Source organism: Corvus cornix, chromosome 1A, assembly GCF_000738735.6.
Source record: "Corvus cornix cornix isolate S_Up_H32 chromosome 1A, ASM73873v5, whole genome shotgun sequence".
Lineage (NCBI taxonomy): Eukaryota > Metazoa > Chordata > Aves > Passeriformes > Corvidae > Corvus > Corvus cornix.
Genome location: NC_047057.1, coordinates 56,638,490 through 56,754,159, shown reverse-complemented (window position 1 = coordinate 56,754,159; position 115,670 = coordinate 56,638,490). Strand labels below are relative to the sequence as shown.

The 115,670-nt window shown below is 39.9% G+C and overlaps 1 protein-coding gene across 3 annotated transcripts; it reads right to left on the bottom strand.

Annotated features, from left to right (window-relative positions):
• Nucleotides 1-11,417: 11,417 nt before the first annotated feature.
• On the bottom strand, nucleotides 11,418-111,674 carry FGD4 (FYVE, RhoGEF and PH domain containing 4). 3 transcript variants are annotated; one of them, XM_010410408.4, is made up of 17 exons: nucleotides 111,475-111,674; nucleotides 47,785-47,949; nucleotides 38,808-38,979; nucleotides 35,352-35,838; nucleotides 29,761-29,850; nucleotides 27,662-27,807; nucleotides 24,240-24,396; nucleotides 22,997-23,135; nucleotides 22,015-22,073; nucleotides 21,251-21,397; nucleotides 19,823-19,995; nucleotides 17,621-17,651; nucleotides 17,355-17,450; nucleotides 16,825-16,950; nucleotides 14,699-14,839; nucleotides 13,408-13,548; nucleotides 11,418-13,229 (listed from the first exon to the last, which is right to left on the bottom strand). In XM_010410408.4, the coding sequence occupies exons 1-17, from the start codon at nucleotides 111,584-111,586 to the stop codon at nucleotides 12,972-12,974; spliced, it is 2,640 nt and encodes an 879-aa protein (XP_010408710.4). In that variant the 5' UTR covers nucleotides 111,587-111,674; the 3' UTR covers nucleotides 11,418-12,971. The 3 variants fall into 3 exon arrangements, with proteins under 3 accessions (XP_010408710.4, XP_010408711.3, XP_010408714.3); XM_010410409.4 differs by lacking the exon at nucleotides 111,475-111,674 and adding an exon at nucleotides 61,573-61,875; XM_010410412.4 differs by lacking the exon at nucleotides 111,475-111,674 and adding an exon at nucleotides 58,727-58,812.
• Between the last annotated feature and the right edge of the window lie 3,996 nt (nucleotides 111,675-115,670).

Genomic DNA, 115,670 nt, shown 5'->3' with positions numbered 1-115,670 from the left:
TTTGTGATAAAGGCATGAAGATGGCTAAGGAAATCGAAACACTCCAAAATTAGTGTATTCAGCACAGAGAGAAGCAGTTAATACATGTCAAATTTTGGGAAGAAGGTCCTGAATGGCTGGTGAGGGCTTCTTGTCATACAAACATTATCCAGCGGTTTCACCCATTAGCTCTCAGCATCCTGCAGCCCATGGCCCCCAGAGATCATTCATAACAAAAGGCCATTTGGCATCTGCCTCTCCAGCTTCCAGGACAAAAGGAAATGTTTCCCTGACACAGAAAATAATCTTTTTTAAAGGTTTCCTGTTCTCTGTCTAGGCTGATCTCCTCTCCTTCCTTGAGTCTCGGGAAGGGAAGGGAAGGGAAGGGAAGGGAAGGGAAGGGAAGGGAAGGAAAGGGAAGGGAAGGAAAGGGAAGGGAAGGGAGGGAAGGGAAGGGAAGGGAAGGGAAGGGAAGGGAAGGGAAGGGAAGGGAAAGGAAGGGAAAGGAAGGGAAAGGAAGGGAAAGGAAGGGAAAGGAAGGGAAAGGAAGGGAAAGGAAGGGAAAGGAAGGGAAGGGACCTTGCACAGGACAAGAAGCTGCTGGCTCCCAAAGATAGATAACACCAGCTTATTTCTCTATGCAATCCTCTTTTCTCCTACCATTTTTATTTTGCCATATGACCTCATGGACACCACTGTGAAATGGAGAAAGTGAAACCTGGTTTATGTCTTAATTTAGACCAGAAGTGGGACATTTCTGAAAGAATGTAAAACTGGAAGAGGGTCAGAGACAGACAACAAGGAAAAGTGTGGAACGGCTTCTATATCAGGACCAACTAAGAAAGCCAGGAGCCTTCACTCTACAAAAGAAATGGCACAGGGTAGCAAGGACCAGAGGTCTGTGTAATCATTAGCAACCTGGAGTGGGTGAAAGAGAATCAGGTTTCTTTACTCTCTCTTCCAATAGGGACATTTTGGGAGCATCTAATGGAAGTAAGAGCCAGCTCAGAATAAAACAAAGCACCACTTACGGGTGCTTTGGTGACCTTTTGAGCTCCTTGCCAAAGGATGCTGTAGACAGTAAAACTTCCAATTGATTCAGAGGTTGTATGGATTAGTTTAAGAAGGAGAAATGCATTGCATGTATAAAAATAGCTATGTAGGGATCAAATCTGGCTGGGGCTGTCTGTGAGTTGACAATGTTTGGAAGCTGGGAGGGCAGCATGCAGAAGTACTGTGTGTGCTCGCCTGTTAGTCTGTCCCAGTATGGCTATTCTTAGAATTTTATCAGTGTAATATTTCAAGGAGCACACAGAGGAAATATCAGCTGCTGAAGCAAGATGAGACAAGCCAGCCTGCCCCACAGAGATGTTGAAAGGCCTGTCAAGGGCTGGATACACCAATGGAGAAGCACAGTGGAGACGGAGGAAGTGAATTAATGAAAAAATGCAAGAAAGTACTAAAGAAGACATAAAGCTAAGAAACATCAGAATGCTAAGTTTAACACATTTTACTTTTCTGGCTAAAAAGTGAGAGCTGGAAATACCTCTGCTATGAAGTGTTATGGCCTGCACCAACTTATAAAATCCAACAGTTACCTCAACCTAGTTGAGGACTGTGCCAAAGCAATAATATTTTAACAAGCAACAGTTATCTGTAGCTTTAACTCTAAATTTCCATGGCTGATTTACACAGTACTGAGCAAGAAACTCCAAGATCTGATAGAGCCAGTAGTAGTCAGACTGGTTATTTAAGTTAATTGACAGGAGAACACAGGAGCTGCCACACCAAATATGACCTGATATCAATCTACTTCCGGACCTTCCAGCATCAGCCCTCTGGGAAAAATATAAAAATGCAGTAGTAAGATCTTCTCATTCCAAAACTGTATGTTAAATAATTTTGATATTGCTGTGAGATCAGAAGTAGACAGTTCAATATTTCTTCTATGTTACTGCAAACTAGATTGCTTTTTTTACCATATAATAGGGTTTTTGTCCCATCACTCTAAATTCTTGGCTCCAATGACAACCTCTGATGGTAAATTTCATTATCCAATTATATATAATGCAAAAAATCAATTTGGTATGAGTTTTATATTTGTCATCTTCTAATTTCCATATAAGCCTCCTCAGTTTTATGTTTGAAATCAGGAGAACATTTCCAGACTTTCTTCTCCATGATACAAATTTCTTTTTTAGTTTTGCATCATCATTTTCTTTCATTTTTCTTAGACAGCTGAGTCTTTCTAATTGGCATACAGACAGTAATGGACAAGTCATTTGCCATTTAATTCATTTATGCCAGACGAGGAAACCACAAACTAGCACCTCAGCAAAGCTTATTTCCTGACATCCTCTTTTGTCTAGAGAATTATTACTGAAACATACCAAGTTTGCAACGTAACATTTGTGCCTCATACAGCCATACTGCTTTATTCTGCAAAAACACCATTAGCAAAATACTTCTATAAATTATTCCTTACTAATGTCACCTTTTGGAACCATGTAGTACAGCAGTTATATGGGTCTGGCAGAGATCAGATTTTATGTGAAGTCAAATTGAATGGTGTTTCTGTATTCTCCAGAGCAACCTCATCACAGATGTGACTGTAACAGCTTCTTACAGCAGACATCTCCACAGTGAACACCATTAGAAGATGAGATAAATAAATTCCTGAAATCCCTTGACAGAATGACCCTTTGTTTGGCTATTCTACACAGATTTCCCAAGCTGAGAGATTCTAAATGTTGCTCCTTTTTTTTTTTTTTTTTTCCAGAAGCAACAGAAGTCAGAGATTTGAAATCCATAGTCCAGGAATTCTGCTGAGTTGGCAAAGCAAGCTCTCCTACGTGCTTCAGCTGGCTGTAAGAAGTCGTAGTGCTGATAGGAATTCCTGAGTGTGAGGGACATGTTACCTGTTCTGACACGCAGTCTCTGACAAAACAAAGTTATCCTGGGGCAGGGATGGAACTTTGCTGGACAATATGAACTAAACAACTGAGAGTTCCTTATATTTTCTTAACCTAGCACTGGGAAGTTATTTATGAAAATCCATTGGCTATTTGGGGTGTCACACAACTTCTGTGAAACGTGCTTGTGAAACTAAAAGTAGGTTTCAAGTTAAGGGAGGGAAAGGCAGAGGTCAAGAGCCACATGGCAAACACAGCAGTCGAACCTCATAAATCAGTAACAAGGCCCAAGCACTCCAGTATTTTGAAGACATCAGCTTTTCTCACAGGGTCAATAGAGGTAAAAACTTAGGTTGGAGATGAAAGTAATCTCTGTATCCTTCTGGATTCCTGCACAGCAGTGCTCCCTCCTTGCTGCAACTGGGGTGGTCACACTTCTCAAAATAACAAACACAACATTTTAACAGTTGCTTCAGTAAAAGATTTTCACCACCCCAGTGGTTTGCAGCTCAATTTTCATGTGAAGACTTTTTATGTTAAAGGACCAAGGTTTTAGGAATAAAAGCCATAACCCCCTGTCTGCTATCAAGAAAGTAACTTCTATTGCTAAACAGAAGGCACACTTAGCATTCAACTGAGACGAAGTCAGTAGGAAAGAAAAAATCTTACCCCAACCAAACCTTACCTCAACCAAAACTTGATGGAATGCAGGAGGAATTGAGCTTGTAACTTCTGCTCCTCGATCTAGTAGTTAAATAAGACCATATCCTATAGTCTTTTTAAGATAAAATAGTACCAAGAGGAGCATTTTTTATGAGTCACATTTTCTTGTGCACACTCCTTATGACTGGCACAATTTTAAGTTTAAATTGGAAATGTAACAATTGAGCATACGTGATTTACAACATCACAACCTGCTTATAAGACTAAGGGTAGCAGACACCTCATGTCTCACCTGCCATGTTTTGCTTTGCACTGCACGGTTGTCTTGAGGCATAGGGATGCAGGTCTTTCCACGTGAAACACAACTGTAGGATGCACTTCAGCAGCTAAAGAGCATTCAGTTAATAGGACTAACTTAGTGCTAGTCTGAGATCAAATTCCAAAATACAACATAGATAAGGCAGGCCTTTTGCAAGTGTTGTGTCCCAAAACCTCAGGCTATAAGAATTGGATTTACTTTGCAAGAAATATTCAAGTAAGACAAAACAGGTAAGGCAGGTAGTTCTATGTGCTACATAGTACGTCTAAACAGAACTACAATGAAATCTTATCTTCTTCCATCACAGGGTAATAAATTTAAATCCACACTGAGAGAAGGCTTCCCTATTCAGTAGCAGTCAGAATCTAAAACCCATTTCCCCAAAGCAGGGACCCTTACTTAGAGTTTGGAGAAGGGAGTTGGGAATATGACGTTAAAACATATTCAAAAGAGAGCACAAACCTCCAGCCTTGTTTCCAAACACAAGCTCACAGAGTCAGAGATACAAGTTCAGTGTCCAGTGGACCCAAGAGAGAGTTCATTTCCACATTCTCCGTGCAAGAGTGCTGCGACTGCCCGGCTCCCAGACAGGAGTAGGAAGGGGCAGAAGAGAACATGAACTAGAGGCCAAAGAGAGGGTAATCCCAGATTCTGCTCCCAAGACAATCTCCATTTCTGCAGCCATGGGTTATTTTAATATTACAAATGCATAAATCAAATTCAGAAACCTTTGGAATCTATATGTTAAATAAGGTAGTATTCAGTAAAATTAATATGAAGACATTTTGGGATCTAGAATCTCATTTTACCTTAGATTCCCAGCTAAGTATCTATTCCATAAGGAGATGCTTCTGACAGCAGAAATTTCCTTCATTTAGCAAATAAGAACATATTCAAATTTGGCAGCTGAAATTGTTAATGAATTTTCTTGGTAAGATCCTGATGGTTGGAGGTCTTGTCAGTTCTGTCTGGGGCAGGCAGCACATCCTGCTCATGACACCAGAGCATTGTGCTTTCGAGACAGAAAGAGCACCATGCAACACAGATGTGGTGTTCCTCAAGGAACCAAACTCCACGATGTGCATCCTGACTTACCACGTGAACAGGCTCTGGTGAGGTTAAATATTGCCATGGCTGCCTGGTGCACAGGCCCCAAGAAGGCAGGGGGTAAACAGCTGCCAAGCAAAATGGTCACAATCATAAGGATCCCTCTGCTTGTCCATTAGAGACACCACAGGACCCTCCAGAGCAATTTATTTAAAACAAACAAGCTCCAAACACTGTGTTTGCCAAAGGCTGCCCTGCCACTTCTCGAAGGTCAGGAAGTTCATGCAATGCCAAGAACAATTCCGTGGTAATGAGGCAGTGTTAGTCAGGCTCTTGGGGAAAGCCAGAGGAGGAAACGCCTACCACTTCCTCACCAACCCTGTACTTGATGGGCTCTGGACAATTGGCTACCACATAGAATAGCAGTGCTTTTTAACCCTGCTCATTTAAAGCAATTAAGTAGGAGCTGCGGTGACGCGCTTCCTGTAGTTTGAGTTTTATAATTGTGTTCTCTTATTGAAGCACATTTTTAGGGTAAATGATATTATTTTTGTCTCCATGCAGAGGGCATTGCATTGTGCTTAATGAGGAAAATGAGGTTTGGAACAGAGTTAACCACAGTGCAAAAAAAATCAGAAAATTTAGTGGGGAAAGTTACAGAAACAGAAAGGGAAGCATTACTCTCTGTGGTTAATCAGTGCTTATTTCAACTACTGATTTGTTTACGGTGTGTGCAAAGAGAAGATGTAGAAATGGAACAAAAATTCTTGTATGCAACTCCTTCCAGACAGGAGCCAAGTGCTACAGTAACTCTTCCTCTCTCTGTTTTGAGGCAAGTGTTTTCTGCAACATTGTGCCCACCTGCAGAAGAATACCAAGAATAAATCAGATACAGTCAAAACAGGTTTAACATGTGCCGAGGATGGAAATTGGAGGCAACTGCAACCAGTTTTTTGTCTGTTAAAGGACACATCCAGATAATTACCTGATCATTTTTTGCTTGGCAGCACCACTAACTCTGATCATGCTGATCACTTAGTATTGAGTAATACTAAGAAAGATGTGGGGCTATGCTGAATGTTTTCCTTTATTTCTGCAATTTTCTACGGGGATGGCGATATAGACGTCCATAAAGCACTCACATAACATTCCCATTACAGAAATCTGGATGAAACTGTGCAGGATTGCAGAGACCACATCTTTTTTCTTTCCCACCTAGAATGTCATAGCATTAAATAAACCCTTTATAAACTCAGAATACATCTTTCACCAACTTAGCAGCACTTGTGAGTAACCAGCACTTCAGCAAATTAGATACCAGTGTTCCAAACCAGCTCCTCACCGTCGCACACAAGAAACACAGCTTAAAGGTTTAATCAGCAAAATGAGCAGTAGGTGGATGAAAAAAGAGAGTCAACCAGCAATACTTATTTAATGATGCTTTTATTTTACAGGATACAAATTTCTTTTCTTTTTAAGTACTCAACATGAATTAAAGTGCTTAATTTTTACAATTCTCCACCCACCTTAGGATCAAATATACATATATTACAGAAAATATGTACAATATCTTCAACTTTTTTTACATTCATATATTTCTTAACCATAAAAATGATGACTTACATTTGCACAACTTACAATGGCATTTTTATTTCACCTTTTTAATATTATTCACTTTATTGCAAAACCAAAACAAATTTACACCTCTTCCAATTATTTTTTTTTAAGAAACATTTTTGCAATTAAAATCAGAAATGCTTCCATAATGAAGGGAAATTAACATGTATAGCCTGTAATTCTGATGTCAAACATTAAAATGTTTGAGTTAGAATGTATCAATTACAGCTGATACAGCTCCCACTAAAATTAATGCATTAATCTGCCTTAAGGGCTGCAGACTAGAAAATACACTGGTAGAAAAAATAATATTTCTATCGCAAACTGTTCTCTACATGCAACAAATTTGGCTTAAAAATACCAGGGCACATAGATGCAAAAATGCTTTGATAGAGTTCCCTCTTTTCTGAATGTTTCCACCATAAATATTTAATGAATCTATGAGGATGAGCCACAAACAGAAGTAGGCTGGTGTTATGCAGAGGCTGAAAACATGTTTTATTCAAAGAAATCTCCTTGAGGATTTTGAGAAAAAACACATGCTACATTCACTTGTGCTAAGAAGAGGAAAGGGTGAAACAAAATGCCAGAGTTGATTCTGGGAAGAAATTAAATCACAAGATTTCAAAGAAAGCTGATTGACATGCCTCACTGGAATTAGCATGTTTGTGGGAGCTTTTGTGTTTGTTTTTATAGGCTGAAATAGTAAACATGCAGATCTACCTCAATCTTTCTCCTTTTTCTGGAAAGCATACTCAACACAGTCATTATACATTCTATTTTGAATGCAGCACAGTGTATTTTTTGATTGTGAAATACTGCTTGAAAACAAGCCATCTGAATAATAGTCTCAAATACATAAATACACTTATATACATATACACACACACATATGCCTATGTGTATATACACACACGTATGTAATCATTAAATTAATGTTACGTTCTGTCAAAGGAAAAGGATTTAGGAAACAATCTGGCTAGCAGATTAAAACTCCTATCTGAGGAACATACTTACAGTTCCATGGGTCAGAACCAGCTAGATAAATTCCTCACACCAACAGGGCCATAGACTAGAGAAAAAAACATTAACCCCACATATTTAATTTCAGATTTCAAATAACAGTAGACCACAGAGACTAAGAATGATGCCCGTTTCACCAACAGATTTATCTTAAGGATAGTCAGTTCTACCACAAAATTATTTCTCTCCAATCACTTACTTTTGGATATATATTTCCAGCTGTTCACATTCACCCCTACATCAATTACCTCCAGATGAAAACATGCTATCTCAGCAGCTCCCAAACTGGTGGAAGTTTCATCTTCCACAAATGTCCTTATATAATGTAAGGCAGATTCCACATGAATTTAAATCACTGAAGGTATAATAGCTCCAGCAGGCCTGTACTAGTTTAGAGCAGCTATATGGAGAAAGACCTTTTTTTATTGCTTAGGATTATTTCTACATGGAATGTTTATTTCTTTCCTGAAAGTCTTTCCTTAGGTATAAGAAATAACTACCCTCTGTGAATTTTACTTAGTCTTTCCTTGACATTAAAAGCTGATGATTTTTTAATACTAGCTATGTGGTGATGAACCCAAACAACCTGTCAAGTGTTTCCACATCTTTCCCACTTGTTGTCTTTTTTAAATATATGTATTTTTTTTTCCCTATGACTCCACTCTAGAGCATACTTCTATAATCTCACCTAAATTTTACTTAGGTGGTAGTGTATTTACTCTATATTTAATCAGTGCCTTGTCTTCATCCATAATTTGAAAACATGAAGAATAAAAATCCTCTTTTCTATGAAAGGAAGTTAGAATCTTTGAGGAGATTTGTAAAGCGCTTTGAGATGGTTTTGCATAAAAAGGTGCTACTATATATACATGCAATTAAAGTGGTTTAATATTCTACTCCAAATAGAAGAGAATGTTTTGTACTCGCAATATCTATTTTGCACATATAAGTTAAATACATTTTGGAATAAACAAAACTACTCAGCATAAAGCGATTTGAAAATACTACATGATACAGGTTTTATAGCAGCTCTTCAACCAAGCAGGAGTACCTGATACCAAAAGAGAATTTTTAGAGGGTCTGGAGGAATGGTGCAGACATGCAGATATTATGATACACTATTTTCCCATGGTAGGGGGGAAAATAAGTAATTTCAAAAAATATATTACTATGATCCAAAAATATTAATGATAAAATTAAGTCTTGTTCTGGTTGAACACAGATAAAACCACTAAAATAACTTTTGATCTGCTTTAAATCGCACAGAAGACTGATCACTTTTAAAGTGAGAAACAAGTATTTCTTGAACACAAGAGTTGCAAAATTTAAATAATTCAGCAGAGCCATTCACATGCATTCATGCATTATGAATGAATGCTTAGTTACAGTTTATTCCTTACACACAGAGCTTTATGCTCACAAATTTAATGCCTTTTTTCTTTTCCTTGAAGAATTTAAGAATTTAGTTCAAATGGGAACAGCTTCTACCTTGTTAGAATGATGGTTTTCATTTCACTGCTTTGGTCATAGTTCTTAAGCCACAGCAGCTATGACTTTGCATTTGTTCCTCTGCAGTCCTAATTTACAATTTAAAGTTTGGGATGCTGTAGGAGGGCTTGTCTGTGAAGAATGAAGACAACGGGGTGGTTAAATTTAGAAGCAATTTCTCCATATTCTGATGTGCTTGAATAGTGGTAATACATACTTTTCCCACAAAATACACACAGAACCATATATTTGAGTGCCAACACATTCTGACTCAGAGGGAACAATCCTAACCAAGCAATTGATTATGAGAACATAAAAGGGGTTTCACTAGGGTAAATAAAATATCATGTACTATATAAAATTTAGTGGCTGAAAGCAAACATGAGGCTAACATCCAAACAAACAACTCCCAGTGCTAACTTCATTTCAAGTTGCTTATGCCCAAATGCAGGGCTTCATCTGAGAGATGCTGCAACCATTCAAGTAGCTTCAACTACTCAATACCATTATAACAATAAAGCAAGAAATTCCTACTTCTAATCACTAAACTGGAATGGGGCTTTCCTACCTGGCTTAGAATTAAGTTTGCAGGAGCTTAGAAGACAGAGTGTACTACACAGCACCAAGTTGGATAGGATGTTGACCTGCTGGAGGGCAGGAAGGCTCTGCAGTGAGATCCAGACAGGCTGGATCAATGGGTTAAGCCAGCTCCATGAGGTTCAACAAGGCCAGTTGCTGGGTCCTGCATCTGGGTCACAGCAACCCCCTGCAGCGCTACAGGCTTGGGGAAGAAAGGCTGGAAAGCTGCCTGGTGGAAAAGGACCTGGGATTGCTGGTTGACAGCAGCTGAGAATGAGCCAGTGTGTGCCCAGATGGGCAAGACACACTATTATACCAGCAATAGTGTGGCCAGCAGGACCAGGGCAATGACTGTTCCCCTGTACTTGGCATGGGCAAAGCTGCACCTCAAGTGCCGTGTCCAGTTCTGGGATGTGAAAGACATGATAAGAAGGACATGGAAGTGCTGCAGTGGGCCCAGAGAAGGGCAACAGAGCTGGTGAAGGGTCTGGAGCACAAGTCCTGTGAGAAGTGGCTGAGGGAGCTGGGGGTGTTCAGCCTGGAGAAAGGAAGGCTCAGGAGGGACCTTATCGCTCTCTACAACTCCCTGAAAGGAGATGATGGGCGAGGAGGGGATCAGTCTCTGCTCCCGAGAAACAAGCAATAGGACAAGAGGAAGTGGCCTCAAGTTGTGCCAGGGGAGGTTTAGACTGGATTTTAGAAAATATTTTGTCACCAAAGGGGAGGTCAAGCATTGGACCAGGCTGCCTAGGGAAAGGGTTAAGTCACCATCCCTGAAGGTATTTAAAAGATGTGGCACTTAGGGACACGGTTTAGTGGTGGACTTGGCAGTGCTGGGCAATGGTTGGACCCAGTGATCTAAGAAGCCTTTTCCAACCTAATTAATTCTCTTACTACAGTCATACCATCATATGTTCAGTACAGCTCAGTCCTTCCTATCTGAGAATTCCTTTAAAGCAACTTCTTCCTTTACGCTCAACAAGTTGACCATGGGAAACTGTTTTGATACGTTGGGATGTGGTAAGACAACTCTCCATATCCCACAATTGCACTTGAGGCTCTTGTAGAAGATAGCCACTTTTGGGAGATGGCCATGAAGGAAAGATTGCCACCAAGAGTTCTGCTAGCTTACCTGAATGTTCCCCCATCCCTTGCCAAGGTGTATGCAAGATGTATTAGCTAGGGAGACCTTGGAAAAGATCTGATGGTACTCACTAACATGAACCAAAACAGGCTTGAGCTGCCCCTTGCTAAAGGTAAACACAGCTGCCAGTAGAAGTAATTTAAAATCTCTAAGAGAATTACAGAAGGGCTTGCACATCAGATAAAATTAATACTAGGGTTATATCCAGAATAATCTGGACACAGGGAGCACCCAAGGAAGAGAATTCAGAACTGACATGCACCAAGTCAGCTGGAGAGTTAGTACTCTACCATACCATGTCCTGATTGCTATTAACACCGGTGTAAAGCTGTGGAATCTAAAGGCTATTGTAGATCTTGGACCTCTGCAGGTGAGAGCAAAATCCATCCCACTGACATTAACTTACACAACATTCTTATGAAGGAATGATGGACACTGCATGCTCATGTATGCTTGACACTACAAACAGATATTAATCTCTTGCTAAATGCAAAATGTGTTGGGTTTTGGTCCCTGCAGTGTTGCAGAAAGAGTAAAGAAGGTGTAGGAGTTCAGTGAATAGTTTGTTTGACAAACTCATTATAAAACCCCAACAATTTAAATCTGTTGTCATGCTACTAACAAAATTGAACCTGAGCTCTTCAGCTTGACATGATTTAAAACACAGATTGCAGATTTATTAAGTGAGACTCCTGAATGTTCTTATGACAAGTTGATTGTAGAAGTTACATATTTTCCTTCCTTTAAGGGTTTAAAAAAGGAAAGACAGCAATGATTTTAGTTGATAGTCAATCACTACCTCTGAGTTTGCCATATTTCATTCAAGGATATTACAGTAAAAATTTTAGGGAGGTCATTTGCCTCTATGTATAAAAACCCTAATAGGAATGGAAGTTCATAAGGAACTTAATATTGTAAAGCCAGTGAGTCCTTATACCCAGAAGCAGAAAACAAATAGTGAATAAAATTTCAAATTTGCAAGCTCAGACTTCATACTAAATTTTTATAAAGCAGGCTCTACTTTAAGACAATAATCCTTGAAGATTGTTGTCATAAATAAACGTTACAATACCTAATCTTCTACAAAAATTAAAAAACTTAAGTTCAAAATGTTTTGTTCCAATAACCATAATAGCAAAAATACACGTTCCCAGAAGGTTGCTAGAATCTGTTGCTTTTCTCAAACCACATACTGCATTTGAGCAACAAACTACTGCACTCTTAAAAGCTAACAGTGATAGGACACTGAAGAAAAGCCACTACTTGTTTAAACACAACTGGAACTCATTTGTTCATTGCATGCCACTTACATTACTGCTAATTTTTTGATGCATAAAAGTATCAAGATCATTAAGTGTCAGCTATTAAAACAAATCACTGAACAGTATTTTTCAATTTAGGACTGTGTTTAATTTCAAATAGAAAACATGCTTTTTTTAAAAAATAAATTATTCACTAATAAGAACTCAGTATCATGAAATCAAAGCAATAATCAAGTATTGTACATTTTTAATACTGTACATATATTATATATAGTTTTCTCATATTTTAGGTATTTATTCCTAGATTGGAAATCATTAGATTGATTCCTTGATAAATTGAAACCTTAAAAGCCAATATACCTGTGAAAGCAATTTGCATTACTTTAATTAAAAAGATACAAGTGAATACAACATATGTACAGAACTGTGGAAATCAACCTATAAACTACATACATTAAACCAAACTGTCCCTGCATATTTAAGTACAGATCTATTTTGGCAATGTGGAGGTATATCTTTTATCCTGTTGCAAGTCCTAACATGTAAGTAGGAAGCTTCAAATATTTGCATTCTTAATGAAGGTAGCAAATGTTAACTGAAGAGCAACTGGATTAAAAAAAAAAACATTGCATTACAACAAATAAGTAGTACAGTAAAGTTAGTAAGTATTTTTAATAGCATTCACATTTTTTAAAAAAGTCTCTGAAATGGACCTGTACACCACTTTTATTGACAGAACATAAATATAAGAAAAAGATCCCTAAAAAGACCAGAATTTTTTCCCAAACATAAAGTGCCAAGATGTGTATGGTAGGAAGAAGCTTCTTTTTCTTTTTTTTTTCCTTTTTTTTTTCCTTGATTGAGCAGAGAAAGGTTAACACAAAGGTTAACCACAATTTCAATTGAAATCTTTTAAAAATGCCATGTGGTCTTGAGCTTCAGCATTCAGATTTTTTAGAAGATTCAGGCTGCTCTTCTAAATTCACTTGCAGTTCATTTTGACATTCTGGTGTCTCACCTTTGACAGCTAAATGAATAACTTTTAGCCACTTCTGTTTCAGTTCCTCATTGTCTGCAGCAAAGCTGTGCACAGACTTGGACTGGGTCAGTTTGAAGCTGTGGGGGAGGTCAGCACTTTTTGGAGTGTCATCCACTGTATAGCCCAGAAGAGGAATTGTAGCCAGAGCTTTAACATCCTGAGAAGAAGAAGTTCTTTATTAAGAACAGCCAACTAATTGCCCATTACCTCTCATTTGCTATACAGGCTGATGAAAACACTTGGATCTTTCCTCCATTCCCAAGCTATTTGACATCTCTTCCTCAAATATCAGTGGCAATAATTACTAAAATCGTTTCCATTTCCCCTGTACATACCTGTGGAGCACCGTACATGTAGAGCACAAGGGCCTCCTGTTTGGGTATGACACACCATGCTTTCTGCCAGGGCTTGGACTTCTCCATGTACTGAAGAAAGCTACATATGACACTATTTCCAGAGACTTCTGCAGATTCAATCTAGGAGATAGTATAAAGCATAAAAAGGAAAATAAACTTTCCTTCAATAAAGAGTAAGAACAGAAAAGCAATAAGTTTATCACCATTCCTATCAAATCTTGGATAGTATCTGCAAAAGAGCTTCAGGAAATATCCAAGAAAGATCATGAAGGAGTGGATTCAGGGAGAAAATATGTATATATATATAAAAATATATATAAAAAACACATACAATCACAAAACATATTCCCTTAGCATGTGTAATCTGTTCCTTTTTTCATCAGTAATTTTGGATTATAGACTTCTATATCACTCCAATTTTCATTCTGCCACCACAGCCAGCCTTTCTCTGTATCTGAGCACCTACAACAACGTCTGATTTCCAAAATAACACCATATTAGGCACTGAAGTGCCACTAACTATCCAACATGACAATTTATCTATTTTGGCAGTCAAAATATTATGATGGAATCAAATTCAAACACATCTCTAAGAATCATATAATCACACAAGCACTAATCCTAGAGAAAAGATTAGATTAATTACTTAAAATCTGTAGATGGAGTAACACACTACTCAAGTTAAATAGTGAACCTGAGATGATAAGAAAGAACACAAAATGATTATGTGTTAAAATTTCCATCGATCTTGACTTTTCAGATGCCAAAAGCTGAGGGCAGCCTGACAACTTAAAGATCCATTTGATTCATGGATCAAAACCAGTATCTTACTACTCAGGCTCTGAAGAGCAAATTTCTCCCCCATTCTCCTTGTTTCTATCCCCAGTTCTTTCAGTCTGGGTGTATATTTTCAAGAATCACTGCGGTAGCAAGTGGGGTTTGTTGTTATTAAAGCTTAAGTGCAGAAGAAGAAAACTGAAATTTTACAAGGAAAGGTTAAATTTTGTCACAGGAGCTGATGTAATTGAAAGAAGCAAACAAGTTCTAAGGTTCATAATTCTCTTAAAAAAATATTGAAAGTTGCAAGAAACAAAGCAGTTTTGCAAAGATGAGTGCTGAAACCCAAATCTATGGAATGGGATGAAATTGAGCCAAACACTTTCTATTTCTCAAAGAGGAAATAAACCCTGCAAGAACGCTACCATTTTTCACCTACTGATGAGCCAAAATGATTGCAGCTATACATATATAGCATTCTTGAATGGCATACCTCCAAGATGCCCTTCCTCTTCTTTTCTTCACTGTCTGTACAACCAATTATAACATGATAGCAGTCCTTACAGACTTTGTTCAATTTATTGCCATCATATTCCAGATGTGCTTTGTAATCAGAACATTTCCAGCAAACCACCTTAGAAAAAAAAAAAAATTTAAGTATTTATAGAAGTTTATTAAACTATAAATAAAAATTAGTAGTATTCTATTTTGTAGTATATTTTTAAATTATATACAAGATAATATCTTTATAACATGTCAACAATAACTTACTTGAAAATAATGATTTTCCAAATTTGTGCCACTACTTCTTGACTAGAAGTGCTTCTTCCTATTTACCTGGTGGAAATTTTGTACTTTGCATAAAATCACATTAGGCTTTTAATGATATCTGTAGTTTAAAGTTAGGTATAGAATCAGAATATAGCACAAGCCATGCTGGTAGTTTTTTCACATGCCAATCTGAAAAGGTACATTTACCAACTGGCTTTCTATATAACCTCAGAAATGAGGTCAAGTGAATGAATGAAGCCTACAATTGAGATGACCTTTTAATGATAAAGTATGGTAAAATCAGAAATTGCTGTTTTTTAAACTTGCTAATAAATATTAGCATGCTTAAATGTATATATACCTATATATAAAAATCACAATTTCAAAATCCAATCATAAATACACAGAATAAATAAGCCAGTATCACACTGATTTTTCCTGATTTCTCTTTTCAGTATATATGTAACTGAAATGCAAGAGAGATCTGAGAGTTGTTTCATTAGAAATGTTTCTCCACAGAATTCTCATTTCACATGAAAAAAGATGCCCTGAATAAAAAATGTCAGTGTAGTTTTTTTCAAGAAAGAAAGGTAAATAAGTGGACTTGAACCACTAACAAAGCTTTATTGTAGACCAAGGCTTTGCAGTACTAATCTAGATCACCACCTTCAGCTTGGAGCTCTAGACAATGCTAGTTAAGTATTCCCAATTAGTCACTGCTAGGAAGCCACCACTGCTGGCCCAAATTAACTCCCATGAAAAAGTGTTTTAAATTTAAAGTGCAAGGAGAAGGTGTGGCTTTAACATCAACAGAATTTTAAGACAGAAAGATCTGGGGGTAAAACCCTCATATGAAAACGGTACAGTCAGTAATTCACAGCTTCTGAAAAAGTCTCTAGTGTCCTGGGAAGCACAGAAGCAGCGTTATGAATGCAGCAAGCCCTCCTGCCACATAAAAACATTAGAAAGAAATCACGCAACACACCCTGTACCACAAATGTTAAAGCTGAGCTTGTACCACCATCTGGTGGAGAAAGGCAGAGCTGCTGGGTGGCAAGAGAACGCACAGTCGGTATGTTTGCTCTTCTTCTGTTAACTTCTCACCACTCCCAAGTCATACTACCGCTGTTTGGTGGTTGCTCCCAAGTTGGATATGTTACTGCAGCATCCCACACGGAAAGCAAGCAGCAATACTCTCTCCCCACCCTCACACTCCCTCCTTCACTGATGCTTTGCACATGTTCACACAGTTACACACTGAACCCAGCTGGGAGCAGCTCCAAGTTAACCTAGTGAAAAACTGCAGGGTTTCATGGCCTTCTGGTGAAGAGGAGACAGCCAACACTGCCTAAAATAATGCTGGATTATGCCATCTTAACATGGTCTTGAAACTCTTTGTATTAGTAGAGGTGTCTCAAAACTAACAGTATACTATGTGCACGGCCCTGGGACATTTTACACAAATGTACACTGCTCCTAATGGCTTCCAAATTCACCAGGCCAACTGAAGCAGGCAGAGGGTTCTTGGTGGTATGCAGAGCTGCTTCTTTCAGCTACAAATGCAGCAACAGACTTCACAGCACTGGAACAGGCTGCCCAGAGAAGCTGTGGATGCCCCATCCCTGAAGGTGTTCAAGGCCAGGGTGGATGTGACACTGAGCAACCTGGTCTAGGGGAAGGTGTCCCTGCCCACAGCAGCAGGGCTGGGACTAGATGATGCTCAAGGTCCCTTCCAACCCAAGCCATTCTATGATTCTGTGATGACAAGGAGCCATGAGAAGTCAAGCAGGTGCTTGGAGACATTCCTGGGCCTGCTGAGCAGCTACAGGCACTGGGGTTTGCACCTACATGTCCACATGCTCGGCAGTGGTGCCTCCTCCTCGTCAGTGCATTGAAGGGTTCCTTGCATTTCATGCACATGGTTACTTCGTTGTCCCGGATCCACCTCGGCGCTCTCTTCCCAAGCTCAGCGTTCTGAAGGGGGGGGGGGGGGGGGGGACAGGAGGAAGATCAAAGAATAAAAAAAGCTAGTAAAAAGTTGCACAGTACTTGAAATAGGGAAAATAATTATTCTCTTCCTCTGGAAAGGAAATTACAAAACATAGCTCAAAATGCATTTTGAAATCTATAAAAGAAATAACAAAGAACCCATGGTGTGTCACTGAAAGAGTGCTCTGTTACATGTCTCAAGAAAGAAAGAGACTGGTTTACAAGATTTGGCATTATGAAGAAAAACAATTACCAACAAGATGACTGCTTTGTAATTATTCTGCTATAAGAATGGTGAGCTTGAAAGCAAAGGTCCTGCCAAACTTTTTCCACTCATTGAAGAACACAGTGGGTATTAAGAGGGTTACAAAGAAATAACAGCAGCTTACAGAGACTTCAACAGGCATGTCTTCATATTCTTTAGCAATAGCATTTCTGAAGGTTTCATTCCTCTGCTGAAAAGCTTCAATAGTACTCTGAAGTGCCTAAGGAAACAGTGGAGAAATTCCTCAGACATGGTAAAATTTAAAACAGATTCTGCATTCTGACCACTTATTGATCAGCAGAGAAGGTACAGACAGAAAACATGAATATTACTTTTCTGATTGCTTCAGTGAAAAAGTGTTTAGAAAATAAAGAATGTAGATGAATTTACCTTTATCCATTCTTCTTTATCCTGTTCAGAACTAAAAGAAATATTTGACACATTAGTTTGAGACTAGTTCAGGAAACATTATCCCACTATCAACAGCTTCTTGCAAAAGCCAAGTAATTCTGCACTAATTCTCAAAAATTTAAACAATACTAATTGTTAACTGTCCAACTTGAAAAAAAAAAACCAAAAAACTAAACAAACCAAACCAGAAGACAAAAGTTAGAAACATGAGAATTAACAGTTTGGTGTATCTGGCTCTCCAAAAGTGGCCTCCTCCTTGGATAACGTGTTGGGAAAAAAACCCTGCTGCACCATGTAATACCTGTCATACAAAATTTAATTTTTCTGTGGGTTGCTCTGAAGGATGCAAAAGAGAACCTTTACAACATGTCGATTAGAACAGCTCCCCACGTGTTGTTTTGCAGTATCAGCAAAACTTTTAAGCAAGCAGAATCCTAAAGAACTGTTTGCCCTTCCCACACACCATCTGCATGAGGAAGAAGAAACCTGTCCAAGCAGTCAAAATCATTCTTCCTACCTGCTTACAGTAAAACCCAAAAGCTGAGCTGTTAAGCATAGTACCTGACCAGCAACCTTCCAAAGAAATAATCTACCAGCTGTTTAAAAACACTGAAAATGTAATTGAAAATGTAGTCCAATAGTAGTTTGAAAACATAAATATAAGCCTACTAGTAAAGAATACCCCGAGAGTAAGTGAAAAATTATTACAGTGTTATACAAGCTCATGAATTAAGGATGTTAAGGCATAGGATACATACACTACTCAAACATTAATGCAGATTTTTCTAATATAATTGAATAAGAGCTTGTTGGTACTTATTCCTTCATAATTTTGTACAGACTTTAATGCGTTCTAACAATGATCACAAAACAAAACAAAAGATGAAAATCTGTGCTTCTCACACCTAAAATAAGCTAATGCAATAAACTTTCTCCTACTGGTAATGTAGGAAAGTTAACAAAATAAACTTAGTTTGTTGTATCAATTTTCTCCCAATTCAAACATGACTCAGAAATGGTATAGCCAGATACCACCTTTCACCATTGAAATGGGTATATGGCATAACAATTTTCATAATACTTAGCAAGATATCATACAGTAATTTACAGTAGATGTGACTGATAGCCAAAAATAGGTCCCAGAAGTCTTGCAGATCTTAGTGGAAAGCTTTTCCTGTGTCATTTTTGAAGTAGATATTTAATTTCAAATTGAATGAAAGTGTAGGTAAACAGCTGTTATCTTTGCACATTCACTGCTGTAACTCTCATTCAATATTACAGGTTTTCCATAAAGGAAAGTAGCTTGCAAATTCATTGGCTAGCAAGCTATGGTTTGTCCCCAAATATAATGTGCCAGCACTGAACTGGACCCACCATGGACATTTTCCTGTTTATTTAGTCCTCTCCTCTCTGCAATGAAATCCTGACTGCTAAGAATGGGACTTTTGAGCAGGCCTAAAAGAAGAGGAGGAGCATCTCTCTTTATTTGAGTCTAGACAGGGAAGATTTAGTCCAGGCAATGCAAAAAGGTAAGGGGAAAGTAACTCAGCAAAAGGAGGATACAAGGACTGATAAGGAAAGCAGAAAAAGTGCCAGTCAGAAGAGTGCAGCTGGAAGAAAAGGACCCAAGAACTAAAAGGAGACCTTGCCTTCCAGGAGCAGGTTGATACTTGGGACTGGAAGAAAACAAGTAGATGGGAAATGGGCCTGAGGATCAGAGGAAAGCAGATGCCCACCTGCTGCTTCAGAAAACTCTGTTCTGTGGAGATAAAGCCACCAGGGGGGAGAGCTTTGTTGAGCTCTGTGCCCTGAGGCGAACAGACTCATTGGTACCAAGGCAGCTCAGATCCCAGAGGCACCTCTGTGTCCTAAACGCACTCAGTGTCCTAAAACACTTCAGTCAGACAGGGTGCCTTGCCACTGCTCTTGATTTCCCAGCCAGCCCATTCACAGCTATCTTGGGCATTTCTGCAAAGTTAGGCAATGTGCTATGAATCCTAGATGCATCTTCTACTCAGAGAGGTTCTTGGACTGACAATGCATGTTTTTTTGGCAGCCTAGGCTATTTTTCAAAACACCAATATTACGATGAAATCCACTGCATCTTTCTTCAAATCTGTTAATCCACTCTTCTGTGTGTATATGTTTGATCTCAAGAAACTGGCTAAAAAGTCTGCTTACCTGGCCTGCAACTCCAGTGTCCTCTCCTTTCCAGACACTTGGAAAGTGTGTGGATATTCTTCATTATGAGTTTCTATAATCTTCATGCCATCTATGCCAACTCTGGTTCGAACAGAGAACTTTGATCCTACCAGGCTGAATTTGGGGACGCAGTAGAGCAACATATTGTTAAACTGGGGAAAAAAATAAACACATGGTTTTGCACTAAGAAAAACACAGATAAAGCCAGTTTGTCCACTGAGAGCTGGACAATATCACAAAGCTAGACTTGGTGGGTGAGAAAGCAGGTCCTTTCCTGATCAGTTCATACATGACAAGACCAAAGCTCTAATGCAAGACAAGTTCTGTTTCTTATTTCTTTAGAAATGGGATTCAGGGACAGCTTCAGTGAATGTAAGAATAATTGTTCTGTATATGCAAGCACTCTTCATAGCATTTATTATCAAACTGTACTCAAACTAGATATTCTCTACCAGTGTAAAGCTTTTTAACAAGACACCCATTCTTGTGCCCCAATTCTGCAAAACCTACTGTAAACTGCAGAATAAGGACTCTTTCTTTCAGTATATACATTTATATTTCTCCTGTACCAAAATAATTTGGTTTTGTACTTGTCGCAACCAATGTTATTTGAAGACATTTTTTGTCTTTTCTCCAAGACAAAACAACATTTCGTAAAGTTTTTATTCCCTGAAACCCTCCATATCACAGGGGGAAAAAATAGTACATGAGCAGGACAAAGATACATTCCTTTATTAAAGTTAGAACTTTAAATAATTTTTAAATGTCTAAACCCCCAGCCTAGAAGCTCAGTTATTAAATCAGATATAAAGTGTTTAATTTTTTTACATTTTTCCCCTCTCATTTTTCTCAAAATTAAATATTAAGAAGAAAAACTCATTTCCGTTAAATCCTATTTCATAGAAACCCCAACTAGACTATTGCCTAGTCTGTATCACAGGCACATTTGAGCTTGTCACCTCTCATATAAGGGAACATCACTTAAAGCAGCTGTCTAGCTCCAACTGAGGTCTTACTATTCAATGATTTCTCCTTTTGTTTGAACCACAGATAAGCAGGAGCTGTGCCTCAACATCCCTTCACTACCCTTTATTAATCAGAGGGTGGGCCGTGCCAGAGACCCATGAGCAAAAATATATCAGCAATTTTCAATGCATGGGAAGCAACAAACTACACCAAACCTTTTCCTAGGGAGTTGTAAGGGACCATGGCTGTACTTTTTGAATTCCTGCTGAGAGGATGACCTGCCGCGATAAAAAGCTCCCACAGAACCACGAGACTTACTGGGACCTCAACACACAGTGTATCAGGACAAAGACCCTAAGCTTTTACGTTTCAGTTTAATGAGAATTTCAAAATTCTCGTGCTCTAGGGTGTGCATCTGTTATCAGCAGCCACCCTACTCACCAGGAAAAGATACCGCTCTTGAGCAGACGTGTTGCGAGCAGCAAGTTTAAGGATCTGTCCTTCTTTTATCAGCTCATTTGAAGGGTTCACGATGTCCTCCTCTTCTCCCAGCATCTCATATATCTCTAACAACTTCTTTAGATTCTCCTTTACAGTGAAAATATAGTTACAAAACTTATTAATTGAAAGCACAGCTCTTTATGCGTGTTTAAATGAAATAATGGGAGCATGCATAAATCTGGGGACTCTTAGCTTTTAAAAACATATTTATACCCAGTATGTGCGGTCTGACTGATTAACTTTGTTGATAAAGAAAGAAGTACTTTTAGAAATGTTATATCCTTGGTAATTTTTAAACACGGTTATATGTACAGTCTGCATAATTTCTTGCCCAAAATATCTCACATTTCAATTAAGTTCCTTCCATCCCAGCCCACTCTGGCAGAGAAACAGTCACTGCTCTTTACAAACATCATCCTGCACTGACAGATACAGATGAACCAAGGTTAAGAGTTCAGTGCAGTGTCAGTGATTTGAGCCAGGAGAATAACTAAATCTGTCCCATTTCCCACTTGAGAGAATTAGCTGCAATGACAGATTTTGTCTATCATCTCCAGGAGCTGTATAAATACACTAAGTAGGAACAATCTGACCCAATTGAAACCAATTCTTGCCATTTTAAGGAAGATTTGCAATTCACTCTCCTAGCTTCACCAAATATTGAAATATACTGAAAAGTGATCAGGAAAATAAGGATCATTTACCATCTTTCTTATTGCACTGTTCGAGTGACTTGCTGCAGTGGATATAATTTCCAGGGATTCTAGACAGAAGAAAAAGAAAATAAGTAAAACCAGTAAGTTGCATTTTCACATTAAAAAAAAAAGGGGGGGGGGGGTAATTCTATAAACATGTTTGGTTTTTTATGTAAATTACAAAGTACAATAAATTTCTTCCGTTACCAATAAAAAGAAAGTGGAAAGCATAAAAAAGTCAGCTACCAAATAGAAATTATAATATGGAAAGATCAGAAGAGAATTATTGCAGATTACTGTAGCACTTCAGCACTTAGAATCACATTTTTCTGTGACAAGAACAGTCATGGTTCTCTCCCTCCTTTTCTCAAAGTAATTCAGAAAGTCAAACTATATTTTCCAGTTGAAACAGCTCATCTTACAAGTGTTTACTGTATTGGTACTAAAAATGAAATATTTAAAAGAATTATCTGGCAAGTGATTTTGAAAACTCCAGGCAAATATCTTGAACTGTTCTTGTGTAAATGCAGAGAGGAAGAAATTTAAAAGTTGGCTGTGCTTTTTCCCTGCAGAAGCTTATAAATACAAGGAGTCTAACTTCACTGTTTTACAAATAACAGTCACACATTCCAAATGTGCACAAAGCAAACCAAAATGCCAACAACACACACAAAAAACAAAAACAACCAAAAAAAAAAGCCACCACAAGCCCTGATCACCTGCAAAGCAAACAAATCAAAACCTGTGTGCTATTTCAAAACTAAAGCAAAACTTATGTGCTCCAAGAGAATACTAAAGGCTTTATGGTTTTTAAATTAACTTCAATTCAAACAGATTTTTTTTCAAAGAATCTTATGTTTCCACTGAAGAAATCCTATCATTCTTTTCATGGGTAATTCTTCACTTGATCTTTCCTGAAAATGTCTCTAATTTACAGTATGCTCTTACTAATATCTTATTACAGCTCCTTTAATGGCCTGAAGATATTTACTTTCAGCATCTTTCCAGTCTAGGGAATCCTGAGGCAATTTCCTTAGGTAGTCCTTTAGAAGCATCTCGTAGCGTGGAATGCGCTGGACTGGTTCTAGCATGTGATGTTGCAATGTCAAATTTCCACACACTTTTTCCTTCTAAAAAATTGTAAACATATTTCAATGAAGCAGGCAAGAATGTCATTACTCTATCGTAAAATAAAAGTCATGATTGATGAAACGTAAACAATGTATTTTGAAATGTGCATGATAGACCTTCTGAAAGAAAACAGAACTATTTTACCAAACCAGATAATTAGAAAATCTTCCCAAAAAATAACTGTAAAAAAAAGCTTTTCTAAGTATTTGACAGTCTTAGCAAAAAGTCTTACGAAAAAAAATCTTTTAAACTCCAGTGCATTTTAAATGAGGTTTGTGATAACAGACAAGAGAAATACTTCTGAATTAATAAGAACAGTTCATGACCACATATTATAAACAATCACCTAAATGGGCTACAAAGGTATATTTTACCTATCCGAGGAGGGAATGCTTTCTTTGAGTTTTATTTATAATGTCAACTCCCTCAGCAATGTCCCTCCCTCAAATGTTAAGATGTATATTCATTTCCATAATCTTAGATGCAATTAGATTAGAAAAACAAGAATTACATTAAATTGTTTTCTTCCCTGGCTTACAACCACAAGACCCCACAGAGCAGTAAAATTTAAGTAGAAATACTTTTTCCTATTTGTAAGTGCTCAGACTGCAGTAGGGGACACACCTGCCGATTCCCAGAGACACCCACAGGGAGCACCAGAGGGTGTGAAACGAGCCTTTGGAAAGGACTGGCATCCCGGGGCTCTGAAGCTTTCTGTGCTCAGCATTACTGTGAGCAGACACAGTGTTTAAGGAGGCAGTGCAGGGATCTAGAGTTGCACTGCTATGTCACTTTATCCTACAGTGGTGTTTACTTCTGGTATTTACAAAAAAATGCACTATTTTTTTAGTCTTCAGGTGTTTCAGCCTTTACAATTTGCTCCTCCATTTCGCAGGAGAAAAATCTGGATTTTTGTGGGTGGGTTGCGCACATACGCTGGAAGGAGAAGGGAAAAACGCAGTGTGAAGTGGATAAAAACAACAACCTTCATTCTGAGGGATTTGTTATTTAATCTTCTCTTTAATCATTTCTTTATCCACAAACGTTTGTATTGTTATATATTGCTTGTGTTACTTGAGGGTCTACGTTATTCTCACCATTACCTGAATGTCTTGAATAATGAATTTGAACTGAGGTGACCGTTCAGTCCACGTTTTCACCAATTCCATGGCATTGTCAAAATTCTTCACGTATTCTCCGTACATCTTAAGGAAAGGAGCCAACTTTTGCAGAATATCTCCAATCCTAGGGGTGGTAGTCCTGCAAAGTAAGAGGGTGGAATCTCAGAGCAAACAGGGAAGAAAAAAAGTCACACAAGGTTATAAAAGGTTTCAAGCGTTTAATAGAAAATCCTTCTGCTTGGGATCACCTCACGTGGAGTTCCAACGTAACCAGTAAATCTGAATTCACATGGAAAGAGTGTTTGCATCCTCTTTGATGATGTATAAGCACTATAGGTCATGTAGAGGACTAAAATAAGAAAAGCTAGAAATTGAAGACTTGAAAGGTTTTTATTTACAAAACATAGCCTAATTTATTTTATCTGCAATTCCTTAAAACTGTATTATCTTCTTTTGACCATAATTTAACCTTTGAAATATCTAACCTGTGATTTGGTTTGAGGGCTAAACCCATACTGTACATCTTCCCCTCTGTGCCTTCTATAAATATATGTATTAACTTTTTTTTTTTAATTACTATTTATCTAAAGAAGCATATGAAGGAAAGATAATCCCTTGGATTCCAGTCTTTCGTGAGAACTTTCTGCATTTTTCCCAATTCCTAAAGGTATCTTCAGATAAAACAGAATAGTAAAGTAACAGATGGAGAGGCTGAGAGAAGCTGCACTCCCAAAGCACACAGGCATCTCCAAGAACTACCATAGGAAGCACATTTCATGTCTCATTTTCAAGGCCAGGCTCTCTGAATTTCTCAAAGTCTGAAATCAATGTTCTCATAGTGGTCTAAAGTGAAGAAATCTACTGCAATTACTTCTACAGTCCACTCCAACACACCACTTCTATGAGAGAAAAGCTGTGCAGAAGGGAAAAGTTATACTTGGATACTGAATATTGCAGGACTGTCAAAAACTGGTCCAGCCCCAGCTGCCTCTGTGAGCGCAGAGAGTTGCTGTGTAACACCTGGCAGAGGACTGGGGTTGGCAATGAGGGGACAAGGCAGGGTGGGAAGCTGGTCTCTGCAATCATGCTGTGCTCTTAGAATATTCCCAAGTATCTGCTACTGGTTGTCCTTGGGTACAGAAGACTCAGGGTATTCTATCTTGTTAATTTGTTTGATAGTCCAGTGGAAGGTATCCCTGCCCATGGAAGGGCAGTTGCAATCAGATGATCTTTAAGGTCTGTTCCAAGCCAAACTGTTCTATGATTCTATGGCATGGGATCACTGTTATGCTCTGTTACGCTCTGTTACACATTTTCCATGGGAAATAAATTGCAACAAGGCTGTTTCCAGTGTTTTCAAGCCATGTGCTGTAAGAGATATTCAGCTCCAGCTGTTGCTCAACTCATTCAAAATGCAGCTAGCAGACAATTTCATTTTCACTTGGTAAGTTTAGATTCACACTGCTTTTTCTTCCAAAAGAGAGGGATTTGCTTTTGATCTGCTTTCCCAGTCACACAATTACGTATTTTTACTCTAAGTTTTCAATTCAAACCACAACTCAAGGAAAGAGTCAGAAATTTTTATCCAGCTTTTTTGTTGGAAGATAAAGAATAATTGAAGCACATAAACCTACCCCCAGAACATACTCAATTTCTTATGTCTAATGAGAGGAGCTGCTGAGAAAAGACTGTATCTGGCAGAAGCTATTGTGCCAGACAATTTCAGAGACCAGTGATGGGGAGAGAAAATTACCCCAGATTTTTCTTTCAGCAATGATCAAAAAGAGCTGTCTTCAACTGCACCCTTTTTTTTTTTAACTCCTCCCAAAAGAACAATGTTTCAAGGACATTTTTAATAGGCTGTCTCAGGTACAGCACAAAGGTTGTTTTCAAGCAATGTGGAAAAGATAATATCCTTGTGATGCAATTTATTAGCTCTGCACCAAGAGTCAAAGCTTATCAACAGAAGCACTTTTCAACCTTTGAAAAAATATAGTTATACACACAGTAGTAGTGAGCAGTTTAGCATTTTGCAAATATGTAAAGTAAGGCAACCCATCTTCTGTGCTCCGTAACGCGTCTAGAGCAGAATTTTAAGATTACATCGTGAATTTCATTTCAAATGATACAGCACTGACATAATGTAGTGTGAGCTGTTTTTTTAACATCTAAACTCCACTTCTCATGAACATGCACTCTATTGTAACCCAGGCATTCATATTTCCTATCAGATTTTTTCAACTTTTGTTAAAAGAAACAGGGAGCTTTACCTTACTCAAGTCACTCTGCTGGGAACTTAAGGTGTAAGCTTTCTTATATTTCACAGTGCTTACATTTTATTGACTTTCTTGCATTATAAACTACACAGAGGTACCATGTGTTTGTGCATGGTAAGTATTCTATTTTAAAGAATCGTCATTTAAAGGGGTATCATCTTACAGAGTCAGAAGATACATAGCTGCTGGCTAAAGCACTCCTGTATGGTCTAAGATTTTCATATATGTCACCAAAAAAGCATTTTTCTTCTCATTTATGGTGTGTTTTTTGATAATAAAGGGGTTGTATGATAGTGTAACTGGAAATTATGCATGGACAAACACTTGAACTCCTCATAATAAATTCCAGATATCATAGAATATAGGAGCCAAACAAGTGCTGAGGTGGAACAACTGGATGAAGCTGTATTTGTAATTTCTTTTTAAATGAGGTTAACCTTTTTCCCAAAGAAGGTAGGGAAGCAGAAGTGTTTTGAGACTTTTTTTTTTCAATTACATAGAAGAGACCAAAAATGCATGGCTATGTTTTAATATATCCAGAATCACACACACCAAGGCAGGATAAAGATACTACATCTCTACATTATTATTACAGAGTATATCTACACCTCTTCTATCCTTGCTGGCTCCAAATAGAGGTCAAGAAAAGCTAAGGGGAAAATGGCCCTTAAATATATCTGACATGGATTTTAATTTCAAACAGAAAACCAAAACCTAGAAGAAGAATGTGTCCCACCTTATTAGAGAAAGCAGTAACAACAAAGTTTACTCTACTTCAGCATTGTCATAAACCACGTACATGTTCTTTACCTCAACTTTGTATTCTATACAATGAATTCACCAGGCAGCACATAATTTGAGTCTGGACCCCTAATTTAGCAAGACATTTGATCATGAGTAATCTCCCTGGCTTCAGTGAGATCCATGTCCTTTATTTTGAGCAAATGATGCAAGTCCTGTGCTGAGTCAGCTCCTGAGGAAGAGTGGAAGAGCAGATGCTCTCTTACTCACAGGAGTTCCTGGGCCTGGAGAGCTTAACTGAGAAGATACTTTCCCTACCTCAAGCCTGCAAGAGAGTTTCTACAGACACAGTTTTAGGAGTATATTAACCAGTGAAGTGCCTCTTACCATTCTTGCATTCTTTTTTCAAGTTCCGGAAGTAAGAATTTACTGTGGAAGGCATTTATTGAAGAAATGTTAGAAAAGATCTTATTAATCACTTCAGGTGGAAATGAACCTCTGTTGGCTTCCTCAAGGAGTCTGGAGTAGAATACCTGCAATACAGGAAAAAGAGCCCCAAACCTGTCAGCCTGTTATATTTAACCAAGGCAAGATTAATATTTCAATGCCATAGATAGGTAGTGATGAACTCATTCATTGTCTTTCCCTCACTAGAAGTGAAAAGCTTCTCCTCCCCTTATACCCCACTTTCTTTCTCATGAGCCAGGAGAGCACTGCAGGCAGAGCTGACATAAGGAAAGCCAAACTGAAGCAGTGCCATTTTGGATCAGCTCCAGACATCCTGCCTGTTTTAACAGCCAGAGCATCTCAGCTTTCCCAGCCTTCCAGTTGTATTTTCCACTCTTCTGTTCTTTGCAATTAGCATGATGTCTGATCACCATTAGCCCCACCACTTTCCTTGAATGCCTTATCCCCTTATCCTTTTGAAATCAAAGTAATTTTCAGGCTATGAGCAGTCCCCACATACTATTTAAAGCACAGAGGGAGCCCAGTTCTGATTGGACTACAGTCTCTTTTAAAAATAAATATATTCTTTCTCCATCAGTGGGCTCTACCTGATTACATGCAGCTACAAAATGTGTATTTGTTAATATGCACATCGCAAAATAAGTGGTTTTGGAGAGCTATCGTCCCTCTGCCACCCTCTCCCATGCTTGAACAGATTACATGTCCCTAAAAGGGCTTCAGAAATCTGGGTAAGGACTTGCAAAAGAAGAAAAGAGTCTGAAGATAGGAACTTTGACCACCCCAACTGAGACAGCAGAAGTGTCTTAAAAGGAAAAAAGCCATATACTGCCACATAAAACATGCCCAGTTTGCTGCACTGCCAACAGGACAGTTAGTTACTTTGAAGTTACTTTTTTTACTAAAGAGACAGTTACACAACTTTTCAACCAAGTTTAGAAATATAACAGTCCTTTCCCAGTCTTCTGCTTTCCTCTCATTAGCAGCAGTTGAGCAGCTGTGTTTGAAAGTCATTTTTCAGAATCCTCTCCAGTTAATATTTGGAAAACAGACACAGCACTAATGCACTTATGAAGGCATCAAGGAAAATAATTGTACATTACCCATCAGAAAAATCTGTGAAGGAAGTAAACATTTTTTTTTTAAATTTTTAAACTTCTGTAAATATTTTTTTTCCTGCAATACTCTGGCTTTTAAAAGTCATCATATATCCATCACAATCTGGATCTGCTGTGTAAATCCACTTTCAGGAGGACAGTTACTGAGCTCCCCAAGCAGCATGAACAGTTACTGTATCAGTTGAAACTTTTTACTTTTCATCAAAGCTTTGTACAAAACTTCTGCACTGGACCTGAGCAATTTAAACAGTGGAGTCTGAGAAAAAATATCCTGTAGCAAGGCAAAGCAAAGCTAGAGATACATGTGTTATGTGGAAAGTAAACAAGACTTAGGAAGGAAAATATTCGAGTTCAAACTTCTTACATATAAGAATTATCAGTTAGATTCTGCAAGCATGAGAGTCCAACCCTTTCCTTGCAGAAACACTCATTTCTGCTTCTAAATATATAATGGGAAAATAGAGGATATACTTTTTGGAATGGGCAATGTCTAGTTCTTTGGAGCTAAAGAAAAATTCCAATTGGGTGGTTCAAATTAGAATGATTTAGTAATTTTCTAATGAGTGGGTGATTGCAGCATTCACTCCAATTCACTGGAAGCCAAGACATGGTTATCCATCCTTCTTGTCAGCTACCAGCATGCAATGCTATTGCTTATAGTGACATCTCCATACCCAGAACATATTGCATTAATAGCCACAAAATTCTAAACCTTATTAAAAACGTAGCATTCTTAAAATAGAAGCATAGGCAAAGCCATGTGGCAACAGAAAATGACTGACTGGAAAATCAGTAAAATGTGAAAAACATACCACATCTCATGTAATTTATATCCACATTTACTCATAGCCATTTGAGTGAATTCAAGACAACACAATAAAAGCAAATTCAAAAAAACTGTACCCCATCTAGGAGGTCAAGTCGGCTAACATAGGCTTTTTCTGTTTGCAGAAGCTCGTTGGCAATTTTGTGACGTTTCTGCTCATCTGTCTCCTGGAGGAAAATAAGAGCAGCTCTTAGGACAGTGAGGAAAACATAACTTAATAATAATAAAAAACTTCTGAAAATCCTTATGACTACCTTATGGTCCGAAAAGCAACTGAAATACAAAGTTAACATTGAGTAATAAACACCAGCTTTGAAAAATACATGATTTCCCACAGCTTAATTAACATATAAAAAAGTCAGAGAATGTTAAAAATCAGTCAAATTGCAGAGCAAAATTCAGAGCCTAAAAGATTTAGTATTTCCCAGTTTGTATAGGGATCTTTGCCAAAGCACCAACTCCCTACTCAACAGATCAGCTCACATCCTGGTAATCGAGTACCACTGACCTTTCAGAGCTGGAAGAATTGATTTGCAGAGTAAGAGGGAACAGATGGGAGCAGTCAGTGTTCGCCCCCACCCCCTTTCAGAAGTTATTTGAACTGCATGTTCTTTGCACAACAAAATTATTGAAAAATACCATACAGAATGGTTTATGTTCGCCAATACACTCATTGCTGAATAATTGTTGACTGCAATTAGAGGGCTCCTTCATTAAGTCTTTATGGAAGGGATTTTTGCATTTTAAGGGACGTTTTCATTTTAAAGTCTTTTATTCCACAAAATATATTCTTCTGCTGAACAGAAACTTAAAACATTCACTCAATTTTCAATATTAAACTAAATATGTTAGAATATATAATTACAAGTTGCTGGGCAAAATTATTTCAAAACAAACAATGAAATCACAGCCTTCTACAATATCAAAACATTAGGAAACTGCCTCAGGCTTGCAAGTGTCAGGCTCAACAAACTGACACTTCCACTACAAGATTCTTTCTCCAGATCTAGAGACAGTCTGTTCACATCTAATGACATCAGAGTCTTCCCTAAAAAAATGGCAGTATTATCACAGTGCTTATGGGAAACTGGTAATTGCTAGACAAACCATAAAAATTCTTCATAAAAACAAAGAGGAGAGCTTGAGAGAGTAGTTTCTGATTTCAAACTGCACACTGCTTTCCACAAGAGTAGGATAAACATTTGCAAGTACTTTTACAAAAATGGTTTGAAGGATACCAAATATTAAAGTACAGTCTTATATTTAAAGGACTTCACTGGGTTTTTTTCCCCATTTTGGTATTCAATAAGTATTCCAGTTTTCAACATATTTCAGTTCTAATCTCCAGTGTTCACAGTTGCACTGCTACATGGCAAACCTCCTCCCTAAAAACAGGCTTTCAATAGTGACTTCAAAGCTGTTGATTAAATCTGTTTAAATCAGCATAGCAACCACAGTAACCTACAGAACTGCGTTTTAAGTGCTGTCAAGAGACATTGCAGGGAGCTGGAGGATTAGCTGTTACAGCTACAGCTTGCTGCTTAGTGCAGCCATTTACAAAGGATCTCACATGTGGACTTGAGACACAAAACCACGGAGGTTGCTGGCTCCTCAGCAATTTAATTTTATTTTTTTTCTCACCCCAGAATCCCACTTACTCCCTGAAGCAGTGCTATAGAACCAAGCCACAGTTTTTAGACGATTACTTGAACTAATTAAGAGAGGGAAAATCACACATAACAAACACAAAAATATCATATAAAATGAGCTGAGCCCAGCTTTCCAACCCTCTCAGTATCAACCTTACACATTTTCTTAATTCTCAAACCTGCATCTCCTTTCTACATCAATTGCATGACCTGACAGAGGGATGTTCTATGTGGGGGAAAAATGCACACCATGGATGAGTTATCTTTTAATCACTGTGGCATGTTCTCATTCCAGCATAAGAACACCCACCTACAGGGTTAGATCAGTGCAAAAAGAACAGAAAACTGTACTGCTGCTTTTCCTTCAGCACATCCTCAGGGGGGAGCAGGGGGTGTTGTTGAGGGGATCAGAAGGTAACTTCAGGGAACATATATTTCAGGGAACATTTCAAACTTCTGTGACAATCCATAACACATGGCAACTCAACATATAAAACCAAGCAGAAATGGCTGATGTGCTACATAGAGAACACTTATGTTACACAGGTACATTATTTCACCTGCTGACCAAAATATCAGGAGTGTGAAAGACCAGGAGTTCCACCAGGATGGACTGCAAACCTGAAGCTCTATTCCAATGCTTACAGTAAATGTTTCAGCTGGATCTAGTTCATTAGTACAAATCTGCGCATCCTTAGAATAATTACATTATTATGGATGCTTAGGAAATTAAAATAAGTAATTTTGAACTCTGAAATTAAGAAGAGGTATGAAAAATGCTGGTGAAAGTATGAATTTTCTTATTATCCAAACCAAACAGGAGCCATCTCCTGTCAAGAAAACATACCTGCCAACATGACAGTGATGGTGTATATGATTCACTCTTACTCAGGCATAGCCATTGCCCCAAGGGCTTGAAGGAATACATTAAACAACACAGACAGGGTGAGAGAAGTAGAGTATGAACAAATATAATTTAAATTACTCTGTGCTTGTTGCTTGCACAGCAACCAAGAAAGCAGTAAAGATCCTGGTATCCCCGAAGAAGTGACTATTCACAAGAAGATTTATGCATTTATATATTGGTTGCTGAAGATACACAGCTTTATTCCCATTGCTGTTCCTAAAGAAAACCAAAAAATTGTAGCATCAAGAAGCTGGCAGAACCTCTCAAGTGTTTCAACAGTAAAACACTTCTTGGCAGAAAATTAACTTTGCAAAACCAAAAATTTTACCATGGTTAAATTGAAATGTTGCCCTACATTTAGAAATCCAGCATCTCCACCAGGTTTGCATCTAAAACTTCAGAGCCCTCAACACTGTCATTAAAAGAAGACATCATGTAAGGACTTTATTAAAAATGTTCCATGGATTCGTCCCCATCTGTGGCATGCAGGCAGTCTATATCCCTATCTCCTGCCAGTCTCACAAGAAACACTGACACATTTGTCCTCTTGTCTTCAGTTAGCTGTAGCAGCAGATTCCCCACATGATGTTATTCAGGAAGTTAATTGATTGAGATGTTCTTGTACTATTCAGCCTCCGCAGTTTAGACAAACTAAGTTTTATGACAGGAGGTGTTTCTGCTGCAAGGCAGGAAACTTTTCATTTTTAATTGTCTTTTTGCTTGTTATGATTCTGTATCATTACTTTCAAACTAAATTCAGTAAATAAGAGAAATAAAGGATACTCTGCTCTGGTTGTTTGGGGAAATTGTTTCAGATCACTGCCAAATTTAATAAGTTTTGCTCAATTTTTCCAGAACCTGCAATAATCTCTCTTTAGTCAGATCTAAAGTGATGGGGGGGGGGGGGGGGGGGGGTGTGAATAATGGTAAGAGCAACACTATTTCAAAACAAGCCTTCCTTTCCAAGCCCAAAAAGTAATTTTTGCACCAGTCCCCAGTTTAATTCACTCCTTCCAGCAGTGGACTTAGGATTACTTCTGCTGTACAGGTACACATCTACAAAGAAAGAGAGCATCACTTTCTGCTCTTTCCTGATCTAAGAAACATGGCATGCAAGAGACAAGATACTTTGCATCAACATCAAAATACACATATCAGATGCATAATATAAAGTTTGACTATGACTCACATGGATCTGCTCCTTTTGCTTTTATTCAATTGTACCTACATTTTAAATCAAAAGGGAAGGAGAGTGCTGTTATCCTGTGCTATGCAACTTAAACTGGAATGCATCCCAGTTTTAATATTCTATAATAAGTAGGCATTTAGCAAAATCACAGATTGTCTAATGCTCTTACTTCTTACCAGTGCCTGCCTGAACACAGAAACAGCTTAAAGCTCCACCAGAACTTTCCTGTTGCTCATCATCCTTCCCCTAATCCAGACAGCATGGCAGCAGCTACTTAGACCACCACAGGGCTAATTTCTATCTCCAGGTTGCATTAATCCAAACTAAATCAGTGTTTCATTCCATAAAGGGTGGACGCACTTCTTAACCTCACGAGACTAAAGGGGAAGTCCTGGTTGCACAAGATATCTCAGGAAGGGCTGCTGTGACCCAGTTCAGTTTTACAGATTCAGTTCTACACCAATGCAAGCTTAAAAGTCATCCTGCATGGGTTTGGTTTGGTTTTTTACCCTCCAAGCACCAGTGAATAATATACATCTAGTTACAGTCACATTACACCTTACAAGCTGACTCATTGTGAATATGACAGACCACACGTGCTGGTTCCAGCAGCTCAGACAGATTTTAATGAGATTGCTGCCATTACCATTTGCCCAGTTCCTTCCTGAACTTTAAAAGAGAACTGCTTCCCTTTTCAGCTTTTTCCTGAAAATGCTGCCAGCACCTTACTGCGTGACTTGGATTCAAGATTAACATCATTGCCCACTGAGAATTCAGCACTTTATAGGCACAGAGAGGGGAAACAGGCATTACCCAACAGGAGACAGAAATATAATGACAGGTGTGGCAGGCCAAAGTGCCTTAGACTGTACCCAGGCTTATGTTTAGATGGGGATCATAAGATCTATTCATTCCTGGGAAAAAAACCCAAAACAACCCCTAAAACAAACAAGAAAACTCACACAAGCCAACACTTTCTTGTCCTTACCTAGAATATTTCATCCTCTACTACATGAGAACTTGAGAGCCACCTTTCCCACTCACAGAATTTACCTCCAAGTGTGTATATATGTGACTCCCAGCTAACCAAACTCAAGGTCTGCAGTGAACTGGTGTGGGTGCACTCATGACCAGCAGTGAGGAGCTTTTTCAGCATCAGTTGTTTGGCTCTGTGGTGAAGAGGAAGGCTGGGAGGGTCTGCCAAGCTCCCCCTGCCACACAGGGGACTGCTGGACCAGAACTGTTAATCAGATTTACTTCTTTGGTACAAGGAGGCAAACTGCATAAGTAAACTTTTACAAGTGAAAAATATGCATTATTTTTCAGCAATTAATTTCCCAAGACAGATTTTCTTCCACCCACTTACTTTGCTTAAATATTTAAAACCTTCCTTGCAAGGGAGCTCAAGTTCATCATGATATAAGTTCTCCTTGCTAAAAAGGCACATATTTAGGATACCCTGAACATTGTGTCTATCTGATCACTAGCAGACTGCCACTGCCTTTCCCACTTTGACTTGACAACTACATCCAAGTTAGGGATTCACACGACACTTCTCCCTGAAGCCCTGTCATTACAGTTTCCTACACATAGAATGTTATTTCACATACACCACTAACATGTGTCCCTTGTAGTCTGGCACAGCTGAGGCATGGTGCTAAAGAGGCACACATATTTGAGCTTCACTTTTTTTAAACCTCAGATAACTGATGGGGAAAGAGCCAAAGGGATGAGGAGAAGAGCAAAGGAGGAGAGGGCAGGAAGAGGCAAGCAGAATTTTTTTCTCATCTTTTTTCAGAGGAAAAACAACCAAAATATTTTCAATTTCTGACCTGCTCCTGGAAGCCTATTTTTGTAAATAAAAACCTAGAGAAAACACAAAAAGTAGTGATATACCAAGAACGAAACAATTTCTCTCTTTACCTTTGTTTCTACAGGTTGATCTTGCTTACTGCTTTCCTCAGCTCGTTCTTCCTTCACATTAGTATTAATGTCTAGAGTTTCATTTTCAGCTGGGAGCAGCGTGTCGCTGCTCAGAGTCCTGTGGCAGCTGTTGAGCATCTGCTCCTCACAGGCAGTCACACTCTGTAGTGACTCTCTGCGAGTGCTTTCTCCTTCCCCATTTATCAAGCTGCTGTCGATGGCATCGTCTGGGACTGGGGTGGACACGGCAGAGCCGCGGTCCGGCAATCTCCGGTCCTCATCTTCTGGCTGGTCTTGTGCTACCACTCCATTGGCTGTGTGCAGCTGTGCAACCTGAGTTTTGTCAGTGTCACTGGTTTCCTGTTTCTGTAGTGAGTGCTGGGAGGGGAGTTTTGGCTGAGGTGATGGTGCGGACCCATATCTTCCTTGAGATTTAGTAATGTGGAGAACGGAGGAATCTTTCTTCAGATCGCTAGGATTCAGTGAGCTAAAAACACCAAGCAAACAAAACATTGATGAGAGAAGAGTTAACATGGGCTTACAGAAAATCCTGATATGGGAAATAAAAGAGTTACACCATATAACCAACTCCTCCCAAACCATTTCTTTCCTGTGTTAATATTAGGAAGTTCAGGACATTGAGACCTGGAATGCATTAAAACACTTACAAACATGTTTCTCTTACTAGAAACTCAGAGCTCTGTCTATATGGAGCCATTGCCTCCCTATGTGTCTCAAATCTCATGTGTATGGGAGATTTAAATTGGACATTAGGAAAAATTTCTCCACTGAAAGCATCATCAGGCATTGGAACAGGGTGCCCAGGAAAGACTTTGAGCCACCATCCTTGGAGGTATTTAAAAGATGTGAAGATGTGGCACTTGAGAATGTGGTTTAGTGGTGGATTTGACAGTGCTGAGTTAACAGTTGGATTCAATGATCTTTTGCAACCTAAATTTTTCTATTCTTAGCTCCGTGTAACAGAGCCAAGAAACAGAAACCAAGAAAATGGTAGATGAAGCAACTTGCCCAAAGGGTCACAGAAGATTATTGGCAGAAATGGAGCAAGACTCATGGCTTCCCAAGTCCTAGTCCACTGCTTAAACAAACAAGTAGGCTATTCCCTAACAGCTCCTTAATTATAAAAAAATTAATCAAACACATCCAAGAACATTTAGCATCCCTGTCCTTAGTTCAGAATATTACAGGAAAACCTTTAAATTTTTATCCCATTTCTTCTCCTGTTCCCTTATTTAGCAATGTCCCTTTGTCATGCTGCATCTTTTCTGAAGATCTTTTTCCTCCAAAATTTATCTCTGCTTTAAACACATTATCTCTTGTTCCTGACTGTCCTCTAACTGTTCCTAGTATGGACCTCCATCTTCTGAAAGGATGAAAACTGCTTACAAAGTGTATTTTTACTCCTTATTGATAGGATACTTTACACAAATATTGCAAACGTATTCTGCACTTTTGTGCACACAGATCAAAAATAACTTACACTAGCTTTATCTTCTTCCATCATAGAACAAAAAAAAATTTAGTCACTTTTTCTTTAGTCATGTAAAGATTATACCTTTTTTTTATTAAATAAGCTTAACTCCAGGATAAAATTAATATACATTTCTCAATTGCCTGCACAGAGTAAATAGGTTTAGTTAACTTTCTGCCATGCCTACATGCTTGTGGGCTGTACAGACTAATGAAAATAAGTTATTTTAGTTAACAATCACAGTTTGCATTTCATGAACATGCTACCTAGCCATTTCAAGATCACTAATTAAAAGTGAAGTTCAGGTTCACAGAAGACACATTTTGTGAGTTGAGCTCATTCAAAAAACAGGAATTACCTCCACTGCCAAAGCAGGATAATCCAGAACTCAGCATGCTAATCATGGAAGGTTCTCATAAGCAGAGATCATAGACTTGAGTATAATTTAGTCATTGGACAGATATTACTGGGTGTACCTAATGAATGATGTTGCCCAAAAGCAACTCAGCTTCCCATAGTCCACAAAATGTCCCTACTTTTAAAGGTCTATGAACAAGAAAGTTTTCTTTCTTTCATTATAGTTTCCTTTGATTGCGTAATATGGAAGAAGCTCCTGCACAATGCAGCAGGCAGGTCTAGGAGGAAGAAATGTAGGGCTCAGTGGTGTAAGTCACAATGAACCTGAGGAGTTTTCTTTCAGAAAGAAAATTTTTTCAGAAATAAAGAAATTTTATTTCAGAAATATTTTTTTTTTCCTAAGGATACTGCACTGTTTAATAGATGGGTGATGCTTTGGAGGAAGACTAGGAAATAAAGTGATAACAGGATTAGAAACCTGTACTAAAAGAATTCACAGGACCTCCAGTGCTGCAGTAATCTCTTTTCCCAATCTCTGAGCAGCTGTCATGACCAAGTGCAATTAAGTATCTGCCTAATGACAGAAGTTTCTTGCAGATGAAGCTCTAAAATTATTTCTGTTCCACTGGACAAACACACTTTTGCAATGCTCAGCTGCTTCCATAGAAAGGATTAAATTTCACTCATCTTGAGGGGAAATTCTTTCAATGAAAGCCCTAATACTCTGGCTCCATGGAAGGTCATGCTCTGTAGTACATCATGCATTCATTCCCACAGGGGGCATCCCTTCAGAACTCCAGTGTCCCAAGGAAATATGAAAAAACCATGTCCAAAACTTGCAATGCTCAACTGTTTCTTGAGCGATGTTCCTCTCCCATGGGCTTTCAGGAAAGTTGCTCTCTTTGTACAGAGCAGATATATTTGAAACTTCTGTTTCAGAGCTTATAATGCATCTACTTAGAGATGCATCATGTGCATCTAATTAAAGACACACAAGTAACACCATTTTGTGAAAGCAGTGTTCACTGTGGTTCATTTTCCCCAAAGTTCCAAATGTTTCCCATAAACCACAGAATCAAAACTCAAGAACACTGAGCTTTTCTACTAAAATCACCAAGCACTATAAAGCAGACCATTTAGGGAGTGTATCCCATACCATTACAAATAACTTGTAGAGTTCACCCTCTTCTCATGAATGATTTAAGAAGTTAAGATAGTATAAGATGAAAACCAGTATTTCAGGTTTTTCTATTTGCTTATAAAAGTATTTTTTCTTCTGCAAGAACAAAAGTATTTAATATTAGCTTCAATATTAAATTTATTTCAAATTGCTGACATTTTTCAGGATGTTCTTAAAATCCTACAAGTTTCTTTTTCTAAAAAAAGGAAAATTAGGACTAACACCTTATGAGAAAGCACACCTTGTAAAGCCAAATATACAATTTGCTCCCACAATTTCAAAACACATGCAGTTTTGCCACCAAGCCCTCTGGCAGAGATAGGAGTGAGCCCTACCACAGTACCAACATTCTTCCTCACAAGTTCAAGTTCCAACAATTCCCACAGAACAAACGGAGTTACAAACCAGTTCAACTTCTGTTACATACCTGCCTCCCTCAAACCGGTTGATGAGATCTGACACTTTGCTAGACTTTTCCTTTGTGACACTAGAAACAGCAGCGGGTGTCTCTTCCTCCATTCTTGGTTTCTGAGTTTTTAAAGCTTTATGCCTAGGGGTTTGGTATGTTGCCTTCTGCAGATGAATTGGCTTTGGAGGCACTGCAAATGACAGCAACAACAACAACAAAAATCAATGACTCGTATTTCCTTGAGCTGCCAGAATACAGAATCATAAAATGGTTTAGGTTGGAAGGGACTTTATCGCAGGGGCTCCGATGCTGGTCAGCACCGGTGTGCCACGACCTTCCGAGAGAGAGCGTCCTGCACAGATCAACTCTTCCAGGGGTGGTGGCAGGCCTCCCTGGGCAGCAGGGGATTCCAGCAAGTGTAGCAACTTCTCTGCTACAAGTGATTCCAGCTCACCTCATTCAGCCCTTTGTGAAATCACCCAAGGCGAACTCGGGGACTGAGAGACAGGAGCCTCGTTTGGCAATTCCAGAGGTAGCCTTTACTGTCCAGCAGCCCCTGTGAAGGGAAGGCCAGGGACAAAGGCTCCCTCCTCAGGGGCAGAAACAGGGGCTTTTTATGGGAAAGGCAGGGGATGGGGTAGAAACCAACTAGCCAACTGGGTACAGGCTATTGCCATATAGAAACAAGGCATGCTGGGGTGGTTCACTTCATCACCATGACCCAAGGAAGGTTGCTTATCTCTAGGGAGAGTCTTTTTTGGCCTCAGGCCTCTCTCCTCCAAGGGAGTGCAGAGGGCTCTTGTACCAAGAGCTCACAGCCCTCCACAGGACCTTAAAGATCATCTAGCTCCAAACCCCCTGCCATGAGCAGAGACACCTTCTACTAGACCAGGCTACGCTCACAAATGGGATTTTTGCATAAAGAACTTATTGTAGCAATGAAAAATACATACTTTTGGCTTTAACTAACCTTAAAGTTGCTTTACAAATACAGGGACTTCATATAGTTCTTCATGCACTGTTTGGTATTAAGGATCTTGTTACATTACTTGACTAAAAGCTGAACCATATGCTACCTCAGCAAGCTAGAAAATCAGGGAGTTTTCCTGCCTGTTCATTTGTTTTTATAGTGTTCTGTAAAAAATACATACGTGAGGTTTATACTTGCAGGTTTTGTAATAAAAAAGAATTAAGCACAAAGGAAAGAGCCATACTGTGGAGCTCAAGAGAGAGAGATTTAAATTGCTGCCCCAAACTCTGGTGCTCTCATTCTTTACCTTATCCCTTGCGACCTCAATAATAATCATCAGCAGAAAAGGTATTTGCCTTCAGCTTTAAACTTCCCTTACTCACTGAAGCTTTTTCTAATTATACTGCTGAAAACCTTCCCCCCTGAAAATATTTTTTATTATTCTTGCTTTTTCTCCATCCTTACCGTAAGTCCTTCTAATTAGATTGTTAATGATCAGCCACTGCTTAATACAGCAATGACTAGAACACAAAAGACCAGGTGACACATAAAGCAACCAAATTCACAGCACTAAAATCTTTAAGTAGCCATGCAGCATTTGTGGGCAGCAAAAGCAGGTCACAGACTGGGCCCAAAAGCATTCCACATTGGAGCAATGAACGTCCAGCCCCATCAAAAGGAGAGACTTAATGGAAAAGGACCTTAATTCTGGAAAACACAACTCTGTTCATTCCCACAACATATTGTGGGAGAAGAGAAAGTGTTTGATATGAAATTGGAAAAAGAGTTCTTGAAATGCAGGCATAAATTTGCAGGAGTAAGCAATGCCCTGCCAGTGGAACCAGTGGCCCAGGGGCTCAGGCACTGCTCCACAGGCACCACATTCCAGTGGGGTACAGGCACCGGCCCTCCAGCAACTAAAGAGACCAGCCAGTGAGCAACCATGAAGGGAAGGAGGACAAGAATGGGCTTCAGGAATCACATGCCACTCTTGTAGTAGGGAAAAAAAGCTATAGTGCAGGATACACAATAAGATGGATGGAAAAGCCATGTTCTTCATAATGCTGACTTTAGAATATCGTCCTAACTTACCCTGGAAAACCTATGCACAAATGATCTTAAATCTTATCAACTGCCATTTCAAAGGGGTGTTGAAAAAATTCCTGCAAATATACTAATCTTAGACGGTGATAAACTTGAAGAAACACTCAATTAAGGGCAATTTTCCATTTCTTCCCTACATTAAATTTATAGGTAATACAGGAGGTAATATTTGTCTGTGTTTCCAACAACCTAATTGCACTTAAGTGGGACTGCAGTGATCGCTGCAGTCTGAAAAGTACCGTGAAAGACTGTGCAGAAATGAATTTACCACAAAAAGCTTTAGACTTCAATCATATCAACTACAAAGGCTGGTAAATGAAATAATCAGAGGGAGAAGGAAGACAGTTACTGTAGAGCAGATGCTTTTACCGTATATATGTGCACTCTTGGTCCTTGGAAGCTTTACATTTATTAACACATGCAAAAAAGCAAGTTTGGGGAAGGATGCAGTACAGAAATATGACTCAGAATGCTGCTCTATTGAAATAGTTACTTTGCAACCCTGAAACGAGCAGATTTTTAAAGTGTGCAACTGTTTCAGAGTCTGCAGTAACTGCAGTCCCTCCTGAGAAGTGCCGTGCAGCTGCTCGGCTGCAGCTGCAGTGCAGTGGAACGGCTTTCCCTGTATTCCCTTTTTCTCAGGGAGTTCAGGGAAGGCCTGGCAGAATTAGGCCAGCGAGCATCAGATAATTGTCCAAGCTCTGAATAGCTCGCTGTGCTGACAAAGCCACGGGACAGCTGAAAAAAGGCGACACAAGCAGGCTGGGGAAAAGCAGGACACATAATTGATCATAAGCACCGCCATCCCCTCGGGGAGGAGATGGACAGCAAAGGGGACACGGAGTGGATTTGCTGACCAGCACCCCAGTAGTTTGTAGAAACATTTCTTGCTCTTGCAATGGACTTTGTATAACCCCCAGTCCTGTGAATTCTCATATGTAATGGACTTGTACATCTCTTCAAGTCTTCTGTACATCTCATGAAATGTTAGTATGCTCACAAGGATATATTAAAACTACTAAACCTGAGGGAATTAATGTCTACTGATAAAGCAGAAGGAATTAGTTGGTAGCTATTTTTATACTGGATCCACTGGGACAAAAATCAAATTCTAGGACATTCTGTGGAAGTGTCACACACTTTTGCAGCTGTTACTGAAAAACCACAGCTAAGCAGCATTTATGTACGACAAGCAGTGAGGAACCTCTGGTCAAACAGGACAACTCCCATTTACTGAAAATCCCTGTAATATCTCCAGAAGAGAACCAAACAGCCAATCCACTTATGCAAAATATTTTATTCCTTACTCCCTATCAGCATCTAGCAGACAGCACTTCCCCTACCAGCTGCTGCTGTAGCTACTGTGTGGTTCAGAAACAGTGCAATGAAAAAAGAATAGTCACAAGATCAATGGAAAGAAAAGAATCAGTAGTGTAAAAAAAAAAAAAAAAATCAACCAACCCACAACCCTCAAAACCTTCCTGTAAGGTCAGCCTTGTTAACAGGGATTATGGAGAGCAAATTCCATTAATTCTCTTCTCAATGTACTTCTGTAGTGTTTTGTTTTAATCAGATTATTTTTCAGTGTGCACAGAGCAAGGATCTTAAGGGGGGAAAAAAAGAGAAAAGACTGGCCTATTGTAGTAACCTGCATAATACAGAGCTCTGTTGGAGTCTATAAATACTCTTGTCTCTGTACTATAGAATTTTGAGCTCATTAGGACATATGAACTGCTTATTCTGCCCAAAGAAAACCCTTCCATATACTCAGATACCTCATACCATACACCACTAGCCAAAATCAAGATCTATGCTGCAGTGCCTAGTTGCGCATTCAGCTTTGCATATAGACATAAGGAAATGTCAGCTAACACTATATAAGTGGCTCAAAAGGCGCAAGAACCTTGCAGACTCCAAAGCATATCAGCTAAGGTCATTTATCTCTTGTCTTAGAAAGTATAATGTGTTCAATGGTTAAAAATGCTGCTATGCCTTGACTCGATGAAAATGAAGTTAAAAGTTCCTGTGGTAAGCAACTACAGCTCTGCTGGCTGAGTCATCCATCATCACCTCCCTGCATGCTCCATCACCTTCAGGAATATCAAATGAGCACTGCTGAATAGATGCTAACAATTGATACTCTTAAGAACAATATGAAATAACCAGTAACCTAAACTCAGCAGAAAGAGAGAAAAGTCATCTTCTCTTTGAGATGCGCGTTTCCACATTTTTTCTTCACACCACAAGAAGAATCTTTCAATAGTATATTAGGAGAGAAGACCAATAATAATCAGATGTGATTTGTTGTCTCTTTTGTCTTCTTCACAGAGATAATTTGGGGATTTGTCAGTTTTGTTGATAAAAGAGACACTGTAGCAGATTTTTTGAAGTACCACCAAGACTGGAGAAGCCTACCTAGCACAGCTGTCAGTTTTAGTTCCATTCACCTTTAACTGTACAAGTTTCACTTGCCAGAGAAGTACAATCTACATCTCAGACCATTAAGAAGTCTCTCAGGTTTTTTAACCCAGGTTAAAAGAAAACTTTTAACCACAGACTATATAACTAACTGAGAAAGGAAGACAGGATTCATGCTAAACAGCAGACAGACAGCTAAAATAGATTGCTGAAGTCTAAATGTTGAATCTGTCACATCCTTATCATTTCACAGTACCACAAACCAGACCATCTTTTGGAGTTGAATTTCATCTCCAACCCAAACAAAAATGCCTCTTCAGCCTCAGCAGGAGATTCATAAGTACTCCTAGGCTCTCATTAGAAAAATTTAAATGAGCAACTGATGCACAGTCTTGAACTGACAAGGCACTTCACTGCTTTGAAGAAGTGTTGGCATTTCCACATATTTTGCGTCCTACAATAAAACTGCCTGGTACAGACAGCAGTTCCAGTGCCCAGCATTTAGCAATTTGGCATCGTAAAAAAACTCATGCAAGAGGGTCAAAGAGCAAGGAATAGAAGAAACTAGAAAAAGTCAATTTTTACATGTCACTCAACATGAATTCTGCTATTGCCAGGTTCAGATCACTGCCCAAATATTTGTAGGTAAGGGCAAATTTCAAATCATTTGACAATTTTCTTCCTCTCTTATGGATCATATTCGTATTGGAACTTGGTAGCACGTTTTGCTATTTCCACTGACTGCCTCCAGTCTGGATTAGTGCACTTTATCAGGGAATGCCCTGCACTGGTGCAAAGGCAAAGCACCACGTCTCACAGCAGGACAGACCTACAGACTGCAACTGCTTTGCTCCGCAGCCCCAATTCCTTTGCTTAACTCCTTCATCGGCTTTCAGCCAGTTTCAGGCTTTGTTCCAAATTTGCAAAGATTTTCATGAATCAAAATCTGCTCCAGACAGAGATCTGACACATGAATTGCTAAATTGTTGATAGAAGGAATTACTGGGGAACAAAAATTGATGGAAGGAATTACTGGAGAACAAAAATTTTGCTTTTACTGACAGTGTATCAGACAGATTTTTTCCTCCTTGAAAGGCCAGGGGGGAAAAGTGAAAATGAAAAGAAAGAATTTTATATTGGATTGCATGCAGAAATTTATTCACTTGACCTAGCTACCCTGAGTGAACTGTTTCCAAATACTTAAACTACTTCTCAGAGACCAAGTACAGACAAAAGTACAGGGTTCACTTGAAGTGCAATATTTTGAACATTTTTCCTCTATATTAAAGCTCTATTTCCCTTAGTAAAGCAGAATTTACTGGAAATGGCTGTACCAAACTTGCAATGCAATCTCAAAGTCATGTTTATGTCTCTCATTTTAATTATTTTGGTAGGTTAGATGAAGGTCATTTTACAGTAGATTCCTCCACAACCAAATACATCAGCATTGCAATCTGACAAAGGTGTGTCATCTTGTTTCCTTTCACTATGAAAGGACACTAGTGTTTGCATGACTAGAACAACCATTTGGAAAAATGTTTCCTGCTGCTATAAACCAAAAACATTTCTGTACCTCTATATGAAAAGCTTTTTTTAAAAAAAGTGGCCACTTTTAAACCAATAAATTAGGGCAATCTAGTGTGCTTAGAACATTTAGACTCCCAAATGCTTCTCTCATTAATTCTGGTTTGTTTTGCTTCAATTCAACAAAAAGCCAAACAAAAGATATACTATAAAACTTCAATCTGATGCACATATTTAATAGAAATAAATGGAGAGGGACCCATGAACAAAGGAGACACAAAATACTATTTACAACAGTATTATTGAATTTCATCTACACAGCTGCATTTCTTAGACTAATGCTATTCCTGGCTCTGGCACATTTTGGAGCACACAATATTGACAAACAAAAAGAAACATGGCTAGGAAAGAGCAACAACAGCTGTGTAACTACTTGAATGAATGAGGTCCAATAACATACAACTCCTAATTTATCTAATAGCTAAAATTTTATAATAAGCGTGTTGGCTTTGTTTTTGAAAGGCTTAAAATCTTTTTATTGATAGCACATTTCTCTTTATCCATTAACGATTTCTAAAATTTTTGTTTTAGGAAGAACACATGTTCTCTTTTCAACTTTGCTGTAGAGAATTGATTCCAAAGACCTAGGAAATGGTGCAGAAAGGCTAAGATAAGTAATGTTTACATATGACTGGCAAAAACTTAGTTTAGTTAACAATATTGGCAAAACTTCTATAAAAAGTAACCATACAAAAAAACCAAACCAAACCAAACAAAATAAAACCAACTGCTTTATTTTGCTCTCATTCTCCAGAAGTAAATAAAACTTTCTTGACACTCCAAAAAATTTCTTCCTGCCCTTAACTCTGAGGTGAACTCAGGACTGATGCAAAATTCTTCAAGATGCATTTTCCCATTAAGTAATACAGAGATTGTTGACTCCACAACATGATGACTCTGTGTGATTCTAGTTTCCACACTTGATTCAGATGTGCTCTAGTGTATTGGGCTTGTCTGGCCAGGTTTTGGTAGCTGGGGGGACTACAGGAGTGGCTTCTGCGAGAAGCTGCCAGAAGCTTCCTCCATGTCCAACAGAGCCAATACCAGCCAGCTCCAGGATGGATCCACCACTGGCCTAGGCTGAGCCAGTCAGAGAAGGGAGTAACACCTCTGATAACATATTTGAGAAGGAAAAATAAATTACTGCACAGACATGGTCGTGCTCAGAGAAGAGAGGAGTGAGAATATGTGAGAGGAACAATTCTGCAGACACCAAGGTCATTGGAGAAGGAGGGGCAGGAGGTGCTCCAGGCACCAGCACTGGGATTCCCCTGCAGCCCCTGGTGCAGCCCATGGTGAGGCAGCTGTGCCCCTGCAGCCCACGGAGGATCACGGGGACACAGAGATCCATCCACAGCCCATGGAGGAGCCTCACACCAGAGCAGGGGGATGCCTGAGAGGAGGCTGGGAACCCACAGGAAGCCTGCACTGGAGCAGGGTCCCAGCAGGGACTTGCAGAGCTGGAGAGAGAGAAGCCCGCTCTGGAGCAGGTTTGCTGGCAGAATTTGTGACCCTGCGGGGGACCCACACTGGAGCAGGATGTGCCTGAAGGACTGCACCCTGTGGAAGGGGACCCATGTTAGAGCAGTTCATGAAGAACTGTAGCACATAGAAGGACACATCTTGGAGAATCTCATGGAGAACTGTCTCCTGTGGGAGGGAATCCACACTAGAGCAAGGGAAGGACTCCTGTGCCTGAGCAGTGGAAGAAGCAACCTGTGCTGAACTGACCATTACACCCATTCCCATCTCCCTCCACCACTGGGGGAAGGACACAGAGCCTGGGAATGAGGATGGGGCAGACGAAGGTGTTTTTAAGATTTTACTTGTCATTATCCTGTTCTGATTTTGGTTAATAATAAATTCAACTTTTTTCCCATGACAGTAATCAGTTTGTGATCTCCCTCTGTCCTTAACTCAGGAGCCTTTTGTTATATTTTCTCTCCCCTGTCCATTTGCAGAAGGGAGTGATAGAGCAGCTTTGGTGGGTACCTGGCATCCATCCAGGGTCAGCCCTCCACATCTAGTTTTCTGTAAGTAATTCTCATTTCTGTCTTGTCAGCACTGTCTCAGAATCCAATTCATTAAGCAGCATCATGATGTGTGTCTTCTAAACTCACTCATTTTTTTTTAACTTTTAAAATTATCTGCACGTCAGATCATTTATCTGCATAAAAGTTCCTATTCAATGTCACCTCTAAAAGACCTCAGTCCAGATTTGATTTGAATTCAAGATTTCTGGAATGTAGCAACTCTTTGCTGTGATCAACTACAGCAGAATCAAAAATATTACTGAGAATACCACAAAAAAAGATGGTTTGAGTCAATATATATATATATAAAATATAATATATATATTGATTTTATGGATGTATAAATTATACGTACGTATTTATACATATATACATACAAAGTGTGTATATATAAACTGTATGTATATATATACACACACATTTGATCTATTTAGCTTTTAAAAGTGAAGATATTATTTATGGACAGAGACAGAAAGAAGGGAAATCTAAATTCTAGTCTGTGTGCATTACTGGTCAGCTTTTAGGGCACAAATATGAAGTTCCCATCTTTCCACACACTCCTGGAGGAGGGCTCCCCTCGATCTCTGCTAGAACTCCAAAGGCCCTGCATATCTTCCCCACCACCCCTGCCTTGAAGCCAGAATGTCAAAAACTCCAGTTCAAAAATAGTGTCCAAACCTCCCAGCTCAAATACAGCAATACTGTTGAAAAGTAAGTCAGAAATTACAGAATCATAAGGCATTTACAGAACATTTGTATTCCAGTAGCAAGCTTATGCCCCTTGGGTTTCTCTCTTCCAAACACAGGTCTCTCAAGGTGCTCTATTTCTCTCAGAAGTCTGAGATAAAGAACAGCTTCCCTAAGAACAATATTTGAGAGTATTTACCTTGTGGCTTTGGACTTGCAGCTGAACGTGGGGACTGTTTGAGTGGCACACTTCCATTTATTCCCTGAGCCGCTTCATTGCGTACATTCTGCTCCACAAGCCTGCCGGTGGCACTCGCTGTACAAGCTCTAGACAGTATTAAGGGCTTTGGACAGATGCTGCTGCCTGAAAAATAAATGCATACAAGAGTAAGAAACAGGATTAAATATAAGGTAGAAGGACTACAAGCACATTTATTAGAGGGCTAACAATTCTCTACAGAGAATATTAGAATATTTAAGAGTGTCTCATCCTAAAAACACTCTTTGCCTCTCACTGAAATTTATTGTGTTGTTTAAACCTTGAAGAGTTGGATACTAAAAATATACTTCCACCATGACTAGGCTAAGCTCTTCCATAGGAGCATGGCAATTTCCAAGACTTTTTTCCTATTTGAATTGTTGCTTGTTCAACAGGACTGTAGAAAAAACAGCAATTTTGTACAGCTGTTCTATTTCTGTATTCAAAGTGTGTACAAAATGCTATATATACAGAACATTTATTTCATTGCTGATGGTAGGGTGCCAGAGTCAGCTAAATTATTTGTGTCTTTTTTGGTAGGAATAGGCCCTATTAGAAGTATTAAAAAAAAAAAAAAAAAAAAAAAAAGCACAGCACAAAGCCAGCTGACTCTTTCTTAGCAGAATGGAATTTATGCTCATTAATAGGATCAATATGCTGCTATTGATAAGAAATCTGGAAGAAAATATAAAGTAAAACATATTCAAACAATGGAAACTGTAAAAAAACACTTAGCAGACTGTGATTACAGAAGCCAAAACCATGCACTCTTGTTTTGGGGTGCGAAAGCACTTGGTTCCCTAAACACAATAAAAAACTTGAAAGAATAATATGAAGGACTTTGAGATGTCACTAAGGTCAATATTCATTTACCTCTGAATCAAAAAAATCCACAACATTTTTGTGGGAGGAGCAAGGAAAAGGAGGAAATCCCATTTATCACTTATTGCACTGTTGTCGTAATTATTTTCATTAAAAAAAAATATTAGGGTAGAGTTTCTACACCTCTATTTATTGTTATTGTTTGCCACCCTTTTCCTTTTGCTTGCCTTTCCTGGGTCTTTCCTTGCATGTTTCCATAAAAAGCAAATCCAAATCCCACTCAATCATTTCATAAGGTGATCTTTTCATGTCTTCTGAACAACAGCTGGCCTGCAGAGTTTGGACCCTCTGCTCTGATCTGCCACCCTCTCCCACTGCAAAATCCACCACATCAAGCCACTCCTAGCAACAGCCAAGCCTGCTCTCAGAACAGCAATGGAAAGGGATGCTACAACTATTGCTCTATGCTGCTTAATGATTCTTCAGCATTTTCTGTATTCCAACAACACTTTCAAGTATTTATTCTTTATTTCCTAGAAGCCTGTTTTTCCTATTAAACACTGAGTTAGCCTTACACCCCGAGGCTGCCTCTACAAACACGGATTCCTGCAGAGGTCCATGGTGAGATCAACAATCTGTGCTACCAAACTCCCAGTACTCAGGTGACAACGCATGCACAACACCCACAGCAGCATTTTTCCCTCTTCCAGTTCATCCAAGCAGCAAGGGATCTCCCAAGAACATAAAGGTGGCTGTTCCAGAGTGATGAGGATAATCTAACAAGGCCCACAACCTAAGAAGCTTCTCAGACACCTGCAATCCCAGGCAGAGATTCCTTGACTCTGTTTCCTTTGGTATCACTCCCATCCACAAAAAGTTGTGTTGTACTACAGCAGTGGGAGCTCTGTCCCACATCATTCCATAGCCTAACAAGGTACTTTTAAGTGCCATCTCTGTCTCTTCCATGGGGGTGTGAGTACTGAAACCTCTTTGAAAGACCAAGCTGATGGTACAGGGAGTTGTAACAGCAAGTTTTCCTTGTCTCCACCAAAAGAGTCGACAGGCTGAATTTCCCTTTCCTACAGAATCCCATACAATACTGTAGCAGTTTACACACTAATTGGGCAATCCTAAATTCAGAAACAAATTTAAGAAGAGTAACTCCTGTGGGATCAGTAGGTTGCACAAATTGGGTAGGCAATTGCACACAATTTATAAATCTGTATTCAGATCAATTATAAGTTTGCAATGTGGCTCAAAGTGTGAAGCTTTAAACCTTTCTGAAAACTAATTAGCTTGCAGATCTGTTGGCCAATGTGCTCCAAAATCCACAGCTCCCAGAGTGCAGCTCACTAAGGGGCATTGCTGTGTCAACTGTTCAGGCCAAGGCTAAAAATCTCCATCGAAATGGTACCTTATTCATTAAAAGGATTTCCTGAGAAAACAAGGTTCTGCTGTGGTCAGACTAGGAACTTATTCTGCACACACAGCTTTATCAAGGCGCTCACGCCTGTGGAAGGTTATCGCTCACAATCACATAGAGCTGAGCCAAATACAGACTGCTGCTGAGAATAGAGCTGCTCTGTGGTCGGCCATGGTCACCCCTCCTCGTCACCTTCAGCTCCAGCTTCTGCTTCTGGCTGCTCCTTCCCCTGGGCCAGCACCAGCTCTTGTTGCCCTGCACCGTGAGATGAGCAGCAGAAACATGGCAGGCAGAAGCTGGAGTATATTTTGGATCAGTTTGACCTCATGGCCACCCCAGCACTGCTGCTTGCACAAAGGAACAGCTGGGAATAGGGCTGGAAGGGGACAGGACAGCTCCTCTCAGCAGCAGCAGCCCTTCCTTAGACCTGCCTGATGAGATCATTCAAACACAACCCCAGTTCCTCAGGCAGCTGTTCAGACTTTCATTCTATTTGGTTTACACATGCACACACACAGCCTTAATACAAAGTCTAGCAAAACCAGCAACAGCTGAAAACAAATCTTTAATGCAGGAACATTAGGTGGCCTTAAGAATCAATTTTGTTGTCAGCATCACATGCCCCTCACTACATCGGCAAGTATTAGTTGTATTCAGTGGACAAAAGCCATCCACTGTAATACACAACAGTAACACAAGCAACAGAAAAGAGTGCTTCTCTATAATGGGATTTTTGCAACTGCTTACATGAAACAAAAGCTCCAAGAGGTATTCTGGCTTCACACCAACAACTCAGCACATGGGAGTGTGGGGAAACAGAACAACTTCAAATTCGTTGTTGTTGTACAAGCCATTAAACAAATTCTCCATCCTCTCTGGAAGCTGTATTTGCCTGAGATGGACGTGCTGCAGACATTTAACCTGTATTTCGAACTAGTGATTCTGTTAATCATGTCACATCCTCAACCCATGTAAAGCTGGAATGGTAAAAGGTAACAGAAACATACCCACAGCATACTTCTGTACAAAACTGAGTAGTCAAATTCTCTGGGAAAAAGCATCTAATATCTGTGGAAATCTGAGCCCCAGTGAACAATACCACCTTCCAGGTGATGCAGACAAGAAAATTGTGGCAGAAACACAAACTTGTGGTGAAAATTTCTGTATCTAGTGTATTGCATGCAAGTCTCTTGTGATATAATAATACATTTTGTTATAACAAAAGCCCAAAACACACAATATTCAGCCCAAATACTTGCTCCACAATCAGCAGCATGCATTTCAGTAGGACTGCTCAATTCCTAGATTTTTTTAAGTAAGCAGTAACACAGTCTGCCTTTTCAAAACACAGTTGTTGCCCTGTAGATACAACATACAATCACATTAGATATGCAAAAAGGCAGACATGCTGCAAAAACCTGCAGCTTTTACGGGGCTGAGGTAGAACCCCATCATGGTTATTTCTGACCAGATTAAAGAAACACTTGCACACTTCTGTTGCTCCTATGCTTTATAAAAACTGAGAAATTTTACCTGAAGTCAGAAATGCCATGCACAACAAAATACTACCAGCCAGTTACTGTGTTTACTGGCACATGATTAATACCCCCTCTTATAATCAGGAGTGATTAAATACACTGAAGAGGAGAGGAAGGTGGGGAAAGATTTAAGAAATGTAAGGGAGAAAGAGGTAATAGTAACTACTAGAAAAGAGAAATAAACAGTGAAAATTTGATAAGCATTTAATTATTTTGCTTATCATCTGCAAGGAAATGAGAAGCTAGAATGCTTGCAAACATGCTTGCATCTGCAAGTATGTTTGAAGCTAGGTGATGCATTATCTATTTTTTCAGAGCGTTTTAATTAGAAATAACTTGGATCCATGAACATTTAGACAAACAATCAGCCAGCTTGAAATGCCAGTAAGATTTAAAAAATGGCCTATTTATATTCACAAAGATTACACTAATGTCTTAGTACTGGATAGGTCCTCCATCAGCAGTTCCATAAGCCAATCTCAACACCATTAAGTGTCCTGTTGTATTCATTTTCATTCCCGCTTGCAAGCCCATAGTCCTTCTCTACTGCTGCAGCGCTGTCCAATTTTTACTGCCACTGTGATCCCACTCTTGTTCATACTTAATGAATGAAAGAAATGCAGTGTTTCTGGATGTAAACAAAATCTATGGGAAGAGTATTAGTCTCTTGTGACAAGAGACAAAACTAAAGGATCAAAATTACTTCTCTTAAATTATATAGTCATGAATGTCTCGTGTATTAAGTCCCAAGAACACCTACCCACAATGGCTCTGCTCTTGCTGCTCTACTGCTGGATCTTTTCCTGTAACATCAATGCAAATCTTCACACTTCCTACCCAGCCCTGCACAGAAGTGGGTGTTCAGCAAGTAGACCCTGCCACGGCACCGGCTCAGGCACAGTAACCAAACCATACATTCTCCTGACCAGCTCAGTGCTAAGTAGCACTGACACTACCGGAGACTACTTCAACCCATCCACTTACTCACCCAACACTACAGGAGCTCTGGCAAGGACAGAACAAGAGCAAGGAGCAGCTTCCTGATCACAACCAAGAAGGCAGAAAAGTGGCTTCTCAGTTACACCACCACATGTTGAGGCCTGAGCCACACATCCAGTACATGAGGTCATAGATTTTGCCCACACTTGTGTCCAAACCTGGCCTCAAAACTGAGTTTCAAGTAACTTTTTACCTCCCCTACACAGATTTATCCTTTTTGCGAGGGGAGCTGACAGGCTCCTCAGAGGCTTATACTGCTGATGCATACCCAAACACATGTCAATAACAACTGGCCTAAGCTCAAATTATCTGAGAATTATGAGTGTGAAGGAGGAGAGTATGAAGTCTGGAAGTCAACGTTTCTCTCACAAGAAAAAAAAAAACAAACACTTCCTCCGATTTCTATTAAAAGCCATCCTTCCAAGTTGATTACACAGTTGTGCTTTGATACATCCTCACCCCTCCCACTGCAGTGGTGATAGAACTGTGAATGTTTTGCAGCTGCAGAATAGTGAAAAAAACTCCATATTGATATTCTGCTCTGTGCAGATGAGTTCTAAAGGTTAAACATCAGGCCAGCCTTTACTGTGGTGAGCCACTGCTGAATGCTGTAAATAGCTGATAACCAAACACTGCAAAAAGAGAAAAAAAATAGCTTTTGCTGAAGTCAGGAGGCCTGTCTCCCCAAATAAATTAGTTTTCTTTCTGCAAGAAGGTGCTGGCCAGAAAAATAAATAGCAAATAACAGACGGTTTAGAATTATCTTTGAAAAATGGAATCTTGGCAAAGTATAGGGGACACATCAGGTTCTATTAAAGGATTACTTCAGATGAGTATGCTGACAAAATGCTAACATGTAGGGGTTTTTTTTCTTGCAGAGCTATTCCCCAGACACAGGCAAAAATATTCTAAGTTCAACAGAAGAAGGTAGGCCATTTTCTGGGAGTAATAAAGATGTAAAGTATACAGAACTATTATTTCTCACTGCACATGAATATTACTAGAACTACCAAACTAATATTACCCCCCTTTCATAGCATTTTCTGCATGGAGTAAATAAATCTTCAAGTGAATATGGTAGGTATAAACTGCAGATTGCAAAAAGTAGATAAATACTGCTCTTTCAGTTCAATGACCCATGTGAATGCACTCACAAGATGTGATGGTGAAGTTAAACAGGAAACATTACTGAATTTCAAACTGTCAGGCCAAACACTTGCTACACAATACTTGCCAAGAGCCAGAAAATATTTAACTTCTTGGTAGATAATGGTACCTTACTTAGTAACAGAGAGCAGAGTTTTCCAGACTGTGGTATGAACAACAGTGTGTGAACCACTGGCAACAAATAGAGCAGCAATACAGAAGGAAAATTGAAAGAAACTTCAGCAAGTTTAACTGTGCACTACACACAAAATATTCTAAAAGAAGAAATTACTTTTGAAATTGTTTCATTTTTAATAAATGAGGCAGGTTATGCAGAGCATCAGTGACAGAATCCAATATTAAATGTTCCCATATCTGCTTGGTCTAAGATGAGACATTACTGCATTGGTTTGGTTTGTAGGTATTCATGAGACTTGAGCATTCCATGCTGCTTTTCCCATGTTTTGCCAAGCATTACAGTTGTTTTGGTTGGAAGAAATCATTCCTCTTTCTGATGGTAACTTTCATTTCTAGACTGAAATACAGCTTTCAGTAATTTCTGTTAAAAAGATGGAGTTGCAATGGAAGCCACCACATTTAAGTAGGATAAATATTTAACGTAACAAATTCAAGATGATAAAGTCCAAGCTTTAACAGAAAGCACCAAAATATTAACTAAATAAGATTGATCAGTAATCCCCTGATCTCAGTCTCAGCATACAGTAAGTCACGCAAAGGAAGGAACTGAATGGTGAATTACACATCCACTACAAATGTCCTGCCAATGCTGGCTACAGCAGGCAGACTCAGTGTGCTTCATCTGTTGTCCTGTCTGGCTGTGATCTTTGTTCTTTTGGCTCTGATAGTCGTTTCCTTGCAGGCAAACCTGCACATCTGCTGTGACTCTTATTAAAATGAGTCAAAAATTAATGGGATTAGCTTTCAACATTTGTTTCAATTTTGGATTAGCACGATACTTTAACATGCATTGCTGATGCTGCTCCAATAAAACAAAAAGCACTGTACAGGACTTCAAATGATTGTAGTTTGAAAGTAGTAGCTTATGACTGAGGTCCTCTGCCAAAACCACAGCGTTTCTTCACTACGGTTTTTATCACTCACCTCCACTTGTACGCACTGCGACGATGGCTTTGCTGATGGTGGAATAGCTCATAACTATTTAATGAATAAAGGAGGTTTCTTAAATACACAGAGAAAGGAAATGTTCAAACCACATCTCCAGAAAGACATGACTGAAGGGAGAGCTGCAAGTATGAGTTCTGTTTACAGGAATAAAGTACTCCTCTTCCACATATTTAGTTCCTGTATTACAATATGTTCCCTCAAAGCTTTGTTTTCGCTTTGGTCTTTGAACATGTATTATCAAGCCCAAAATCTAAAGAGAAAATATGCAAAAGTATTCTTTTACTTGTAGAAACTTTTCATGGCTTGTGTTTCATAAAATAATGTCAAAATCTTTCAGCAGATTTGGACAATATTTTTTCTGTGCTTTTATTACGACTACAAGACTTACAAGTGACTGCAGTTCCTGACCCTACTGCCATGTACCATGAGCTTCATGTAGCTAAGAACCACAGGATTCAAAGCCACAAAACAAAAATACCAAGAAAGAAAATGGGTACAATAAGAAGCAGCAGCTCCATCGCTCCAGGATTAGGCAGGGCAAGCTGACCCTGTAGCCCAAGACATCTGCCCTGCTGTTACTGTCTCATTTCTGCACCAGGTAACTCCAGGTAACTCCTCCCTCCTTGTCAGCACTGCCTTTTACCAGTGCCATAACTCATGATGGCAACTTTCAGCTCAAGAGCTGCCTCTCACATGACTGCATTTCACAAAGTTGAAGGAGCATCCTGACTACATTGTGGTAATGGGAACACTGGTGAGTTCTGTATCTGGGGGGCATTTCCTCCCCTCCCAATCCCATGATCTCTTTACAGCTTCCTACTTGTTCGATGAAGGGAGGAGTTGAGAAAGTTTCGTGTGGCTTTCTTGAGTTCCTACTTCATTAATAGTCATTTTGATTGCCCTACCAAAAGAAAAGATTGACAGGATACACCTCCACCGTGTTTGCCCAAAATTATTTTTTCATTTTAGTTTTCTCCGCAGGGCTGTGTGAGGTGAGCAATGTCCCCTCAACCGTTGTTCTATGCAGCACTGAAATTTTTCACTAAGTTTTTAATTGTCACCAGCATATTCTGCACAGATGGCTATCATCACTTTCTAAGGGCCCCAAGCTCTTATTTACTAAACAAGATACCTCATTTGTAAAAACAGATTTACTGATCGCAGAAGAATCTGTCTGGGCAAGGGTTGTTGCATTGAGCCTGGTGTTTCTTTCACTTTATTTGTCAAGTTTTAAGATTATTTATTTTCTTCTTCCTTTTATCATGTGTCAGATAAACAATATGACACCATGTTGGGCAGTCCAATTTATTAAGGAAAGCACCTGTAATACTGGGGTCAACTGAAGGAAAAATGCAGCTGACTACCTCGTACAAATCACTGGAATAATTCAAAAGGATTCATTAGCATTTACTTACCAGGCAAATGCAGGGATTACTCAGACAATGACAGAAAGGCCTCCTCTTCTATAATTCATAAGCCATTATAAAATACGAGTGTGTTTAGAGAAATTTTATCTAACTACAAATTTCACAATTTTGCTCAGTATTCATTGCTTCTGAACTTCTCTAACAAGTCACTGGCACTTCAAACTTGTTCTCTGCCCAGTTATCTGTGCAGTTATTTCATCTCAACTCAGAGCTATTTTGGAAACTATCCATATGCTTTGAGACATGAAATCAGCTATTTCTGTAGATAAAAGGACTAAAAGAAAGCATTTTTAGAAACAGGATGCTAAACAACCCAAAGCAAAAAGCCCCTACAGACCCAAAGGGGAAAAAAAATAAAGTATCTAATTACAGAAGGTTGAAACTGTAACCGATTTAATATTTCAGAAGATCTGAGCAGAAGCTGTAAAATACATGCACGTTCAAGTTATTTAAAGAAATAAATGCATAATATAGTATATCCAAAATGCAGAACAGCCAAAGATCCAGAAAGAAGTCAATTACTCAATACAAGTCAATAAAATTATCACTGATAGATGGAAACTGTTTCCCTGATCCAACTGCTGAGGCAGTCCATGTGTCCTGCCAGCATCTGACAACTCAGAGCTCATCCAGAAGCCAGCTGTCACAGACACAAGTTGTTCCACCCACTTCCCTCCCCTCCTCCTGGCTGCCTGCTCCCACCACTTTGTGTGCACCAGTGTTGGCACCCATCTAGCCTCAGGATGCGGTCTGGGAAAGATAAGCCATCAGAAATGTAACCCCACCAAAAAACAAAGCAGCCATTTTCATGCATTCATTCACCTTAGACGCACTGGAGCTTGGGCAAAGATGCAAATTTATTGATAGGGAAAGGAAGACAAGATTCCCTTTCCAGATGTGAGTAGCCACTAGATAATATTGATTTTATTGAATCATATCGCAGTGGGGTTGGAGCAAACAGTAGGAACAGAAAGGGAAAAAATAATAAAAACAAACATTATCTAAAAAGGGATGGCTTGAAATACGTCCTAATTATAGAACAGGCAGCAGGGTATTAACTGCACAATAGCATTACAGCAGGCTACCAGGCACTGCTTCCTGTTACAAGAAAGGTTACAAGTAAATGTAAACTCGTGAACTTTATGATAAAGAGGAAGGTGGGGATGGAGAGAAACCCTGTCGCCCCTCCAGAGTGGCTCCAGCAGCACAGTTGTGCGGCACCACGGCTGCCCCGTGGCCAGTGCCTTCCTCCCCCAAGGCCGGCGCTCTCAGGCTCCCCAGGCACGTCAGTCTCCCTGCCAAGTAATTAACAACCATCAGCTACGAAACGCTGCGAAACAAGCAGCTCCCTGGGAATGCTCACTGCACCAAACCAGAAATATAAAGAACCCAAAGCTGGACACTTCACAAGAATTCAAGTGCTTCCTGCTTTTGACCTGGTTGAGGGAAAAAAAAGTGAAGAATAGACACAAAAAGCCTCGTTTAAGTGCATTTAGAGCCTTCCTGTGAAATCATTCCGGAAGGACCTTCCTTGTCCAGTTCCTTTAAAGCCCACCACAATTATGTCAGCTTTTACATTGCCTCTTTTCCGTAAGGAACAAGAAACCAGTGACCATTTCACACTAACCCACTGGTCCATAATCATCCTTATGTAAGGAAGCCAAATGCCTGGAATCCAAATGGGGAAAAATCCCGTAGCCCTTAATTGCCAGAGATGACCACTCTTTGTGCTGTCCAAAGAATTCACTCCAGGTTAACAGACCTGCACATGAAGGCAGTTGCCTCTTGAACATTATACAGATTGAAACAGCTTTACACTTCATGCTCTGAACAGGCTGAGAGATTCAAATTCAGAAGTACTCTGTTGTTTAGTTCTCTCTCCTTTCTTTTCTAGATCTCCCTTTAAGATCTACTGTTAAAAAAAAAAGGAAAATAACAACTGTATGATGAATTTTGAATGTCATTCCTTAAAACCTGTGAAGCTAGAGAATTCAAATATCTTTTTTCTATGCAAACTTGAAAATTTATCATACCGTTCCAAAAAGTTTCATCCTCCTATGAATATTTATCTTTGAGTGTGCAAATGGATAGGAAATACTATTTCTAAAAAAAAGTAATGTACTGTAAAAGTAATTAAACCCAACTACACTTCAAGAAGAGAAATAATTTTGAACTGGCTGAAGTTTTGTCCAACACATACCAAGGGCGTGCCACCTTTCACTTTGCAAAAGTTTTGAAAAGCAAATGTTTGAAGGCCCAAGGACAGACCAGAAAAAGGCTGTTCCCGCCCAAACTGCAGCTACCCCAGAGTGAGACAAGATGAGAAGTTCCATCCTTTCCATCCCTCCACATCCCTGTAATTCCCACTGCTCACTTCTTACCAGCTCCAGGGCTCGCTCGGTTTCTCTCCAGGTCAGCGTAACCCTGCACAGCTCCCGGACAAGTGGACACCCGTTTTACCCCCAGAGTTTTGTGCTGTGGCAGCTGAGCTGGCTTGTGGATGAGCCCAAGAGGCCCAGGGAGGGACCTGGCAGCCTCCTGGCAGCAACTGCCCACTGAATCACTTGAGCTGCTCACAAAACTGCAGCCCAACAGAATGTTGCTGACTCCTATGTAATATTTAGAGTTTTCCTTAGAGCCTCAGCTCTTGGCATCAGAAGAAAGAGCACTGAAATATTCACTAAAAAAAGTGGATGGCTTGCATGATGGGGAAGAAAGTTTTCCAAAACAGAGCAAATAAACTCTACGAAATTACTCTTAAAAATAACGTTTGTTTAAGGTTAAGCATTTAATTTCTTTTCTAATACAAGGTTTGGCCATACTCCAATCCCTCTCCACCTCACATGACATAAGCCAGCTGTTGCCTCCTCTTCTTTTTGTTTCCTTTTTTATAGTGTCAGGTCATGACTGCAGGGATATTTTCACAAGAAATTTAATCCTTTTTTTTATAATAATTATAAACTCAGGGCAGAAGGGGAGAGATAGAGAAGAGGAGAATTACATAAATATTTTCAATTTTTAGTAAAGACTCAACAAATTCACTGAGTTTACAAGCACTGATGTAAACCAACAGACATTTTCTGTTTACATAGCACCTACCACATAAAAGACTAACATAAGACCCAGTGCTGCAGTCACAAAGAAAGGCATAATGGTGGCACTAATGAAAACACTGGAGTCCCTGTTGACTTCTGGGCCATGGTATCAAAGAGCCTTTGAAAAGACATTGCTTGAAATTAGTTTTTTCCTTTATAGTGAATACTACTACTAAAAGAATATAAATCTATAAAGTTTGAATCTTCAAAAACATCAATGCTCCAGGAAAGATACATTCTACATACTGTGTAGGTGCATTCTACATGTTGTGGGCCTTTAGTACTTGGAAAAACTCCTTTGCTCAGGTAGCTGGACACACTCAACTGCCCATAGTGACAGGGATGAATGAACTGCTATGGGAATTTATACTCCCTATAGGTCCTGTCCCTCCTTTTGCCCTCTCACCCAGTCCCAGCAGTCAGCACTGGAAGGATTTCTTTCTGTTTCAGACTGGAGGCATCCAGAGCTTCAGCAAGAGACTCACTGCTTCTCTGATACTGTTTACTGGGGTCCAGGGATATCTGTCCACTTGATTTAAAACCCACACAGACTGGAATTACTTGCTGTCACCCTTTCTCTGTGCACTATCTATATCCATAGGTCTTCTACACCTGATAGTATAATCTATGTCACCTTTAGGCATGTACAAATTTATTTGTACATCACATAGTTAATGTCAAAAACCCAATCAAATATCACAGCTTCAGCACTCTATTTGACATTCAGACTGCCACTGTTACATGTAAGAATTCTGTAGGCTTTGGCCTTTGCAAACTGAAAGTAAGCCAAGGGGTAAGAGGAAATAGTAGTTATAACACATGATCCTTCCTGAAAAATCCATAAGGGTTCACATCACATTTACAGGAAAAGGGCAGGCATTACATATCCTAGAAAACGGCTCTTGAGAGAGAAATCTGTGAAAAAAGTTTCCTACATCCACATGTCAGCTCTTCTCAGGATACAACAAAATGGTATGTAAGGAGTGGGAGGAAAGGTGTGATTCCCATCCCTCTGGTTGATTTTTAAAAGCTAGAGGGAAAAGGGCAATTTCAAACTTGCTCATAAAACAGATAAGGAACCAATATAATTTTTTTAAAACAAGTATTCTTTGTACCCCCCCCCCCTCCAAAAAAAAAAGCAGATGCCCACAAGGACTGAAACCAGGAGAACTGGGTATTTGCATACGTCTACTCAAAGCTTCTCTAGCAAATCTCAAACTCACTCTGCCAGTGACTCCCTTCCCTCTCTTTAGTCTCAGAGGGCTTTCCAGAGAGGCAGACTGGCATAATAACCCAAACCTTCCATGGATCAGCTCCACCCATCTCTCTGTATAAAACCTAATTCAGAATATTTGCTGTCTTACATTAAGTGTTAGGGTTGGGTATGCCTTTTGATTGAACTTATCCCAAGATGAATTTTTCTCAGAACTGAAAAATGCACTCACTTAGAAGTAAAGCACTATTTTCAATAGTATTCTTTAAAACTCATTTACAAGCATACAATGGAAAAAATCCAAACCTTTCACTGGAGGGTGCAATAAAAGATTTTTTTTTATAATTCTGGAAGGCAATCCTGTACATTAAGTGTAGCATAAGCATCAGTTAAATGGATTATTGCAACATTATACATGAAAAGCTGAGTATAAGTCACAAGTGTACACCTACTTCCTAAACAAGGATATAAATCTTATGCAGGATATAAATCTTTGAGGCAATGCTTTCTCACAGATATGCTCGATAGAAACCTTACAGCTATGAGCAGAGCTCAGTGAACCCGGCAAATAAGCCAGGAACTGAAACCACTTACGAACATCACAAAACTAAATTTCCTTTTAAGAAAGTCCAGAGCTGGTGAAAGCAGCAGCAAAACAAGCCAAAAGTGAAGGGGTTATTGGTGTGGCAGACGTATCAGGCAATCAGTTCAGGAGCTCATTTACTTCAAGCTCATTTACTGAGAATAGGAGGAAAAAGCCACCAGAGCATTCCAGATGCATTGCATCACAAGGCAGCTGATGTTCACCGGTTTATTTGCCTCAGACTAAAAAGTTTTAACTCTTGGTGTCTCTGGACACAAACACACCCCGAGTCTTGAAGAGTGTAAAGTTTAACAGAAGCATCCCGGTCAGCCTTACCTGGTTCAGAAGACATTGTTTGCAAATGTAATCCAGTACCACTGCACGAGGAACTGATTTTGCACTGGTAAAAACCCTATGAGAGGCTCACATTTATCCCATTTACAAGCCCTACAAGTTGCCAGAAAGGATTTCTCCCCAGGTGCTCCGTATGTGCTGACAGTTTACACGCTGGGTCTCTCAGTCACACGATGCTCCTCCTCCTCCTCCTCCTCTTGGAGGGCCAGCCCGTGCTGAGAGAAGCATAAGCTACGCAAACCAGTCTGCTCAAAGAAGAGAGTGAAGTCTGCTCACGAGGAAAGAGGAAAAACAAAGAAATCAGCTTATGTAACGTACAAACTGCTGGAGAAAGAAGGAGGAGGAGGAGAAGGAGGGACTACTGTAAGTTGTTTTGTCGAATACCTCAGCCACTAAGAAAGTTTTGTCACTATTAATTGCGTTGCTGTTCGAAATTAAAGCGGCATCAAGGTTAAAGGACAAGTTAGTACATTTTTCTGTTTGGTTCTTTGTTCTCCCATATTGCATGGTGCTCATTTCAAATCATCTTCTGCATTTCCTAATCTCTCTTTAGAGATATGCCAAGAATGAAGCACATATGACACACAGGATACCAGAGCACTGACCAAAAGAGTCTACGTTAAAGAATTGTTATGAAAACATTAGTTTATTCAGCATAGATTAAAATTGATTAGAACAATTTAAAATCAATTTTTAAATGACATAAACTACATACTGTGCTCCAGGGTACAATACAAAGATATTAGAGTGAATTATGAACTGAGGAAATACAGAGTTTCAAAAAGCAAAATGATTAACTGGAAAGGGAAGTAACTTTCTTTTATTGTTCAGAGCTCCCACACCATGTGATCCTTTCATCTCAGCAGGAGAAAAAACTGGGATTTAAATCCAGCCCTGTCAATTCGGATAACATGAATCAGAATATTGCAGGCAGCTGAGGTCATTTTCAAGCACTGCACTGCTCCAAACCACAGCTCCCTGCAGCCCCTTCCATCTCCAGCCTCGCAGTCCCCACGCTGACAGCTCTGCAGAGCTGCTTGGAGGGCTGACCACCAAGGGTTACGGGGAGCACGCTTGCAAAACAATCCGTAAGTATCTGTTTGTCACTGAGGGGACAGCCCTCTGGAAGGGGCAGCTAATTGTTTCCTTTCTATTACACATGTTGAACGGCAGGGGGATAGTGCCAAGACCAGCAAAAAAAAAAAAAAAAAAAAAAAAACAACAACTTTCCTCCAGTTATTTTAACACTTTGGTGCATTTTTCGTGTTGAGATAAGCAGATGCAAGCTCGGTGCGTATGGATTTGACACCTAAATGGAACACATTTTTAGCACCTTGGCCAAGATTTACAAGTTTTCTTTCTGTTTTGAGCATTTATTTTAAACTGCTGAGCTAGGAAGTTGCGTTTCCTCATCCCTGATACTCTAGCAAGTAATCCCAGGCTCCTTAAAGAGACATACAAATTTTATTCACCCAGATCTTCAATGCATCATTAAAATAAAAAATAGCATTAACTGGGTTTCATAATCAAACCAAAAGAACTCCAATGCGTAAGTTGTATTTGTATTTTGGAATTTCATCTCCAGGAGTTCAAAGCTTGCCCCGGTTGCTTGGGCTTGCACATGAAGTACCTTTATAACAGAACACCTCATCTCTCCAGAAAAGCCTTTGTTGAGAAAATAAATTTTCTGCTCAGTTTCCCACATTTGGAGCAAACCACTTTCCCCATGAGTCTGGTTTGTCCATCTGCCAGTGAGGGCTTTGCCAGCCTTTCTTCAGCCAGATCTACTCTTTCCAACCCAGGAAAACCACTGATAATGCTGATCATACAAGTACATGCCAGATTTTAAATTCAGATTGGATCAGCAATATAGCTTTCAACTTTCATACAAACAATATAGTAGGTTAGAAAACAATAAGACAAATAGCTAAAAAATAATTATTTTTAGAAGCAAGTATTCTAGATAAGCAGCTACATAAATGGTCACTGACCACTGCAAGCAAAGAGAAGAGAAGGGGTCACACAGGGAAAAGCAGGGGCCAGACAGGAGTCACTGCAGCTCTGCTACCACTCAGGAAGAAGGAATTTTACACACATGAAGGAAACCGGGGATCCTATTTCATTTCAGAAGTAGAAACATTAAAACAGGTATAAAAAAAGTCACCAGTGCCCATCTTTGAAATACACATTTAACTCCTCCTTTTTTAAAAAAAGGTAATATGTTCATTGTTCCATATCTATTTGATTAGTTAGCAGATAAGGGGATTTGGAAGAGATTAAACTGCTAGAAGGGTAATATCTCATTAACCTATTACCCTGGTTTCACAAGTGTTCTACGCCCAACTTTGCTTACTCGAAAAGCAGAAACATGCAAATTGCACAAAGCAAGTATTAGTTGAAAATTCATCACCAAGAAGTGCAGCTGTGTCTTCCCTGTCACCTAAACATGCCTAGGAACTTTAAAGAAAAGTTAATTTAAAAACAAGGTTCATTTTATTAATTTTCTCTAAAAGGCAGATGAGGAGGCATGGAGAACAACTAGTTAAGTAAAACATTCTCATAAGTGTGTCATTAAAGTCATACTACCAAGATAAGAAGTTGCTGTCATTTAGTATAACCAGAATAACTACACAGATAAACACAGTATGCATTTCTCAGGCTAAACAACAGCAGCTTTTTCTCAGTACTTTCCCCATTTTGCAGACAAGGGGACTCAAACTGTGTACATAACTCATTTGAATATTCTTAATGTGATGAAGCTGAGAAGGAAGTCACATGAGTACTGTTAGGAAACCTGGAAAGCTGAACTAAATATTAAAGAGCTACATGAGCAGCATGTCCCTGTGACATACAGCCCCCAAAACCAAACTGGCTCATGTGACAGTGAATCACAGTCCAGTACTCAACATGGCTGTCTTCTGCTTCTCTCCTCCTTACTGCAGACTCACTTCAGGCACAAAGTGTTTGAAAAGGTTTGCTGAGAATGATGCATCAGAACATGATGCACAGGTTGTGTCAGTCAGTGATGGAGAGGGAGTTTTGTCCCAGCCAAAGGATCCATAACCCACCTGCACCCTGACACAGAATTCAGGAGGAGAACTTCTGAATTTCAATATGGAAACACCTCCCAACTTTCTTTTTCCATGTCAAAGATCTATAGACATCTCAATGAGTCCAAGAGGGAAAGGCCCCTTTCACAGGGCTCCCATAAATAGCTGTGGTTGACTCACACTGACCTCCCCTTTCTCTTCTCAATTACACCCCAGTACTTCAAAATCACAGCATTTGGGGCATGGACAGAAATAAAAGCATGCTTTGTTGTCATCCCCAAATAGTTCCTGAGGTGCTATGAAAAGCCCCTCTCACGAGCTGGGCAGTAGCCTGCAGAGGGGTTCAACTTAGCTCCCAGCTATTCTTAGGGAAATGGGATCAGCTACAGGACACCACACACCCGGGTCCCAAAGTGACCCTCACTTCTGTCAGACCTTCCACATGCTGTCCTTTTCGTGACTCTTGGGATAGTCTAAAATCAGTAACAAGTAATTTTGTGTGGAAGCCTGGATGGCTTAAAAAAAATATTGAAAAAAACCCAAAGCACACAACTTATTTAATACTGCTGTCTTGTTCAACTGCATCCTTCAAGCTTTGCCCCACAGGCACGTGAGGAAGGAAGAAACAGCCATATCACAACTCAAGATTTGCAGGCATATAATGAATAAAAGGATGGGAGGAAATTCTATATTAAGGAAGTGACCTACAGAAACCAGTGATCACCAGGAAAAGGAGGGAGGAGGGGAAAGTCCACACAGAAGTGGGCTGGGCAAGAAGGAAGTTTAGGAATGGGTATTCAGGACTCCTGCAACAAGGAAAAGCAACAACAGCTTTAAAAAGATGGGTAACTGACCCTCAACAAGGTAAGAAATACTAAGGGATACTGGATCTGCAGCCCAAACAGAAATAAATCCATTTGATGAAAGGACATTTTCCCTTCCCACTTGTGAAAATCAGGAATATCTATCACTCTCCTCCCTAGCTCTCCTGGTTCACATGCAAGGAGGTGCAAGAAAAGTAATCTCAAGGTAGATGTGATGAACAATTACCATGCCATAATTGGAAAGTAAATATGAGTATTTTTCCATCCTTTTTTTCTTTTCTTCCAGCTCAGCTGTATTATATGCCCCAAAGGGAAAGCCTGTGGTTTATGATTTAGGAAGCAGAAATTACTATTTATAGTGTTATCCATTCTATTTCACTACACAGAGCTAGCAAATAGAAGAGTTAGCAAAGAGAAGACATCCTGAGACTCTGCTTTTTCTCATGGCATATTCATTGCTTTGTCCTTCCCAGGCCTTCCTCAGGCCTCCTGTCTCCCACACAGCTGCTGCCTTGTCCCCAGTGACTGCATTACCTCTGATGGTGATGTCCCTGCCTGCCACTGCACCTTCCTGCAGCCAGGACACACAGCCAGACCAGCAGAGTCAGAAGGGCATCTCTGGTACCTTGACAGCTTGAGGTCATGACGTAGCTGGTACCACAGAAACCCATATCCTCCTTTAAGGAAGGGGGAGAAAAAAGGGAGAAGGAAAAAGCCTGTGGTCTACCCTAAAATTCTTGTGCCATCCATTTTTACTCACCTTCACAGATGAAACATCATTTAACATATTTGCAGAATAGTATAGACTCATTTTGCAGTTAAGGTAGCTTTTGGTCACACACAAACACACAAAGCACACGTGCACCCCACCAAAAAAGGCTGTGACCCAGGCCAGGAAGACCACCATACAGAATTCTCCTTAGATTCAGCAGTACAGTGAAAGGCTGAATTCATAACTTTAAAATTACCCCTTCCACATTAAAAATCCAAACAACAGACTCACAAATGAAGCAGATCAGATTGCAGTGACCATGATTTCACTTCCATATAAAAATCAAATTAAGGCAGTGCTAGATACTAAAAATAAAGTACAAATTATTCTTAGTTTGAATTAATAAAACCTGCATGGGGGATTCACAACAAACAGCAGAGTGGAATGCATTAATACACTTCTGGGGTAGATAAGAGTACACAAAATATGATCAGGGAAAAAAAAAGGATTAAAAAAATAATCAGATATTCTTTATCTGACAAGAAGCAGTAGCAAATGTTTGGGTAACCCACTGCAGAAGGCATCAAACACACAAGCCCCATGGCTTACAGCATCAGTTTATAGATCACCCATGTCAGCAGATGCATTTGTGCAGCTGTATTTTACCAGATGCTGAAAGCCATGTTCACCATGAATTTGCTTAGTCTTTCCCTGGTAATCCCATTTGCATTTCTTAAACAGAATATGCAGCAGTACAGGCATTTTTAACCTGCTCCACCTTAGCTCTGACTCCATGCCTTCTGAGGAGGAGAAACTTGAAAGCACAAGACATTTCTCCTTCCACCTTGCTCTGTCCTCCCTGTCACCTTATAGAAAGTATCAGATGAGCTTTGTCCAGAACACATCAGCTCCTAAAAACCACGGAGGTGTGGAATGGTTTGCATGGGAAGGGACCTTTGGAGGCCAGGCAGTCTAGCCCTCCTCCATGGGCAAGGACATCATTCACCAGATTGGTTTTAGGACAAAAAATGTCACTATCTGTTCACAGCTATTTCCTTCAGCCTCAAATATACGTACAGCTGTAGTCTCCTTACTTTGTCCTGCTAGGGCCAATTTAATCTGGTATTTACAGGACAGTCAGCAAATTGGGCCCTTCTTTGCAGGGTTTTTTCTTCCCTGCCATTAATACATAGTGCTGATTTTTTTGTAGTCCATCCAGCCTTGTGTACCTCAAGTGTTCAGAGAAAAGTGATCACAAGGAATTCAACAAACCAAATTCATTCAAAAAAGGAAGGTAAAAATACAGACAGTGGTGACAAAGAAGAGAATGTAGAAGTGTATTTCAGCTTTTAGAGCAGTAAGGGTCAAAGATCAGAGAGAGCTGTGACTGTTTTTATATAGTGAAGTGATGCTGATAGTTAAACATAGCCTTTGAGACCACATCCACACTAATGAAACTGTAATTTCCTTTAAATTATTGCCATCCACACACCAGACCTCATCAGCCAGCCAGTAATAACTTTTCACCATTTATTTCAACACAAAAGCAATCAATAAGCTTTTCCCCACAATTCCTTTACTGCTATCTCTGAACTCTAAAAACCTGCAATCAGAGAAGATGCCAGCTATAAAACAGACACAGTCAGGTTTCATTGTTGTGTTTCTTATGGAAGGAAATTCTAGAACACCACCTGATTTTGTGATAAACAGGATTAAAGCAGTGCAAAGAAAATCTTAATCCATTAAAACATGATGAACAGACTAGAGTATCAAAGAACAGTAAGTAGATCACATCTGACTGAGAGGCTTTTCCCTCTCATCATGACTGTGTCCTGGGCATTGTTTTGAACTGAAAATGTTCAGTATCAGATTGAGGGACTATCACATTTCTGCTCACACAAGCTGAGGACACTCCATGGAAGACACACATACACAAAAAACACCTCCGCTGCCAACTGGAGTTCTGCTCCTGTGTTAAGCAGCAACTAAAAAAGCATTCTACAGTTTTCAGAATATTTCAACAGTGGGAAAATTTTGAAATATTTGAAATACTTTCAGGTAAACCAGGGAAACACTAGGAATAAGACCAGTAAAATCAATGACAAGTCTGGAAAATTTAATTCAATTGTTAGAAAGACTATCTTTTACAATCAATCAGATCAGCTTTATGAACACACACACACAAATGTTCAGTCTCTTACGGCCTAACCAGGCCACAGCTTGCAGAACAAGTGGTAATATGGGCAAAATTGGTGGGCAAGGCTCTTCATCTACAGTGTTCCAGACTAAGATTTGAAAATGAGCATTTCCCCAAAATAACAAGATGCTAGCAGACAACAGAGGGGTGCAGCATTGCTGACTTCACTGCGGGCAAGCAGAGCTCACACTGCTAACTGTGAGTATTTCATCATGTTAGATTTTAACTGTTGTGTCTCAGTTCTTAGGCAAAGCTCTTATTCCATCACTGAGCCTTTGAATTTATTTTGGCTGATAGCAGCTATCTTTAAGAGTGTTTGTAGCAGCTTCCACAGTTGAAACTGACTTACACACAGAAATCTTGACAAGCCAAGGGACTGAAACACTTGCCAGTTACATTATAGTGGGTGGCCAAGTCATAACAGCAACATAAGGCTCCAAGCAATGGCGTGAACAAGAGCTACTGAAGAGAACAGACATCAGAATTCATCCTGGAAACTGCCTTGACACACAGAGCTGCCAGAGAACTATTTCAGCTGTAGAGAAAAGTGTCACAGGATCTTTAAAGAAAGGCAACAGGTAATCTCTTATATAACCTATGAAGCCTTTTGATATTTTAGAGAGCTGAACAATACTCAACCACGCTGAACAAGTAAAATGAGCATGCATTATTTATTCTATGTCTCAATCTCAGTGTAGCTGCTAGAAGCATGGTATGGGAAGCCATAAAACTATTTTGAATCACAAGAAAGACACTTCATGCTTTCACTCATCTTCCTAAGCATCAGTGACCTCCTTAAGAAAGAGAATAAAAAAATAAAATAAATATTAGCTTGTGTCCCATTAGAAAATAGGACAGCAGTGTAGGAGAACACAAAGGATGCTGATACTGAGGAGAAGATACGATGAAGAAAAATTCCAGGTGAGAAGTTCAGGTCCTGCCCTGCAGCAATGACTCATTACAGAATCAAGTTGTTCTTTAAAGCACTATTACAATCTCTTGAGCTAATTTTCCTTCTACTACTCAAACAGCAGCTATGTTCAACACCTCTCCAGGGAATACACCACACAAGCCATGGCACTACTTAATGCCTTCAAAACAAAACCCTTGGTTGTAGAAAAGTCTGTAATTCAGGTCTTCTGCAGCCTCAATCGCCAGTTCATAAGCCTTTGCTGAAAAGATTTGCATAAACCTTTGTTTCAGTCTTAGCTAACAAATTTAAAACAGATACTCAGAACTATAACCACAGCAACACCTAATTGGGTAGCTGAATGTGGATTTTGTTTCGTCTTTTGGTAAGTGTTACTACAAGTAGAAGTGGAACAGACAAGTTACAACACCGTTTAATATCAGGGTTAGCTGCAGCTACACCCTCTCCATGAAGGTAAAGTGCACCTGTGGTAGTGGAAAAACCACAGCAAAAAAATAGAGTCTGAAGAAGGCACAAGCCAGAAAATGTCTACAGATAGTCAAGAAGAGGTACACAAAAACTGCCATGAAGGTTTCTCCAAAGTCAGCAGCTGGAAAAGCAGTTCTACTTGAAAAGCACTTCTGCTAGCCATCTGCCAGGACTGGAAGGCTATTCTTCCCTCCGATTCAAAATCTGGCTGCCCTGGGTTACCATTCTTCTGAAGCACTGGAGACTGGCTTGAGCCCAGAAAGCATCATCCTGATAGCAGAATTCATTTCTCAAAGTGCCTGCTCGAGTTTTCTACTGACAGGGATCTCATGACACTGGCAATGAGTTCAACCTTTCCTGTTCATTTTCTGAAGCACAGGGTAACACTGGCTACTCATCATTTAGCAGAGTTGAAAGCTCTCTTTAATGTTTGCTTCCTATAGCCAGTAAGAGTCTGTGATTCACAGTATGCCAGAAGAAAAGCCTGCTGAGCATCTAAATGACAGGTAAGTTATATGGCTACCTGTGACTGAGGCTGGCAGTGGGGAAATCCCATACAAAAACCCCTCAGGACCAAATGGCTCCTTCCAGTCCTGATCTCCACATTCCCAAATGCACTCAAGGACTTACTTTGCTGAGATATTCATCAAAAAGTAAACAATTCCCATGGCTCTTATAAGTCCAAGTAGTATTTTTATACTTAAAATGAGCAGCTAATTATATGGTAAGAGCAACTGGATGAACTGCGGGGGGAAAAAAAAGGAATAATTCCACTTCAAGATATTCTGTTGCTGGCATGCAGTCATTTCTTCCCATCCTGTTCTTCTTCCAACTTTGAATAACAATTACCTGGGAGGAATATTTTCTGAAACTATTTGCAGAACAGCTCTGAGTCTTCAGGTCCTTCAATTAGACACCTTAACAAGGTGGAACCTCAAGAAAGGACAAAAGTACTTCTGGACTAAATGCAAGCCCCTCAGGAAAAGACAAAAAAACCCTACCACAATTCACAGACATGTAATTCATCTGCCAGTCTTTCCCATTTAGTTACTCATCATCTCACTGCACAGGTTTAGGATGGTGATCTGCTTTAGAACAAATTCAACCAATTTGATGTTTTCTAAAATCTGGTACAGCGCTTTCCAGCATCGTGGGGAAAAAAAGTGTTAATGCCTGCATTTTGACCCCACCCATACAAAGCATAAGAGGCACCAGCAAGTTTACATTACTAAGGCCCAGCAAACAGACCAACAGCAGCAGTGCCTGTGTCAGCAGGTTTATCCTCCCACATCCAGCGTCTGGAGAACTCCATTATTCCATGGGACTTGCAAAGAGAACAGTTTGTAAACAGGCACCAGGACTTTCCAAAACAGCTGGCCTTTCAGAGGGAGCTGCAGGCTTTAACCTTGAAACAGCCGTGCTGCTGTAAGGAGACAATGAGGAGCCTGGGCTTTTTTGGGTTTTTTGTTTTAATGTTCACCATACCCCAGTAAACAGCAAAAACGAAGTGTATTGAAAACTAAGCGTGTTTAAAACCTCCACCAGGCAGCAGCCCGGACACAATGTATAAATAAATGCAAGTCATGTCAAACAGCATTCCACAGTCATGTGTCAAGAGAAAAGCAGAAAGACTTGTCTGTTTGAAGAAAACAATTGTGATCGTTTATGCTCAAACCACTTTCTTATATATTGACTCAGGATTTTACCATTTAATGGCACGTTTCCTGAAAGCTTAGTGAGTACAGACACTATAAACAAGATTATTATGACCCCATTATATACTAGGTTTTATTTCTAGACACTATTTAGTTGAGAGTTCATTCAAAATGCCCTTTTATTGGGAGATAATGTACCTAAGTTTAGCTTACCCTCTTAAAATAACCCAAATTAAATCGCTACTCAGGATGACCCATCATCTCTGCTGGCCCCCAAAGCCCATATTTTAGAATAAATCTCCTGGAAGAGATCATGTAGCAGATTACACTGGCAATCATTTGTTTGCATTAAGCATAAACATCAGAGCCACTTGTAATGATCTACCAAAGATTTAAAAAAAAAAAAGCCTTTTAAAAAAAAAAATCATTAGTTACCAACAGACATTTAACAGTTCCTCTCTTACATGGAAATGGGATGTCTACCATGAAAGGCCAGATGCTCAAATGGATTAAACAGTGTCTAGCCTTTAAATCCTGTATCGACAAATCAACACTGACCTAGTGACCTAAAGTAAAATTTAATAATTAAAAAGTATCCAGCAGACACATATAGACCAATCAAGAGAGAAATTCAAAAAATTTCTTAGCTTGAGACTGTTTGGATGTTTACATGGTGCTCATCAGAGAATATAAGAGCTGGAGAGTGCAGAATATAAAGTCCCCTATTTATCCTTGACACATGTTTAGCAGAGGCAGTGGGAAAGCAGGCTCCTCAGCACAGCCCCAGTTAGCAATCAGGAGAAATCACCTCCGGAAAGGGTACACAAGCCATTACCTTCCTGCCCACAGGACTGCTGCTCTCCGTGAAGACTTGCCAACGAGACAATAATTCACACGCGGTGACAGTGAATCCTGTGTGCCTTCCTCGAAGCAGAGCAGGGAGCAGAAACACATCCCACAGCAGCATAACCTTGGGAGGGCTGCCCTTCACTCCCGGCAGGCCCACGATAACACCTGAAGGGTGAAAGTCTAATCTCTTGCCAAGCACCAAAGCCAATCTGCCCCTTTCCTTCTGACAATGCAATTACAGACCTGTGAGACTCGCACGTGGGAACAAGTCCACTGCAGCCCATTAAGAGCAAGTTTTGCATAAATCACCAACTTCAAAGGCAATGCAATATTTAAATTCTGGGGAAGGAAGGGAATTTTTAAAAGGTTTTTTTTTTTAATTACAAGTTGATGCAGCTTCCTTTAAGAGTGCTTGCCCAGTTCCACCAACATGAGAGTGTTACATGCTGTCTGAAAGGACTTCAGGCACATATACCAGCCTCCCACAAGCACAAGAAAAGCTCATTCACCACAAACAGTTAAAGTACTCAAAGAAATAAAAACCCTCTCAACCTCCCACACACACTTTTGTTAGGCACCAAGACTTGAAAAGCATCTTGTAGGTTAAAAATTTATCTTAGTCAAATATGTTGTAATCATGACTTATTAACTCTATCAGTAACTTTCCATCCAGACTCCAATGCACTGACATTTTCAGTGGATAAAAGCAGAGGACAGAGAGGTTGAATTAGCACTGACACAATTAAAAGCCTCTAGTAGTGTTCTCCCCTGCACCAAATAAAAATGGCAGTTCTGGCAAGAGGAATGCAGCTTAAGACCTTTATTTGAAAAGGGAAAGCCCATATGCCACTAAGAACATCTGCTGAAGTAACATTCTGCATTTTTGGGGTGCAAAATTTTAATGTCCCTCGTTTAAGTCAGCAATCTGAATTGCACTAAAATGTTCACCATGCATATATTTTGAAAAAATTTAATACTCCTAGCTCCTACAACACAGCAAAAAAAGTATTTTGTAGGACAAGAAAACCTTACAAGGATATACCTCTAATTTTATTTTCCCCTTTAAATGAAAACAGAGAATCCTGAAAATCAAAACAGAGAATCCTGAAAACTCATGTTAAGTCTCTGTACAATTAAGCTCTATAGAGAAATAGTCCAAAATGTTTGGTCAGTTGGTGAGTTAGAAAGAGGGACAGAGGGTGGGAACGAGGAGTGGAAAACCTGCTCCTGCATTCTGCCTCCCTTACGCTGCTTCCTCTGGGCAAACTGCATAAAACACCCTAAACATCCATTGTATCAGCAGCTCTGCTCGAACATTTCCCTCTCGTCTCACCCTTCGTGCCAGTACGAAAACCAAACACGTTTCACATCCAAAAAGAAATCACTCAGACAAAAAGCAATCAGCGTGAAAAGACATGTAAATCAAACAGATCTGGCAGCAAACAGCACTTCATAAGGACAAGAGATATGAATTGCTCCATTTGTGTCAGTTCTGCCAGTTATTGTTCTGACTTACTACTTTAACTACCCCAGATTAAACTGCTTGAACTGCAACAGACAAACAAAGATCCTTAAAATACAATCCCCCCACACCCTCCCAACAATAAGCATTATTTCCGTGGTGCTGCCATCCTCAAATCTTAAAGCCACTACATCAATTAAAAATTACCTACATACAAAATGCATTTAGCACCGACCTTGCAAAAAGCTTGCTCCTCTTGGCTAGAAATCATTAACAGTTTTGGTAAAATCCTTTTATGTGCTCCTCCAGCTAGCTAATTCCAGCCTTCCATTAACGCACTCCATTGCAGATAATTGCCGACAGCACACGCTCCCCTGCTTTTGCTGGTTCCCAACCCAGCGAGGATAATCACATTCCAGCAGGGAGTGAACAGATGGCAGCCTCCATGGTAACCAGTCCTCCCCAGCTAGTGGTAGCACTGGGAGACTCCCGGGGACCGGGGCAACAAGCGCTCTTTGTGCTCCAGCCTCGCAAAGCCTGAGCGCAGGCACAGCCGGCTCTAGGGCTGACTGGGCATGCCTGGCAGGTGACCTGCCTTCGCAGGCAGGCACGACACCTGAACAAAAGCTGTGACCAGGTTTAACCTTGACTCTGCCTGCTCCCCGCGGTGTGCGGGGAGTAAAGGGGGTAAAACACCCACTGAGATGGAGGTGAAGCTAAGCGGGAGTGCTATTTGCTATTAAAACAGAGCGCTCAGAGAAATTAGCTGGGATCTGTTTTTCCCCTGACCAAATGATTTTCTTTAGGCAGGTTTATTTCCCCTGAATGGGTTTGATTTCAGCACGATGGAAACATTTGCTGCCTGATCTCTATCTCCCGGACTTTGAAATTGCTCCCCTGAAGATACCGTAATCTATTGCTCAACACGAACTGCACAGACCCTCTGTTTTGGTCTCAGGGCTGCTGTCAGGCTTATCTCCTCTGCATCTGCCGAGATCAATGCTGATTCAGCAGCAGGCAAAACTGCCCTGTCTCTCTGCTGCACTGCCAGGAGAGGCGTGTCTGGAAAAGCCTTTTTTTTAATATATCAAAGGTGTGCCTGAAACCTCTGCTCTCACCGGGCCAGACCCTGCACAGCTCCACACGTACAGCAAAGGTGTGTGCACCAGCTCAGAGAATTCCCACTGATGCTGTCTGCAGGGAAAAGGGAAGTGGCTTTTCACATCCAACTGATAACGATCTTCTCTGCAAAATAAAAGGGCTTTAAAAGAACATATTAAGGCTTTAAATACTGATGAGTTGCACAGTCTCAAAGTATTTATGGTTTGGAATACTGAATATACAATAGCCTTGACTCACTCAAACTTTCTCTCCCTCACTGTCAAAACCACTCAGCACTTATGACTAATGGCGTGTCAAAAAACCTGTGGGTAATTTTACTTAAAGCTGAGCCAAATTTGGACCTCAGGTTCCTGCATGCTAACTAATAGCAAACTATTCTTTTGAGGAAGGGAAAATGGTTTCCTTTCTCCTTTAATGGCACTTTTAATTTTCTAGCTGGTCCTGCAGAACAGCTTTTTGTTCCTTTAAAAGACTGAAAAACCCTGAGCTGGACCCCACCATCACAAAAACACGTCTTCTTCTGCAAGTGGTTTCAGGCACGGAGCTCTTTTGTCTCTCCTCCCACCCAAATTTTCAGTTTTCCTTGTCCTCACTGCACAAGGATGTTTATTTTGTTTCGCAGCAAGCCCAATGAAGTCCACATTGGTAAGAGACACCACTATTAAACTGCTGGTGCATTACTATTGGAAGCCTTTCCATCCCTGCTGACAGTACAAGAGTATCTGTAATCCACACCAAAGTCCCCACCACAGAAAGCTGAAGAGGACCCAGATTTCAGAAGGAACTCACAGAGCTCACAAGGGCACTGTGGATACTGGTGACAGGCGTAGGACCAAGCCCAGGTCTGCCAACTTGCCCTCCAGGACTAGTAGATCATTCTGACTCATGCTGCTAATTTCAATCCATTTTCTTCCTCTAAGTAAGTAATCTTTACATCATCAAAAAATTCTTAAGCTTATATGGACACCAAACCTAATTATCCATCAGCAACAACAGTAAAATAAAGTCAGGAAGACTTTAAGATATTTTCAAATATCTTATTTGACTTGCCAATTGTTAATAATAAAAAGTTTTCAGCATTAAAGAGTCATGGAAGGCACCAGTAGCATTTCCTTTTTCCTCTTAAAAATAAAGACTGTGACTCAGAAATTAGTTTTGATGTATTTATAGATTTTTATGTGTTTATGCATTTCCAGGGTTAAAAAATGGAGCAATTACACTTCTTAGCAAATTGACTTCCAAATTATAGGGATTCAACTTCAGTTTCAGTCTTTTTTTCATCATGAAAGGGACACCTCCTACAAAACAACTTTCTAGATTTATGTTAATTCTAACTTTGTATTTAAAAATTAAGTTGTTTACTGAAATATTATAAGCAATCTTGGTATTGGAAAACCTGTTCCATGCACCATAAAAACCCTTAGACCATCTGTTCTTGAACAAGAACTAGCTGTACTCATTATAGGAGGATTGCTAGCAGAATGAAGGGCAACAGCAGTCAGAATCCATTTCAGCTTCTTACTTGGAATTTCTTTCATTATTAGGTCTGATTTTACACAGATACAATGGAAAAAAAAATAAATTACATGGAGCAGCCATCACACAAAGGAAGGGACAATGTGACACACAACAGTCTTTGGCAGAAGCAGTAGGTACCATATATGGAGCAACACTAAAAAAATTATCCTCCGTACATATGACAAAAGTTTTATTCAAACTACTTGAAAAGGACAGAGGAAAACAGCACATTCAAAATGATTTTGAGGAGGAGTGGACAAAGAAAAGAAAATTTAGTCATCTCCCCTTCTCGTTTGGCTAAGAGAGAGCTGGAAGTTTAGGAATAAACTGGTTTTAGCTGGAAGATATGAATGAAAAATAAAGAACATATAAACATCCTGTGTCCTGAATTGATTTCATTGAAAGGACTGTCTTTCACAACAATGACAGCATGTGCTTCAGCTTCTCCAGTCCCAGCTGCTATCTGATAGACCAAGATTTTGGCATTTTATTCAGGTTGATGAAGTCTGAAACTGGGTTTTAGAAATGTATGTTTTTCAAATTGGGTAAGGGAGAGGTCTTTTTGGTAATGACCACTTAAAAATCTATTCAGCCAAACCAAGTTATGTGAGATCAGAATGAGGCATACAGACAGCAGTTAGTCACCACTGTCTGCATAAGATTTGAAAGCTGCAACTAAAACCAACTAAGTGACATGTCAGGCCTCAGACATGAATGTTTTCAAGTTGTTGCCCATTTGTCATACCATTTTTTAGAGTTCTACTAAAACAGGCTTGTAATTCCTGACAGTTGCAACGTTTACTGCCAGACAAAGTAAAACAATAGAACATTGATCTGCTCTCTATGATAGTGTCACCTTTGTTTCTACAGAGAAATCAACTTCAGTACAAATACAGACTCATAGAATTGTTTAGGGTGGAAAAGACCTCCAAGAGCATGGAGTTCAGCTGTTAACCCAGCATCACTGTATTCAACACAAAACTATGTCCCCAAGTGTCACATCCATTGTTCAAAAGCTTTTTTTGAACACTTCCAGTGATGCTGATTCCAGAACTCCCCTGTTCCAATGCTTGATAACCCTTTCAGTGAAGAATTTTTTCCTAATATCCAATTTAAACCGCCCCTGGTGCAAACTGAAGCCATTTCCTCTTGTCCAGTCACTTGTTACCGGGGAGAAGATCCCAACTCCCACCTTGCTACACCCTCCTTTCAGGGAGTTGTAGAGAGCAATAAGGTGTCCCCTGAGCCTCCTTTTCTCCAGGCTAAACAGCCCCAGCTCCCTCAGCTGCTCCTCATAGGACTTGTGCTCCAGACCCTTTACCAGCTCCACTGTCCTTCTCTGGACACACTCCAGCTCCTCAATGTCTTTCTTATAGTTGAGAGGCCCCAAACCGAGCATGGGATTCGAGGTGCAGCCTTACCAGTGCCAAACACAGGGGGACAAAATGGTCATGTATTCCTTAGCTCCAAACCATCTAGTACTGAAGAAGTTCACCTTAAGGGAAGCAGGACGTCTACATTTTTAAGAATTACATATATATTTTTTTTCTTTTAAGCAAGTATAAAGGCTGAAATTTGCAAAATTCCCTCTTACTTTCCCAAAATCCCAAGATTTAGCATTTTTTGTGATAAGCGCAGAAGGGCCAAGGCTTCCACACTTCCACTGCCTCTTCTGCCTTACCTCAACTGGTTGTTTTCCTAAAAACCATGGTGCTTTGCAGAAGGAAAGCAATGAATTGAGCCCTGCAGACAGCAAATGATTCCTCAGCAGTAGCTGAGGAGACCTCAGGCCTGGCAAGCTGCACTCCCGTTACTTCCCCAGCGATTTCAGGCCTCACAGTTTCACACCGGCACGTGCTCCTCAGTGTCACAAGAAACAAGACTATGGCATTTATTTTTCTTTCACAGGGTGTCCTGAGAGGAGATGTGTGCTGGGCATGGAAGAAAGGGCAGCTGTTTTGCTTTTGTTCTTACAGGCAGTGTTTGATTCACATGATGTCAGCGTTTCGAGTGATGAACCTTTCCCTTCCAAACTGCTACTGTTTACAGAAGGGGGATTTGCAGCAGGGAGATGAGCTCTCTCCTTCTCACCAGCTCAATGACACTGTCTCCATCCACTGCAGCAATCCTTCTTCCAATGTTACAACAGCTGTTCCTGTGGACATTTATTTTTGGCAACTATCATTAAAGGACAACAAAGAAACACGGATAGAAGTTGTACTAGGCCATCTTAGTGACCTGCTTGGTGCACAGGCCTGAAAGTTACCCTTCCTTCATAGGCAGTCCTCCAGAATAACTTTCAAGTTATGAAAATGAATGCCTTACAGAAATGTAAGAAACAAGACATTTACTGTTATTTCTCCAAAGATAGTTATTTTCAGATGAGGCACAGCACCAGCCCAATACACTGGAACACATTCCAGAAACCAGAATTGCTTTAGTTTCCGAGCAGTTTATGGCTCCTCTCCCACTGAGCTGTATCAATAGTGCCTTCCAGTTAGTAATGCCTGTAGCAAAGACATCATTTCATCATAAAGCCAATACTAAAGCATGTCTAGAGTTATCCAGGCACATTGATAAATATAATGTTCAAGTATTATGGAAAGAAAATGATGTAAAATCTAATTTCAAGAAAATCCACCCATCCAAAGGCTCTAGATTTGAGCCCCTTCCTCTAGTAAAGAAAATACTCTTGGAAACGTCTGATAATAAAGACACAGCTAATTAACAGAATTTTATATTGTAAACACAGAATTATTTTTATGTCAGCAGCAAAATGTAGTGCACAGAAGGATTACTTAGGAGAATCTGTGATTGCACAGGCTCCCTCAAGAGCACACTGCAGCTCAGGCCTTGCACATCCGAGGCATGAGAGAGCTCACACTGATGGTACCTACCCAGTAGCAAGAGGGATGGATTTGGTTTCGCAAGTTGTGCATGAACAGAGAGAAATGGAAAGCCAACATCAAGAGGCTTGCCTCACAACAACAGAATAAGCTGTCCCACTAATGCATTCAATCAAGAAAAAAAAAAAAAAGCAAGAGGGATGACAAAAGTAGAGCAGATTTCAGCTGAAAACTCAGTGTGTCAAGGTAGGACAATTCAGTTCACTGTCTGGAAGCACTCAACAATAGGGCACAGCAACCACCAGACATGCCTGATTATTTCTGCAATCTCACAGAGTGTTTCCATGGAAAAGCAGCAGCCTCCTAGGTTTGACATTCAGCGTCTGACAGCTGAGCCAGCCAAAGCTCAGACTCACAAGGCTCAAAGAGATCACAGACAGCTCTTTGGACGTGGTTCTGAGCAATGCAAGAGTAAATCCAGCTCTGGGGAAGAGCCCAACCCCAGGGGTTCTGTGCTGTGCTTTTTATTTACCAGTTAAGTTCCCAGTGAAAGCAGAACAGACATCAGAGCAGCACATGGGTGGGAACTGTGGCCATGGGGCTTTCCTTTCTCCTTAGGCTTCACTAATGAATTCCGAAAAGTCTGTATAGGAACTGAAGGACTGCTCTTGGGCAGAACTGGCAAAACAAAGATAGAAATGCTATCTCTGGGAGAAGAATGGCCTGTACATTCCCTCCTCTATAAATTATCCCACAGTAAAGACCAACAACAGTAGGAGAGTAAGGAAACGCAGAGAAACCGATGCTACCACAATGAAGTAACTCACGACATTACAGTATTCAGTGTGCTTGTCTCCTCTGTGCAGATACAGGAAGCTCTCTTACTTCATCAATCAAACTTGCAAAGACAAAAGGTTGTTATAACTCCAGAACTTGAAGTTAGGCTTTGCAGAGGTAATCTGAGGTACAGCAGGAGCAGTGCTATTTGAGCAGTACTATTACATCAGCATTCTCATGCTTTAGCCCACTGCAGGTGGATAACTTATTAGTGGCAAAGAATGCAGAAAAAATTCTTAAAATGCATTTAGCAGATCCACTCATATAACACACATTGCTTTGATTTAAATTCCTCTCCAAACTCATCAAGCACCGCTTTGCCAGAGGTTTCAGAGTTCTGGAGACATCTGTGCCAGATCCAACACAAACAAGCACTTTTCTGGGCAGTCGGTACCAGTTTTCAGAACAACACATTCATTTTACAATACACCTTGCTTTTCTCTAGCCAGAAGGTCAGCAGAGCAGGAAGCCATCTAAAGAAACCTCATTTTGGAGAGTATTTGATAAGGCAAACCTGGAGCATGCTCCTTCCATGTCCACAGCTGACAGCTCTACTGACAAGAGGAAGGAAAAGCAGCATCACGGGATTTGCTGGTAGCTGACAAGACTACACCAACAAAACTTCAAAATTCCACCTACCTCCCATGCTAGCTCACACAAGAGAGTTAGCTTTTTCACAACCCAAATTTACAGGGCCACTTAAGCCAACAGTAGCCATGTGTTCCACTGGAGCCACCCAAAATACTCCTGGGTTTTATTTTTATTTATATCTCAATGGCTCAGAGAGTTCTTTGCAGTCTACCTCCTCCCACAAGAATAAGCAACCAGTTTCACATCTGGGGGGATGGTGGGGAGGGTGGGGAGAAAGAAAAAAAGGAAAAAGAGGTTTTGCCAGAAACTGTTTAGAAAATTCTGATGAATACTGGGGGTCTTGGTCCCAGTTAGGGCTTCCAGGTGGACTCATGACAGACATATGGCACTAGAGGCATACAGCAGGTTATTATCTCTATTTCAGATTATTTTCAGTAACAGTAATCAGCCTAGTACAGCCTATTGCTGTACAATATTACTGGCAGCAAGCACCTCGTGAAGGCTTGTATTATTACTGCTACTAACATATAATGCAAAAAAGGGGGATCTTGCAAGAATTTTATTATTTTGCTACAAGGAAACAGAAAAGAATATTAGCACGTGAGTCACTGCAGTACCTTGAAAGGCCTCGGCTTTCCATAGCTTGCCTTTAATTGCACTTACTACACCTAAGGATAAGGGAAAAAAAATAAAACAGCATAAATCAAGACATACCTACAAAGAAAGACTCCACACATTCTGAGAAATGAGCAAGACTGACACATGTGCACCAAACAGAACTAATAAACTGATCTTGCTCACTAAAAAAAAAATCCAGAGACACTTTTGAAGTTTTGATTGTCTTTGCACTGGTGAGAAAAATGAGTCAAAAGAATGCAGTACCAACAGGGATGGATACTTAACTGCATTTCAGTATTCCTCAAGGAATACAATATAGTGCAAATTTGTACATATAGTGTATATATGCACTGCAATGAAATATTTTCCATCCAGTCTGCCTGTACTTTCATTTTAAACAGCTAGGATATATTTTGTATTTTGATGTATATAAATATATCTATAAATACATGTTTATATATTTAAACAGCACTCTAGTAAATGTAAGTATTACCTAAACCTTGCTTTCAGGCAAACAAAACTTTTGGCAATGCACTGCAAGGTAATGATGGGGGGGGGCCATAGTGACACTCACCCCTTGTCTCCATCCATAATTTCAAAGATCATCACTATTCTCAGACTGCATGTGACAGAAAAATAGGAAGGAAAGGTCAGGAAAGCGTCAGAAACTAAGTTCAAATTCGAAGACAAGTCCATGGTGTGCAATGACAAAGGTCACAAGCCTCTATTTGTCTTTGTAGGGGTAACTGCCTTGAATCAACACATTACTGTTCTGCTTCTGCTGCTGCTTATCCAAGCCATGAGAATTCGGTTTAGTGCAACTGCCCTTGGACATTGGCAGATGATTTGGTCCTCAACAACAGCAAGAAACAACCTTTCTTTTTGATATCAGCAGAAAAATGAGATCTAGACCATAGATCCACTCCTGCACAGAAAAGTTTGGTCACAGGCTATCAGAGAATTATTGGCCTCCTGCTGATTTCTAATTCTTTAAGAGAGATCTATACACGTATCAGCTACAGGCTAGGATGAGAAAAACTATGCAGATCTTGATTTTCAAATATTTCTGAGACTCTCCCAGAGAATATATATTTACTTAAAAACCAGTAAACTATTAAAGGAAAATTTAACCCCCCCCCCCAAAAAAAACCCAAACAAAAACCCAAAAAACCACAAAAACAAAAGACACTTACTTACAGCTACCCATGCCTTATATAGGAATGCCAGTGCCACAAGCAGAAATCCTTACATTCCAGTGATTTTGTGCAAGTAAGCCTAGTTATCTAGGAGGCAATCCTTAAACTGGACAAAGAATGAGCATTATCAACTCTTTCTATGTAAAAGGAAGTTCTGAATTTCATAACTTAGTGACATAGCTCAGGAAATAAGCAACGAAAAGTATTTCAACACATACTAACAGCAGATTGTGTGAGTGGGCACCTATGTCAAAGGAAATGTATCTTTAAAATATTTCTTTAAAAGGAAAAAAAATCCTTACACATCAGGATTTGCTTGTCTCAGCACCGTCAAGAATAGCTATTTTCTATTTCACATTATGGAAGCTATATTCTTGTCTCACCTTTAAGGCCTTCTAGGAACCCTCACTCCTTAAGAAAATAATGAGCAGCTCTGGCAATGCAGAATGTCTGTCACTCAGTGCAGAAGAGCAGTCCTGTATTTTAGTTTGTGAAGAACTAGAAACACATGAATAAATTCACAGAAAGGCTTTCTATAAGTTACTTCCACTTGTAGCCTCACTATTTTTTCACAGTAATAAACTGTCTAGTAGTGAGTTATTATTTTCCTGCAGCAGGAAATTTGTAAACAAGACAGGTCATGTAATTTGTTCCTCCATTTTTGCTTCTCATCCTTTTGCTTTTTATACCCAACTTCAGCAGCAGGCCTCCAACCCTTCTACTGCTACATATTTGCACCATGCAAAATTCAGCACAGAAACAAGCATGCCCTGACTGCCAAAAGCTCCTGACTCTTTTCTGCATTGACTGTAATATTATTGAAATGCTACTAGAGAATTTTCAGGCAGAATAAAAAGACTTGACAACTTCCACCACGCTTCAATAAAAGCAAACAAACTCTTAGATAAAATCCCATAGCACTAGGTATGGATGATGCCAGCAGCTTTCTAGACAGCTGGACACTCACCTGTCTCACCAGCCACTCCATGCAGCTTCTGTAGAAGTCCATTCCTCTAAATGATATGTTTTACAACAGGAGGAACCAAGAGTTCTAACAAAAAGGGGAGTATGTGTCTACTGTACTACTGCTTCATTAAATGTGAGAACTCATACATCAGAAAATTGATATTTAATGATCAATAAGAGTTCTGTAAATACACAAACAGAAGACATAACAGGAGACTACATAGTCCAACACCCAGCCCTGAACCATAATTGGCATATCTAATCCATCCTGGGAAGATAAATATGAGAAAACTACATCATCAAAAGCATACATTATACCTAACTCAGCTTAATAGAAGAGAAAGAAGAATACAGCTCTTTTTAATGGTTCTTCAGGAGAAAGCTACCTGATGCTATAATGTGTAAATCAACCACTCTCTCATTTTCTCCTAAATACCAGCAGAGCAAAGATCCTCAGCATTCCCATGAAAAGATGGAGTTTAAACATCATCATCTCTCAATACTGTCTCTTATTTCACCCAGAAACCCTTCTGACCCTTTCCTTCAAGCTCTAAATCTATAATTTGAAAGCTCAGTATGAATTATAATGATCTTTTCGGTCATATTACTTCTAGCAACCTCCTGCAACCTTAACAGCAGAAACATTAAATTTCCACACTCTTTCTTCTTGAAATTTCAGGTTGTAGAAGGAAGTAATAGCTGAACAGAAATTAATGAAAGAAAAATTGTGGTTTTCACTTTGCAGAGTTACCTTTGACTTCAGCACTATAACCATTAGGAGTGACTGCTGTCATCAACAGGAAAACACCTGCATCCAATAGTCTGCAAAGAGCACGTACTCATCTGGACTACCAAATACTTAGAATTCAGTAATATCATATCATATATTACATTGTCATTTATTTAAACTTATGTTATTTTATTTAAACTTCCATTAAGCTTTTTATGACAAGTGATTAAGGTTACATTGTAAAACAGGTAATTTTTTTTTTTTTGGCTCTTGAAATAGTCTGTTTCCATTGCTTCAGTAAATTGTAATCTAATATCTAATTTTAAGGCAATCCTACACTATCATGGGACACAATATAGTAAAATCTGTAGTCTAAAAGGTTTCAGATTCAGCTGTTAATTAGTCCCTCTATTCCATAACAAGTAGAAACTTTAATAAGTTGTGACATTCATACCTGGAAGCTACAGAATGAAGACAGAGCACCCCAGAAAAGATTTTCTGTTCAGTCCTACATGATCCAAAACAGCCGATCTCCAAAATGCATCCACTCCCCAACTCAGAAGATATCTATCACATTCAAATTTAAGACACGTGTTTGTCACAGCAAAGACATCTACATTTGTGATTTATCAGAAGGGATGCTAAAAAGGGATATAAATACTCCAGCTGACTCAACACAGCACAGCAGCAGTGGATGATTGCCAAACTGACCTCGAGTACATTCCTCTGAACACAACACACATCCTGTACGTCTGCCACCTCCCTCTAAAGCAGCAGCTGGCAGATAGAAACACCTATGTCGCCTATTCAATGGAGAGACTGCTCAACATTTTCTTTTAAAAAGGAAAATTCATCCCTTTTGTTTTCACAAAGAGCTCAAGAAACACTAAAGACGTAGCTGTAAGAAATTCTAATCACAATTATTTAGACTATGAGGACACTGTGAACCATAAGAAGCCTTACTGTCTTCCTCAGTAATCTCTCTGGAGATCTGAGGGATTATGATGCTTAGATTTGGAAGCAGAAAGATTGGAGAAGTTCTTTTGGGTTATACAGGAAGCCTATGTATTAAGCACAATACATGATAGTAAACATTTCTTGCTTTTTTTCTCTCCTCTTTGACAGCAAGGATCTCCACGGAATGCTAATTTAGGAAGGCTACCAACCTCTAACTCAAAATAAGCAAAAGTGTTATGTGTATTCAGAGGAATGTTTCCGTGTCCCCACTATGGTCTCTCCCATTTCCAGGAGTATAACAAAACAATAGTTATGTTTGATTATATTCAAAACACTTTTAAATAAACAACCAAAATTAGTGAGTACTTTGGTGTTAGGTTGCTCATATGTTACATCACAGCAAAAGGGACAAAGCTTCAGACATTCTGGAAACAGTAGCTTAGCAGAATTTTACACTCGTCTACTCAATATCCAGCTTCAGTAGAGCAGCCAACTGGGAAAAAAAAGAGCTAACTCCTTGAAACAGAAAAATTTGATAACAAAAACTGAAGGTCCTCCAGTCCAATCCATCATTTGGCTCAGATTTGAAAGCAAGAAAGCAAAAGAGGACCTGCTAGAGAACACTGGCATGCACATAAGCGCAGAAGTTTTTTAATATTAGAGAAGGTGAGAATATGGGGGGGCGGTGTGCTGGTGGTGAGACTGTTTGGCTGGTTGGTTTGAAGTCTATAAACAAGCCAGGCCCTGCAGAGTTATTATTAATCATGATCAAATCACGTCAGGTTGTCAACATCTGATTGCCCTTACACTTGTACATTCTGTACGTGTCCCTCTGAATTAAAATGGTAAAATATTAATCAGCAGTGGCAGCACACAAGATATTTTCATGCAGCAAGAGTCAAATAAAGTGGAAATTACTCACAGAGCTAAACAAGAACAAAAGCTCTTTACTCTGAGTTTGCTTTGTGCCAAAATCTTCATGTTATCTATATTATTATTCAGCCAATGCACACTGGAACTTTTTTTCTAAATTTGCTTTTCAATAAAGAAGTGTTGCTATCATCTAAGAGCAATGCCATAAAAGAAAAATAAAAAAAGGAAAGCACCCCTACACACACAAAAAAGACACCCACTTTAATTTGGGTCCCTCTCCCTTTACTGAAGATTCTGCACAGCTGCCCAGCATTTTGCCAAGTCCATGGCCACATGCACCCATGACTCTGACTCACCATTTTAGACTGCAAACACTGCTACTTATCCTTTAGTTGCTTCCTAATCTTTTTATGATTTAGGGAATCCTCATTAAGACTCTGAAATTAGTTGCACACAGAAAGACCTACTGCAGCCAGAACAGCTCTGTGGTATACACTTACACCTTTAAAAACTAAAAATAACGAAAGTGTATACAAACCACAAAAAAAAAAAAAAAAAAAAAAAAAAAAAAGCTTCACCACCATCAACTGAAAAAACTGTTCAGTTTTTTCTTCTCCAAGAATTTCTTTGGTCTCTTCTGTACTGGGCTTGAACATCTTTATTGTCTTGCAACGTGTCTGAGGCATTTGTCAGAGTATTTTGTTAAGCCTTTCTGTCAACCATGTATGACTGACACGAGACTGTGGGGAGGGAGTGGGGGAGGGATTGGCAGTGATGACTTTTTACCTCTTCCAGAACTGAAACTATTTATCTGAATGATGATCTTCTCATAAGACTTTCAAAGCAGATGCATGAACCTGGGAAATCAATTCAAAATCAAGGAAATAAATACCCAGCTACAACAGGCTCGTATTTGCTGCTCCACCTTGAGGATTACATCTCTGCAAGATTTGGATCCTGGAGCTCATTATCACCTTATCTGTTATTTTATTATGTACTTGGACTCTTAGAAGGAAAAATGAAAAATGACTATTCAAGAATAAATTCTCTCTTAAATCTACAGTTCCTTCAGGACAGAAGCCCACAGTAACTAAAAAAACAAGGAAGATGTCTCAAGATATGATACCACATATTATATGATATATTCAGTGAGAATATAACTTAAGTTCTTGCAGCTATGGTGCTGAACTAGAGGAAGCATCAATCATCACCACAACACTCTGCATGGTTTATTTTGCTATCCAAGACAAAGGAGTTTGTGCATATTTTTCTCCTTTAGGAGGCAAAACAACTACTTTAGGTGCCTTACAAAGAACTGCAACCAACAACAAAGATTATTTCAGCAGGCCCGTGCTTTGGGCCATTTATATTCCCAGTTAAACAGCCAGGCATCTACACTCTTACAGGAATATTTGCAGACCACAACAGGCAATTTAACAAGTGTTGTCAGACCCTCTCTGGTTCAAGCTGCACTACCTGCTGCCTCAACTCATACAGTAATTTAGGTTTTAAAGGAATCATAGAAAGGTTTGGGTTGGAAGAAACCTTAAAAATCACCTGGTTTCAGCCTCCCTGCCATGGGCAGGGACACCTTCCACTACACCAGCTTGATCAGAGCCCCATCCAACCTGCCCTTGGACACTTCCCAGGGATGGGGCATCCACAACTTCTCTGTGCAACTTTTTCCAGTGTCTCACCACATTCACAGTAAAGAATTTCCTCTTATTATCCACCTAAACTGGAAACAATACTCCAGATGTAGTCTGACCACTAACGGGCTCACTTTCCAACACCCAATACAGTTGGTGCACAGAGGCACATTATTGACTCATTACCTCCCCATATCTGCATTGTTCTCCAAGCACCAGCTTCTGCTATTGCACAGAGATTTTTCCAACAGGGGCACTAAAACTTTATTTTGCCCATAAGGAACAGTAGGCGATTTCAATCCATTTTTCCAGTCTGACAAAGCCCTTCTGAAAAGCATCCCTTCCCATCCCACATCAACTGCTCCCTCTCCATGTAATATCATCCCCAAACTTGCTGAAGATGTCCTGCTTTCTGTTGTCCAGCTAGTTAACAGCAGTGTGGAACTGTATCAATGTCAGTGTTAACCCAGGAAAAAGGAATTCCTTCTCTTTCCCTGTCTGCCAGGAAATAGCTGCCATTTGTCTGGCCCATCAACTGACCAGTGTCCTCCAAAGGACTACTAAAAGTGCTTTGGGAGCCGAAGCCACCTTCAGAATCACTGCCTGACCATGTTGTCCATACCCAAAGGGCAACATTCCATAAATGTAAGTACAACAGCATAAAGTGGCTCCTCCTCTATGCTCAAACACCAGTTTACCTCCGGGCAAATTGCTTTACTTAGAGTATAATTTGAAGTACAAGAACCTCATCAGTAGCTGTTAGTCATCATCTGTATCCATCTGTATGCAAGTTTCAAGTGTTTTAAGTTCTTCCCTGTCCTGAACTGTTTGTGTACATGACAGAAAGAAAACATAAACAAAGAAAGAGACAAGAAGAACTTTGAAAGTTGTTCTGGTGGGTTTCTTTCCCAAGGGTCCTTTGAAGAGCTTTTGAGTTCAGTAACTTCATAGAATGGAAAGAATGTTTGCATTTTTGGTGTATGAAGACATGGCACAACTATTTGTATAAAAATAAATGGACATAATGAATGTCAGAGTAACATGTTAGGTTTGGGTTCTTTGGCTTTTATTCAGAGAGGGGCAGGGATTAGGAAAAGGCAGGAAAGCATAATAGCAATATAAATTTATCATTGTTCACAGAGAATATTTTGCAGACAATTTCCATAGGTGAAGTGCAGCACCACCTTGGACCTTAGCTAAAACTCATCTGCCAACTGGTGACACATGTGGTGCTCCAGGGAATTTAGAAACTAACACTCACAGCTGCTAAAATATCCCTTCAAACAATGATGTTCATACCATGGAAAAAAAACCTAATTTGGCTCTTTTTCACTCATCTAGAATTTTTACTTTTGGCTGACTACTAAATCTTGCACAGTTTATTTAGGGTAGAGAGGAATAGCTTGCAGGAGTACTCTGGGACAATAGAGAGATCAAGTTTAGATGAGAGATTAAGTTTAGACAAGAGATCATAGATTATCAGGAACACATCATAGAAAACATGTAAAGTTAGTTTAATGAACCTTTCCATTCAGAAAGGTGGCTTCACCTTCTATGAGATAAATGAGCTCCATTAGAAACTAGGACATGTTACTCCTTTTCAAAGAAGAGAATTCACTCTCACCACTGTGTCCTTCTCACATTCAAGCGCAAAACCAGTTTACAGATACCTGCATTTGTCACAGAGGTGCTTTGAAAGAAAAGAAAAGAAAAAAAAAAAAGGAAAAGAAAACCAAAAACAAACAAAGACAAAACTACTAATATGGGAAATATTGTAATCTAAACAGGAAACAACGACTGAATATAATATCCTGTGTGGGGAACTTAAAACATAAAAATTCCTATGGTAAGCTACTGAATTGCTTCAAGAAATCGAAGTTCAAAATCTTTGTCTCTACCATGAATTTTTTGTCCTCAACACATCCCTCAATTCTCTGCACAGACTTCTGTGTGCATAACCCCAGCATTAATAATCCCACTGACTATGAACACAGGAGGAGGAAACAATCATTAATTACTTGAGGCTGTGCAGATATTTATAAGGCAGGAAAAATGAACATGCAGTTCTTGACGGCACCCATGGTGTTTTTAGGCAGTCATGCAGGAGAGGGGAAAAAAAAAAGGGACTCAGGAATCAAAATAAAAATCAGACTTTGTTCTAATATGGGATAAAGGAAACTGCTTTCCCATTAGAGGACAAACAATTATCACCAACTGCCTGACACAAAAGGGAAGAGGAAAACAACAGGAAAACTTGCCAGCTGGGGAAAGCGGTAATCAACTGCCAAGGATCATTTTAGGGCTGCAGCTGCTTGTCTCCGCCAAGTTTAAAGAGTTAGCTGTTCTAAAAGTATATTTGAAAAATGCCACTAGGGAGTTTAAATACTGACCTTGTATGGAAAAATTCCACTGAGAAGACAGCGAATTTCCAGGATCCCGGGAATTTTGTTAAAAGTCATCTCATGATTTCCCAGGTTCAGCATCAAAAGAGCTATTCCAAAAATGCAACCAGTGTTGCTTTTTTCCCGCTCACATCCCTACCCACAGAGTTGCCAGTCTCCCATGTGCCTGTCTGGATTTAGTTCTGCACATCCCACTCCAAAGAGAACAACTTCTAGACTGAGAATGTTGCTACTACTATATCATCTCTAATCTATTTTTACTGGGTGATGCACGGGGCTTCTGGGAAGACAGCAGATACAACATTTCTCTCAGTATTTTAAGATTATTCATGTACAGGGCTCTCAGCAATACTATTTGTTGATATTTTAGAGAAGCACTGCTGATAAGCTTACAAGTATTTTAGGACTTAAAACAGCTAAATCTAGTAAAAAAACCAACCAAAGCAACAAAAAGCCCAAGAAAAAAGTAGCAAGGTTTTCCTCATATAACAGTGTGCTTGGAACTAAACTACTTTTTTCAGATTAACTATTTTTAAGAGAAAAACCTGTCTGTATGGCATAGCACTGATATCAAGAGACATGAAGGATGATCAAACCACCTTTGTGATATTTCTGAGAGTTTAACAGAAACCTCCTCAAACAGGTGATGAAGGAAGAAATGATGCAAAAGTGCCCAAACCAACAAAAAAAGTGATTCATTATATAACATCTGCACTTAGGTTTCAAATATATCACATATAGTATCAGCTGGGAAAAGCATACCGAAGACAGGTGCAGGAGAAAACCAGATCCATAAGCACAGTGTCATGTCCTTTAACACCCCCAGAATCATCTGACATTTATTTTAACCACTCAAGACAACCAGGAAACATTTACTCCAGATTGCAAACTTATCCAGAAATTCTGCTACCCTTTCTCTTGAATCAGAAGCAACCGAATGACCTAAATTTTGCCATTTTTGAGGGAAGAGGCAGATGCAACTTTGCTCCTCTGTAGTAACAAGGGTATTACCCAATGTGTGTGGGGAGCTACTTGGAACTGAAAGTAATAATCTGCCAGAAGACTGGATGACTATCATCAGATATTGTTATAAAAGATTAAATACCTATGTAGCAAGCATGACAAGAAGTAAAAGCCACTGGAAACCACAAACATTATACTAAACAAAGGGCAGAATTCCACTGCTACCTGACAGTTCATTATTTTACAGTATTCCCCTCCACCATTATCCCAACAGCAGCAATTCAATCATGGTTATTGTATTTCACTGCTGTTTCAGAGGAATCAGCATGGATGTTTCTTCCAGTGACAGATAAATCTCTGAGGCAGTATAAACTTCCTGATGAAAAAGTAGCCAGCCAAACACTTACCTTTCCATTTACGGAACAAACTGGTCCATGAAACAGGAACCTCAAAATCCTACTTCAGCCTCAAAAGTCTTATCAAGCAACACAGAAGGAGAGAGAAAAACTAAAGACAGAATAGGGCACTAAAGATGATTTCCATAGGTACAGAGTGGATTGACTACATTCAAGAGAAATTTTAAAAAATAAAATAAAATGAACATTCACACTGCAAAAGTCAGTTAAAAAGTGCCTTCTTAACAACAGATGTGTTTCTTAGCCCATCCTTTCTGCTGTACTAATATGTATACAAAAAAATATTTAAAAGTTCAGGTATCAAGATGTGTAAAAGTGCAAAGTTTATCAAGTTTACAATCATCTATCAGATACTCACGGTATCTTCTGGAGGTGTGAAGATAAGAATACATATCTGGAATACATTCAAGAGAAAGAGAGAAGTTTTAAAAATAAACCTAATTGTAGACACTGCTACTGTCTCACCAGTTTCATTTCGACTATTTTAGAGACATAAAGTACTAATGAGGAATGCTTACTTTTATTTTTTTATTTTTTGTTTTAAAGTGGACACAAGTTTCACAAAAAAACCCAAGCTATTCTCTGAGATATCTGGGTGATCACTGGGAACCTTCACTACATAAGGACTGTATTTCATCAAATCTGATTCTCACTGCAGTTACAGAGCTGTGTATCCTTTATGTTCCACATATCTTACAGTTATAGTGCAGTCTGATTTAAAAAAATAAAATAGAACTACCATGAGCTATTTCTAGGCAGTGCCAGGATCCTAAAGACAAAACTTCACAGGAAGATCACTTATCAAGGCAGTAGGCAAAAGAGTACAGGGCTAGGTCTTCTTGAACTATGGCAGATCTCTCAAATATAAAAGGACTTCCAAGAGTCCCCCCAGAGACCAGGGGAGAATAGAAACTCTTGAGCCAGAAAGCACCTTGTACAAAGCCATGTATGGCAAGCTCTGAACCAGATCATTAAAGAAACCAGAAGTGAAGAAGAAATAACAGTAAAAAAGCAAAATAAGAGCTCATGACAGAACTACCTAGGCAGACTGAACTTTCCAGAAAAGGTGTCTCTGGGAGAACCTGAGAGATATTGGCTGCACAGAAGGAGCAGCTGGCTGCCTTCACACCTTCTACATCAGCCTCCCCTGCTGAGGAAGGGCTCAGCAACAGCTGAGGCCGAGCATGGAACTGAAAGATAGTGAGCCTAAACCGAGACAAAGTTGTCATATATCCCCACCATGTGTAAATTACAATTTTCTGACTGTGGTTGGCTTGGTTGGTCCTGGTTACTTTGAACATACAAGAAGCAGCTTAGGGAGATGGGAAGGTTGTTTTTTTTCAAATGTGTGACAAACACTTCATCTAGAAACAGTAAATGTGTCAGTCACCTGCGCTTTGTTGTTTTGGATTTACAAAACCAAAATGGAACTCTCCTACCCCAGCCTGGCTTCTGTAAAATTTACAGGACTGAAATGAGCAACATTACTTTAATATACATTCTTGAAAGCAAACATTTTCCATTGAAAATGGTATTTCATACACAGAACATCAGTTCTTTATGCTGCTTTCCCAGAACTCCTACAATGGCACAAAAGCCTTGTTTAAGGCATCATTTTCTTCCCTCCTTGCTTCAAATCACACATGGCCCCTTGGAAAGAGAAGGACTTCATGGTTCCAGCAAGACAGCAGAGAGGAAATACCTAAATCTAAATAAGGCTTTTCATCTGTCAAAAAGTAGAGATAGAGCAATGTAGCTCATTCTTTAGTAATACAAGATTTGTGCTTTGAGGTTATGCTTTCCCAAACAAGATCACATCTACACTGCAAGTACAGTGAGCAGATTTACCAAAAAGAGAACAAGTGGAAAAATAAGTCTGAAAAGCAGTATTAAATTTTGGTGATGTTCAGTGTCCTCAGAAACTTGACTTCCTACCCTTTTCACTCTCCCCACATGTACCAGAGTAAAAGACACTGCCTTTCCTATGGCTCTGGCCTGGCTGAAATCCTATTCCTCTACCTTTGAGCACAGAAGTGATATTTGAAGTGGACTCCATGTTCAGATCCCACCACACTGAGTTTAGTGAAGAAAATGTAAAGGACTGTAAACACCAGAACATAAATCATCTACAAAGAAAACCATTGATAAATAGATCAACAAGTGGTTTCAATATACCACCAGGTCAACCCCACCCAGGTTTATGCAGCCATCTTGCAAACAGCATTGCAAGAAGTTTTTTAAATGCCCATTGGATTAGGATGGCAATCCAAAGCCCATCACCAGCAGTCTGGCACTGACCATCCTGCAACTGTTAATTTAGAGCAGTCCTGACAGAAGTCACTTCCAAAAACTCTTTTCCATTACAACACTAGTAGGATATTAAGTGTTCATTGTTCCCAGTATTAATTGAGAAATAACGTATTTTCAATACCTGAAGCATTTTTAAAGAAGAAAAGAAGCCAATCCATATAGGTCAGCACAGGCTTCCAAGGGATAGATTCGGGAATCATGAACATTGTGAGCCCAGGAGTCAGCAGAAGGAAGGAAGGAATGTTTCACTTTATGCAATGCAGCTCTGAGTACTGTGAGATACCAGGATTTTACCCAGCATGTTTGTAGAGTGCTGTAAGAGCTTTCTGAGAACAGCCTTGATCACTACCAAATCATGTTAATAAGCATAAAAAGCATGATAAATTGAAGAAGCAGAATTTGGGGGGGGTTGTACTTGTTTTTCCTGCTCATGGTAACATGCCTACACTGAATAAAACTGGTAAAACAATTTCCTAATATTTCATAGGAGAATTCCCAAAAGTTCTCTCTTTCATTTACCTTGCTCCAAAAGGAAATAAGTGGTAGTTTTCCCTTTTCATGGGAAAATGAGCAGCTCTCCATCTTTAGTACTTTCTTCTGTAATTGTGGAACTAAAAAGCATAGCAGAGATCTCAGTGGCACGTTCTTCATCTTAAGCCAGAGTCCGAATAGCCTTGAAAGAAATGCCATGCAAAGACTCATTTTCTAACAGAACCCCCTTCCTCCATCTTTGATCCTTGCAAACTCGCTCTGACAGCCACAATAAAGAAGAGGTCACCACCACAAGCCAACTATTCTGATCACCTCTGAGAAGCTGGCACCCCAGGAAAGAGGCAGAAAAACAGTTCATGGGAACAGCACAAATAAAGGAGTGGACAAAATGGAAATTCAAGGGCAGTGACACGCCTGGCTACTGCATAGCCATGTCATACAGTTAATGGAATTACGTGGCAGCAGTATTTCCCAGAGAAGTAAATCACTGAAATATTTCTGAAGCCTGTCTGCCAAACAGCTCATATTTCATTTATTATCCTTTCACAGCAGCAAGTAGTTCACAGACTAAATTTCCCTCATTCCAGTTATGCATAAATCCTTTAGACTGATCTATCTAACAAAAACTAAAGTTACATTAACAAAAATGAGGAAATTGGTCTGAAAATGCCGCTATTGGAGCTTGTAAATCCTACCAAAACCCCTTGTAACTGCACACACGCATTATGTACCCACACACCTTGCAGTCCCAAGCATCAAGCACTTTTCTTGAACTGTTTCCAGCACTTTTGGAAAATAGGTTATTTATTCTTAAAGAAAGCATGTCCATTATTCCAGGCTGAGCCGTGCAAGCAGAGAGTGGCTGCTGTAGCAGGTCAGTAAGGCACTGCAGGAAGGGCAGCACTGCTCTGCTCCCCCTTCAAAGACAGATCACAAGCACTGCCTTCATTAACAAGTATTGACTACCCTCTCTAATTACTGCATTCTAGACCTCACATTTTCACTGCATCACAAACCTCAGCTGTCCACAGACGCCATTTACTCAGCTCACATTTAGCTTTTACTGACAATTTCTCATGCTGAAAAGGGGCAGAAACCATTTTTTATACATAGGCACATCTGCATTTCCAAAAACAGTTCAAATACCTAGAAATGTACTTACTGACATTAATCTACCAAATTATATACCTGAATCTGTTAATTTACATGCCTAAAGTTAGAAATAAAAATCCAATATTCAGACTAGTAAATTAATGAAGCAATTTTCAGAAGAGCTCAAACTCAGTACCTCAGAAAAACAGAATATTTAGCTGTTACATTTGTATGTAAAATCTTGGCTGCAGAATGGAAAACTGCAAACTTGCTCTCATAACTCTCTGATTAACCCCACTGAGTAATAACTTTGCTTTTCCTATGCATAATTTAGAAACAGACAATCAATCCTAATTAACTGCAGGCAGGTATTTAATTCTGAATCACATTGCCAGCAGAATAGAATACTGCTTTTGGGGTTTTTTTCCCACCCTTCCTTTTTTGTCCTTCTTGTTTCTCAGTAAACAAATCCCTGATTACTTTTTCGCTTAAATATTTGCCGCATTAAATATTTGCCTTAAGGAAAGGATCTCTATGGAAAATTATGACATCCATACCCTACCCTATTTTTCTGAAGGAATCTTGTCTATATACAGGAATTTATTTACTTACCAGTGAAGACATCTATGAGCATTTGGTAAGAAATTAAGGATTCACTTTTTCTCCTTAGGTCAAAAGAGATTCTTTCTACACCAGGCTGACTTCCTGCTATATCCTCTGAGCCACCACCCAAGTGCACAACCTACCCACTGAAGGGCTTGCTGTCTCTTTCACTTCCTTTTGCGGTTTTCAAGGCCAAAATGAGAGGGACAGCTCCTTTTTCCACCAGAATATTGCACTTTTCAGTTACTTTATGAATATGTGAAAATGTTTTTTAAAGCAAGAGCTTTATTCTTACTTTTTGCTCTTATCTGTGAATGCAGAGAAAGATGGCAAGACCCCACACAAGCTCAGAACACCTCTACTTCATGCTTACTGTTTCCCTGCATGCATAACCTACTCCAGAAAGCAGATACTTCAGTGAACAGTAAAACTCTATCCAGACAAATGGAGAGCACGGTACTGCGGCTACCAGAAGAATATATTGTTAGACTGCTCTTCATTATTCCCTGCAGAGCAGTATCATTGCCTGCTGAGCATTCCCTATCCTTCCCACAGGAAAGAGTGAGCTGACATCAATAGAAAGTGGGATTTTTGTCACCCATACCCAAGAGCCATGTCTTTTTCAGGTCCTTGCTACTTTATCTGTAAAACAAGGCATCAAGGCATCAACACTGAAAATACTTACGAGTTCATCATAAATACATTTCATCTTATTCCAGCTATTTGGCAGAAGGAAGAAGCTTTTTTATTTTTTCTTTTGAGATCCAGGACACAAAGAAAGCTCAGCTTCCAGCAATTTCTTCTCAGTTTCACAAGTATAGTAATGAGCTCATATAAACCAGTTTTGGGATAGTCCTGCAGCTGAAACATCCTGTATTCATTTCACACTGGGTCAATGTTTTGAAGGATGTCTCCTCACAACACTGCTCTTGAAGCAGTCTTGGTATCAGCAGAGCAGGCCAAAAGCAATAATCAGATAAGTAGTTCCTGTTTCTCTACTTTAATAGTCTATGGTGTAAAAACACCCTAAAAATATAGAAGCATCACCTGCAATCTTCTGTTCCATAGTTCTTTCCAGTGGTTTATACAGCAATATGAAGCTTTAATAATTATTTGTCCAATAAGATAGAGATATAAATCAAATGAAACATAGTAGGCTGCCTCCTCTTTTTGAAGGGAAATGGAATTCAGATCCTTTAAAATTTCTTTTGCAGAGAAGACAATTCTAAAGGTAAAACTATACTTATCACACAGACCAAGATAAATAGGTCAAAAATATTTTATCAACGGAAATACTTGCAAAACCTTTGAAGGCTGATGATTTGCTCCTGAGATGAAAAATACATATACAAATGAGAACGTTACAAACGAATGTTACAAATGAAAAAAAAACCATAATGGATTTGAAGAAATAGGTTGTAAAGAGCCTCAATCCTTTCAATTACTTGCTACACAGGGCTGCTTGAAAATAAAATAAAAATGTAGATATTATATTAGCAACACAGGCCTGGCATCTGATCAAAATCTTGGATATCTACAATATAGCACTTTGTTTTTTAAAGAATTAAACAATGAAAAAAAATCTGTTTGCAAGAACAAGACTTCTATTTTAATGAGACAAAAAAATACTGGTTTTCCATTTCACATGAAAAATATCTCATGGTTCTCACCTAAAAACCCAGAAATCTAACATCAGCCAGACAACCTCCAACTGCAGGCAAATAGATTTGTCTTGTGAAATGATCAGCTCATGGTGCCATTGATCTCAGATTGATCCATGTCATCTTGAGTGTCATTGTCACTGCACTGAGGGCTACTGCTGATCACTCAGTGTGGTTAATTTAATAAAACCAGGACTGACCTTCCCAGTCAGGTCAAAGATTTGAAGTGGGCAACAAGGTATACTTGGGATAAATGAGGTCTGACATTTAACTGGTTTTAATATAGCAGCACACTTAAGTCAAAACTATGGCTCAGATGGTTTTTACTAATTTGGGACACAATATAGTACAGGATCCAGTGTTTTGACCTACAATTTGACAAAACAGTCCAGAAATCATATGTTCTTATTTAGATGGAAGCACACTTGACAAGTACCTCTGCTTCACATGTCGAAAAAACTACAGCAAATAACTTGTATGTCATTTCTTATCATGCTGCTCAGGAAAAAAAGTTGCTGAGACAAATTTTGCCAACCATCAGCAGAGCCACTAAGGGATTCAGAGGGGGATTCAATAAGCTCCTTGAGCAGTCTCTGAAGGGGAAGTGTTAAGTTGTGCAGACACTGGGAAAACAAGAAGTGCATCAGCACTAACTTTTTTTCTTTAAAGGCCATCTATTGCCATGGAAGCAGAAAGCAAAACTGAGTTTTAGAAAGGTTTCCCTATCCAGCATAAGTAACCACACTGAGGATCTGAAAAGCATAGTGCAGGAGTTACAGCAAAACCACTAAAAGGTTAAGAGTATTTTACCTTTTATCCATTTCCATAGGCAATTTATCCTCAATTCCAAATTTTCATCATTGATCTCCAGCTCACACTTAGCCACTCTCAAAGAAAGAAATATGCAGGTAAATTGCTCTGCTTTCATACTAGACTTTGAAATAAAGATAGAAACCTATCATGCTGAGCTACTCCCAAATGTAACCATTTTACAATTAATCATAGATTAATCTGTGAACAAGAGACCTTTGAATGACGTCTGTGGGAAACAAATCTATGTTCTACATGGTCATATTTCTTTCACCTGATCATAAAAAAGACCAGGTCTGATTTTATATAAATGTGCAGCAGACAGGTCAGAAATCCCCTCACCTTTCATATCACATGGCCAATTTACTCAGCACAACCATTTCTATTGAATTACAGCATAATCAGGCACAGCATATTTGCAAACAATTCACAGTTAAACTAAACCTTAGAGAAACTAAACCTGATTTAGTAGGTTGATTTAGTGGCTGTAGGTCAGTATTCAAGACTTTCAAAGAGTTCAAAGTTCAATGTATGAGCATCCATTAAGCCATAGAATTGTTTGGGTTGGAAGGGACCTTAAAGATCATCTAATTCCAACTCCCCCCGCCCCCCACCACGGGCAGGTACAGATTCCACCAGACCAGGTTGCTCAGAGTCCAAACCAACCTGGCCTTGAACAAAAGTGTTCCAGGCAACCTGCGCCTCACCACCCTAAAAATAAAAAATTTGTTCCTAACATCTAATCTAAATATCTCCCTTTTTTAGTTTAAAATTTCTCCCCCTTGTCCTATCACTATCAGCTTGTGTATTAAGTTCTCTTCCATGTAAGTCAGTTTGCTGGCTTTTTACAAACTATGCCAAAGTGAGGAACTCCATGTGAAGATAAATATAAATGAAGATAGAGGAAAGTATACATAACTAATGCTGTTATCAGTTTGCCTTTTTTTTCCCTGAACATGAAAAGCTCAGAACCTCTAAGGAGTTTCATATTATACCCTTAAACACTGTTAAATCAAAACACAGCCCGAGCCCATAACCGCCAGTCCAGGAAGGAAAACCAGACAAGCTTAGCTGAGCCACAGCCAGCTGGAAATTCAGCAGTAGCCCCTGCTGTCAGAGCACAGCACTGCCATGGCCCACGGGACAGCAGCAGGAGCTGGAAAACTTCAACAGTCCAACCTCTAAATCCTGCCATCCCCACTGCTCTGTGTCTACAGCTGCTGTGGTGAACATGCTGCAGCCTTCCCTTCCTGGTTCCAGCACAGAAACGATTTATTATTCTATTTTAAAGGAAAGTTGGTGGAGAATTCAGAGAGATGGCATGAGGGAAACAAGGTTTTAAATTCAATTACAATGTAAAAAAAAAAAAATCTGCATTTACTTTGCCTGCCTGTTCTGAGCCTAATAAGTGCAGGATCCCTACTTAACTCTGTGTACAAACATGGAGTTAAATATTCATCTGTCAAGACTTGACTACGTGTTGTTTTATTGATATTTGTCAATAAAGAGCAATATGCAGCTGCTCATACCTGAAGTTTACATAGGTATCACGTACCAGTACTGCATTTTCACATTTTCAACACAAGGTACAATTCTGTGCACAAACCAGCGTGAGCAATGTTTTAAAAGATGCTGAAGTAGAATAAAGTTACTTAAATATAAATTACCTTATTAACTTTATATTAAAATTACCTTAACTGAAATTGAATAAAATTCTGCTTTAGATTTCAAAACTCAGATTCTTCTCATACATATAATGTTGTAAAAGTTAACTTCCTTTTAATCTCTGAGGAGTTGTAAAATACAGGTGTGCCTTTTTTTTAAATCCAAACACCTAAACTAGAATTAATAGAAAGAATTCACACCTGCTTCCTATTTAATATCAAATAAATGAATCAGAGAGAACATGCAGACATTCCCCACAATCCACTAATCAGGAAACATTTTGCAACTTCTCCGAAGGTTATTTTGCCTGTACATTCCTAAATGTATCTGCTAAGTTCTAATTAGGGAACAGAATAGTATTTAAAAACAACAAACAAAAAAACCCCACTCCACAAACCCAAAATCCCACACCTTCCAAGTTAATAAGTAAAAGAGAGTAGAAGAGTTCGTTTTCCACACTCACCAAAGAATTAATTACAGAATCATAATTTAAATGCAGATTGTTCAATGTTATAACATCCACATAGCAAAAAAAAAAATATATATATAGAGGGAGAAGCATACATTCCACACAAAATTTGGTTCTGTTCTTGAATGGATGTCTTTTGAGAGCTTATGGTAAAAATGGAGGTTCTTCTTCATGATCACAGTTTTATTGTCTAGTTTTATGTGGCTTGTTAGCAGCTGCTGTAATGCAGTTCAGAAGTTTTCATTTAGAGTTTAACATGCTTACCAATTATCAGAATTTCCTTCCTTCTTTCAATGTAAGCCCATGCACCAAGAAAAAAAATAAAGAAAAATAAAAAATAAATTTAAAAAAATCCTTAGGAATAGGGTCCTTTCAGCACCATGCTGTCCTCTCCTTAGTTACTGAATAGCTTCTGCTTTTCTAATCCCTTGTGTACTATACCTGAAAAAAAAGCCTTATCAGGAAGCTGATCCGGCTTCTATACCCTGAGCCACAGCAAACAGTGTATTTTAACTTCAAACAACCTGCTCTTCCACACATGGCAAAAAAAAAAAAAAAAATCCTACTGCACAACTTAAGATCCCCCAGCTCTGTGTATTTCAGTTTCCAGCTCTGCTAGCCTCACCCACATTTAGTGTTGCCTGTCAGCTCACTGACTATAATAAGCGTGTAGTCCTTGTCATTCTCAGGAAGGATATTATAGTCTCACTTCTCATATTTAAAAACCATTTTTCCTTCCTGAAACTGAAGCTAACATTTGACAGCAAGCAGCTACTTTGTTTGATTTCATGAAGGAGGAAAAGTACTTGGAGCCATTCCTCCCTTTCCATCCCAAACTATAGATTCAGGGTGGTACAGGGGCAAAAAGAACCACCTGAGAATGAACATATGGGAAGCAGAGAGGAGAAGGAGTGGCTCTTTTCTTCCATAAGTACTTCTGTATGAGCAAACGGTGCTCAGAGGAGCACTGTGGAAAATAAATGATTACTAAATATATGCACTCTCATGGTCTCTACAGAGAACAATTCATCTACTTCTGCCCAGGTCTCTAATCTCCTTCCCTGCAGTGAGAGGAAGGAAAGAGTGAAAGATCTTGTTTTTTTCTATTAAGCCAGAAATGGTGTGAGCAATAGCACTGTACGCCACAGGGCAGCAGAGGGAACGGAATTCTCTTTTCTGCCGAAAACTCTTTCCAAAAAAACACTCTGACAGAGAATTTCTGTAATTTTTTTTCCTGATCTATCAAATACCTCCACCTCTAGGCAAAAGGAAACAACTGGAAAGCCTGGTGCTGCAAAGGAACACTTGTGACACTTTGTGGGTCTGAGCCCTGTACCTGGAGTTGTCACTTGCACTGCTCTAGAGTTACCTCTCTGCAAGTGAGGGTTTGGATTCTGTAACTTCACCATATTTGAGTATTCCATATATCACACCTACACAAATGAACTGGAAAAGAGTTCTAAACTGTTGTGCCCTGGAGCTGTTCTCCATGCAGTTATGTCAGTGGCATTCTCAAGCCAGACTTCTAGACACCAGTCATTTTTATCTGTCACATTTAAAACCTCTTTGTTATTTGAAAGGACTACATTAATATTTTCTCAGAAATCCATAGTGAAAGTAATGAGTTTTTAGAGAATAAGAGTCTGAATTATGTGGATCAAAGACATTTTAGAAGACTATGAAGGCTTTCTGATGTCTCCTCTAAGAGAATTCTGGTCCTGCTCACCATTGTCAAAGACTGCATGCTATTTCAGATGAATGCTGAACACAGATGCCTTGACCCCAGCAGAACATAAGCAATCAATAAGGGCCTTGGCAGATGCCTTTAATCAACTGTTTATCCCTGTGGGGGGAAAAAGTAATGTGACAATTTGAGATGCATGTAACGCCCCTAAAACACTCCTGTTTTCTATATGATGTCTTTAAATCAACAAATCATAAGACATGCACAGTGAAACTACTTAATCTGTTTTTCACTTAGAACCTACCACTGTCCTATCTCAACATTTCCTGTAAGCTACATGAGGCACAAAACTCAATTAAGATTCATTTTAATGAGGATCCAGTCCCACACAGCAGCTAAATGGCACTGGGGACCTAGCAAAGGGGTCACAATATTCACAGAGATAAGGTACATGATACATAGCACATTACAACAGCCTGACATTACTCAGGTTTTTAAATGGTAAGCCTACTTTTCTCCAGCAGCTCAACTGCATTTGGTGACAACAGCCCCAAAAAATCACATATAAAAGCAGTGAACTGTATAGTTGGCATTGGCCACCTTGGAAAAGCAACCAGAACAGTGGTAAAAGGTAACAGTTGTTAAAACCCGGAAGTAATAATTCTCCACAGTTATGATGAACAGACACTTGTTTGTTTAAGCCTTATGAAAATCCTTTGAAGAGGTAACTCTCTTGGGTTTTGAAGTTCCTTTAAATTCCTTATTAACACACACAAAGTTAATATTGTTCTCATTTCTGTGAGCAAAAAGCTTTTCATATATCCCATACACAAGCAGCCCTTATACAGAAAATAAATAAACAGTTAAAGGGGTAATTCTCCACACTGAAGTTGAAGACCAAGGGCAGCCCACACCAGCACAAGCCAGGACTCCTGCTGGCTGTCCACAGCAGTTAGATATTTCTCTCACCCCTTGACTGCATGTCTGGAATGCTGTCCTAAAGACACCCTCTTTGCTTGATCCAGGACAGGGAAAAGATGTAAGGGAGTTTAGAAGCATGTGCACAACCCACCTCTTGGGTTATTGTGTTTTGACTTGCTTACACCCTTCCACAAACACAAAACCCATGGCAATTACACCCTGCTGCCTCACCTACCTTGGCAGGCTTAAAGAGCACCTCAAGAACCAGCTCAGGCACCTGCATGCCCTTCACTTGTAGGTCTGGTGAGCCTATTTGTTCGCTGGATCAGTTATAGATTAATAAATTACGAAGAACACTGTTTACTGCATCATCATGCATAACTCAAGAGCACATGAAAGTAATTACAGAGCAACAGTCAGGTCAGATTACCAGAATATGGTCAACTTAAGATGCTGCACTACAGCCACTCTGCTTTCTAAAGTGGACAATGTTTTTTAGTAGTAAATTGGTGCAACTTGCTCTGAAATTTGAAGTACATCTTAATAAAATTCATATTGCTCTATATTTAGAATTAAAATAAGCCAAAACACAAATGCTGAATAATTTTATGCACTGATAGGAATTCTGATTTCATTGTACATACCACAAAAATCAGGTGTTTTGCAAAGTCTTCCCAAGAGCCACATTTTACACAAGAATTTCCAAGCTTTTTTTAAATACATAAAAGCATTCTTTTAAAGTTTTAAGAATTAAGAATTTTCAGGCTTTTGAAAGCCATCCCCAGGTGTCTCATCTCACATAACTTTCTTGAATGCTGTAGTACTGCTAACCCGTAGGAGAATAATTGAAGTACAAAAGAAGTCTGCCCTCACAGATGAATTGCAACCACCGAATAAGGAGAGTTAGTGTCAGACTGAATAAAGAGGAATGTACAGTATATTTGTATTAAGACAGGGACATTTTGGCAAGAGTCAGTTGAAGAAAAGGCTGATAGCAGTATAATGGCATAAAACTGAGAAAAATTTCAATTCTATCAAAAACAATTTACTTTTTCTGTATCAGTGACTTTGCATTGATTCTTAACTCACCAGTTCTGAAGACAGACCTAATTAGCCAGTAAGTTTAATTTCCTAACTCAGTTACTGATGTTAATATAAATAATGCATATATACTAGTATTCAATTAAAGAAGTGAAGTATCACAGACAAGATAGTGAAAGGTGGTAAGTAGGCAAAGAGGATAGTAAGGTGGTAAGATGGCAAAGAGGAAAAACGTTCTAATAACTCACTGCAACAAGTTATCATCAAGCTCTTGTGATACAAGACAAAATACTGAAAAAGCAATCTGTCTTCAAATACTACTTGCTTTAACAATTTTACAGTTCAGGGAATTTACAGAGTTTGGGGTTTTTTCAGTCTTCTGTAGACACTAACTTTGATTTTTGATTTAGAATACCTGTTTCATGGTAGAAGAGAAATTAGGAGCCTGGTCTCCTGTGGGCTGCCAACACTACAGCATTCAAGAAAGTTACGTGGCATACGACAGACTGCTGAGTTTAAGCAACCAAATGTCTCAGCCTGGTAGGAAGATAAACCCTTAAGTAAATAAATAAAAAGTCGCCCTACCCCAGCTTTCTATCTGGAGCTTAAAGACTGGACAGTCCCCACAAGGACCAGTGACTGGTGGGGACAAGGATGCTCAGCCAGAAGCAGAGGCAGTGCCAGGGAGCTCTGCACTCTCTCCCTACACCTTCTAAGCCACCAGGAATGGGTAGGGGGCCTGCACTCAAGTTTTCCAGGTTGAGGCCTTTCGTGCTTCACAGAAACAGAAGACAAACCAAAGATGGAGTTAGAAACTTCTCTGTTGACTTCTTTGTGCACTTCCCAAGTGCCACAAAGTCCCCAGTGGTGACCAGCAGAGCCAAAAGCCTGGCACAGAACATCACATGCTCAACTAATAAAAAGCCAAACCCTTAAAAAGGCCAGAAGAAATTCAGCCACTGAATCAGTCAGTGATTTTTAATCATTGTTCACCATTGTCTCTCTCCTAGCCTCATCTACTTCTGGCTACACCAGCATCTATGTGAGAGGGAGGGAAATGCCTGCAGTTACCCATGAGAGGAAGGCTGCATGTCTAAGCTACATTATCGCCTGTGCTGCAAGACATTTGTTCAAAAGTCATTAACAGATCACAGAATTTCATGTCACACTACAATTCCACCACATTTTTCCTTCTTTCCAAGCTATTTAACTTGTTTTACATTAACATCTGACATACTTAACATTAATACTTATAATGAACGCTATTTCATTGCTCTATTCTACCTTCCATTCAGTGTCTTTTGCCTCCAATTTTAACACATTTTATGCTCCACTTTACTGAGTTTCAGTGCAATCAGCGGTGTCAAATTGCTCTGAAACTCATTAGAAATACATTTCTTTACATGTCTAGTTTTGCAGACTACTGTAGCAGTTAATTTTTCTTCTCTCCTGTTTTTACTCAACTCTCTATACGTTCTGATACCACCTTACTGCTGTGTATCTGCACACCAGGGCCACATCTGATTTCTACATGGCTTGCCAACATTTCAACAGAACCCCATCCTCCCTCCCCTACATTTACTTCAAAAGTCTTTTCTTCTGCTGAAGGCTTATCTCTGTTAAAATGCTATTTCGAAGGCAGCTAGTTGAAGAAACCATTAAGAATTCTTCTTTCAGTTTTCTCCTTGATGCTCAGGTTATTTACATAACCTGGTGCTCTGGGGATACACTCCCTAAGCAGCATTCTCTCTCTCCTTGTCAGAAGTACAGGAGTTTGTTGACAATGGCCTAAATATATTGAGCTGTCCTCTGCTACACATTTGATTAAAATGTTTTGACCATCAATAGCTGGAGGCAAAGTTTATTCACAGATTTAACACGATGGAAAGAATCCTTCTGATCATCTAAGTGTAAATATTCATCATGGATTGGCTTATATTCAGAAGAGCTAATATCCCATTCTGGAACAAAAAGCCATTTCCCCCCCCTCATAGAAAGAGTTTCAGCTACAAAATTCAAAGTGAGCAACTTCATTAAAATATTGAATTGACAGAAATGTTCTGAAGAAAATCTACCCAATATTAAGAGAACTAGAGGAAAAAGCCCACAAGTGTCTCACTTTAAAATTTTCTTGCTTCATATTTTTCCTGTCCGTCTGACAAATCCTTCATCCTGGGAAGATATCTTATACATCAAATGCGTAACACTACTTTAAGACACAACACTGCAAAACCAGCAGTTGGAGTGCTTTATCACAGATCTCACTGTACCCAAGACATACTGACAAACAGTGCCAAATACCAAATGCCAGTTATGAACAGGATTTTGGCTGGAATGCTGGGAGATGAGATAGTTCCTCACTGGGAGTTATGAAGTGGGGGAAAAGTCTGATAACTGCAGCTTTAAGCAGCAGGGGTGTTGACAGAAAAGGAGCAAAATAATAGCCAAGGGTAAATCACAACTTTTTTTTTAATTAACAGCTTCCTTTGTCAATGTTCAATTTTACTTGTTACCCAAAAGTACACATTTCTTGAATATGCTCTCCTTTTCCAATCCAGAAATCTCCCAATCACATCTGTTAATTTATCTACAAGAGAAACCTACTCCTATGATTCTGTACAACAAACTAATTTGTACTGGGTGTGCAAATTATTACTTTCCCAATTTCAGCAATGCCTAGAAGCATTTCAGCAATGGTACTTACCAGAACCTCAGTGATTTTGGCCTCTCAGGGTATATTTAATAGCAGTCTCTAGAGCAAGGAGCAGACTTAATTTTCAGCAAAACCATGTCAAATTGCAACTCTCCTTTGAAATCTTTTGTGTATTGTCACTAGAAAGTCAATCAGTGAATAAAAATTCTAACTTATTTAATGAAATCAACATCCAGATCAACAGGAAGTCAATATTATAAGGCCAACAACAATTATTGGGTAAAGTAGACATTGTCAGGCAAGAGCTAAATAGACACATCAAGCCAACCCAAAATACACGTATACATGACTGGATAGTCTATGAACTAAACAGTACACTCTTACTGGCTTTAAGGGGATTGTTTTGATCCTAAATGTTTGGAGAAGAAGTGGGGGAAGAAAGAATAAAAGCAAAGTTCCATTTCTTGGCACTTCCCCACATTTGCTTCAATAGAAGGCAAGGGTAATTAATTTGCTCCACAGAAAGAGGAAGCTCTCTAATGACAGGAAAATGTATTTTCATGCAAGTTCTGCATAAAGCAATTTTTTATGCTTTACTTTCCCTCATTTTTGAAGGGAGAGGAATATTTAGAAGCAGCTTCCTCATATTCACCTTCCTCTCTCAACATTTTCAAGTATCAACACTCCTTGATAAAGCTCAACTTTAGAAAAATGTCAGAAAGCCTCCAACCCCCAGGAAGGCATGTAATGCAGCTATTTCCCTTTGTCAGTGGTCTCTAATGCACCTAGAGATGCAAACCACTGCTAAGACTAGTCCTAATGATTGTATAGGTTTTCCCTGAATACACTATACAAAAAATTTTCAATCACTATAGACCAGTCAAAATGCAAAAAATGCAGTGTTATACAAAGCCAGGAACAAGGAGAATAAAAGTCCAATGTTCATTACTTTATTTTCAAAGGTAAAACAATGACAATGAGAAACTGTCAGGCAGGGCACAATTGTCCTTCTAGCATTTAAAAAATAAACAACAAAGACTTTTTTCAAAGACTAGAGCCGCATGCTATTAGAGTCTCACTTAGTTATCTCCTACTGCAAGGTGGAAACCCAAAAGATTACTGGAGTTTCTTTAACATAATCCCATCAAATCATATCCATTTACAGGCAGAGATACAACAGCAGCAGCGAGGAACTGGTTTTTTTTCCTGACAGTGTTAGAAGACACCTTGCTGCAGTGAGTGCTGTCCTGAATGCAAATTGCCTCAGCTCCCCACGAGGCAATCTGCAATGTCTGAGACTGCCAACAGACAGCACAGTGCCAGCAGATGTACATTTAGGAAGTCGGTGGTCAGAAGAAAACATTCCAGAAAGGGTGAAAATTTGCGCTTCAGTGTGCAAAGGCAGGGAAGCAGTGCAAAATTTGAATGCCACAGAAGCTAATCTAGTTTATGTGCAGCAAGGCCAGAGGTGACTGTGCTGATGACAGGAGTAAGCTATTTCTTGCCATGAAAGTGAGTTACTGTGTCCCTGTATTCTGAGTGATGGCTTCAGACCTTAATGAAGTTGACTACGTGGAGATAGAACCTCCTAGGGCAGCTTGATCCTCTGCAGAATCCAAGTGGTGCCACACTCACACCTTGCAGAGCTCTTGGCTTGTGAAAGTGCTGAACAAGCAAGCTGTGGCCTACACCTGTTTCTTGGCAGGAAGCTAATTTTGAGTTAACATGCATGCACACACATTTGAAGTAAAGATTCACTCAAGTTCGCACAAACTCTGAATTCTAATTCAGCAGGAAAAAAAAAAAGATGCCTAATCCACAGCAGGTACTCCCTCCAAAAACAGATTGTTAATCACATTACTCCACATAATGCCCTTCTCTAAACCATCTCCAGGTACCAGGTTTGACATTTCCCATCCCTTTCAAAGCATCTCTGAAAACTCAAGTACTCTTTTGTCTAAGCTTTTAAATTAATGTCAACTTGTAATGAGAGAGAAATTTTGCTTTGTCCTGTAGGTAGTTAAACACACCCAGCTTTTTCAAACTCACATGTTAATAAAATATAAATGCCACTTTGCACATGACAATGAAGGTGAAGGGCTGTAATGTGTGGAAGAGCAGAAAGATTTTTCTGTTACGTATCAGACACTTTGATTGCAATGCACAACAAAAGGCTGAAGCTGTAACAGAAATCTTAAGTAGCTCATCTCAGCATCAGCAATGTTTGTAAGCAACACCAAGAATGGAAACACTCCTTGATGTTCTGTCTCCCGGCACAGAAAAGCTGCAACATTCCCTCCTTCATCAATCCAGTGTCAAAGGCTGTGAGGCAACTATTGAGTGTACAGGAGTTACAATAGTCTTTATTAAGTCTTTGCACTAATTAACACACAATTTACTAGTTTGAGAAGAGTTCTGATACGCTTGCCATATGCATCAGCCAGAATTGTTTCAAATGCATTTACAGCTCATGAAACAGATCTACTTTCTCGAGTTCCTTTCCAGATAAGGTTCTGAGACAATTATTGCCTGAGTCCTGTCTCCCAGGCAGTAATGTCAGTAACTCTCATACTGCACAACACTTGGCAGAGACAAGGATTGGAGATGGGCTACACTAACCCCTTTCCTGTAAGATTTTCAAGCAGGTCAAAAGGCATATTGCTGCATTAGAAAATCCCTTTCAGATCCAGTTAGTGTTTTATAAGCCAGAAATGTGTAAACACCTGGTTTTTTGGTTTTTGAGTTTTTTTAATAGAAGAAAGAACACATCCAGCTTCATATTGCAACTGCGAAATAAATTTATTTCAGGACCAAGGCAGTCTGGTCAGCTTTTGTCAGCCACAGAAGCAAGTGCAGTCACATTCTGGCCACAGAGAGGGAAACTACAAATCTGTCCTGGGATTATTGTATGCTGAAGAACTTGCTCCAGTGGCCTCTGCAACAGGAAGAGCAGACAGGGAGCCAAAGTCCCACTATAACAACAGAAGTCATATTCAGAAGGTTTCTTCATCTCATTTTCTGGGAGAAATTGATTATGAATGGGAAAAAAAGAGATGCTTTATGGACTTACATGGAGAAATCATGACCAAATCTCCCTTTTATTTCCCACATATTTGGGATTCATTTCCTTATCGTAATTTGTGAGGTTTCCATACTTAGAAGTCACCATACAAGAAACTACTGTGAGTTTGGTTATTGCAGTGCAGGGACATTTGATTAGCAGGATGTTGTTCCTGTCATAGCCCTCACAACTTTCCTGCAATCCAAAAGCCAGCAAGAGTGGTCACACTGAAAAGCTACACCTTGCACAAATGTTTAGTAAATAAATCACCTGGTGGACTTGGTGTGTGCACAGATGAAAAGAGCAACAATAAATAGATTGCAGATGAGTATAAATACACTACCCAGGAGTCTATGGTTAAAGTAAGCAACTGCAGAAGACTAAAGAAACTAAATTACAAACTAACAGAAAACACAGGGTCCTGGTTTTAAGTACGCCTCTATTAGAGATTAACAATCCAAGTCTACATACTGCAGACACAATTACCAATTCCTCTTTCCCAATATAAACAAACACATAAAGCCTTGGGAAAAAAAATCCCACCACAAATAATAAAATTGTGGTTTCATGCACAAGTCCAAGCTAAAATTAAAGCTAAAATAAAGGATTCTGTGAACAGCATTGTGATTGTCTGTTCTTTTCTGTGCATATTCATTGTTAAATTAAGCAGCCCTCTTCACCAGGAAGTCATGGAAAGACTGTCCCCAAGTAAAATATCCCATCCTGGTATTTGACATGTCATAATTCCCGACATTATAACAAGCATACGTCAGAGATTTCAAGCTTTATTTCACCCACTTTGCCCTCACACACCCATAAAACCAAGATGCCATGACACTGCAAGCACGAGAGCACCATGTCACGCTTACTGTCACATCACAGAGTTCCGACCTAGAAATGTGGGCATGTATGTGTGTTAACTTGTTGATAGAGGACAACTTTCCAAAGTTCAGACTTTACAACAGTGTACTTCTTCAGGGTGGCCAAAGTAACAGAGGTAACCAGCCTGAGCTGACTGTCCCTTTCAACATTATGCATGAATGTTGTCGCGGCTACCTTCTGAAGTGTAACATGTCAAACAAGTCTAGCACAGGTTGTTGCTGAGGGGGGAAAAGTGAGAGGCAGTAGGGAGGGGCAGACGCAAGACATGGTCTGTCAGAGGGGGAACATTCCTTTCCTGCCATCCTAAGAACTGTTAGTGCAAAAGTCTTATATATAAAAATATAAATAAACATATAATATTCTAATGCACAACAATGTAACAAACATAGATATGAAAACAAAGTACACCTTAAGTACATTTCCCGCTGAAGGTGTGTATGAGCCGAGCTGCCCGCGGCTCCAAAGGCCCGGGGGACGTTCTCCTCCTAAGCCCCCGAGTCCAGCCCCTGCGAGCAGCAGCCCCGCAGCCACCCCAGCCGCAAGCCCCGCACGGCAGAAGCTGATACGCGAACGTCCCCCGGCTTTGGCGAGGGACCAGCACTTTCTATCAGTACCCGGCAGGCGGAGGAAGCCCCTGGGCGCCAGCCCGCACCCAGCCCGCGGCCAGAGCGATGCTCCCCGCTCCCGCCGGCAGCGATGCGCTGTTACCTGCGGGGGCTCCCGCGGGGCCGGTGGGCGCTGCTCCGCCGGCATCGGGAGCGGCGCCGGATTTCCTGCGGATCGCCACCCTCCTGAAGTGCGTGCCCTCGGCTCCGCTCATCCTCGGGGCGGCGGAGAAACGGAGAAAGGCAGATTGAGGGAGAGGCCGGGGGGTCCGCAGCGCCCCCCGCACTGCCCCGAGGGCAGCGCCTCCCTCGCCGCCCGCCTGCATCGCTTGGCCCCTCACCTGCCGCCGCTGCCCGCCCCGCCTCCCCTCGCCGGCACCTGGCCGGGCACCGCCTCCCGCAGCCCTGCCCTCGCTACCTGCCCAGCGGCCGCCGGCCCGGGGCGAGGCTCCCCGCCTGCATGGCGAGTCGCAGCTCTCCGCGCCCGTCCTGTCGATGCTCGACGACTTCCCCGAGCCGGGCGCCCGCAGCGCAAGTTTCCCCCGCGGGCACCGCAACTGCTCCGCTTCCTCCCGGAGCCTCGCCGGAAGACCCCGGCCCCGTTCCCGTGGGCGGCTGCGGGAGAGCCGCCTGGGCCGGCCGGGCTCTCCCTCCGATCACCTCCGCAATGCCTGCCCTCCGAGGAGAGGCCCAACTCCTGTCAGACGTGGCAGGAACATCAAGCTGGCCGTAACGCAATCCCTCGTGTCCGACGAGAACATTCTGAAAGGCATCTCTGAGTCCCAGCACTTAAACGTGAGTTTTGATGCCAGGGATGGAGCTGCAATACTTCCATCAATAATAATTCCACCAAGGCCAAAGCTCTTCGCCCTTTGCCAAAGAGTCTAAATTTTCATCAATGAGAAAGGCAATCAGCAGGCTATGCTGCTTTGAGATTACCATCACTTCTACAGCATCAGTGTCTGAAAGCACCTGTTTACCTGGTTAACCAAAACACCAGAACATCTCCACCTGTGCCATTGTGAGGGCAGTCTGTTAAGAGCTTTGAAGTCTGTCAGGAAGTTTGATGTGGTGCATTTTGAGGCAAACAAGTTGAGAAGCAGTGCTCCCATTACACAGGGATTTCCTGGGCTTTGGAAACCCAAGGTTTAAGGAGTTTCTTAAAGGTGGCCTCCTGCTTTGGAACATGCTGCCTCATTTGCCATCAGCTGTAGTTGAAAGGTTTCTTCACAAAAGAGGAGTGCAGTCAGCTACATTCCAGGGATGGTATCCCTTTGGCAGTGGTCCAGCACAGCCTGTAATTGCCACGAAACACGTGAATTGCTGGGGCTTGGAAGAATATTCTGGGGAAGTACCCCTCTGTACTTACCCTGCTCTTACATCTCCTTTTGGCCACTGTCAGAGATGGGAAGTGGGCAAGACCTTTCATTTGACACATACAGCCACTTGTAGGCTTTACACATACCATAAAAAGATTTTATGGACTGTTCAGACAAGCTGCTGACTTCACAACTTCCTTGACTCCCAAGGGACAAGGATACTTTTTGTCAGCGCCCACAGAGCCATGCATACAACACAGACACATCTGCAGGGGGGAATTACATGATGGGGCATCAGCTTCCTCCAAAGTCCTGTGCTACAGGGTGAGACTCCTGCTGAGTCTTTTCCAGCAGGCTTTCTTGGCATGCAGTTCAGCAACACACTGCCTGCTGATGTCAGGGGACCACTGTGTGAAGCACCAACAGAGTCTGACCCCTGGGAGGCACAGCAGGAGAGAGGACATGGTGGTTCTTCCCATACCACTCATGTTGCAGTCAGAAGGACCACAAGGCAGAAGCCAAATGAGTGGGTCTTCTGCTTTCAGGGTCAGAGAGCAGGTCAGCGGTGAGCAGGGGGGAAGAACTGGTGCAGCTGGGACATCTGCCACCATGTGCCAATGATCTCACTCTTTAGGTCTCTATAATCATTCTCTGCCAGAAGAGGGTTGATATCTTACAGCCACCCCCTTCAGTTCCCAATAAAAATGAAGCAGCCAGATCACCTCCTGGGTCCTTTTTGTCTTCTTGCAATTGCACACACACTAGGTTTTACTTTTGTAAATGTACAAAAAAGCAGTGACTCAGAGATAAAAGACTGATTTATGTCCTGACTTCAGCCACCTGACATGGGCTGGGCACATGGAGATGCATATATCACTTACTACTGAACTTTGTACTTACCTCTTTAAACACAGAGCTTTGCTCCTGGAAGAAAAGCAGCTAAGGAAGCAAGGGCAAACACACCCTACAAATGTTACCCAAATGATAGGAACTGGAAATGGCTCTCTGAGATATCAGTGAGTGGTAGGTTATTACAGTGTCACTGGAAAATAAAGGTCACCTAAGAAAAGAGAATCATGCCAACTCTGGAATCGGAAAACTGGTCAGAAAAGCTCCTTTCCTTGAGAAAATCCTCCTGAAGCATGCTGACATATTTAAAGCAGTGAGGTGACAGCCTGTGATAGAAGGAATTCAGGCAGACAGTAAGTTCACGGTAATTGCGGAGCATTTGTACACTGCAGTGTGGTGCAGGGTTCCCAGAGTAGCTTACTGTCTCTCCTCTTTCCAATTAGTTACACACAGACCTGGAGCAGCTGGTTCAAGCTGGCTCCGAGCTGCTGTACACCAGCAACTGCTCTGTTCCGCCTGCTTGGACAGGGGAAAAAACTTCCGCCCCTTCTGGCACGACCTTCCTCCTTTTCTATAAACTCTCAGTCCCTCTTGTTCTCCATCTCCGGGCACAGACACAGAGTCCTTTGGCAACGTCAGCAAGAGGAAAAACATTTCAAGTATAAAAGGTCAATCAGAGATAGGTATTATCTTGGAAAACATCACCCTAAATGATTAAAAGATTAGTGTAATAACTGGAGAAGGGATCTGAGAACAGAAAAATAAGCTTACATGTAGACAGTACTGCCAGTACTGCTTAAAATATATCAAGGTCAGAAAATGGCACTGCTTGGCTAAGAGCCTTGCAGCACACCTCCCACCTCAGGCAAAGTGCAGGAGGAGTTACACACCCCTCTGCTGCCTGGTCACCAGTGAGCCACAGCCAACCCAGCATGGGCAATAGCTGGGCCACCTGGCTCCAAGGCTTTCTGTGGGAGAGGTGAGAAATGCAGTGGTGGAGACTTGATTTAACTGTACCTTATTTGCATGTGGGAGGAAAAACAGGAAACCTGCGGAAGCACACAGAGGTGGAGAAAGAAAGCAAGGACAGCTGGCAAGCTATAGCCTCAAGAAAAAGTTGAAAGAGTATTTCAGGTGTATGGAAGTCTTGGAAGCAGTCATCTCGTGCTGCTAAAGACCCAAAGCATTCAGGGAAACAGGACTTTACAGGCAATCTTTGCTTAGTTTGTGAGAAAATAAATGCTTCACTTTCCATTGTTCCTCCAGTGAACCTCTTTAGATTAACCTTTTACTAATGGAATCAACCTTCAGAAAACTCGGTTTTGACTAACTCCTTGAGTGAGACTGTTTCTGTTGTTGCCATTGGTCAAGATTCTTTATTTCTGCTGGAATTTAGCATTATTTTCTCCATAGTTGCACTATAAATCTGTTCCAGGATTCAGTTCAAGGCCTCTAGCTGTGATTTCTCTGAGTAGTGTCTTGTGCTGTACCCCACAGCAAATCTGTACAGTAACATACTTGTAGAGCATTAGTCCACAGGACCCTGAGAAAGAAGATGCATGAACTCAGCACCTAAGAGAAGAACATTTATAAAACTTTCTAAACATTAAAAACATCAACTTGTTTAGAGTAGTGTCTTTAGCACTGATTTGGATAGTACCTTCTCAGAGGTCTGAGAGAAAACTGCCTTTCTGTTAGGTATGAAACTCCAAATAAAAATTGAAATAAAATGTAGTCTATAATACAGAAAATCCATATTAAATACATAGGTAACCAAGCCAAGTCCTGCCTAAGTTATTGCATAACACATCAATCATTTTGAATCTTCTGTGAACCGCATTTAAGCCAAAACCAGTTCTGCCAGCAGGGAAGTATAATGAAGAACAAGAACCGGTAGAGCAAAAGATTGAGTAGGATACTAATAAGAAAGAATTTCACTCATCTCAGACCCTCATGCACATTCCAGATGAAAAGTCTCTTCCAGCAGCAGCAGCAGTTACAATGCACAATGCAGTGTGTGAAACTGATACACAGACTAAGCAAGCAAATTCGAGGCAGATACTCAACCTCCCTTAAATCCTGACGCAGGCAAACACAGGACCCAGCACTCAAAGGCAATGTGACTTTCAGC

Bases quoted from the DNA above. Each gene is read 5' to 3' on its own strand.
- FGD4 (XM_010410408.4), bottom strand. From the start codon at position 111,586: ATGAGCGGAGCCGAGGGCACGCACTTCAGGAGGGTGGCGATCCGCAGG. The intron at 27,808-29,760 runs GTACAGTTTTTT...CCTGTATTGCAG, and splicing joins GACTTGACCTCCTAGATGGG to GTATTCTACTCCAGACTCCT. The intron at 17,451-17,620 runs GTAAATTCATCT...CTGTTTCCTTAG, and splicing joins ATAAAGAAGAATGGATAAAG to GCACTTCAGAGTACTATTGA.